At 41.4% G+C, this 144,179-nt stretch overlaps 1 protein-coding gene and 2 long non-coding RNA genes across 6 annotated transcripts; all 3 read left to right on the plus strand.

Moving 5' to 3' along the window:
- Positions 1–5,945: 5,945 nt before the first annotated feature.
- Positions 5,946–64,020, plus strand: RAB28 (RAB28, member RAS oncogene family). 4 transcript variants are annotated; one of them, XM_083460779.1, is made up of 8 exons: positions 6,166–6,618; positions 16,819–16,915; positions 23,462–23,550; positions 27,623–27,752; positions 53,485–53,588; positions 58,770–58,847; positions 61,919–62,019; positions 63,522–64,020. In XM_083460779.1, the coding sequence occupies exons 1-7, from the start codon at positions 6,544–6,546 to the stop codon at positions 62,012–62,014; spliced, it is 669 nt and encodes a 222-aa protein (XP_083316905.1). In that variant the 5' UTR covers positions 6,166–6,543; the 3' UTR covers positions 62,015–62,019; positions 63,522–64,020. The 4 variants fall into 4 exon arrangements, with proteins under 4 accessions (XP_083316903.1, XP_083316904.1, XP_083316905.1 ...); XM_083460777.1 differs by lacking the exon at positions 16,819–16,915 and having other exon boundaries at positions 5,946–6,618; XM_083460780.1 differs by lacking the exon at positions 61,919–62,019.
- Positions 64,021–72,578: 8,558 nt separating this feature from the next.
- On the plus strand, positions 72,579–77,292 carry LOC310686756. The gene is made up of 3 exons (XR_014516094.1): positions 72,579–72,861; positions 73,954–74,771; positions 77,178–77,292. It is a non-coding gene; the product is annotated as an uncharacterized lncRNA (long non-coding RNA).
- A 9,361-nt stretch (positions 77,293–86,653) lies between these two features.
- Positions 86,654–87,379, plus strand: LOC310686753. Its single transcript, XR_014516092.1, has 2 exons — positions 86,654–87,185; positions 87,250–87,379. It is a non-coding gene; the product is annotated as an uncharacterized lncRNA (long non-coding RNA).
- Positions 87,380–144,179: the final 56,800 nt, after the last annotated feature.

Below are 144,179 nucleotides of genomic sequence, written 5' to 3' on the forward strand. Positions count from 1 at the left end.
GGGAGGCAGCAGTAGGCGCTGCTGGGTCTGCATGGCAGAAAGGGCATTCAGCTTCCAGGCAGGCCTTGCACACAGCAAGCACAATAAAGGCCAGTGTGACGCTTGCCTGCCCGGCCTCCCATTTGTGGCAGCCATGAAATAGCACCTACAAACTTTCTCTGCTGCCAATGCTGCTTTGGCAGTGGCAGAAGTCAGTGTTCACCCACAGACACATTTCAGTGGTGGACAGGCAGCAGCACTTTTGAATGAAATCTAAGCTCACCCCTTCCTTCCTTCCTTCCTTCCTTCCTTCCATCCATCTATCAACTTCTGAGAGATGAAGTTCCATTGGGCATTTAACTCTTAACAGTCAGACTTTCAAATGTGAGGAGAGTTGAACTCCTTCACTATAAATATATGACTCTCGTATGTGATAGCAATCTGTCTCAGAAAAGCACCACTCATGTCTTCTGGCTACCTGAATGGTCTGTAGCATACTGTCACACCAATATCACTTTCGTTTCTTTAGGCCAGGGGTCAGCAAACTTTTTCAGCAGGGGGCCGGTCCACCGTCCCTCTGACCTTGTGGGGGACCGGACTATATTTTGGGGAAAAAATATGAATGAATTCCTATGCCCCAAAAATAACCCAGAGATGCATTTTAAATAAAAGCACACATTCTACTCATGTAAAAACATGCTGATTCCCTTGTCGGGGGCCGGATTGAGAATGTGATTGGGCTGCATCCGGCCCCCGGGCCTTAGTTTGCCTACCCATGCTCTAGGCTATCCTAACCTGGATCCTTTCAATGTTACTTCTACTCTCAGATTCACAGGTTTCCATGCACGTGTAACATGTTCTTGATGTGGAATGTCACTGCCCCTCTTTTTCTGTTGGATCTATTCCTTTTGAATAAGGTCTAATTTTCAGTTGCTATATTCCAGTCATGAGGCTTCTGCCACCAATTCTCAATGTATATCACATCATTCCAACATTAGAATCTCAGGATCTTCCTGTTTCTTTCCCATACTCTGAGCTTTACTATGTAGATATCAGACACCATGGGGGGGGGGTGTTGCACCTGGTTTCCCTGCTAAATTTCTCTGTGGTTTACTGGTCCCTGCTGCTCTCTGTGTGACCCATCTCCTTTCCACTGCTCTAGTTATCAGGATGGGATATTGCTTAAGGGTTGTTGCTGGGGTCAAGACTTAGTTTGGGAGAGGCATTATTTTTGCCCTTGTCTGGATTATGTTAGTCTGTGAGCTGTAGAGGTTTGGCAAGGTCTAAGAAGAGAAGGGAGGGGAGATGGGAGGGTGTTGTTTGGGTGAGCTCTGTGGGGAGAGGGTGAGATACCATACACTCTGCCATATCTCACGAGATCCCGCCGGAACTCGCTGACAGCCACTGCCGCTTCTTGGGTGCCGCTGCACAACCCAGGTAAGGGAGGCAGGATGGGGAGGCAAAACAGGATGTGCTGCCCCTAGGGGGTGGGAAGGGGTGGTTTTGGTGAAAAGTGGGGGGAGGGGCAGCTTTGGTGAGGGGATTGGTAAATGAAGTGAACTGGCGCAGTGTCCAGTTCATTATATTTTCTTAAAATGTCATGGGCTTTGTTTAATGACAAAGATTAGATGCAACTTGCAAGCACTCTTTTAAAAAAATTAATAAAATTACTTTTTACTCAATAAAAGCCAGAAAGTATAAGCATGTGTGAGACAAAGATGTTGAACCAATGTGGATTGTACATCTCCTGCCTTGAGATATTATAATCTTGAGGTTTCTTAAACCCTGGTCTTTTGAAATTTCACAAAGCACCCTAATTAAAACCACCCTAATTTCATAACAGAGTAGGAAAGTCACACACATTCTTGCATCTGTTGAATCTCTATGAAATCAATGGGATTTTAAAAGTGGCTAACTTTCTGTCCATTTCACCCCTTATTAAGAAGCCCTCCTGAACAGTCTTTCTCATATTTCTCATATTTCCTATTGAAACCATTAGATATAAGCAACGTGACCCAGTCAAAATTAAGGCTATTTTCCCCTCACTTTTCCCCCCCAGTGGAAGAGTTTTAAATGTGCCCAACTTTTTTATTGAAATAAATGGAACTTAAATGTGTTAATAATCTGTGCTAGATGATGATCCACATTTTTATGATTTAAAGTCAAATACTTGGTTTAACATTTTGCTTCAAAATAAACTGCAGATTCCGAAGGATATTGGCCATCTTGTAATTTTTAGGTGTGCCTTAATACCATGCAGATTTATTCCCGCCTAGAGAATTCCTAAAGTTACAATCTTTGATCTTTGTTCTCAAGAAATTGGTACCCAAGGTGCATATAAAACAGGCATTAAAGTGGCTTTCTACCTTGTGTTTCTTCATTAGCCATCTAGCTTACCACCCACCACTGCTGTGGATTTAAGGGACTCCACATAATTGAGTCTGTAAATTAACAAACAACCAGACAGCTGCAGAAACTGAGCCCTAGGTGGGACATTGGCCCTAATGTTCTCATATTAGCACATTAAACAAGCAGAAGGGGAGTTCTTAATTATGCCTTGTTTTATGGGAGCATGATAAATTCATTTTCCTGGCCTCTCCGCAGCGTCAATGGATGTGTTTGTGCCAGTGTTGAATTAACAGAGATAACAAAAAAACGGCTCCCTGGATTGAAGGATTATTCCATGTATCTGAAAAAACATCAGAAGCAGGGTAGTAATGAACCTGGAGCACACCCCAGTCTGCTGTTCAGCATCTAAGCTAGCAGTTATTCAGCATTACAAACTGACAGCTTGTAAATGTAAATTTTATTAAATGCACAGCAATAAAAATTTGTAGGTTTCTGTCACTTTGAATAAAAGGCTTGAACCTTTTAAATTATAGCTTGTACAAGCACAGGGCCAGAACCAGGCAGCATTCTTAAGCTGGGGCTTTTAAAAGCCTCATTATTTACACTCACTCATGTAATATCCTTTGCAAGATCCAGATATCCATGTCTCATATCACACACGGGGATGACAGACAGCCTTGCATTTCATACCTCTTAAAAAAATATGGCAGGCCATACATAAAACTTGGCTCCCTTGGCCCTAGAGGGCCAGATAATGAAACAAAAAATTAAAGCAATCATATAACTAGTCTATTTTAGGACTGTTCTCCCTTAAACCACACATACTGGATGCTCTTACATACCTTTAGTGTGAAAAGTGGGTACAAGATTTAGGACAGGGGTGAGGAACCCATGACCTTTGTTCAATTTCATGTGGGTGGGAGGAACCCAGAGGGAGAGGTATAGGGCCAGGAGGTGGGAATGAGGCAGGAGGAAGCGGAATTGATGGAGCAATGGAAGGAAGAGGTAGAGTTCTCAGCAAGAGACCAGTTCATCCTGAATTACTTTGGAGCAGTGGATCTCAATTAGCAAAGTACTGTGTGCACACACACCGTTTTTCAAAAGCCATGCCATGAAAAATTGAAAAATTTGATACCTCTGTGGTAGTTTTGGTTATGTCCCTGGACCACCAATTAGGAGCCATTCCTTCAGAGAGTTAGCACACAGCTTGAAAGCTTGCTGGGAATTAAATACCGGTACTTGCTGTATGAGCTTGTGTGTGGAACTTTCCCTCATAATCTGTCATGTTCAGCTAAAGTTCTATCCAAAATCAAAACTCAGGGATCATCCTAGTGTTAAAGGTAAAGGGACCCCTGACCATTAGGTCCAGTCGTGGCCAACTCTGGGGCTGCAGCGCTCATCTCGCTTTACCGGCCGAGGGAGCCGGCGTACAGCTTCCGGGTCATGTGGCCGGCATGACTAAGCTGCTTCTGGCGAACCAGAGCAGTGCACGGAAACGCCGTTTACCTTCCCGCCAGAGCGGTACCTATTTATCTACTTGCACTTTGATGTGATTTAAAATTGCTAGGTGGGCAGGAGCAGGGACCGAGCAACGGGAGCTCACCCCGTCGCACTGCTGACCTTCTGATCGGCAAGTCCTAGGCTCTGTGGTTTAACCCACAGCGCCACCGGCATTCCTAGTGTTAGAACTTGGAAAAAGGAAAATGTAAAGGGATGATTCCTATGAAAATCCAGCTTCAGCTGTTGGAGCTGAATTATTTGGAAAATCTGTCTTCAGATACTAAACTGAGATATGATGGTGGAGACTTTCTGTTCTTTTGATCTGCAAGGCACTGCCTACAGATATAATTTCCTTTGCACAAAGTAAATGAAATGCTCACGAAGCCTAAAGTTTTCCCCTGGGAGCCAGAATTCTTAGCAAGAATGCAATGTGTTCTAAACCCCATTATCTCAATTTACTAAAATAATTTGTGTCACAATAAAAATCAAGGTCATGGTCACTCATGTACCTGTCTTCCCTCTTTCTCCAGGCTCCTTTGTGTCTTATGAAATATCCTTTCAGAGGCATGTGCAAAACTCATATTTATATAGAGTGAACAGATGTGAAAGAGAAAAATAGTGATGTATGTCAATGAATACTGAAATAATGTGTTTGAGATGAAAGTTAAGCATTAGGCTGCAACTCTAAGCACCCTTACTGCGGAGCAACACCCTACTGAAGACAATGGGACCTCTAAGTAAACATACTTAGGGTTTTACTGCATGTTTGCATTGAACTTGTAGCATGGAGAGGTGTCTTACGGTTGAATAAAACTGCTTAGGTTTGTGCTCACGTGTATTATTGGAAGTTTTTAATTTGTGACATTTTAGTGTATTTTTCATCTTTGTTGGAAGCCGCCCATAGTGGCTGAGGAAACCCAGCCAGATGGGCGGGGTACAAATAATAAATTATTATTATTATTATTATTATTATTATTATTATTATTATTATTATTATTATTAAAGAACAGCCAATCTATATTAAGCAATACTGAGCAATTCTGTTTTCAGTTTAGTTTTTATTAAAGGTTTTATTGTGTAACAAACCTTGTTTGTTACACAATAACGAACACAACAAAAAGTACATATAGTGTCTCCACTTTCAATTCAGTCTTTTTCGCAGTTTGTATACATTTGGTATGAGACACTTTTGTCATATGGATTTTGAGATGGGGGGATAATTATATTTCTTTCTGTTGCTTAGTGTTTGTGCAGGATTTTTGTGAAACTATCATGTGTGTCAATCCTTTATTTATATATTTATTTTTGTTGGTATTACAAGAGACTGGAGACTGGTTGGTCGCCGTGTGGTTTGTATGTGCGAGGGGAAGGGGGTTGTTGAGCCCATCTAGTCCCGCACCCTGTTCTCAGAGTGGTCAGTCAGATCCTCCTTAAGGGAAACCAGGGAGCAGAACTTGAGCACAAGAGCACTTTCCCGCGGTTCCCAGCAACTTGCATTTGCAAGCATTGCTGTCTCCCAACTGCGGAAGCAGAGCACACTCATCATGGCTTCGATCACCATCTCCTCCATGGATTTGTCCAACCCTCTTTCAAAGACGTCCAGGTTGGCAGCCGTTACTGCCTCCTGTGGGAGTGAGTTCCACAGGCTAACCAGTGGCGTAGCGTGGGTTGTCAGCACCCGGGGCAAGGCAAGTAAATTGCGCCCCCTAACCCGTGGATTTGCGCCCCCTAACCCTAACCCCCAGATGTTGCGCCCGGTGCGGCCGGCCCCCCCTGCACCCCCCACGTTACGCCACTGAGGCTAACCGCGCGAAGTGCTTTCTTTTGCCTTGTCCTGAATCTTCCAGCTTCCATTCTCGGTGTCATGAGAATGAGAGAAAATCTTTTCTCTGCCCACTTTCTCCATAATAAAAAAATTCCTTCCAGTAGCACCTTAAAGACCAACTAAGTTAGTTCTTGGTATGAGCTTTCGTGTGCATGCACACTTCTTCAGATACCTGCACACGAAAGCTCATACCAAGAACTAACTTAGTTGGTCTTTAAGGTGCTACTGGAAGGAATTTTTTTATTTTGACTATGGCAGACCAACACGGCTACCTATCTGTAACTAACACTTTCTCCACGTCATGCATAATTTTATAAGCAGGAGGGTGTCAAACCATGGTTTTTATAAGCCGGCTGCGTGCGTCAAACCATGGTTTTTCAATTTTGGAAGCTGCAGGCAAAGCAACGCGCATGCCCAAATCTCTCTCCCTCGTGCTCCTCTTGCCATTGGCGGACGCTTCCGACGCCCCGCCCACTCCCTCAGGTACCGGGGCTCCGCCTTCCTCTTCCCCCGCCCTCCTGTCACCTTTCACCCTCCGCGGGCCCTTAGTGACCGCGCCGGCCTTGTTACGAAGCCCAAGACCATTCCAGGGCTCCGGAGCGAACCATTCCTTTGGGGGGGGGGAGGCTCTCCAGTCCGTGCTCTCAGGCGGCGGCGGCGGCTCGCGGTTCCCTCTTCTCTGCGTCCCTCGGCGCCGCTTAACTCCCGTTTCTGCGTCTTCTCCCGCGCGGTGGCCTCTCCGCGGCCGTGTCCGTCGCCGGCTCCCCCCCTTCTTCCTGCCAGGTGGTCTCGCCCAGCGTCGGCGTTAACGGACAGCGCTGAGGGGGCCGAAGATGGCGGCGGCGGCGGCGGCGGCGGCTTCGCCCCTCAGCGACTGAAGGCGCCCGGCCATGTCGGACTCGGAGGAGGAGAGCCCCGAGCGGCAGCTCAAGTTCGTGGTGCTGGGCGACGGCACCTCCGGCAAGGTCAGTCAGCCCCCCGAGGGAGCGAGACTCGCCGTCGCCCGTCATGGCGGGCGGGAGGACCGCGCTCCCCAAACGCCTCCCGCCCCGCGAGACCCCCCCCCCCGGAGGCCGGAGCCGGGCTGGTGGGTCTGGGGTCTCGCGAGGGATCCTTGGCAGCCCCTCGCCCTTTCATAGCGCCGGCCTACCTCGCAGGGTGGTTGTAGAGAGATGACAGGGACCAAACGCACCGGGGGGGGGGCGGGGGCTGAAACGCTTTAAAGCATCAAGAGGTGTTTTCTTATTTATTTAGTTACATCGTCTGTGTTGGGGGGGGGGGAGTGATGCTACCGCTCCCCCCCAATGTAATTAAGAAAGCAAATAGTTTATTTTGTTTTAGCAAACAGCCAATATGCACATTAAAGCGATGGTAATTATAACACTAATATATAACATATATAATAATATAATAATAATATAATAATATTATATAATAATATATAATAATTATTATAACAATAATATACAATAATATGCCATCAAATGCCAATAGTGTCCTTCAGCTCTCTATATTGGACAAACAGGCCAAACCTTACGCCAAAGAATAAACGGACATAAATCTGACATCAAGAATCACAAAACAGAGAAACCAGTAGGAGAACACTTCAATCTCCCAGGACATTCTCTACAAGATCTCAAAGTAGCTGTTTTACTACAAAGGAATTTCAGAAATAGACTGGAAAGAGAAGCTGCTGAATTGCAACTCATTACCAAACTTAAAACCATGGAGAGACCTGGTATGAACAAAGACATTGGATTCTTATCTCATTATACATGACTAAGCCATTTCTCACCTTCTCACCCCTTGCCTTTTCCTGCAAGACCTATTGCAGTCGTTAAGAGTCGTCAACAGGCTCATCTCAGCTATCTGCCAATCACCCATTCCCACCACCCTTCTGAGTAATACCCCTCCCCACCTTCTCACTATATAGAAGGATCTGGCAACTTCTGTTTCAGTGTATCTGAAGAAGTGTGCATGCACACGAAAGCTCATACCAAGAACTAACTTAGTTGGTCTTTAAGGTGCTACTGGAAGAAATTTTTTTTATTATAACAATAATAGTGACTTGCATTTCTACTCCTTAACCTTTTAAAAAAATCCCATACCTTTCTTAATTTTTGTAGCACGGATCTGTAGAGCCTTAACAAGGAATTGGGATGTTTTGAAAGATATGTACTTCTCTGGATCAGCAGGTGAATATAATTGTTTCTAAGATCATTATAGAAAAGGCATTCCAGGAGCACATGAGTCGTATCTTCTATTGACACCAAGTTGCAACCACAGACTCAATATCTGTCTTAGGAATTCATTTATGTCGGCCCATCCAAAATGCTAACAGGAGAACATTTAATCTTGCCTGCGTAAAGATCCCCACACAAGGATCCTCTCCATGATAGGGCCAGGGCTCCTTAAAGCAGGTGCTCAAGTGACTAAAGAAGCGCCTCCTTGCAAAAAAAAATCCCTGTGAGCAGTGCTGGATTTACGTATAAGCTAAACAAGCTATAGCTTAGGGCCTCACTCTCTTGGGGCCCCCCAAAAATTTAAAGGAAAAAAAACCTGGATGTACATTTCCGAAATATAAGATAAAAAACAAATAAAACCTACATACAGCAACATTGTTTCACTATTAATATACTTCTTAATTGTATTTCAGTTCAAAAAAATACTTTGATAAAATACATATTTTGTTATGTGCAAATGGCTTTAGATACCTATTAGGTCCATAAATAACCATATAGCATATATTCAACACAAAAAACAGCAACAATTTGTTGTTTACAAAAGACAGCTGGACATATAAAGGGCCCCATTACCTTCAGTAGCTTAGGGCCTCATCAAACCTAAATCTGGCCTTGCTCATGAGAGTACAGTGGTACCTCGGGTTACAGACACTTCAGGTTACAGTCTCTGCTAACCCAGAAATAGTACCTTGGGTTAAGAACTTTGCTTCAGGATGAGAACAGAAATTGTGCAGTGGAAGCGCAGCGGCAGTGTGAGGCCCCATTAGCTAAAGTGGTACCTCAGGTTAAGAACAGTTTCAGGTTAAGAACGGACCTCCAGAACGAATTAAGTTCTTAACCCGAGGTACCACTGTATTCACTTTTGTAATTTGCAGCTCAGGGCTCCTTTGTTTGGAAGAAGAACACTCCACTGAACACAGTGGGACTTATTGTTATTGTTATTATTACTATTTAAAAATAGGGTCATTTCAAAAATAGGATTGGGCTGTCATATGATGATTACAGGTTTTAGATTGTTAGAAAAAAAGACACTGAAACTTTCTAGGGTTTCTATTTTATTTATTTATTAAATTTATAGAACAGCTTTACCTTCCAAGGAGCTCAAGGAGGGGTACATAGTTCCCCCCATTTCATCCTCACAAGAACTCTTTGAGGGAGGTTAGGCTAAGAGAGTGGTTCTCAGTTCTTTTTCTTGGAGGCCACACTTGCAGAAAAAAATTGCTTGTGCCACACCCAATTTTTTTTATAGATGAGAAAAACATTGGAAAACAGAAGAAAGACCAACTAGCACTGCTTGTACACAACTACTTTATAATATTATCATGGGACATCCAGAAATTATAAAGCAATACAGCTACATAAGAACATGAATGATTTCCACAATAGAATTATAAACAAGCCTTAAATATAAATATGTACCTTAAATATGTATACAACCTCAATGTGATGTATGAACTTGCTTTTGCAAGGTAATCTCAGTTACAGGATGAGATAGTTTTCAGTATCACTTGATGCTCCTCCTCTCATTTTAAAAAATATATCCATTCCCCCCCTGTATTGTACTGAACTATACTGTATATACTGTATTACATGAAAATGTTTAAATGTTTCTTTGTCCTTGAATCTTCCCGCCACATGCCATCCTCTCCTGCCAAAGCCTTTGAGAACCACTGGACTAAGAGATGGTAACTGGCCCAAGATCTTCCAGTGAGCTTCATGGCTGAGTGGGGATTCACACCATGGTCTCCCAGGTCATAGTCCTAACTATTATGCCACACTGGCTCTCCAAATAACCCTGGTATTTCAGGATTCTGAAACAGGTGAGGAGGCGTCCCCGCCCCCACAAGCTGAAGAGCACAATTTGGGTGGTGGTGGTATTGGATCTGGTGTGTTGGCCTCTGCTGCTCCCCTTGAGTGTTTTCAATAAAGCTTTATTATAGTAAAGCTGGGAAGGGGCCAACAAAGTCAAATGCATTTGTATAGCAGTCTTTTTAAAGCTGTTAAATTCACAAAAGGTCCCGAAATGGAGATTAATGTTTTTTTTAAGTCCCTAACTTGATTAAAAGTAAAAATGAGCCTAGGTAGCCTTCCAAGGGCACTAGAATGCATTTTGAACTGGACTTGAGTGGGAAATCATGGTGAGTAGTGTAGGGTAAAGGGATCCCCCCATACTATGCAAGAGCATCCAGCGATGCAGGTCTCCGCACCTGCAGTCTGAAGTGGAATAGCCCGGGCACATCATTGAGAACTCGGTCTATTACCAATATTGCATCCATTTACTTTTCAGTAGCATTCATTTAAGATGAGGAGGAATAAAGTTCTCTTCTAATAAAAATGATATAGCCTAGCATAAGGAGTGTGCCCCGTGCCCACTGGTGAATGATGAGGGGAAAGGGTTTAGTTGTTCTTAGGATAAGAGAGCAGTGGAGTCATATATGCAAGTAGAGCATCGTCAGGTCTGGCCCACCCATGAGGCAAGGTGAGGCAACTGCCTTAGGTGGCAGGATCCACAGGGGCAGCAGATCTGGCCTACAGCAATGGCTAGACCTGCTGCTTGGAAACTGGATCTGCGACCTGGAGCTGTCATCCCACCCCCAAGTTCTGCCTCCACAGTAGCCTCTTGGTGAATAGGAGGTGCTGCTGGTCTCCCACCCCTTGGGGGGAAATGTTGGGGTCTCCTGGGCTCTGCAGCCACCCAGCATGTTTCAGAGTGAGCCCCTTTTCCTCACCACAACAGCCTTTGATTCCCACTTCAACCATCAGGTATGGTTGATTTGATTCCACCACCCTGTTTTTTCCTGTTGTAGATCTTCATGCATCCGTCCTTCCCTGTGGTGGTGGTGGGGGCATTTTGTGGTTTGCCTCAGGTTTCAAAATGTCTTGGGCCAGCCCTGAGCATAGTGGAGGAATCGGACTCTATAGCAGAATGTAAATTTGCTGATACTGTGTCAGATTCACAGAGAGCAACTTAAATCAATCAATCACCTTTCTAAAGTTAAAACCGTATAGAAATTACAGAATATAATTTTCAAAATATAAAATTACATATTACAAACATGGCAAAAATAGTCATTAACAATAAATTAAACACCAAAAAGTACGCAACCGAATTGAACAATTTCCATATAAATCAGAATAAGGTCTAAATAAAGATGCAAAAAATTAATATCAATAACAGCAACAACCCCACCCTCCACAAAATCCCCTCAACAACACTCCAACCCAAGAATCTGTTCAGCAGCCACAGCTTTTGCATCTGGAGTCAGTCCAGTCCTGCCCTCCCAGGCCAGGTGGGAAAAGGCCAGCAAGGCAAGGATCAGGTCTTCCTGGCCTCACAGCCAAGATAGTCTCTTATGTACCTTGCCCTAGTGCAGTGCTGCAGTTTCAGCTTATTCCTCCTATAAGCTGCCAGCTTGCCCTCTCTAACTTGTATTACAAGCCTGGTTTAAAATTGTTTCTGGCCTCCTCACGTAGCTCTGAAGTATGTACCATCCAAGCCATCATAAAAAAATCATAGAGTAATTATAAGGATAGTTAAGATTGTTTTCTAAAAGTCTCTGGCTGCTCTTTCACATTTACAGACAGCCAAAATAGTTCAAAATGTGTGGCTGTAGTGCTAGAAATAGCAGGCACTACTTGTATCATGCTTTAGTGTTCAAGAGTGTACATTTAGAAGCATGTACATTCAGGTCCATGGGACACGGGTGGCACTGTGGGTTAAACCACAGAGCCTAGGGTTTGCTGATCAGAAGGTCGGCAGTTTGAATCCCTGCAACGGGGTGAGCTCCCATTGCTCGTTCCGTGCTCCTGCCAACCTGGCAGTTCGAAAGCACGTCAAAGTGCAAGTAGATAAATAGGTACCGCTCCAGCGGGAAGGTAAACGGCGTTTCCGTGCACTGCTCTGGTTCGCTAGAAGCAGCTTAGTCATGCTGGCCACATGACCTGGAAGCTGTACACCAGCTCCCTCAGCCAATAAAACAAGATGAGCGCCGCAACCCCAGAGTCAGTCACTACTGGACCTAATGGTCAGGGGTCCCTTTACCTTTACATTCAGGTCCAGCTTCATGACATAGCATGACCCTGTCTCTTACCCTGGGTCTCTGATTAGTGCTAGGCAGTTTGGTCTGGGCACCTTCCATTTTAATTTCCCGCAGTGCTTCTGGTGCAGCATTATTCTGGGACATTGTGGGAAGTTAAATAGCAACTTGCTGCTCAGGGGATGAACTGATATAGGTGGAGGTGCGCCAAGAGTCACTTTGCCAAGGACACATCTCTTCTTCTTGGTCTTTGATAATTGAACTGTTGTTATTAGTGCCCCTCCTATATAATCTGTTTTAGTTTATATGTATTTCATGGTATTTGGGGGTGGATTTGTTTTCATTATATTGTATTATTTTTTCTAGCTGTAACCTGCCCTGGGATCTTAATGTGAAGGGTGGGTAATAAATACGATGATGATGATGTTGTTGAGAAGAATTGCTTTGCTGGATCAGACTGTCCGCTTAGTCCAGTATTTTGTTTCCAACAGTGACTGGCTGAATGTTCTTGAATCTAAAGAATGTATTTATTTTACATATTTAGTACCTCTCCCTTCAGTTCTGAAGATCTCCCAGGGTAACTTATAGTAGATCAAAAAACCCCAAACAAAAGCTTAATGGTAAATCAGCAGTAGGGAAAACCTATCACAACATTAAAACCAAAGCTGCAAAGTTTACAAAACTGGAGCTACCTGCAGACATTGAAAAGGTCTTCACGCTTGACACCGAGATTTCAAAAGTTGCTTAGGCAAGCTTACATAGGGAGAGTGTTTCAAAGATGGGGTGCCACAACTGAAAAGACTAATCTTGGCCACTCCCTGCCTCATCCCTTAGTTATATTGTACAGAATTAGAGCAACTGCCTGTTTATCCCTGCTGATGGTAGTTCTCCACAGGCCTTTCTGTTTTCTGATACCTCATATCCTTTAACTAAAGATGCTGGGAACTGAATCTGGGACCATACACATGTGAAGCAATGAACTATATTAGTGTGGGAAACCTGTGGCTTTTCCGATAAGAACAGCCTCATGGTGAGTGGCCAGGAGTTGTAGTCCACCATCATCTAGAAGGCCACATTTACCCCAGCCTTCAACTCTAGTGGAGAAGAGCCATGCCCTCTGTCCAGAAACAGGAGCACTCAGTTTGATATCAATGGAGCAATAACAAGCAGAAGATACAGCGGGTTGGGGGTTCATTACTGGTTTTTGGGAGCACTGAAGTACGTTTCTTGGATTGTGTGGCACAGTTGCTTGTAGAGTTTTTACAGTTTCTGACCATGTCTGTTCCCATTGTATTGAGAATTACCATATAATGGTTATGAGTGCCTTATATGACATGATACACTTGACTATAATATTGTACGCTGTATGCTTAGAATTATACTCTTCTAAACTTTTATCCCTAATTATGGAGTAGAGATGCTTACTTTTGAAGGAAGCCTTTATTATTTTACATTTTAAAAAAGCATTTTAAAGTGTGTAAATTACTTTACAGCTTGTTTTTTTCATCCTGATGATATCCCTATATGGAAAGTGACCATACCCTAGCTTTTAAGAAATGTAGGTAGCATTAGCAACTCCCATGTTGATAAGGGCTTTGAAATTGATTGAGAGTCACACCCAACACTCTTTCTGCAATTCTTACAAGAGTTGTGATTCATGTGTATGTGTCAGTGTGGCCTGGTTCAAATGTAACTGGACTTCTCACCAAACTTTGGTTTGAAGAAACTTGAGTGCTTCCCTTTCCTCTTGTGTGACCGGCTGCAAATGAGACTTCCTGGTTTTTTTAGACCAGAGTTTCCCTGATGTCTGAAATTGTAGTTTAAGGACCACCTACAATTTGGGATTGCAAACCAGGGTGGTAGTGGAATGCTTAGGTGCATGCCCACTCAAATCATGTCTAGCTGTGTGACTCTATTGTGTCTGAACTGCACCTCTTTCTCAATTCAGGTTAGGCTGTAGTTAATGAAGGTTACTAAATTTGGTTTACATGCATGATAGTCAGAATGCTTGTTCAAATCACGATTTCCAATTCTGATTTGCTGTAATGAGAAACAATAGTTTGAAAAAATGGCACTGAAGTGGCAAACTGTGGAAAGAAGCAGCTATGCCCCACCAGCAAATAGTGCACAAAGGAAGAAGTTATTTTGCAGAAATGTTTTTGTGAGAAACTTTTCTTTCTGTAAATTCTCATTTTCTTCTGAAAAATTAGAGGGCAAAAATTCAGTGCAGCCTTAATTGAAAACATTTGACCGGTGAACCCACTCTAGCAGGAAGGGAAATGGAATATAGGGTGCTAGTAGATTTGTCAGCCAGACTAGGCTTGTGGAGACGAGAAGGAAGTGCTGCTGTGGAATGCAAAGAAAACCACAAGGAAAAGACCAAAGAAAAGTATTTACTGGAAGTTAAGTTTGGAGAGTATAAATACATGATACAGCAAAAGAGTGGTTAGTTAGAGGATGATTAATCACCCCCTTTAATAACAGCTAATGGAATGAACAGGCTGTAGGATTAAGACAGATGTACCTGAAGTTCACATGGAAGGAATTTTAACAGTTGTATGTTGTTCTCTCTCTTTCTTCTCTTCTTCTGAGACTTAGAATCCTCAGTTTCAGCAAATCAACTAGGAATGCCGAGGGCTACTTTGGGAGTCTTAAACTGTAAAAGGCCCCCATGTTTGACAACTGTGCTGAAGACCCAATAACTTGGCTGTTTCTGCTGAATACAGATTACTAGCAGCACGTCACGCCAGAGCTCTTATAGCTCTTCGCTTTCTGGGTACTATTCTGGGTGTTTCGACATATAAGCAATGCTTCTTAACAACCTGAGCCTAGAATGGGGCCTTAGGGTTTATCATTTTGGCTCCTGAGGCCAAGAAGAGATTTGTTTATTTGTTTATGAGTACTTCTTGAGGTTTTATTTGTAGTACTTAGATTCCAGTGAAAGCAAATTACCAAAGATTGTAAATCAGATATAATGGATTCATTTTTAATTCCTTAGTGTTTTGTTTTTTGTTTTTTAAAACTTGGCTATGTTACATATTGGTGTCTCTTTCTCTCCCCACAACCCCCTGAGCTGTCGGTATAGGGCACTTTACATTTATCAATTGCAAAGTAATAAGGCCCCCATCTCCTGATTTTTCTGCTCTAAATTCTTTTGCATTAAGTGGGGATCATGAAAGTTGTCCTAGAAAACTTCGCTGAGTTGTTGAAAACTTCTTGCACTTATTGGCAGATGTAAACCCAAAGAGTGTGTTCATTAATGCCTCTAGAAACCTCTTAGGGAATATTGAGTGTCACACAGTGATAAAGTCAATATTTACAGTATCCCATAAATCAAGGATGGGAGGATACTGTATATAACCTTTCTGATTTGGAAAAAATTAAATATTCCTATACAATTTCTTATTAAAATACAGGAATATTTTAAGGTAGGAATCTGTTTGCAAAATGAGGGTAGTTTTGGTGATTTCTTCCATTTATTTATTATGTCTGACATTCTCATTTTTGTAGTTTTCTCTGATGTCATACAATTTATATACTTTATTCCTATAAAGTTTTAAAATGCAATTTTGAAATACTGAAATATTTTCATACTGTTTGGAAGATAATTTTCAAATCAAAATGTCAAAATAAATTTATTGTGAATATAATTTTTAATTAATAAATATATAAACATTGAAATGAATTATGATACCATTGTAAGGTAGGTTATTGTTCTCAGTCAGTCTGCAGATTACAGTCTAAAATCCTTTCCCTCCCCCCTTTTTTCTAGAAAATGTATTGGGCTTAATTTAGCAACAACACAATTATCAGTAAGCGTATCTTTAAGGAAATGGATTCTATTCCACTAAACTTACATTGTTTTATTGCTAGGAGGCCCACATATTAATAGGAAAATTGCTTCTTATTTTCTAGGCATATCCTCTAAACTCTTGCATTTATTCATAATTTGAATATCTCTATAGCCTCTCATACATTAACATCTGCAGAAGTAGATTAGTGCTCAGAAAGTGAGAGGCAAAGTAGTCCAGTGGATAGAATTTCAAACTTTCTTTTAGGAATTCTAGATACACATCCCAGTTCTTTCATGGACTCGTACTGTGGTCTTAGTCAGGTTGCCTTCTCTTTGCTTTGGTTCTCTTCTTGGGCTTGTGCTAACCTGGTGAGATGTTCTTAAAACATTTTTACTTGAACTGTATACTTTTTGGCCATGTGACAAGCTGTTTTTGCAACGCCTATCAACATCAAAAGTCATCCATATAGGGAAGGAAACACAGGTCCAAAGCCCCCTTGGGCACATGAACTATTTGTGTGGTCCTTGAATCCTGGACAGTGTTGTTGTGAAGACAAACAACGTTCTGAAGTGCTTTGCTTGTTACAGTGCTAAGTAATTAAGGCAGGATCTGGAGTGTGGCAGAGCATATGCTTTACTTTTAGAAGATCTCTGGTTCAACTCTGCATCTACAGGAAGGGCTGGGAACAATCCCTATTTGAAACCTTGGAGAGCTACTTCCAGTCATTGTAGATAATATTGAGCTTGATGGAGAAATTGTGTGATTTGATATAAGGCAGCATCCTATGATCCTATGATGTAAAGATAAATTCTTGTGCTCTCTGCTAGAGCAGCCCAGACTTCGTGTGTGTAGAATAGTATGTACACTTTTATTCTATTGTGCTCTCTCACTTTAGACATCAGTTTTGTGTTAGAAATTTCTCTTCTATAGTTTTAGAATTGGTATCCTATCTGTTGGAACCAACCCCCCCCCCCAAAAAAAAACAGTTGGGATGTTCTGATTTAAAACTTGCCTAGTTTTCATTTTATTATGTTTTACTTCAGTTGTGTCTTCTGAGATATCAAGTGAACTTAATATGATTCTGTTTTTAGACATCCTTAGCCACACGTTTTGCTCAAGAAGCTTTTGGGAAGCAGTACAAACAAACCATAGGACTTGACTTCTTTTTGAAAAGAATAACACTCCCAGGTAAGAGGAGATTAACATGCATAATACGAAAAAGTGTGACCAACAGTAAAGTGTTGAGAAAAGGACTGTACTCTTAAGTACATAAAAAGTTCTGAAGTTCTAAAAGTATGAACCAGCTTCAGTTACTAATACAGGATACTTACTGATGAAGGATTGTTTTTTATATTTACATTATGTTTTGTTGTGTGTGAATATTTAGATTCCCAAGAATGTGTTTGTATGAGGTTCTTGAATCTAGGATTTAAAGTAGATACACCATGTGTAAATTGGAAATGGAAAAATGCTTATTTTGAAATGAATATGGTTTTTAGATAAAATATCCCCTACTTTTACTTAGGTTGAGGGGATACATATATACTGTAACTATGGAATTGCTAGGCTGTGATATGTGAATGCTGTCTTATGCAAGGCAGCATGAAATTGCTGGCATTTAATAGACCACTAAAATTCAGGGTCCCCAGGCACTCATAAAAATACAGTTTGAGCATTCAAGATGTTTCACTTCGTGATGCAAAGAAACTATTTAGATGCCAGTTGTAGTACACTGCATGGAAAACGTAAAGAAGTAATTAAAAAAGATTGACAGAATTTTAAAGTTTGTTTCTAAACAATTGGGGGGTCTAAAATGAGTTGATCATTTTAATGTAATTCAATTTGCAAGCATAAAAATATTCCATTAAAGGCATTTTCCCCTGGTGTGCTTAACAAACCAAAGCTGGAGAGAGCATTTTCACTATGAAACTGCAGGGAGAATTGATAATGTTGCTGCAAGATTGAACTTTTATTATTTCTGGGATGTTTCAGGGAAATACATATGAAGCATAGTTGAATTGAACAGTGAGCAGGATTTTTGTGTGTGCTAAACCTCAGATGAACTTTTCTGAAAATTCTGTTAAATAAGTGTCAATCTTAGAGGTCCTGAAAAATAATTCAGAATCTAGACTTCAGCAGAAATTTGGGAAAGTTGTCAGGACTTTTCCAGATTTACTAACATTCAGACTACATTGATTTGTTGGATGTGATATTAAATCTCAAATATGGGTGCTTATTTTTTAGGAATGTAGAGAATAATCCTGTGTTGCCCACTTGCTTCTCTAGATGTACATACAATATGTACCATATTTTCAATAGCAGAATGTGGGCCAGAAATACATTTCTTCTTATCTCCCCCTCACCCCCCCCAATAATAGCTGCTAAGCTTGTGTAACATATTAAATCATTATTGAATTCTAAATGGGGATTGAATACTTGGGAAAATTTCTTTTCCTACAATAATATTTCTCGCCAATTCTAATAAAATATTACCCACTTTCTTTATAACATCTGCATATTTCTTGTATTTGTGTTTATAAGAACATTTCAGTTGCTTTTTGGTGGAGTACATAAAATTGTTATTTTTCCAGATTTTTTCACAAGCTCCTCTTTGTACATGATGGCATAACTTTTTAGTTATCGGTGGTAATGTTTGTTGGAGAGCCATAATAAGTCTTCTTGTGCTCAAAATGTTTATGCCACAGAAATCCATTTTTAAAGATGAATGCAATTGTTATTTGAATAGCAACATTGTTATTTTTAAAGTGCAATAACTAGAATAGCAATTTCAAAAAGAAACAGTAACTTTGATTGAACTCATTAGGGGCCAGGTAACAAAACTGCAGTTTCTTGAGAGCTGTGGGATTAATATTTTTGGGTTAATATTTTTGAAGATGACCCTTTAAAGTGAAAGTATTTTAAATAAGAACGCCTATTCTGCTTTCTTTTTCATGAACCTTTGGTAATTGTTCAAGACTGAATATTGATTGCAGCTCATATTTGGTACCTTTATTCTTGTTAGCTTTGACAGGCATTTATTTTGGGGTTTGAAGGGAAGAAGGTCTGATTCTAGGGTCCTCTTTTCCCTCCCAAATCCAGTGCTACCACAGCTGATGGTGTCAGCCAACTGTTTTGTATGGAAGGTCCTTCTCGTACTCAGTCTACTGCTGTATGCAAGGGTCTCTGCATTGGGATAAATGTTTTTGGATTTGTGGTACATATCTTCCAGCACAAATATTGTTGAATAGTTTAACTGTAAAATGATATATTTTAAAAATTAAAACTGATTCAATTCTCTTTGAGGGAATTATGTTCCAAATAGTGGCCTGGTTCATTATATTTTATGATCCAGTTTAGTGTGTCATTTAGATGTAACCACTGTGCAGATTTCAATGCTTAAAATAGTGCATCTGTTAGTCAGAAGTTTTGCAGATAGAGCTCCTTAAGAGTCACAGTCAAAATACTTTCAGGAAGGTTGTGGGTATAAGCCAGTAAACAGGGTTTCACTGTGAAAAGGCTTTTAAAAGGCCTCAGTAAAAAAGGAGGACAGACGTGTTTTCAGTTCCATCTTTACTGTGTAGAACTTTAAGTAAGGTTAACCAGTGCCCCAAGTATACTTTTAGAAGGCTGCTGTTGAATCCTGCTAGTGGCATCAATTCAGACCAAATGAGTTTGGCTATCTGCCCTGTGTTCCTAATAAACTCAGCTTCACTTTCAATTGAACATTATTTCCTGTAAAGTACAAAAAAATTGAAGTTAAAACAAAATTTCTTAAGAATTTTTAATATTCAATACATATGAAAACTTTAAAGGGGTTTTTTTTGCTATAGGACCAAAAATATACATCATGCAATTGTGTAAAACATATTTGTGTATAGTTACTTGAAATATTTACCACTGTTCAACATCTACATGGATAGTCTGTATTCTATCCAGTTTTAAATATACATGGAAATTGAACCTAACTGAATAATTCTGGGCTCATTTGAAAAATACATATTTTAGGCTCATTTATTTCAGTACAAAGTTCTGCCAAATAAATGGGCTTAAGACCAGGATTCTAGGAAAATACAGCTATCAACATATTTTGAAGAGGGAAGAACCCTGTGTTTTTGAACGTTGTAATCATAATAAGATATTTTTCAACGTAATCTGTTGCTCATAGCTTTGATGCACATTAGTCTTAAGTCTCAACAACCCTGCTAATTGGGTGCCTTCAGGTGCAATCCAAGAGAAGTTCTCCTGTGCAAGGTTCATTAGAATGGATGAGAGCTTCCATTCATTTGAGAGTAGCTTGACACGTCAAATGCCCTTCAGGAATATATTTACACAGAAAAGTTGTTAAAACCATTATTCACACTAGCTTTATTATATAGAAAGAAGGTTCCAGATCTGAATATAGTTTCTACATGTATCTCTTTAACACAGGCAAAACACTATCAAAACTGGCTAACTTTCTCAAGTTTGCATGCTGTTTTTCCTGATCATTTATTTATCTGACTATGCAGCAATGTTATGAGAAGAATTTTAAAAGGTGTTCAGACAGGAAACCTTATATTTATGTTAGTTGTATATTGTAAAAGATCAATACTTTTTATGTTAAATGCAGTGGGACTAAGACTAAAATCCTGTATATGCTTACCTAGGTGTAAGTCTTACTGATTTTGTTGTGGAGCTTAGTTCTGAGTAGACACTTTTATAAACCAATTTGAAGCTTTATTACATTGAAGCAATATATAGGCGTTGTGAAATTAAAAAAAAAAGACATGCAAGTTTTCACTCTGAATATACATGAATGGGTGCATGATTGAAATCATAGTACTGTAAGTCATTTACATTGATTTAATTAGGAGTAATCAACATAAGGTTCATCAGTTTTATCTTTAATAATATTGAGTAAGTGAAATTAAATATTTTTGTTTTATAGAATTACTTTTGTTTTAAAGAAATGGATATTTTTATAACTGATATGAAGGATTTTAATAACTGTTACTTGGGTGTACTAAACCTTTATTTGCAATATAACATACAAAATTCAAACTGATGTCCTTTCTTTCTTCATTACACACACACACACACACACACACACACACACACACAAGCATACACCTTCGATTTCCTCAGGTTGACATCTGTAACATGGGAATCAAGGAATATATATTGCTCTTGAATATGTGGATTGTTTAGGATTTTGCCACCTTCTTGTCTTGATCAACTGCTCTTCTAACAGCCGTGTGACAGAGAAAATGCAGTTTCGAGAAAAAAATGCACCTATTGAATTTTCACTAGTCTGTTCATTGTTACGATGGCACAGAGCTTCTGTCCATAAAAAGTAGCATACTATGATGCTGAAATTGTGACCTAAAGCATCCCTTTGAGATTTTTGTTCGGGGGAAAAAATGCATTGGCTGCTTAGATTTTGAGCACAAGATCACTATTTTGTATTATGCAAGCTGTCCTGTTCGAACAGTTCATGGAACTATGTTCTAAAATGTGATGTATGTAGGCAGTACATTGTGCCGGGGTAATGTTAACACTGGTTATAAAAGTTGGCATAGGGAATAATTTATGTGAGTTGTTTCTACACATACACATTTATTTTAAATTGAGGAGGCATGATTGCAATTTGTTACACTCTTGTGTTCAGTATTTTGTTAGATGTAAGTACTTTTAAGTACTTTTAAAGTGTGTGCAAAAGTGGACATACTACTTATCTGACATGAACTGATTCCAGCAGTAGCTGGTTCTTAGCATATCTGTCAACGTTTCCCCCTTTAAAAGGGAAATTCCCTTATTCCAAATAGGATTCCTCGTAAGAAAAGGGAAAAGTTGACAGCTATGGTTCTTAGCTGTTACATCTTTCTTTCTTTGTCATTACATTTTTTGGGGGTGTGATGCAAACAAATGAATTCCTGTGGGTGAGATTTAAGCTTTTATTTAATGAGATCAGTGAGACTGGGAAATGTTTCAAATTGGCTGGATCATGCTTATATTATATGAAGTATTATAAAGGCTTGATATTAGAATAATTTGGATTTCTGCTAGAGAAAAATTAAAAACCACTGCTCAGTTCATGAGATTTGAAGTCACATTGAAGGTGTTTTGCTTTTGGAATATTTATTAATGGAATATAGTGCTGGTTTAGCATCCACAATATATTGAGTATGCTGACACATATACACTGTGAGGAGCTAAGGACTATTGGAATATCTAGACACAATATTTAAAACCAAGTCCAGTTACTACTGCTGAAAAGTGCAATCATTTAGTATTTTGAGTCTGTCTTTCTAGCTGTGCTATCAAGGAGATAACCAGGATCCATTGTAAAACTATTCATTTGTGAGCAAGGTCAGCCAAAGCTTTACTTTCAATTTCTCTGCAGTTATTTGCTCTTCCAAACAGAAGAGCTGCTCTGCAATTTTAAAAATGACATGGCTGTTACTGTGGGAAGTGTAACAGGGAAAAGTGAAAATACAGCTTTGCACACCATTCATGTCTTCTCAGCTGAATTAGGGGGAAATTGCCCACAAGAAAATTTGTGTCAGATTATTAGTACAAATAAGTGGAAAACGGCTGCTACTGAGCACTCACAAATAATGAATGATGTGATGTTGACAGGTACAAACTGTTTGGAAAATAATGTGCACAAAATTTCGTTGTGCTCAACTTGTTGCCAGGACCGAGAAGGCAGAGGGCCTTTTTGGTGGTGGCACCCTCCTGTGGAACACCCTCCCTTCAGATGTCAAGGAGATAAAGAACTACATAACTTTTAGAAGATATCTGAAGGCATCCTTGTATTGGAACGTTTTTAATGTTGGATGTTTTATTATGTTTTGATATACTGTATGCTGTAAGCCTCCCGGAGTGGCTGGGGAAACACAGCCAGATGGGTGAGGTATAAATAATAAAATAATTATTATTACCTAGTTTTATGCACCAAAGTGAGGTTTTAATTTTGCATTCCTTGAACACCAGCCCCTCCTGGTAACATAGCAAGTAATTGGGGGGGGGGGGGGCGGAGCTGTTTGCAATGGAGGCGTGGTAGTGAGATAGAGTTGCTGTCAGAAATCCCCAGTGGGTTTGTGCAAGCCATTGGGCATTATTTAATAGCTCTTGGATCCTAACCATGCTGTGTGTTTATCATGGACACACACACACACACACACACACACATGCGCACATATGCTGCCTGGGTCCCGTGTGATCCTTGAATTTGTGTTTTGTGCACAGCAGACCATGTCTTATCATATTGCCACTTTAACAGACTTGCATTGGTTAAAATGATGTAAATAAGCAAACCAATAATGGTTTTCATAAAGCATCCAGAAAAAATATTATTAAGGAAAAAATCAAGAGAAGAATCAACATTTGACATGACTGTTCAGTTTGTTTGTTTGTTTGTTTGGTTGGTTGGTTTTTGTTTTTTTTTAACTATTTGCCAATGTGATATGGGTGGTGGTGGCGCAGTTTGGGAAAAACATGATTAAAGCTCCTTTAGATATTGCATTGCGCTCTGGATCCTGGTCAAATGCAGGGCATGGTTTGGTGTAGGCAGTGGCAAAGCCTACTGTTCATTTCTTTTATACAAGACAGATACATCAGCAACAGCACATCTGAAAAAGGTGGAACACATGGTGTTGCTGCTTCAATATTCTGCTGTAAAGATTATTTATATCTGATTTCTGTAAACCAGCTATGTCAAAAACATCAGTTATTTTTCCCCCCTTCTTGCAGGAAATGTAAATGTTACTCTTCAAGTATGGGATATAGGAGGCCAAACAATAGGAGGCAAGATGTTGGATAAATATGTCTATGGCGCACAGGTATGGTTAAAAAAATTATAAATTACTGTGGTTACTTATTGTTGGCTTCTCTAGGACCTTACTGTAAAAATGATAGTTTGCAGTAGAATTTTAAGAGGCTAGTAAAATGTAAACATCTGCTTAAGTGAAACTGTTTTGAACATTGGTTTTGTAGACTGAATTTTTTTAGCACAGGATTGCTTGAACAGTATTTCCTTTTATGAACGAAAGGTGCTAGTTTGTATATCCCTAACAGCTTTCCGAAACAGATGTTCATGGCCCTGCATTGTGGCTTAAGTTGAAAATAGCAGTTTTCGTCAAGGTTATTTAGATATCCCCATGGATATCTAAATAGGCATAGTGGCTGTTTTGAGTGCAGATGCTTCCTGGGGAGCAAAGGTAGAAGGAGGAAATTAAGAGCAATCCTATGCTATTAAATTCATTCAGCCAGCTGAGGTTCTAGGAGGGCAAACAAAAGAAGGCAACTAGGTAGCTAAATGTTTTTGCAGAGCAGTGAAAATGAACTGTGCTTTACAAGTAGGCAATTTTTAAAATTATCAGTAATGCTACATACATTCTTTTCTGTTCAGAATAAGAAGCATTTGAGTCAGTGCACCCTCTGTTGTTAGTAAACTACAAAAGAACACTTGATTTTTTATAGTACTGCTTTTTGGACAGCTTGATTTATAAATATGTACAATAAAACTTCCTCAAACCCACAGCCCATTTTTATTTGTGATGAACCTATTTTTGTTTTGTTTTCTCCCTGAATAAAGAGAAAAATAGGTGGTTGAGGCCCAGATGAAATGGGGTGTGTGGCAGTGTGTAAATATAGAGGAGGAATTGTTAATTGAAGAGGCTGGAAATTGCACATTAGTAGAAGAAAAATGGGCCAACTTGTTAAATTTTAAAGCTAGTCATTTTCAGAAATGAAGTTAACAGATGTTTATTGCAGCTTACCCAAACCTGAGTCAACCTTGCTGCATCTCTTGAGCCACATCATGTTTTCCTACGTAAGGCGAGGAAGCACTATAAAATGAGATTAAATTTAAACTCTCAGTAATATGGTAACTTCACTATATGGAAGCAAATTATATACACAAAATTAAAAGCAATTGGGGATGTGAAATACTAGAAAATATGTTTCCCATTCAGCCAGTCCATGGAAATAGTGCCCATCTGTTCTCGAGGCATTTTTTCCAAATAAATGTATATAGTTAGCTTTGATATATGAAGTATTTTGAGTGTTCAAACCATCTAATATAAATTATTTTAGTATTCCTTAGAGCAGTCTGGTCAGGTAGGTCATTATTTAGTATCTCCCTATTGCAGATGAGAGACTGAGGCTAAAAAGCAATAGCTTGCATGAGACCATCTGCTGAATTAACTATAATAGGCACAATTTGAGCCTTAGACATCCTTATTCATATTTAGGCACTACACTAATTCTATTACCATTTTAACTTATCAGATAACCTCTTTTCTTCCTCAATTTCTTTTGATTTCAGATTTGCTTCATTAAATTTCAATGCTGTGCTCTACAGCAGAAGTTGCACTTGAATTACAAAAATATAGCTGTGGAAATAAATTTGATACCCAGAGTGCTGGTAACTTTGTGGACATCCATATTCTAGGTTAAGTTTAAATAAGACTGCAAACTTTATTTAGACTTTATTTTTTATGCCTTAGCCCAGAAAAATTTTATCATATCCCTCTGACATCTTCCATATATCTGTTCTATTGGGCATGACTGATTCAGTCTGTTGCTAGAACAAATAAACAATTGTCTGTACTTTTATATTGTCAATTTCACTCTATCATAATTTCAAGGTTAGAGATTCATAATTAAGACTCTGCAAACTTGAGGGTGATGGGAACAAGGCGCTGTCCTGCCGATGACAGTGAAGAAGAAGAAGAACTTATATGCTCAGCAGCAAGTAATGAGTCACAGTAGCCACTACACTCAGGCTAAATGACAGGAAAGATGAGGCTACATGGGCTGGGAGTAGCAATCCAAATTTAAGAAGTCCAAGGTCAGGGCAAGGAGTTCAGAACAGCACTGAAGCAACGAAGTTGCCCTAGCAGGTTGGCAAGCTCATCTGCCAAGTTTCCAAATATAGGGCAAGGCATGCTTACTCATGAGACAGCCAAGTGTGCAGATGCTCATTGCATCAAGGAGGATGTGCCTGTTCCCAGTGTTGGGAGCACTGCCAGGCCCTGGGCAAACAGGCTGTGCCCTCCCCTTCTGACCCTGGTTTTTTAACACCTAGTGGTGGACTAACACCCTCACTGGATTCCATTGCTGTACTCCTTTCCCGGTTGGGGTGTGTGTGTGTGTGGTGGAATGGCAGGACTGCTTCCTCAGCCAAGACAGCCACATCCTGGGAGGGGGGTGAATCTGTCTGCTTCAACCTCTGTTCCTTAGTCTCAGCCCTGTCTCCCAATGTCACCCTCCTGTTCTCCATCCTCCTCCATCTCAGCCTGCCACTGCACATGGTGACCTCAGGACTTGTTACATCATCTCCCCTCCGATGATGCCCCCCTTTCTTGGTCTTTGGATCTGGCTTCATGGGGTAGTGCCTGTGAAAGTGGTGTACCAGCTCAGAGGTGGGTACATCTATGACACCCTTCCAGGAGTGTTCGTTTAGTCCATAGCCCTTCCAGTCTATCAGACTGCAGCAGACTAACATGGTGATGAGAGTCTAAAATCTGAGTCATTTCATATTCCTCTTCTTCTTCCACCATTACCAGCGCAGGGGGCATCTCCAAGATGCCACCCAAGGATGCTTGGCTGCAGAGGGGGATAAGGAGTGAATGCTGGGGGCATCCACATAGACAGGAAATGATCCTGAAATGCCATGGTGCTGATCTGTGCTTCAATTTGGAAAGGTCCTAGATGATGAGCATCCATTTTGAGGGAAGATGATGAGTGAATAGTTGCACTTTGAGTTTGGTGCCCTTTGGGCAATGTTTACTTGCAATTTCGTTGGATGCAGTTTTAGCCCAGCCCAGGTGCTCTTGAAGGAGTTGATGCATAGTTGGAAGGTCTTGGACAAAGTATTTTGTGGTGGGGATCAGAGAGGGGGGCAGGGTCAGTCAGAGGCTTGTGGATGGTTTCCATAGTTGATGGGGAAAAAGGGACTGCTGGGTGGAGGGGGGGCTCTTCAAGGGGAAGCATTGTGATCCAGTCGTCTTGTTGAAAATTTATACAGCAGTGCAGATATTTCAGTATTGTGTTGGGTCTGTTCTGTCTGACTGTCGTCTGTGGATGATGGGAGGAAGACTACTTGAGCTTGATACCCAAAAGTTGCAAAAGGTCTTGCTATAAATGGGCTGTGAATTAAGGTCGCCTCTCCAATATATTCCCTACATGGAGCCCATGGAGGCATAATATGTGTTGCACAAGCAGCTGGGCATCCTCCTTGGCTGCTGGAAGCCCTGGATGTGGCAAAAAGTGAGCCATCTTGCTGAAGAGGTCCATATTACTAAAGTGGTAGCGTGATACTTACAGGGTGGCAAATCTACACTGAAATCCATAGACAAAAATTTCCAAGACCCTGTGGATATGGGTAGAGGTTGTGACAACCTTGTAGGCTTGCATGGCATGTTTATTCCTCAGGATTTGACATACCGTTCTACAACATGAGGTGCTTTGAAACACTAGAACTCCCTAGCCATGGAATGATGAGCCATGCATTGTCCAAAGTGGCTGGCTATGAATTTCAGAAACCACCGGAGTAGACTTGCCTCCCAAATGAGGATCTCAGTGTAGACACCTCAGTTATTCTTCCTCGTTTGTCAATTACTTTGCTTCAGTGCAGTTTCAGCTAGTATGATTAGGAGTGCAACATAACCCTTAAAATAAAGGAAACTCTTATTCTTTCAAGAGCTGTCTCTTATCTAGAACATTGCATTTTAGAACATTTTCTGTGTATGTGTCATTTTAATGCTGGTGGTGGGGAGCTTGTATGAATTAACATTGAGTAAGTGTTCAGCCTGTCTCATTTCTAAGTTCTCATAAAGATAGATTTTTTTAAATATAAATTTAGACATCTTAACATACTGTGCTTTATATATATATTTTGCTTCTCAGGCTGTCCTCCTGGTGTATGATATCACCAACCAACAGAGCTTTGAAAATGTAGAAGATTGGTATAATGTTGTAAAGAAGGTCAACGAAGAGTCAGAAACTCAGCCACATGTGGCTCTCGTAGGCAATAAAAGTAAGTTGTTGAACTGTTGTTTAGCTGGAATGTTTTGGTGATCGAGCTAAGATGCAGGTCAGCAGTATAACCCATATGCACAGATCTGCAGTACAACTATGTGAGCCTCAGCGTTGCAGGCATTGGTACATGTGTGGTCCCTTCTATTTTACTGGCACCATTGTTCATTGATTTTGGCAGGCTCTGGCCAGTAGAATGTAATATTTCATGCATTAGACCAAATGGGGGTGCTATGTTGTGACAGCAATCACAATGTTTAGTCTGCTGGGGGTTATCACTTCATGGAAATAACCTGCTTCAGTGATTAGCAGCATGACATTACCCATAAAACTTGGGAAAGGTTGCCAGTATGTTTTCCTTATTTTTCTTATACAAAATGGTTGCATTATTCATCTTCTTTTTCTTAAACTGTGCTCAATAAACAAAACATAGCCTTAATTCCTAATAATAAAAATAATAATCTTTTGAGAGATGACTATAGCACATCATAATAAGGAAAACAAACAATCAAACAAGCCACTACCATGAGGAGCTTAACAACATAGAGGCTATTTAGTGTCATGGGGGCAAGGATAGAATGATGGGGCAAGAGCTATGTGTTAAGTCACAAGAACACTGTCAGGAACCTAATTTCCCCTCAATCATTTTAGCAAATACTAAGGTTTGGTATTGCCCTTATCAAACAAGGTTTGGTCAATTGACTAGTCAAATATTGGTCATATATTTTAAAGTAACAATTTGATGAGAACAACAGAAAAACGTGTTTTTTAAAAAACTCTACAGATATGGCAATTGGCTCATTGCAGAAACAAAGTAATTTCATGTGTCACAATATACAGTACAGCGGTGCCCCGCAAGAAGAATGCCTCGCAAGACGAAAAATGCGCAAGACGAAAGAGTTTTCCATTTTTTGAGTCGTTCCGCAAGACGAATTTCCCTATGGGCTTGCTTCGCAAGACGAAACGTCTTGCGAGTTCTTGCGAGTTTGTTTCCTTTTTCTTAAAGCCGCTAAGCCGTTAATAGCCGCTAAGCCGCTAATAGCCGCTAAGCCGCTAATAGCTGTGCTTCGCAAGACGAAAAAACCGCAAGATGAAGAGACTCGCGGAACGGATTAATTTCGTCTTGCGAGGCACCACTGTAGTACCTTGGTTGTCGAACAGCTTGGCTCCTGAACAAATCAGCACCCAAACGCCGCAAACCTGGAAGTGAGTGTTCTGGTTTGCGAAGGTTTTTCGGAAGCCGAATGTCCAGCATGTCTTCCACGTCTTCTGATTGAGTGCAGGAAGTTCAAGGAAGCCTTGGTTTTCAAATGGTTCTGGGTGTCGAACGGACTTCCAGAATGAATTAAGTTCAAAAACCAAGGTACTACTGTGTATTGTAAAACTTTCTATGTCACTGTTAATTACAGTAGATTCTAGAGTACTGCTCAACACAGTAGAAAAAACATTCAGTAGCTGGCCACCTGCGACAGAATAATTTAGCAGATTGAAGAGCAGCCAAGTAAAGAGCACAATAAGTGTTATGTAACTTACTATAACGGCATAACAAATGTGAATCATTCATGGGGGAAAAAATCTGTTTGGTTTTTATCCTGAAACTCTAGGCTCAATAAATACAAATGCAGTATAAATAAATAAAGTGTGGATAATGAAATGAAAGCAGAAGGCAACACTGAGGCTTAATTCAGTACCTTCAGTTATTTCAGTGGCTGTTTTCTAGATTGCAGTCCAGCCCTTCACAGGAGCCTTACAGAGCAGATGGTTAGATCATGTACAAGAAGGAATTCTGAGCCACGACCTTTGCCATTGACCACTTGTATTCCTGTACCTCTTTGAAGATTCCTGCAGTTGTAGCAGGTAGCCAGTAAGAGAAGCTTTGCTTTGCTGTTAGGTTTCCCTCTTGACAGCCTCAGTGCTGAGGGGCAAGCAGCCCTCCATCGTTCCTGCCCTTGACATCATAGCGCAATACAAAAGTAAGCTGTCACGGACACAGTGACATTCTTGCTTTCATAGGATACTTGGCAATGTTTGATTATAGTCAAATAATAAGTGGTCAATTTTATAGTATTTCATTTGTAAGTTGACTGAAATGCCAACGCTAACAAATCGTTACATTTACAGACTGGAAGATGCGCACTGTCTGCATTTATCACTGGAAACTTTTTAGAAAGTTATGTTTGTTTAGGTTTTCTTTCCCCTCCAAATTCCACAAACGATTGGAGTGAGGCTACAGAAAAGGCAGAATGCCCAGCCATCACAGTCCCTCCCAACTGCTGCATGGTGCAAATGTATAAAGGCAGCTTTTGATTTTCCTAACTTAGTTATTTGAAATAAGTGAATATTATTAATATGTTTATAGTTCTGTTCCCTGTGTGAAGTCTTGTTCAAGGGCTTTCAAATGCTATACTTCATGCCTTTTGTTTCCTACTGTTATCAAAGCACTTGAAAAAGCTTCATACAAATTTGCATGAATGTGATTTTCACTATGTAGAGTTTGTTCTGTTAATTTTGCATATCACTCAATGGTAACATTTTTCCTTGTGGTGTATAGAGTGGTGACTGTGTGTTTTCTTTAATTAGAATCTGTTTCTTCTTTTCTGCTTATAGAATCTTAGTACCAAAACCAAGTAGTCCACTGTCCTGGAAATAAGAACTAACATAGCTCTGGGTGCCATTTTAAAATGCACATAAATCTCAAGAGTACTGGGTAACTGTTCTGTACAGACACAGCACATACTTGATGGCCTGTCATGATTTTAAATGTTTAAGGGGGACGGAAAGTATTTATACCAATCTTGTGGACTTTCAGTTCTTGCAACTTCTGTGGATAGTTGTGATTCTGACATAATTGAACTGTAAAAATGGGAATACACCTAAAACTCCAGTAGGGTATTATTTCAATTTCTGACCTTAGGATATAGAGTAGCTTTAGAAGGGATGTAAATAACAACTTGGCAATATTAAATTTGCTTAACATCATTGTCATCAAACTTTATTATGGTTGCAGACCAGCATAAGTTACAAACATGCAAATAAATAAAATACATAAGACTTAAAGAGGAGAGGGATAAAAGCTAATAGTTAAAGTGGTTATAACTCACATGAACTTAAAGCAGATAGAGACAAAAGACAAGTGGTTGAAAGCCACTATAAGGGAGAAACATGAAGCAGCACAGGCGTTGCATTATTTGCTTAACAAATTAAGTAATGATTTAAAATTATGAAGTTCAAGCTATATGGACCTGGGCTTCTCTTGCTCTGTACTACCTGTACTACCCTGTGCTCATCTGGTACTACTGCGAAGAGGAATTGGGAAGGTCTTGCTTCCATTTTTTTTAACTAACTATAGCTTAAAGCCGCTGGGAGAGATCATCAGGGGGTTTGGGCTGGGTGTTCATCAGTATGCAGATGATACCCAGCTCTACGTCTCTTTTAAATCAGAACCAGTGAAGGCGGTGAAGGTCCTGTGTGAGTGCCTGGAGGCGGTTGGAGGATGGATGGCGGCTAACAGATTGAAGTTGAATCCTGACAAGACAGAAGTACTGTTTGTGGGGGACAGGGGGCAGGTGGGTATGGGGAACTCCCTGGTCCTGAATGGGGTAACTGTGCCCCTGAAGGACCAGGTGCGCAGCCTGGGAGTCATTTTGGACTCACAGCTGTCCATGGAGGCGCAGGTTAATTCTGTGTCCAGGGCGGCTGTCTACCAGGTCCATCGGATACGCAGGCTGAGACCCTACCTGCCTGCGGACTGTCTTGCCAGAGTGGTTCATGCTCTAGTTATCTCCCACTTGGACTACTGCAATGCGCTCTACGTGGGGCTACCTTTGAAGGTGACCCGGAAACTGCAATTAATCCAGAATGTGGCAGCTAGACTGGTGACTGGGAGTGGCCGCCGGGACCTGAGAGATGTGCATTGGCTCCCAGTACGTTTCTGAGCACAATTCAAAGGGTTGGTGCTGACCTTTAAAGCCCAAAACGGCCTTGGATGGTCATCTGTCATGCATACTTTAGTAGAGATTCCTGCATTGAAAGGGTTGGAGTAGATCCCTCAAGAACCCTTCCAACTTTACAATTTTATCATTTTCTGATTTTGTATGAATACAGCATTTTAAGGCTTAAATGAAATGGTTCCTTCAGAACAAAGATAAACTTCTCTTCCTTTGCTTTTGTGTTGCCTTCTGTATACTCTGAGGTCCCATAATTAGGCTGTTTTCCCATTCCTACCATCCATGTTTCTCACCTTGTTTTATTTCCTAGTCTATTATACTTGCTACCTTTGTAGTTCCTCTGCATCCAATGAATCAAACTTGCCTATGAAAGCATTTAACTGCAATAAACCTGCTAATCATTAAGATGCAAGGAATCAAATTTCTGGCATAGCAACATGCTGGAGTCAGTAATCTTGGAATCAGCTGTCCAGATCTGGGCTGTGAATACAGCAACCTTTGATATACATGGTGACCATTTCGCATGGGGTTCCATTCCTGGCTCCTGCATGTGTTGGTGGAGCACGTATAAGTGCGCACCGCCCCATTCTGCCCTGGCCCCATTCTGCCTTCTTTTGGGTTCAAAAGGACCCCTGCCTCATTGATCGCATGTCAATTGGACACACCTAAAATGGTTGCCGCCTGTATTACACTAGCAATTTACTGGATTTAATTGAGCAATGTATGGGGCTCTCCTGCCCTCCCACTCCACTTACCTTGAACTGAGTTACATGGAGTGCTGGAAGTGGATGTTTAACTTTTGCCTTACTTTGATTTGTTTGGCCTGTGTGCAATGGGAAAAAATAAAATGACTAAGTGTAAAAATTAATAACCTGATCCTATGTGTGTTTCTTTGGAAGGAAGTTCCACTGGTTTCAGTTGTGATTGCTCCCAAGAAAGTGTGTGTAAGTATATACCCTTACCTGAGCAAGTACCATTGAACTAAGTGAGGCTTACCTCTAAACAGACACACATACCGAATTTTTCGCTCCATAAGACACACTTTTTCCCTCCTAAAAAGTAAGGGGAAATTTGTGTGCTTCTTATGGAGCAAATGCAGGGGGGAGGCAGGCGGGAAAAGCCCCCAAGAGCCGCACACAAGCTCCGCGCGGCTCTTGCGGGCTTTTCCCCAGGAGGGAGAAGGGAGTGACGCAGCCAGTCAGTCCCTTCTCCCTCCTCGTAGAAAATCCCGCAGGAACCGCACGCTCTTTAAAGCAGCTCTTGGGTAGCCCGCAAAGCCTCCGCAGGGCAGCGGGATGAAGGCTCCCTGCTGCCCTGTGGAGGCTTCGTGGGCTACCCCAGAAGCCAGAGCAGCTAGAGAGAGCGCTTCCTCCACCTCCCGCAAAAGCCCCCAAGAGCCGCGCTCCCTTTAAAGAGCCACGCGGAGTGTGTGTGTGTGTGGCTCATGGGGGCTTTTCCCCGAGGAGGGAGAAGGGCAGCCCGTCACTCTTTGGGGAAAAGCCCCCAAGAGCCACACGCACACTCTGCGCGGCTCATGAAAGGGAGCGCTTTGTATGTATGGGATGCATACAGGCTCTGCTCAGCGCTCCCTTTAAATAATATTTTTTTTCTTGAACTCCCCCTCTAAAAACTAGGTGCATGTTATGGTCATGTGTGCCTTATGGAGCGAAAAATGCGGTAGATTTCAATCTAAATTGCACTGTAAGTTTCCCAAATTACCTGCTAAAGACCCCCCAAAAAAATTTCCTCTGGTATGTGATTATTTTATATTTCAGTCTTGAAATAATTTACTAGGGTGGCATACAGTACTAAATAAAAATGCAACAACAGTATTAAAAACATGAGAAGGACGGTACAGTGGTACCTCGGGTTAAGTACTTAATTCATTCCGGAGCCCTGTTCTTAACCTGAAACTGTTCTTAACCTGAAGCACCACTTTAGCTAATGGGGCCTCCCGCTGCTGCCGTGCCGCCAGAGCATGATTTCTGTTCTCATCCTGAAGCAAAGTTCTTAACCTGAGGTGCTATTTCTGGGTTAGCGGAGTCTGTAACCTGAAGCGTATGTAACCTGAAGTGTATGTAACCCGAGGTACCACTGTACTTAAATTTTTCACATGTCACTGGAATTTTGTTCCCATCTCCTTTTGTGTACTTCCAAAAGGCATGCTAAGAGCATTCACTACTAGCTGCATTCATTCCCTTTGCAAAAAGTGAACTTCCTCAAAAGTTGCTGTTTCTTTACCAGGCTGTCAGATAGAAAATTGATTTGACTGGACAACTGAGCTTCCGCTATGCTCTGAAGGGTTTCTTTTCACTATCCACTTGTTGGAGGTCAACTGCTTGATACGAAGTGGTCAGCCATTATTGCGGGGGGAAATGATGCTTAGAAATGCTGCAGAAAGTTGTTCTAATGAATCAATCCGATAAATATTTTAATTGCATTGCAGTCAATCATTATGTTGCCATGGCTCTTAGAAGATGATGTAGCTGCTTGCTCATCATTATCCAGTGTACCTAGAACTGATCTTAAGGACTTTCCTTTCTTCCAATTCAGGCTCCCCATCCCACCCAGTTCAGAAAATAAAAGAACAAGTTATACTAATTTCTATTTAATACCAGTGACTACTATGGCAAAATATTTTTGTTACATAAGGTTGGTTCCTTGATCCTGACAAACTCAATCAGTGTTTTCTCCCTTTATCACATCTATAAGCAAAACATGCAAGTGTCAAGTCAACATTCCTGCTGGATAAATTGTGACCTAAAATTAACCCAGACTGCATAGGAGCTGCTGTTACTTGATTTACAGCTGGCTGGTTAGCCTGAGGGCAGTTGTTATCAGCAACTTGTAGAAGGGGTAGGAATTATCGGTCAGCATTGTAGGGTGGATGGAAGAATGATACCTTTTCTCACAGATATTATCCAGATCCTTTCCTAAGCAGAGTCCAATAAGTCAGGTTTTTAAACAGCCATTGTGATGGATGGGCCTGAAAAGAGAGTGCATCAGTGCTAATTAAAAATGTTGATGGTATATTCAACTGAGTGATGATTAATTGATGCTGGAGTGCTTTCTCTGAGCAGGAAATGTTGTACTGTTGTAGTGTGAAGTTTAAAGGTTACATTTTAATGTAACTCATAAGGTTAATGCATTGAGCTGCCTGTTCTATTGGGATAACTTAATTGCTCTTAAAACTGTAGAGTTTAGTTAATTCTAGGTACTCAGTAAAAATTTACTAATTTCTGCACAAATAAGCTTAGGAGTTTTCAAGTACAGTGGTACCTCGGGTTACATACACTTCAGGTTACATACGCTTCAGGTTACAGACTCCACTAACCCAAAAATATTACCTCAGGTTAAGAACTTTGCTTCAGGATGAGAACAGAAATCATGTTCCGGCGGCGTGGCGGCAGCAGCAGGAGGCCCCATTAGCTAAAGTGGTGCTTCAGGTTACAAACAGTTTCAGGTTAAGAACAGACCTCTGGAACAAATTAAGTATGTAACCAGAGGTACCACTGTAAACTGGCTTGTAAATGCTATTTTTTGTTTGTACTGAGTAATGAATTTTTACACTGTGGGATAAGACAGCACTACACTGGATTTCGATAGGTTAGGATATCCTCAAATGCAGCTTAGACTCCCTTGTTTTATAAAAGAAGAAAACTATAACACTTCTGTGTAAATGTATCATACAATAATGTTTTGGATATCTACAGATGAGTTCTTTAAAACTGATATCTGATTTGATTTTCTGCTCCATTCCACAAATTAAAGTCCCAGCGCAAATTCCTAGTTTGCAATTTAACATCCGTATACTGGCTGGAATCTAGGGTCACAGATTGGCTTTGTTGGGAACCCTAGCCCGCCGGAGATCACCGACCAGCGCGACCAAGGCAGTTTCAGTCCCATGGTGAGGCCTGAATCCCGATGGGAAGGGATCCAAATGGTCCGCATCCTCCAGGCGTGCTTAGAGTTGTTCAGCAACCACCCGCTCAATCACTTTGCCCAGGAATGGAAGATTTGATACTGGTCGATAGTTGGCCATATTGGCCAAGTCTAAAGATGTTTTTTTTAAGATGCGGTTTAATGACTGCCTCTTTCAGCAGGTCTGGGAAGGCTCCCTCGCAGAGGGAAGCATTCACCACCCCACCGCCCAGCCCTTCCCAGCTTGCTTTTATCAGCCAGGATAGACAAGGATCAAGAGGACAGGTGGTTGGTTTCACTTGTCCAAGCAGCCTGTCCACATCCTCGGAGGGAACAGATTGAAATTGATCCAACCTTAGAAAGCATGATATGAAGCATGATGATGTTCATAGAATGATCGGATTCATATAGTGGTGTTGGTATGTTTATGAAGGACGCAATCCAACAGAAAGTTCTCCTTTGGAAGCTCCATTGATTATCTCTTGTACAGTTCCCATTCACTTTAATGGGGCTTGTACAGGAAAATTACCCAGTAGATTGGACTGTTTCCAATATGAGCCTTTCTCACACTAGACCCATGGCTAACTTAGGTCCACTTATTTCAATGGGTCTATTGAATATAAATTAGTTGGAGGCAACCCATTGGGCTTTTAACAGCAACAATAAGTCTAAGAAACAAATTTGCTTCAGAGTTTGGGATGATATTCCCAGATATTCCCAGTCCTGTGAAATACCCTAACAACTGAGATTCAGCTGGTGCCTTCTCTGCCAGTTTTCAAATGCCTGTTGAAAACTTTCTTATTTCACCAGGCCTATGCAGGCAAGTAAGAGTACATCCGCCACAATGGTCTACTGATGTTTGTTTTTGATTCTTTTGCTTTTAATTTGTCTTTCTTTTTTATTATTTTACTGTATGGCTATATGTTTTTATATTGTAAACCGCTGTGATATATTTTTGATACGGCAGTATATTTAATATTTTTATAAATAAAATAGATAGGTGATTCTACCTTTGTGTTTAAGTAGAAATATTTTCTGGCAGCATTGTTCATATTTGGTAATGTTACAACAAATGAAGAGCTTGTACCATGGAAAGCCGTTAATCTACTGTGGACAGAAGTGGAATATAGAAAAGGAAATAAATCAGAAAACACATGAATGTCTCATTCGGTAGTCAACTGTGAATAATATTGTGTTGCCTAACTGCACCAACTACTTTAAGAAAAAAAATGTTAGTTTCTCCAGTAGCTAGGTTAATGATTCTTGGCTTTAAAACAGAATGGTTCATTGTTATCCATCAATTAAAAGAAAATATTCTATAGTCCTTTTTATAAAGTTGTTGCCTATAAGAAGGGCATAAATAAGAGTTATAATTATTATCAGCTGAGCTTGGATATAAATTACATTTTTGCAAAACACATTTAGCACGGTTTTGGATAATTGGCATTAACCCTGCACAGTGATTTGGCTTTATGGATTCAAGCATTATATGTGGTTGCACTGCTGCAGCAAAAGGTTAAGTATTAATGGAAAATGTTCACAGCTCTTTTACTCAAAGAAAACATGTTACTTGTAAGTTTTCTTTTGATTTTTACTTTTACAGTTACATTGAATGTCTTCATTCATTTAGCCATCCATAAAGCAAATATTGTTGCACATGCAGTGGATAATAAGTCTTTTTAGGACTACTTGTGTGGCATGTCACAGATCATTAACTGCAAGTAACCACCTGACTTGAGGGAAGTCTGGAAGCATCATTACAGTGAAATGAGCTTTTATTTCTGTATCACTGCAGCACATTGATTTGTAGGAATGTCTCCATTAGCTACTGTGGAAATATATCCTCACCAAAGGAAGCTGATGATAGAGGGTAACTAATGTTCGATTGTAAGAGGGATGTTAATACGGGGCATTTTGCACAGGGTTTGAAAAGGGGAGTGCAAATATCTTTAAGAATTTCTGCAAAACTTCTACATGCCATTAAGTTTTTTATTTTTTTTACAATTGTTATTTTCACTAAAAAGTGAGTCAAATTTGGAACTGTAATAAAACTTTGCAGCCAGCGTACAGTGTTGTTGCTTATGCTGCAAATTCATCTAATCTGTACACTCACTAAATATAATGTTTGTTTACTGATCCGGTGGTATGGCCATGTGTGTGTTGGGTGGGGAGCAAGGCAGAGGAGGGAGATGACCATCTACTCAAGAGAGTCTACTAATAACACTTCCCAGTGTTGTTACTTTGGACAAAAAAAATACATACTGAAAAGCAAATCCTCACAAAAGGATATTCTAATGCTCCTTTTACAATTGTTTATGTTCTAGCTTAACTATTTGATACACTATTCACAACGCTTATAAGCAGAATGCAACTTTAACAGTAACGTTAACATAGAGGTTACTGACAAACCAACATGTGGGGAAGAATTACTTCACAGTGGAGGGTGTGTATGCTTTCCTGCATACTGCTTTTTCTCTTGATTCATCCACCACCCCTGCTCCCATCTTTTCTCTCCGCCAAGATCTTGAAATGTGCTTGCCACTCAAGTGGGTAAAATGACTGGCGGCTGAGAAAATGGTTAAGCACTGCCTCCTGTCCACCATTTTCCTCTGCAAAATGCTCACTACCATCACTTTATGTAAAAAGGGCAAATACAGGGTTTGGAATCCCTGTGTATGTTGCTGAACATGTAGTTCTGGACTTAGCTGTTTCATCCGTGAATTCATATACTTATACTGTATCATTTAAATGTTCTTCTGTTCCATTTCTAATAACCTAATGGTTACAAACAGAAGACAGTACTGGACATAACATTACTTCTCTTGAATGACAAGCTGATATAGGTTCAAAAAGAGGCAAAAGAACTCTGGGGAAGGTGTTTAAGAATCTGGTGACTTGAGCATAATTTGTCCTGGCCCCAGTTAAATAATTTGATATATTCATTTTTCTACAGAAGTGTAGCTAGCTAGCATTAGTTCTTTTTCTACATGGTGTTTAGGGGAGCACCTCATAGCTTGATAAGTTAATATATGAAAAGCTGATTTTGGTTAGTACTTTCTTCTTTACATATTGAGTTTATGTAATTAATTATCATTCATTAATTTCATATTACAGTGTCTCATATCTTGCCAGTTTTCTTCTCAATTGACTCATCCTTGTAAGACATAAGTTGACCAGTTACTGAGTTACAATAAAAAGGAATATAATTAAGCACCCCTCAGGGGGTGAAGTCAAATTAATGGAGAATCACAGTGCCTGCTGTGTCTGCAGTAAGAGAGGTCCCTTCCATAGGTTTATAGGCTAAATTCAGACAGAAAGAAGACAGCAGCAGAAGGGAAAGGAGTATTAATACTTTTGCTGTGAAACAATACTTAAGAGCAGTCATTTTCAACCAGGGTGCCATCAGTGGCAAAGCTGCATGCTCCGGCACTGGGGGCGGAGAGCAGGCGGGGGCATGGCCGGCGCACATCCTCGGGGCGTGGCGTGCCACCCGCGGGGGTGTGGTGCCCGGTGTAGTGGGGGGGCGGTGTGTGTCTGGAGGACCCCCAGCCGCGATGGTACCCCCTCCCCGATGGTGCTGGGGGCGGTGCGCTCCCCCCCCATTCCTCTGCCAGTGGGTGCCATGGCACCCTGGGGTGCCTTGAATGATGGTCAGGAATGCTGCAGGCAACACTGGCCTCCATTCTTCTGTTTCAGACATGATTTTCAGCCACGTTGGTGTAATTTTCAAAGCCATACTGAGAGTTTGTATGCTTGTGTGAAGAAAACATTTTTGTCCCCATTAGTGGGTTTGCCGATAAAAGTTTGGTGGAGTTGTGAGTGAAGTGTAGATTTTGTTAGGGTTCTGCGCTCAATAGATTAGCACACCCTGTTTTCTATGGTGTGTATGTAGGTAAATGTCTTAATATTTATGTGGTTTTCTCCCATATAACCTCTTTAGCTGTAAAGCCTGAAATTGCACAATGGCAAAGTAAATATGAAATTATTAGGGAAATGTTCCATCATTGAACTTATGAAAAGTCAGTGGTGATTTGTTTTTGAATAAGCTACCTGGGTATTTACTTATTTCCCCTGTTCCTTCAAAAGCTGACAACAGGGACGGCAAAGGACAACGTTCAGCGCCTTTTCTATGCTCTTGAAGAGTTACAGCACAAGCCCTTCCCCTTGTCTCCATGTATATATTGCAATTCCTATAGGAATTTTGAAACTTAGGTATGATACCAAAAGGAGTATCAATTTTGGGAGCCTGGCAACTGTTGGAAATAGCATCCTGGGTAGAAATCTAAAGAGATTTTATTTTATTTTAAGGAATCAGATGTGATAAAAAATATATTTGATGTAAACGGAAATTTTAAATGACCAGGTAGTTTTCTCATTAGAAAACTAATAATTTTCTTAAGCTGTCTTCCTGATAGAAAGCATAACTGCAGACTCAGTGGACTTCCTTTGGTGTTTATAACTTAACTTCCAGTATAAGAACAAAGCCAAGCCAAAGATTTTCAGAGAGTTTGAGTAGCTGCATGCTCAGGAAGTTGATCATTTGGGCAATAATACAGGTTTCTGAGCACAGCCAGTACTTTTTCCAGCTGCTTTATGGTGATATCTTGAAGCTTAAAATGTAATCTGTATGGGTAAGCCACAAAAGCCACTTTATATTAAAGCAGGCCTGGACAGTAAATCACAACTGACCAGCTGGCACCACTACTAAGGTAATAAATGTATTTATTAAAAAATCTAATCAGAAGAATTATATTAAAAAGTAAGGTGTAATTTCTACACACCAGCAGATAGAATTTAAAAGTAAAACCGGGAAGTGTTCTAGATTAAGGCCCAAATTTATGAACATCTGTTCTGGCAGTTCCTGTGCAAAAGTCATGCTCTTCACAATAAAAGTGTGAAACATGTTTCTCTCCTTCTGCCCTCTTGCATTAATTGTGCTTTTCTGCAGTTCATAAACCTCTTGTTTGACCTTACATGAGTGGCTTTCCATCGTCTTTACACACTTGTTAAAGTAATTACTCTGTTATTTGCCAAAAAGCAAGTGCTGTCACAGCATCAGAGCTGTGGAGCAGTGCAAAGGGGGTGGCATGTTTCCATTTATTTATTTCAAAAATACGATATTCTGAGTAGTTCATGAGCTTTGAATATTTTTTCATTGTGAGTTCAAAATTATATCAGTGCTAAAATAATGCTAGCGATTGAACATTGATAGAGCTGTATATGTTGCTGCATTTTCATAGAAGCGCTTACAAGCTGAATAATTCTGCCTTCATAGGAATATACACTTTTCTTAAAAATAAATGCACTGTATGGAGCTGAAGGTAGGCTTGACCTTATATGGACAATGCTATCTGAAAACTCTGAAGCTAGGGGGTTTGCCAAATCTAGGGCCAAGGCTTCAGTGTCATATTTTCATGTTACATATTCTTATAGTGGTAAATCAATGTAGGAGACAGGCTCAGATTTAGAAAAGTCTAAAGAGAACATTGCTTTTGAAATAGGAATATTTACACAAGGTTAACTTTCCATTAATTAAACTAAAACAGCTGTTTAAGGCACCCACTTAATTTTTGTGGAACTATTTTATGTGTTTTTACCTCACTTCTTTCTCTGGATTTCTCTCCACTGGCATCAGCACAGCTGCATCGCCCATTCCATTCCCCCTTTAACCTCTATTTTTAATTAAGAAACTTTAAATCAAATTCCTTTTTTAAAGCTTCTAGCTTAGATTTGGGAAAATAAAAACTTCACATCTAGCCCAGAGGTAGCTGAACAGCTGTTTAAGAGCAATAAGCAAAAGTTGCTTGTAAAAAGAAAAGAAAAAGAGTTTTTAAAAGTAAAATTTCCACTTAGATTTCACCTATCCAAACTTCTTTAGTTTGAGTTAGCTTCATAACTTCCACCCTCACCATTTTTTTATGCAAGAAGAAACAAGCATTCATGTAATAGCAATATCAAGACCCTTGCTGCTGTTGTTACTGGTTTTGTGACTAAGGATGCAATCCTAACACAATTTATCTGCCTGATTGAATTTGTTAGTTTAAATTAGGAATCTCTTTTCATGAAAACATCTTGAAATGATGAACAAGAAAGAACCAACCTGGTTCTTGAGCTGTTTTAAAGGAAATTCGCTAAAATTTGTACTTCTGACATGGGTTGCCTGGATTTTCCTGGACATTTCAGTGATTTCCACCCGGATACTGTTTCCGACTGCCGAATCCCAGCTATGTCCGGGAAATTCCGGACGTATGGCAGCCCTAGATAACCAGCCTTATATAATCAACATGCTTAAGTCTAATTAATGCATGAAGAGGTTAATACCATAGAGTAAGCTGTCCTGACCAGTGTAGTGAGGTCACTTCCCCTTACCTTGGGAGGAAATGGGTAATCAAGCCTATTGTTTTCACCTGCACTCTACCTCAGCAGCTTAGCATGCAAAGAGGTTTCAGCTGGTTGTTCCAATTCAGACACCCTTGAATTCTTATACCAATAATATAGGGTCTTTCACCACTTTGTAACTAAGCCAAGGTTTACTGCCTGTGCAACTTTTTCTGAATTCTGTATGGAAAAGCACACAAAACCGTTTAAAACTTATCAAACATGTGGTATTTTTCTATAACAGGGAAAGAGGGAAATTCTGAAACTCACTTTAAAGGACATTTTAAAGGCCTAACAGCCTATATTTGCTTTGGTGCATATTTTGTGTTTTTAAATCTCTACTGAGATTCTCTCGCCCAAAGAGTACTTGCCTCAAACTTGGATCTTGACATCCAGGGAATTCTTATCTATTTTACCTTGAACCAACAGTTTCAACTTCAATACAGGCCACCCCCACCCCCAGTTTCCACCCCTACCCCCAGTTTGTGTTCCTGGCCCCCGCTTGCATTGGCAGAGCATGTGTAAGCTTGCTGCACCCAGCTACGCCCTGCCCGCTTTTCCAGGTCAGCATGCACTGAACAAGCATAAAGTGGTCGTTGCCTGTACTGAGTGAGATGAAAACTTCCAACCTAAAAGGTTTGTTGAAAAAGGAAGGCCTTCAGTGAGTGTTGAAAAGGCAATAGATAGGATGCATGCCTTATATGTAAGGGGAGGGAGTTCAGTGGGACTTACTTCTGAGTAAACGTGTTTAAGATTGCATGGTAATGCAATAAGAGTAGTCCCAGTAGAGGCAGGGCAGTAGCACTTGCCTGACCTCAGTCAGCTGCTTTGTTGCTGCTTAGCAGGAGGCAGAGGGGAAGGGGAGAGGCAGCAGCCAGGTTGGTGCAGCGCAAATGCACCAGAGCAGGAGCACCAGATCGGCTATGCCAGTGCATTGGCATTGCACCAACATGGTCAGTGCCTCTCCCCTTTACCCACTATCACCACTGCTATGGAGCAGGCACCCAGTTGACACAGGAGAAGAAGGAATTTCAATTTCTTAACAATTTTCTATGTTGAAAAAGGCAAGACCAGCTCTCTAAAACTGTTGAGCAATAGGCACTTGGCTGTATGTTATATACTAGACACTTGAATGATAAAAGAACAGTCCATATACTTTATAGTAGTAGTAGTAGTAATAATAATAATTTTATAATTATAATTATAATTATAATTTATTATTATTTATACCCCGTCCATCTGGCTGGGTTTCCCCAGCCACTCTGGGTGGCTTCCAACAAAATATTAAAATACAATAAGATTTTTATTTCCTTGAAGAGCTCTGAAATGTATTCATCTGTTCAAACTTGTATTGAATTTACTCTTACTTTTTTCTGGTCCTTGTTGTGACTATTGTGATATGAACATAGGTCTATCCAGTCTCTCTCTCTAAGCTGCATTTTATATTCCACCAAAGTACATTGCTAAAGCAGATAGATGATTATGGGGCTGCACTGTACTCTTATAGAATAGCCCAATCCTAAGTGGGTAACACAAGTATTTATATTATGTTGTTGAAAATCTTACTATTTTAAAGGCATCTTACTCTTTTAAACTCCATTTCCAGTCAGCTGCTAGATTAGGATGGATTTCTCCAACAGTTTGGCAGCTGGTCAAGATACTCAAAGTACTGTACTGACAAATTTATCAGTAAAACAAAGCGTTTGTAAGTATTGATTTGCATTTGAAATTCAGCTTAGAATTTAAGAAGTGCTGCAATTATTCTGAATTTTGCCAATACATGTTTCTACACTTGATTGGTCCCAGGTTTTTTAAAATTCCCAGACACTATGTTTTAAAAATAATTGCTGTTCAATATTTAAAAAATAAACACTTAGTATGTTATTGGTACTTTAAACAGCTGCTTGTTCACTTACTATAGGGGAAAAGGTACTTTATCTTGGGACCAATCTATACTTGACATTAAGTCTCTGCATCTGCCATGTTCCATTCATATCTTTCTTTCTTCCCCTTTTTCCTGTATCCTCTACAGCCCCCTATAGCCAGGCTAAATTAGTCTTTGCTCTCTTCCACACACTCTTTTGCACTTGATCTGGCTGTTAGGAGAGAGACACTGCCACAGATGAGTGCCAAATTACAGTGCTGAGTCAAAAAAGTAGAATTGGATAGCTATGATACAGAAAAGCAGCAGTAAATTGCATAGTAACATTGAGTAATGGCTTCTACTCCTGCGCCAGTCTTGTTTGTATGCTATGAAAGGTTTGGAACAAGAATGCAGATTATGACTTAATGCTAGACATTTATAATAGCAATAATACTAGTTTGGCCTGAAATTTGTAAAATGTTGTTATGTCTTAGGAGAGTAATTTGTTTGGTGCAGAGGTACAGAGGAGGAAAAATCTAAGCTATCCAAATCTTTATTACCTCTGCTGGAGATGGTGAATGAATAAGCTTGGAATGTCTGTGGAACCAAGTTGTGTTGGCACTCTTGGAAGTACATAATTGAGAGCAGTTGAAAAAAGCTCCATAGGTCAGAACAGACTTTTTATGGATCTATTGAAAGGCAGTTGTGCACAGGGATACCTGTTGAAACTATTGAGAAACTGAAAAAAAAACTTTAATTCAGCTGCATTTCTCCAGTACAAACTATTCAAAACAACAATAGCGCTATGCAGCTTACCTTTTTGCTTTCCTTGCAAGAGTCCTACATTGGGGCCCAGGGCCAAGGCAGGCGTTGAACAGAGAATATCAAACCATTAGTCCTTCCCTGTTCTATTCCACTTGGGATTGATCTTTATAGCTTACTGTTTTTTATGGTTTTTTTTCATTTAGTGTATGAAAAGCTTAAGTTTAGAATTATTCCATCATCAGTCTATAGGGCAGTGCAAACATTAGTGCATGAGAGAAACCTAAAGCATGCTTGCAATCAAATTATTTTTTCTTCCATCGCCTAATAATCTGAGTGGGGCATAAACTGTTTATTATGTATTTGAAATAACTTTCTGGAGGTTGTTAATATGACACATAGTTTGGCTGGCAAGAGCATAAGCAGAGTGCTTTAGAAGCTTTCCTGATAACCTAAATTATTGCATAAATCTATCCCAGAACTTTGTTTATTTCAGATTTTTAGCTCATTACATCAAACTAGCAAGATGTTTGTTCTTCAGTAGGGGATCACTGAAAGCATGGGATTTCAGTAAGTAAAGAGGTTTGCAAATACAGTACAAAAGACATTCCATTATTTGCGTTTTTTCTTGTTTGAGAGAGAATATACTATAATTATTTGAAGTTGCAAATGCAGTAAAAGAGTGCTTGCAAAGGCACTTCTGTGTCTTTGTCAGATCTGCCCCTTGCCTACTTGCTGGAGTATGGGGAGCAAGCTAAATGTTTTAGGGAGGGGTAGCTAGTTCCTCTGATGGCCTACAGCTCACTAGACTATTCAGGCCGCTGTTGATTAGCATCCAGCAACATTTGGAGGGCCACAGGTTAGCACTCACCCCAGTTTAAGCCAAGGTAAGCCAGAAGTTAAAATGTTAAATCAGTATGGATATGGATACTTAAAAAAACCTGAAGGTTCAATACATTAAATAGACAAAATAGCAACCTCTTCATAAAAGACAGCTTGCAGATGAGGACTGTGTTGTAATCCATCTGTCTTGGGAGACAATGGAGGAGGGTGCCTTTGAGTCAAAAGCTGGAAGGTTGCATCACCTGCTGTGGCTGTAGAGACTAATATGTGAGAGACATATTTTGTTGCAGCTGGTGCAGATGAAGATATCCAGTTGTGCTGATGTAGATGCACCATGGCATTTCTTCTCTCTTTGCTCCTCTCAGTGGTCATTCCTTCTCTGGTCACTTCTATGGGTACATGACCTGACAGTTTATCTCCAGGCACTGTAGTTGCCAGCCTTCATGGCACATTCAGAGACATCTTTGGAGCACAGAGTTGGTCTGCCAATGAGTCTGGTGCCTGAAGCCAATTCCCTGTAGAGCATGTCCTTGGGGATCCTGCCATTTTCCATTCTGGGGGCATGACCAAGCCAGCCTAGACATCACACAGTGTGAACATGCTGGGGATGTGGGTTTGGGAGAGCACATCTTTGTTTGGAATTCTGTGCTGCCATGTGATATTCCACATCCTCCTGATGTAGCACATGTGGAAGGCATTGCGGTGTCGCTCCTGACAGGTGTAAGTTGTCCACGACTCACTTCCATGAAGCAGCATGCTCAACACACAAGCCTGGTAGACCGTTCAATCTTGGCATTGAATGTTAGCATCACATTCTCCCCTACCCTTTTGGAGAAGCGAGCCGTTGTCATAGCAGCCTTGCCAATACACTTGTCCAGCTCAGCTCAATGGAGAGGTTGCTGGTTATGGAGAAACCTAGGTAGACAAAATTGTCTATCACCTCAAGCTTGTGATCACCAGTGATGATGTGTGGAGTGCTAGCAATGTCCTGACCCAAGATGTTGGTATTTGTCAAGCTGATTGCAAGGCAGGCTTCGGCAAAACAGAGGACGACACCATGGTAGATTCATACCATAATGGATTCCTGTAAATTATGTGAGCCAGTGTGGTGTAGTGGTTAAGAGCGGTAGTCTCGTAATCTGGGTAACCGGGTTCGCGTCTCCGCTCCTCCACCTGCAGCTGCTGGGTGACCTTGGGCCAGTCACACTTCTCTGAAGTCTCTCAGCCCCACTCACCTCACAGAGTGTTTGTTGTGGGGGAGGAAGGGAAAGGAGAATGTTATCCGCTTTGAGACTCCTGAAGGGGAGTGAAAGGCGGGATATCAAATCCAAACTCTTCTTCTTACTTTGAAATAAACTCTAATCTTTATTAATAAAGCCATGCAGTGTTCTAGCAAGATAATGTTCTGGTTATTTAGAGGCAATAATTATTTTTTATTCTTTCTCACCATGGCTGGGTAAAGAGGAGAGGTAATTGATCCTGTTGGAGTTAATTTTTCCTCAGACATCGGTCACCTCTGAAGCATATCGTTTCTGTTTACCTATATTTCTTTGATAAGCAAAATAAAAATAAAAGTTTGCCATGCTTTTCTTGTCAAATAACACTTGTTTCCTCATAAAAATCATACTTGTGTGTGCTTTAATTTTGCTAGTTTCTAATTTGGTTTTCCTTAGGCCACACCAGCACAAGCTGTGACCTATATCAAGATGAATGCAACTGTTTGGACGCATATTGTGGTCTGCCAAGTGCTTGGCCCTTCCTTCTCATTTTTGTAGTTTAGGCAGGCAGCATAAACAGGATGATTGTGCATGGGGGGGGGGGTCATGCATGGCTAGTTCGGCTTCGTGGGTTCATTTGGCAAACTGGTTGCACTAAAGTTTCCTTTAATGCCATAGTAGACCAACAAGTTAAAAGAAACGTTGTTATATGCTTTTATTATGGCCTAAGTGTATTTTTAGAACACTAATATGTATATAATATGTATATAATTAAGCACATGTAAATTAATAAATCACAAGAAGGTTTTACTTGTCAGATTGGTGTGGCCTAATCTCAATGGCTCATTATTTAAGCATTATGTAACTTTATAACTTGTATGAACAGCTGCAAATGCTTTGCAGATAGATTATTTTTAGTTTTTCACAATGTTTTAGAAATTAATATACTTTGTGCTATATAGATTATCCAAGTATGCAAACAATACTCAGGACTGCATTTAAATATAAAACTTTTCACCAATTTAAATGATAATGCAAGATTAGAGAAAGTTGATGTAATATCTGCCAGCTCAGTCTGTTGGGCATGAGACTCTTCATCTCAGGGTCATGGGTGAAAGACCCGTTGGGCAAAAGAATCCTGCACTGCAGGGGTTTGGACTAGATGACCCTCATGGCCCTTTCCAACTCCACAATTCTATGATTCTATGCATACGTGAAGGAAAGAATATGTTACATTTGTTTTTTTTATGGTGCCTGTGTTGCAACAGGTACTGTCTTAAAGGTATTTCTTCCTAGTTGAACAAAAATAGAGAATGCATCTTCTGAGATGGTTCTTGCTATCTGCAACTTGAAAGAGAAAGTGTATGTGCATGTGTGTAATCTGCCTGTTAATCCAGAAATCTTCATAGTTAATTAAAATAAACCTTCGATCTAATCAATTAAACAGTACCTGGCTGCAGCAGAGGGCGACATGGGAAATTGAGCCCATTGATTCTGCAGAGAACCAGCTGCCATTTGGCTCCAATTCATTATAAAAGTAACCATGTACAGTGGTGCCTCGCAAGACGAAATTAATTCGTTCCGCGAGTTTTTTCGTCTAGCGAATTTTTCGTCTTGTGAAGCACGAAATCCCATAGGAATGCATTGAAATTCAATTAATGCGTTCCTATGGTCAAAAAAAGTCCAAACAAAGCCAAATTTGGTACAACAAGAGTTTATTAAGTGCTCTTTAAAGTCACACATACTGTAAAGAGCATTTCAAAACTTGAAGGAACAATAAATTAAGTTTCTAAACATGACAGAAAAACATTTAAAAATCAACAAAATGTACAGTACATTTTCTAAGACTCTGGGGGACAACTTGAAGAAGGTTCCTCTTCCACTCTTTGCTTCTTGCTGAAGAACCCCCTCCTCAACTGTTCCCCCAGCCACCCACCACACAGAAATTCAAATCCAGATTTTTTTTTAAAAAAACAGCAGAGTGGCCCAGTGGTCACAGAAAATCATAAAAATGCAGAAAAAAACACACAAGGTTCCAGATTCTTGCAAACCCCTCCCCAACACCAAGTCCTTGAATTCCAAACACCCCAACCCAAAATCCAACCCCCCCAAAAGTTTTAAAAGTTTAACTGCCACACCACGTTCTATGAGTTGCTCCTCGAAGTCAAGTCGCAACTGTATTAACGGTGTTAAGAAAAAGGAAACAAACTTGCAAGACGTTTTCGTTTTTCGTCTTGCGAAGCAAGCCCATAGGGAAATTCGTCTTGCGAAGCAGCTCAAAAAACGGAAAACCCTTTTGTCTAGTGAGTTTTCCGTCTTGCGAGGCATTCGTCTTGCGGGGCACCACTGTAATGTTAAAATGTAATGTAAAAAATGGGACGTTGGTGGTGCTGTGGGTTAAACCACAGAGCCTAGGGCTTGCCGATCAGAAGGTCGGTGGTTCGAATCTCTGTGATGAGGTGAGCTCCTGTTGCTCGGTCCCTGCTCCTGCCAACCTAGCAGTTCGAAAGCATGTCAAAGTGCAAGTAGATAAATAGGTACCGCTCCAGTGGGAAGGTAAATGGTGTTTCCGTGCGCTGCTCTGGTTCGCCAGAAGTGGCCTAGTCATGCTGGCCACATGACCCAGAAGCTGTACGCTGGCTCCTTTGGCCAATAAAGCGAAATGAGCGCCGCAACCCCAGAGTCGGCCACGACTGGACCTAATGGTCAGGGGTCCCTTTACCTTTACTAATGTTAAAAATGGATCCCCGGGTTTGCTTATCTTCTTCCTTCTTGCTTTGTCTTTCCTACACACAATGCCATCTCCATTTTCATCAGATGGGTTTCAGAGGACGCTCAGGCAGTAGTTTCTTAGTGGTCTACATAGTGGTCTAAGATTCCTTTTCCGGATCTTCTTGAAAGGGTAGTCAAGATGATCAGGGGCAATAGCCATTGCATAAACTGATAAATAAATCTTCCACATCTCTTCCACAACTGATAGAGCATCTTAGACTGTATGTATTAGAAAGGAGCAACCAGGAGAGACTTGCAGAGCTGACACGCAGGGAGGTTTCTTTTTGCACATCAGCTGTTGGTCGAGAGAGCCTCAGCAAAGCTCCAGTGTACCTATGGCTTGAAAGTTGACCCACTCCAGAGCTGTAGAGCAGGGGTCGACAATTTTTTTTAGCCACGGGCTGGTCCACTGTCCCTCAGACCTTGTGGCAGGCTGGAGAAGCAGCACTGGGGGGCGGGAGCTGGAAGAAGAGGCAAGGGGGGCAGGTAGTCTTCCTCCCCATCCCCAGCCGCTGCACTTACCTTCCCAGGGGCTGCCGCCACCTCCGCTTCTCTTGGGTAGGCAGAGGGAGCTCCAGGGCGGCAGTGGCAGAGGGAAGATGAGCGGCGCAAAAGGGCTGGCTTAAAATGTCAATCCACCAGCCCCCTTCCTCCTCTAGGCAGGGCGAGGAGAAGCCAGGAGGAGGGAGGGAGGAGGCGCCACCGCTGCAGTGTGTGTGGGGGGGGGGAATGGAATGGTGCAGCCCGAACGAACAGAATCCCCATGCTGATCCACCCAACAGTCCCCGGGCCGGATCCTGAAGGCAATTGGGCCTGATCCGGCCCCCAGGCCTTAGTTTGCTGACCCTTGCTGTAGATGGTGTCAATTTCAGGCTCTACTAAGGGTCTCCTCGTGAGCCAGAGGAGCATCAGTTTTGCCTAGGTCTCTCCTCCCACTTGCAAGTTCCCCTGAGAGGTGCCAGAACTCCATTCCAGAGCGTTCTGGCTGAAAAAAACACCCTGCTCCTACCTTGTGCCTAGCAGTTATATGAAGAGTGGGCCAGAAAAAGAGCAATTCAAGAAGCTCCCGCTGTCCCTCATCCTCTCATGTTCCCAGCTGTAAGAATATTGGTGAATTAAAAATCCTTCCAAAACGTACCTTTATGATATCAACCTCTGAAATGGTTAGGGGAATGTTTTTAGCCACCATTTTGAAGCAGAGGTGCCATCTGAAAATCATACCCCATGGTAAAATGATTTCATTTTCCCATGTTATGGGACCAGTAAAACATGAATCAGACAAGAACAGCTCTGGTATAATTTTTGCACATTGCTTCTATGCCATCCCCTGTTATTAAGACAAAACTGGCTAAACCCCCCGAAGTAACCAAGGTATGCCATATAAATGAACTGCAGGAATCCTGTTAGGCCAAAACCTCTCTCCGACTAACTTTCCAGAGTGTGCAAATTAAAGACCTCCAGTATCATTTTTAAATAAAGCATTTTATGTTGCATTTTTTCCAGTTGATAATCAAATGACCCTATTATTCAGACTTACTAGATTTACAAATTTACAAGTTTTCACAAGTCAGCTGGGTCCCTTCCTCAGGAAATCACTTGAAGGTTTCCCCCCCTGTGTTGACATAAAGAACTTAGTTGTCCTTAAATCCTTGTGAATGTACTTGCCTTATAATTTGACAGCATTGAATCAACACCCTTATGGGGACTTTGGTGCAATAAAAAGAGAAGCTGTGCAATATAGCTTCCAGTTACATTAGTATTAGCTTCGAAGAGACTGGAATATGTACAATAAAATCCATGCAGGATTTGAGTTCAATTTTATGTGAATTGGGGTGGCATTTGAAAACTTTTCTATACCCACAGTGGGCCTATAATTGTACAAAATTTTAAAAATGGAAATGCCTGAAATCTCATAAAATCAAAATATGTGGTATTGCATTTGTAATGGTGATATCTGAAAGTTTTAATGAATTGTCAAATTCAAGTAAGTTGGTTTCAGAGGTAATATGCTTTTCCTTCAAGGATAATTTACATCGTTGGCAGAGACAGACTTCCTAGTATCAATTGAAATAGGCACTGTTTTTAGGATGCCAGCCCTCCCCCCCTTTCATACTTATTAAAACCACAAATATTGCATTGTTTTCAATTCTCCCCCAAACCGGGTGTTTTGGGGTGGGGAGAGCCCCCCCCGGTGGTTTCAAAATTCCTGGAAATTTTATGTTTCTACTCCTTTCATACATTTGTACCATACACAACTTATCTAATTACATGGATAATTGAGACAACATTCTATATAATATTTTTAATATTAGTGTGATATGCAGCACAATCCTATAAATGTTTATTCAGAAAAAAAGTTCCACTTTGTCTAATGGGAATTACTCTCATTTACGCTCATACTTAATTTGTAGGATTGCAGACTAAAACTTTTAACTGGCCAAAGGAATCAATTCATCCTAGGATACATCTCATTTTGTCAAAAGGTTAAAAAAAATTATTTATTTTTGTATTTTTGTCAAGAGGTATGCCAGATGTCATTTTTCTTCAGAAAAAGAATAAAACAGACAGTCCATCAGAATGATGTATACTATACGAAGGCTAGTGGAACTGCTTGTGTCACCTTTGGAACCTGTTCATCCTGATTGTTATGCATTAATGGTATAGCCTCCTGTTTTTTCACACCTAGGATTCTCCTTACATAAAGGTGCAACACACCATATATGCATGCATTTTTGCTTTTCTGTCTGGGACTCAAAAGGTGAGACAGGACAGTGTTTTTGTACCTTTAATGGTGGTATGACGAGCGAATGTTGGCACGGTCTGCTTGTAAGGTGAAAAAAGCAAGGCCCGCTGTAACTTCTGTTTCTGTACCATTATTAAAGGTTCGAGTCGCTTTCAGACTGCACAGGGTTCTTGAATGTGGGGAGGCTTCTAAGCATTTTGAATTGAATATGCTTTGAGTCTCACCTTCAGATCTTCCCACTCAATAGGAAGGTAAGGGATGGAGTCAGCCTCAAAAGTGAATGTTGGGGATAAGGCTGGCTCGTGCAAAATGTTATGAAAATGATGTACCGATGGTATGTAACACCTGTGAAGTTAGCAAAAATGTATAAGATAAGTAACAAATGTTGGAAATGTAAAGAAGAAGAAGGTACCTTTTTTCATATGTGGTGGGAATGTAAGAAGGTAAAATGCTTTTGGGAAATGATTTATAATGAATTGAAGAAAATGTTGAAATATACATTTGTTAAGAAACCAGAAGCATTTTTACTAGGCATTACAGGTAATGAGATAAATAAGAAAGAAGAGAAGTTATTTTTATATGCAGTGACAGCAGCAAGAATATTGATGGCCCAGAAATGGAAACAGGAGGAATTACCTACGATAGAAGAATGGAGAACTAAAATGATGGATTATGCAGAACTGGACAGAATGACAGGAAGGATCCGGAATCGACGAGATCAAAGATTTACAGAAGATTGGGAAAAGTTTATCCAATATATGCAAAAACTGAGTGATAATAAAATTACGTTTGTAAGCTTTAAGGAAGCTCTGTGAGGGGAAAGGGTTAAAAGGGCAGAAATGTGTAAAAAGTAGCAATAGGAAGGAATGGCAGACAAATTGAGGGAAGTCAAAAAAGAGAAGTAAGATGTAATTAAGATGTATGGAATGTATATTTTTTTTGTATTTGAAAACTAATAAAAATATAATATATATATAAAAAAAGGCTGGCTCCTGCAGCCCAGCTCCCACTTTGGGTTCTGAATTTCATAATGCTTACAGGAATACTGCTTTCTTCTGCACCTGACTTTGTGAGTCTGTTTTCCTCTTGCATTTTCCCCTACTTTCACCTCATCCCTTTCTTTTTTTCCAAAGAGAAGAGAACAGGGTGGTGATGTCTCTGATGTGACTTATCTTAGGTCTGAGTGTGTTTCACTATTAAAGGCACCATGGTAAAAGTTAAGAGTTTTAGAATGTATTTAAATATGTGCTATTACATTAATACCACACTTTCCTTTCCTTATATAGTTGATCTGGAGCATCTGCGGACAGTAAAAGTTGATAAGCATCTTCGATTTTGCCAGGAAAATCATTCTAGCAGTCATTTTGTGTCAGCCAAGACAGGTGATTCCGTAAGTAATATGAAGATTATTGTTAAGTACTTATTACAGGTACATTATTCAAAGGGGTTTTTTCATTCTCCATAACTTTTGTGAACTGAGTTATTTAAGAATGCTTTTTAAAGGAGAAACATAAAAAATATAATTCAGGTTTTTATTTTGAAACTCTTCCTTTGTTCCGTATTTTGTATTTTTTGGTTTGATCAGATTTCTTCTACTAAGGATACATTAATTTCCAAAAACATGCACAGCATATTAAAGTGTGCATTCATGTAATTTCTAAAATTTAATACATTATCTTTTCTGAAATACATTTGTTTGGTCTCCACCTATATTCTAATATTATCCCCCCCCCCAAAAAAAAACACCCCTCCTAGCTACATCCCAAATTCTCTTAACCAAGTTTTAATCTAAGGAACTACTGAATATTTTCCAGCAATACAAGGCTTTAGTGAACAGATTATGCATTAGATAAGAGTTGTCCGAATACAGCCAAAAATCAGTAATTCTAGGACATCAATCTGCATCCTGTCATGAAATAAAACACCCTCAGAATATCAGTCCAACAAGGTCTTACTCATGGAAACCTCCAGCACTTTGGAACATGTTTGAAGTAAATGTAGTCTTCAAGGGCAGCCTCTCTTTCATACCCAACCAGGCGATTAACCAACTGTAGTCTGTGGGCTGTTATTTCTCGTTTTTCAGCAATCAAATCCAAAGGTTGAACAATCCATTTTTTTAAAAAAACAACAACCACCACCACATTCTGTGGTGTAACTTTTTAAATTGTTACTTTTATCTTTCTGTTTGCCGTTGTATTTTTACCTGCTGGCTTGCATTATTTTGTTGTTAATTATGTGTGTCATTGAAGGGAAGGGTATCAATTATTTTTTATTTCCAGCAGTCTTTTCCATCTGAACCTGATTTGTAGTCCTAGATTAAGCCTCATTTTCTTGTTTCCTGTTTGTTTTTGAGATATTATTTTATTTATCTTATCCATTTACATAGCCATCCTTTAACAATAGTAACCCAGAAAGTCACCCTGCACTAGAAACCAATAACCTCCAAATGTTAGAAACCCCCCAAGCACATTAGAAACCATATGATGGTCAGAAAACTATCCAGCCAGGCTCTTCCCACCAGAAAAACAAAGCAGTTTACATCTCTCTTGCCAGGCTCCTTCCCTTCTAGTAAGCCACCACTTCCCTATTCACCCTGAGAGTCTTCACAATTTGCTTTTGAAGCTAAATTTAGATGTAACGAAGCAGGACTTCGTTTGAAGCTAAATTTAGATGTAACAAAACAGGACAACAAATGGCGCATAGGTTGGACTAGGGCCATGAATGGAAAGGGTCTGAGGGCTAGCTGCAGCCTCTGAGCTGGCAGTGCCCCACCTCTGTCTTAGCTGGTGAAGCTCTGACCATTGTATGAACTATCAAATGCAAATGTAGTTGGTGTTCTTTTGGTCACCTTTATAACAATCTGTTTTTAAGAAACCTAAAAGGTATGTCTCCCTTAAACTCAAATAACTAAGACATTTTCTCTTCTTTGAGCTAAGAAATTAGGATTTAGCCTTTCCAACATTCAGATCTCCTGCCCTTTTACGAATTTTGTTCCATCCAAAAATTATAGCATTATTTCATCTTCCACTTGGGGATTCAGTCATTTAAATATGAAGCTTGGGTTTATTCCAACATTGTGCAAAGAGCCGAAATCATGAATTATGGCTGGACCTAGTGGCAAAGCCGTTATTTCTGCCAGCCAGTGCCTTTGAATGTTCTGCAAAAGCAAGAACAACCTGTCTAATATGGCAGATGACACTGCTCCCCATAAGCCAGAGTCTCTGCATGTGTATTTCTGGAAATTAAACACTGCTGCGCTTCCCTGGGAAAACCACTGTACATAAAACTCCACTCCTAGGTCCACCCCCCAGCTCCCGTCTATCAGTTGCACACAGTTAAATCTTCCCGTTTCTTCAACTCTCTATGTCCCTTGCCTTAGGCAAGTTCTCTGTTTTTGACACTCATCCTAACAGAAATCTTCATTTGTTCCAGACCATAGTCCAGCAAGCATCTGTTTTTTAACGCCAGAGCTAACTAGGCAAGTACATATGATCTTTCCCTCCATGACAGAACCCTGCGATAGATTTTTCTTCCTTCCCTGCAGAAGCACCATCCTTCACAAACCAGTTTTTTTAGTAAGTCTCCAGAAGATAAAAGAAGGGAGATGATGATTTGTGGCTCCAGCCACAAATGCATTCTGCTACAGTAGGCACTTGCCAAGAGGAGTTCAATGGCAAATGAATGGTAAAGGCCCCTGCAGAGATGGAAACACAGGTGAAAGCAGATGAAATGATTCATAGAAGCAGTAAAGGCAACAGAAAAACTCAACCAGGCTTGCTTCTTGGTAGATCCGAAATAAAGAGGACGTTTTAAAATGCCACTGAGAAAGAAACAGGGGCCATGATTAAACACCCCTCAATTTTATACTTATTATTCCATTTCAGATCTACTAACTACTTCAGGCTTTTTCTTCAGTTCATGTCATGCTTTAGCTTTAGCTTTTTATTTTTTATTTTTCCATAATCTGTCACCACATCTTTTCCGATTTGCTTCCCTTTCAGCTATTAATGTTACAATTTTTTCTAAAGTGTAATGTTTCTCTTCATTTAATTTCAAAATTTCCATCATTTCAATCTGCTTTCCAAACTGTTATCTTGTGCATCTAGTTTACTTTTTTCTTTCCTGCCATTTCTTCAAATGCCCTCCTGCCCAACGTTTAACCCTCAGAGCATTCTAATACTTTTCTTTAACTGCAGTCCTCTGCATATTTACTTAGGATGATGTCCCATTGATTTTAATTTAGCCAAGCGTAGGATTGCATTGTAAGTTTCCTAAATCTTCAAAAGCTTTAAATTCTAAATGTTTCTGTATGAACTGTACAAAATAGTTTACGAAGGTAAGAAGAGCTTGCTAGATTGGGCCAATGGACCATCTAGTCCATTATCTTGTTCTCACAGTGGTCCACCAGATGCCTGTGTGAAGCCTGCAAGCAGGACCTGAGCCCCAGAGCCCTCTCCTCCTGGGCTTTCCAGCAACTAATATTCAGAAGCATTGATGCCTCTGACCATGAGGCAGGGCATATCCATCCTGGCTGGTAGTGATTGATCTCCTCCACAAACTGGTCTAATTACTCTTTTAAAGGCATCTAGGTTGGTGGCCATCTCTGCCTCCTGGGGGTTCCATAGTTTAGCTATGCACTGTGCGAATAAGTACTGTCTTTTATCTGTACTGAATCTTCAGTTTCATTGGATATCCCTGGGTTCTCATGAGGGAGAACATTTCTCTATCCATGCTCTCCACGCCACGCACAATTTTATAAACGTCTATAATGTCACCTCTTACTTGACTTTTCTCTAAACTAAAATGTCCCAAAGGCTGCACCCTTTCTTCATCCCCTTAATCATTTTGGTTGCCCTTTTCTACACCTTTCCCAGCTCGGCACTATCCTTTTTGAGGTGAGGTGACCCCAACTCTACACAGTATTCCAAATGCTGTCATACCACATATTTGTATAATGGCATTATGATATCAACAGTCTTATTTATTAGGTTGATTAGTGTCTAATTTGGGTTTGGGGAACCTTTGGCTCTCCAGACGTTACTGAACTACAACTTCCATCATCCTCTGCCAATGGCCATGCAACCGGGGAGGGGGGGGAGATAGAGTTCCCAAATAATTCATAGTTATTCAGTTTTTATTTTTTCCAGTTCCGCTAATACAGTTAATTAATTCCATTAATTTAGCTGCTGCTCTCCAATACAGTGGACCCTCGGGTTACGTTACCTTCGGGTAATGTAACTTTTGGGTTGCAAACATGGCAAACCCAGAAGTGTCTCCTTCCGGGTTTCACCGCATGCGCATGTGCAGAAGTGCTCTGTTGTGCCATGCGTGTGCGCAGGAGCAGCGCCTCTTCTTGCAAAATTTTCAGGGTTGCGCACGGACCCCCGGAACGAATTAAATTCATATCCAGAGGGTCCACTGTAACAGCAAATTTCCAAATAGAAAGCTACCAGTAATTCATTAGTTCATACATAATACATAGAAACAATTTATCATCTGTTTTCTTTTGGTTCATTTAAAAAAATAGATGAATAATTGAAATCTAAAGAATATTTGTAACTGAAGAAAATTATAATTTATTCTACAGGGTTAAACACAAATAAGTGCATGTGTGTGTGTGCGCGCGCGCGCGCACACACACAAACACACACATTATCACATCAACAAAAGATTAAAGCCCAAATAAAAAGAAGGAAAAAATGGTCTGCAACTCATACACACTATGAACTATTTTCTTACCTTCACAGAATGTAAAATTCAAAACTAGGAGATAAAAACTAATAGTCCCAGTCAATGGAGCCACTTTGCAGAGATCAACATATTTTTTCAATATTCTTAACAATGAGTGGTATCCAAGGTGCCTATAATGGTATCCAGTTCAAAGCCCAAAACTCTTGCAAAGGGCCCTTGTGTGCCTTCTCCTTCTCAACTTCTGGCATGCCTCCCCACTTCTCTGCAGAGACTTCCTAGTCCCATTCTTTATGGGGAACAACAACACCAAAGACATATGTTCTTTGTATGAATTTTTTGGTGAAGCCCCCTGGTCACAAATTATTTTCTTTCAACATTAATTCAAATAGCATAGCAGACGGTTTCAACTGCTAGCAGGATTTAAATTATAGTAAAGTGGTCCATCATCAGTGCTTTAGGGAGTGATCTGCTGGTGTTCTAAACCTGATAGGCATGGTGCTGTCGTGCTGAAACCTGGCTCTGTTGGATGTTTGGTAAAAACTTTTTTTTAAAAAAAAGTATTGTTAATGCATTTGTCAAATTAGTCCAGGCATCGTTTTAGACTAGACATTCTGTGGAAGAGCTTATTTTTGACCAACTGAAGGAACTGTCAGTGGAGAAAAATCAGCGTAGTGTTTGTTGTAAAACAAATGAAACTAGTTTGTATGAAAATATTGCTGCAGTTGCTGGCATGAAATTTACAAAAGGAAAGCTCTTGAGATATCTTGCACAGGTTGTATTTTTTATATTTCATTGTTTATAGTTCAGGATTTTTTTGCCATATTTGTAGTAACTGTAGGAAGTCTGTTTCTAATCACTTACGCCTTTCCTTTTTAAATAGGTCTTCCTGTGTTTTCAAAAAATTGCTGCTGACCTCCTTGACGTCAAATTAAACAAAGCGGAAATAGAGCTATCACAGGTGATGTTTCTGAGCATATTGCTTTGACTAGCCGATGTGCATTTTCTTTTAAATGTGTGAATTAATCATATATCTTACTCTGAGGTATGGCAGTTTTGTTTCTTTGCTTTTCTGGACAAACTCTTAACACTCTTCCGCTCATAAATTGTTTTCTAAAACCTTCCTCTGAACATGGTGTCAAAGCTTTAGAGTTCAACACCATTGTTTTCTTGCATATCCAGAGATGCCCATACCTCTCCAATTTTTTCTCATTACCCAGAGAGCTACTTAAGGCTCTCACGGAAATTTTTCTTAAGCTGCAGTTAAAGTTTTTGTAAGGCTACCTCACTTACTGGGGAGCAGGATGAAGTTGTAAGTAGAGTGTTGAGCCCAAACCTTTGCATTTCCTTAGTAGAATAGTATCCTGGCCCTGTTTAAAAATTGTAAACCAGTAAGTTGATGATGTGACATTAAGATTTGTGCAGCATAAGATATGTCTTTGCTCCCCCATGGCATCCCTTGACATTTGGATGGATTTAGGACTCAGTTCTGCACTTTATTTATTTAGTAATTCTCTAAATCATTTCTATATCATCGTTCATCCAGTTTGTATTTCAGAGCAGTATATGACATAAAACAATGATGAAACCGTGGAGGTGTTATGTTTTTTGTTTTTGCTAGTGAATTGTTGTTAACATGCAGTTAAATAAAATAATGAATCTCCCAGACTAACAACATTTGGTATACAATGAAATAGACTTGTCTATCAAATCTGCCAATCCGAGAATCTGATAAGTTACAGAACCTGGACCTTTGGAAGACATATTAGTTCAGATCTGGAGATGGGTATACACAGTGTACCAAAAGAGTAATGTTATTTCTTTGTTAATTGAGCTGAAATTCTTTTAAAAGTCCAAATTGTTTTAATCTAATGCCATGTAGTGGCTTAAACATAGGTCACTAGCCTAGATATTGTAAACAGCATAGGATTTAACCCAGCTTTTTGAGCAACAATTGATTGCTCAGTGAGTCTTAGAATTCTCTCTCAACTGCAGCAGGAAGCATGCTGCATAGAAATTAAGTCCTGTGAGGTCAGATAACACTGTTTAAGTGCAGATAACATTGCTCTTTTGTTAACATCTTCATGAAATTGAATTCTTCTCGTAATACTGTGAGTCCTGGAGTCCAGTGAATCATAACTCTTGTCTACCTGATTAGATAATATGATGATGATCAGTCAGAAGTCAGGCAGAGCACATAATTAGATCATAAATTCAGAACCTTTGTCACCTGTATCTGTTACCATTTCTTATTTAGAGAGAAGTTATCTTAAAAAAGAAATATTTATTCAATTAGGTAATCTATACTTTTAAAATATGTAAAAATATGCTTGGGCTGCAGTCCTAAATATAGTTATTCTTAACGGTCTTATTGAAATTTCTGGAACAGCTGTGAAAAAAAGCCAGCTTACAAAAAAATTAAGAAAACAAGTAACTCAGGGAAACTTTGTGACTTCTCTGAGAAAAGAGAAATTATTTTATTTATTTAGACATATTTTTAACCCACTGTTCATCACAAAACAATCCTGGTTCACGGGTACAATAAAACAAATAATTTAAGCCACATAAGCAACAGCCATAAAACATAAAACCAAATCAATGCAACATAAGCCAGCATAACAACCGACTCAGAACCAAAAGAGCTCAAAACTCTTGGTACTGAGACTGGAGGAAGACATTCCATAGGAAAAGCACCATTACAGAGAAGCTCCCGTTGAAGAGAAAATGGTGTGATTCTGAAAAGGTTACTCTAGAAGAAATCTATTTTATGTATCCTTTTTGAATATTGTTTTGTTATTAAATACAGTAAGCCCACAATTTATACAGGGGTCACATTCTGGGGATTGTGTATAGTCAAAATTGTGTATAGTCAAAACACATTGAGTTCAATGGTGGGTGGGATTGCCCAAATGCCCACCTGTTTCACTCCCCCCCCCTTTTTGCTAGGCGTATAAAGCTGAATGCACTCAAGTTACATGCATGTAAATTGCAGGCTTACTATACTTACAAGATCTTTTCAAAATTATGTTATACTAAATACTATTGAAATCTATTATCTGCAGCAAGGAATATACAAAACATTGCAGTATGTAGGTGAATACTCCATGGCTGCATGAAATCCAATCACCTCTTAGTCAGAGGCTAATTTTCTGACTTTTTTTGTTTTGTTACAATATATATGTATGTATGTATGTATGTATCTCACTTCTGAAATTTAAAACAATTTCCAAGTATCGCTTGGACACAAAACAGTTGTTTGTGACCTATAGGAGGAATTCACAGTCATGCTATTATATTCATTTTTCAGTGCAAGCATTTTTGCATTCTCCAGACCGCCCCCCCCCCGAGACAATTTGCAGGCAGGGAGGGGGCTTAGGGGAGCAGGGAAAGCTCCACTGCACTAGTGGGGCTCATTGCTCTGGCTTCCATTCACACGCCATTCAGCTGAATCTGGCCCCATGTACAGAAAGGGCTGCAGGTAGAAATGGGGGGCGGGGGGAGAAGCTAATCCTCACATTTCCCCTCATCTTAATTTTCTGATCCCTCTCCTCTCAATAAACTTTTCTTACCTCTGCTGAGATTAAACTTCATTGATTGCTTTGATGGGCTTGGGCTTTGTGAGTCAAGCTTTTCCTTTAGACAGATCTGCACGAAGACTTTGCAGTGCATGTTTTGCAGCCCAAATGCACGTTCTTGTACTCATGCATGGACACTCAAAGGTGCAAGTGCTGTGATGATTCCAGGCATTCCTGGTGCTCCATGTTGGAGGATGGGGATCAGCTCAGGACTGTCGTTGGTGAGGTCTTCCCAATAAACGTTTTGCTCTGAAAGGAGTGTGCGGGGAGAGATATCGCTTCAGAGACTCTTCCCAACAGCACACAAATGCTGCATGGTGTCTGGAATGCGATGGCTTTTGTTTGTTGCTGCTGTTCATTTGTGTCGGTCTTGTCTTCCTTTCTAATAGTTGATCTGTGTCTCTCTGTTTTTTCACTCGCCTCCTTGTTCTGTCTACTGCTTGACATGTGGCTGCAGCATGTTGTCAGGGCAGAACTAGTGAAGTATCCTGAAGAAGATAATCAACAGCAGAGCACTGCCAGCTGTCAGAGTAAAGTCTGTTCAGTGCAATAGTTCAGGTAGTGTAGTAGAAAGACAGTGTTTTAACAAATGTTACTATTTCATTTGCTTGAAATACTAACCTTGATATTGTGTTTCCTTCAGATTTGTGTATTTGCAATAGCTAATATTTTGGCTCCCAAACGAGAGAATATTAGGTGCACTAAGCCCCAAGGAATTCACCTTCCGATTTCAATTGGATTTGGGTGGGACAAACTTTGGGACCAACAGTTGCAACCTCCTATAGCAACTATAGCAACCTCTTATAACCTCTGTGCTAGATTGGAAACTGCTTTTTGCCCGAGTTTCAGGGACGACTTTACAGGTGACATAGGGGATCACTTTTGGAAGGAGAAGCTCAAAAGGGGAAATGCATGAATGGGACTAAAGCAGTCACAGATACTGTTGTCCACTATCAAGTCTTAGGAAAAAAGAAAAAAATATAATAATGGCGGAATTATGTACTGTAGTCTCCTTTTTTAAAAAAGGAGAAGGCGGCGGATGTTAACACATGCAGTTAATATTTTTGCCCTGTACAAAACATGTCACCCCCACCCACCTGCTTTCATATTCCTTATTAAAAATATCTGGAATTACTTGCAAGAAGGCAAATGCTATGGAGATAAGGGAGTGTGTGAGACAACTGAGTCACCATTCCCTTCCCAACTGAATCATGCATTTTTGACTAGCTGGGGGTGAATGTGGCTGAGGATGTGCACCTGAAAGCATATATGCACATAGAGCTAGCTTGGGATGAAAGTTTTGCCATGTGGCACTGATTGGTGATGAAGTTGCCAGCATCACCTGAACCATGGGAACTCCTTCAGAGTGAGATATCCACACTAAGTGACATCATTCTCTCCTAATTTTACAGGGCTTTTGTTTTCAGTGTTTTTTTTTTTTTTTACTATTTTTAATTCTCTTGTGTGTAAATTGTCTTGAGATGGTGTTTTAGAATGTGATTAATGAATCAATAATAGCAGTAATAGTGATAATTATAGGCTTGGTTTATTGCAGCTTCAAAACAGAACTCTGATGAGTGTGTTTGTGTGTCTGTCTGTCTGTGTGTAAATCACTTTTAAGGGGAATCCCACACAGCTGAAAAAAAATCCTTTTTTGGTGTCTAAATTCAAACTTTACAAAATTTCAGGTCCGGACTAGTAAATATATTGCTGCAGAGTAAGTGACAGAGAAACGTTACAAGCTAGAGCCCTTTCCCCCCTCATTTGGAACAAAGGAACCAGTATTTAGAATTGGAATCAGTACTTGCTTATCATAACCCTTTAATATTTATAAAAAATACTTAAATATGCACTACGTGTTATACCAAAACATGAATGATTTCTGAGAACAGCAGACCACAGCATACCTTTTCTCTTTCTTGTTCTTTTTAAATGTTCCATATTTCATAGTCCAGTCATTAACATGTGAAATGTTTTACTAGCACTTTGGAACAGTGTTTCCTTCGGATTTGCTTGCTATAACCTCTTCTGTTTTTCTTTTCTCTCTCTCCTCCCCACAGAGTGTAGTGAAGGCGGATATTGTAAACTATAGCCAGGAGCCCGTGACAAGAACAGTTAACTCTCCTAGAAGCTCAATGTGTACAATTCAGTGAACTTTTTTTGTATTGATCTCCTTTGGCAGCCATACTACCTTTGCAAAGACGTTGCCCGGAATGTTGTTTTAACAGGGAACATTTCTGTAGAGCGTTTAGAAGTTTCAAGAACTTACTACCCTTTTGTGTGTTGAAAAGCAGCAGGCAGTGTTTTTGGCTAGTCAAGATTCAAATGTTGGGACCACACACTTTGAAAAATTATGAGATATATCTCTCTCTCTATATATATATCTATAATCTTGTGAATTATATTTCAATAAAGGAATACAACTATGTATACAGACGCCCTTTACATATATTGTCACTTTGTGGGACAGGGAAATTAAAAATGTATAAATGATACAGGATAATCAGTGATGCTTGAAATACAGCTGTGGAGTTGAAAATAAATCTCTGCTTATAGACATGATTGTTTCTCATTTTGTCCTTTTGTTTGTTAGAAGCAGAGCGGGAGAGATCCCTCATTTTACCATTGTGAGCAACACATTGCCATGTCATTTAGAATAATCCATATTCATTGTTACATTGCAAGGTGTTTCAGGTCTTCTTCAAACCAGTCGGCCCTTGTTCTTTTGTTAGTACAACAGATGGTCAAAAGGATCTTTCTTCTTCTGAGGACTGAATCAGTTTTTAAGATTTTAGACTAACAATTTTTGTGATTGCACCATAATTGACACAGAGGACGAGAACATTTCTTTATGAAACCAATCTGGATTCCAGCTTAACATGCCACTCGGATATATAAGTAGTTTCCCCCCCATACCAATACTTAAACCATTCAAAGTATTTCATATAAACTGCTTCCCAGATATTTACAAATTGGAATTTTCCTTAAATAGGAGATAGTAAAAGTAAAGTTTCCATTCCTATCTTCTGCTTTTAGCTCCCTGTAGAATGCAGCCTTTTCAGCCCATGTGGGTTTCCTACCCCACTTCAACTTCACTCAGTTTGACACTGATTGGATTTTAAAATGGGTGTTTCCAGCTGGTCAGATGGTTTTGTTTGTCTTGCACATGCATTTTCTAGGGGTGGAAAGTGTCGTGAGAAGTGTTGAAATAAACTGTTGACTCAAAACTATTTGGTTTCAACGACTTGCCAGAACCCAAAATCCTAAGGAGTTACCAACTCAGGTTTGAATCTTGGTTGAAATGGGTGAAGACTTACCACATTTAAAGCTCTGGATTCTTAATTGGCTTTGGCTTTATTTTTGGCATGGAATCCTGGTATTGTCTTAAGAGAGGCTAAAGGTAGCATGCCTACTAGTGAAGAGAAGCGTTATTCATTTTTGTCCTTGTAGAGTTGGGCTTTAAAAAATCATTGGATGCCTGTGTTCTTGGATTTAACAATGGGTGTAAGCTAAGTTGTGTCGAGAGTGGAATACCAGATGAAGTAAAACGTATATAAGTCTTCCTTTGTATTGTCTGGATCAGAGCCCTGACACGGAGTATAAACATGAGCTCTGTCATCTCCGTGGGATTTTGAGAGGTATTTGATCTCCATGTAGGAAAAAATGAAGTGAGATTTCTGGATATATTCTTGTGTTTGTCAAAGATGAGGCAATGTTTTAAGATACTTAATGGAAACATTCAAGGGAAATGTTGATAGCCCCCAAGCCAACCCATTTGCTTTTCTCTGTCTTTCTCCCTTTCAGTCTTTCTATTGGCTTGAGAAAAAGAGCAGAGTGTGAACCAACATTAGCAAAATGGGTTACACTTGTCACTTAGCAGTGATTTCCATCAATAGGTGACAAAGGGGCGGATAAAATTTCTTGCTAGATTCACAAACGTTAATTTCAGCTCCATTTATGAGCACTATGGCCGGTATTCAACTAACGACTTGCGCAGGGGGGACCCCCCTCTCCTTCCTCCATGTGTGCCCCATACTGTCCCCAAATCTGCTCAAGGAAGGAGAGGAGGGAAATGTTCTGTTGCACAAGGAGAAATCCTTTTGCTGACAGAATGTTCACCATAGTGTTACGTCAATGACAACCCTGTGCCTTTAATGTATGAAAACAGATTTGCCTGCATATCTTGTTTGTAAAATTTATGGGGAAGCCTTTTAATCAACGGCAGAACTCATATTTTTGCACATAGAAGGTACAAAGCTCAATCTCTGGCATCTCCTTTTAAAGGGATTTGGGGTACTGCAGCTGGGACAGTCCTACGCCAGTTAGAATAGACAGGATTGGCCTGTATAGCTGTGTGGTCTCAGCGCATGGTAACTTTATCTGTGGGGAGGTACAGGAGCTGGGGTAATGTTTCCACACCGTACATGAGATTTTAAAAAACAAAGACAGCAACCAGATAAAGCCTGTGGTGCTGTGGGTGGGCTGCACAGCATGTTGCTTGCCAGGGAAGCCAAACAAAGTGGGAAGAAGCTCATCAGCCTCAAATCTTGCAATAACTGGGAAAACCTGGCCACTGGGAGACTTCCTCCATATTACACAACGTCTAGGAAGCTTTCCAGAAATTTCCCAGATATCTAGACCTGGCTGACTTGGCAGTCTGCTTTCATCTTGAAGGGAGGTGGAGGTAGACAGATGGTGCTGCTCCTCCCTGGAACACCAATGATGCCCTAACCTGGCAGGTCTTTTATTGTTTCCCCAAAATAGGTTAAGCATGTCCCACGCCAGCTAGTTGAATGAGCTTTTTAGTGGTGGAACTGTATATGCAACACCTGTTTGTGCGCAGGACTCCTGCGACAAGGGATGCATACTGTAGCCCAGTAGTTGGCTTGCAGTAGATAGGACCTTCACACAGCCCTTATTCTACCAAGGAGTTGTCTTGGGAAGTAGAATTCCATTCTCACACAGAGATGGAGCAGCCCAGCAGAAACTTTGCCTAGCTGCCTGGGACCAATAAGATAATGGACAAGGTCTGTATGACATCAGGAAATGGTTCCCATACCAAGTTTCCAAAACCAAATAATTTAAGTCGGATCCAACTAGGTTCCATGATACTTACTGGTATCTGGTACCAACCCATGCTATCGAGTCAGGTTATGAAAACTTATCTCCCAGTATGATTGGTTAGCTACATCACTGGAGGAAGGGAATGGAGGCCCTTCTTTTGTTGGTTTTGCAATCAAAATCACAAATGCATGATTGCCATGAAGGCTTATGAGGGGCTGACACTCATATAGAGTTCCCAAATCAACATGAGATCACTTCCTAAATGCTTTGGTGAGAATTTCTAACAAAGGAGATAATCTTATGTGCTTACTTCCTGCCTGAATGCTCTTTCTTTCAAGCCCAGCACTGTGAGCAGATGAATATGCATGGGCTGTGCTGAGAGCCCAGACTCTATTTTGGAAACTAATTTTGTGTTTTGCAACTAAGACGTATTTTTCACCTGCGTATTATTTTGATGCACTTGCTGCCCACACTGAAATGGAAGTAAACATTTTTTTTTACTAAAACATATGGTTCATTCTTAGCAACAGAGACAAAGAGGGGAAAGATCAGCATATCATAAATAAACAGGAATAAAATAATTGCCTGATTCCTAGCTTCCAATAACACGGCCTGTTTACATTAATATTTCTCTCATACATGTGGGACAGGAGGTTTAAATTTAAATTTACAGATTTCATCCACAATCCATCTCCATCACTTTTTCCTTAGGTTATAACCAGGGCTTTTTCTTTCAGCAAGAACTTGTCAGAACTGAGTTCCGGCGCCTCTGGGGTGGGTGCCATTGCCATTATAAGAAAACAAGGGAGGTGTTCATGGTGAGTTCCTACACCTCATTTTCTGGAAAAAATATCACTGGCTGTAACTTTACATGTTAGACTAGCAAGCTTTTGCATTCATGTTCATCTTAATTCTTGTGCTTCAGCCATTTGATGCTCAGGGGTCTTGAACACCTCCAGATTAACCACACAACCTCTTCACTAGATTAAAAAGAAAATACTCCACTGGCTGCATCGATACATCTTTGAGAATTGTTGTCAGATTAATGTTATTCATCTAATAGTTTATTACACGAATGGTGTGGTTTTAAACAACCAACTCTCCTTTGGTACCCATATTGATAAATTTCTTGATACTGAAATATCAAAGACTGTAGATGTACATGTCCATCATCACAGTAAGGCAGAAGAAAATGAAGCTATTAGTCTGATCAGTAGAAAACCACAGCTATGCCATCTAAGTTTGCCTTTGCCAGCAGGGGGTGTTGAATGGCAAAGAAATCAAATAGAAAAGAAGAAAAGATTTATTGCCATATAATTCATGTGCTGAATCTGCATTTTGCAGGTCGTATTCTGTATTTATGCTTTGAAATTGTTTACAGTGGTAAAGACTCCCATTTTCAGAGCTGCAGCAAAGCCTCAGTAAAATGAAAGGGTTACCACCAAGACTTTGCTCGTTAACTGAAATGGAGCAGATCGTTATTTTGCTTCCATGTTGAGATGACTCTGGCCTTACAGCTAGTTAGTTAATTCATCTTTGGGGAAGCACAATTTAAGTTACAAAAACATGTCTATTTAGACAGCTCACAAAACATACAATGCTTGGCAAAGCGTTGGAAAGTAATTCTCAAAACAAACAGATTTCCCAGCACCACCCAGCATCATATTCATAACTCTTAGTACATTTCTTCCCTGGCATTATAAAAGAAGCAGCAGAAGAAAATGGCTGTGGTGTTTAAGATCTGTAGTGTTTAAGGTTCAAGTTGGTATCTACACTGCACACGTCCATTATTTAAGTGCATATACTAATAGTGAACTCATGTGCTGATGCACGCTGTCTGTGCGGCCAAAATGAGGCTATTGAGAAAAACGAGGGAGGTATCAGCAGGGCACCCCAAGTTTTGGAGGAGGGGGGGCTCTTTAGAAGAAAATTTAATGGGGCCAATAAATCTGAAGCACTCCAATGAGCGCTACATTTCTGTTGAAGGAGGCAAGGGAAAAATAAGGAGGAGGGAAAATGAAGCAATATGGCTGGCTGGGATAGAAATGTTTTAAATAAAATACATATGAGCCTTAGCAGTTTGTTAATTGCCATCCATATACAGTGTGCTTCAGACTTTTCATGCTGCTCTTGCCATGTGAAAAATTCTGATTCAGTGTACAATAGTTGCACTGGGATTAGCAGGAAATGGATGGATGATCCATTAAGGGTCCATGCCATTATAAAAAGCTACAGTGTGACCATTTATGTAGTACTCTTCTGGCTGTCCTATCTCAAAATGGATTCTGTAGAACTGGCACAGTTTCTGAAAGCTTTGAAAACATAATTAGCTGATTTGAACTCAAAAATATGAATTTGCATTTGCTTCTCTCCTACAAAATTCTGCCCATACTGTAATCTTTGCAAAGGAACATGCTCGGGTCTGTTGCCAACTGTATAATTTAAGCTAGGTTGCCCAATGAAGATGCTTCCGCCATTAGTTCCAACCAGCACATCAAATGATGGGAATCTACTATGTAGAAAATGGCCTAGAATTTGTGTGTGTGTGTGTGTGTGTGTGTGTGTGTGTGTGTGTGTGTGCTTTAAGAATGTATCCCGTTTTCATTTTCATACAATAGCAGTGCTAGTTGCTGTTCAGTATTGTGTGTCCTGCCAACCTAGCAGTTCGGAAGCACGTCAAAGTGCAAGTAGATAAATAGGTACCGCTCCGGCAGGAAGGTAAACAGTGTTTCCATGCGCTGCTCTGGTTCGCCAGAAGCGGCTTAGTCATGCTGGCCACATGACCTGGAAGCTGTACGCCGGCTCCCTCGGCCAGTAAAGCGAGATGAGCGCCGCAACCCAAGAGTCGGTCACGACTGGACTTAATGGTCAGGGGGCCCTTTACCTTATTGTGTGTCCAGTTTTATTGTTTAACTTTTGCTTCTAGGCTTATTAAGCATGGCAGTCATTCTTTTTCTCTGCAAGGTCGTTGACTGCTAAGCATGTAGATAGACCTGAGATGAGGGCTGGAATCGGAATAGCAATTGTTGGTCCACAAAAGAACATTCCTCTGCAGATTTCCAGTAGGAAGGAGCCTCTCCCAGCTGTGTCAGTTTTCTGGTGGTACCTCACCACCAAAAGGAATTCAGGAGAAGGAGTTGGAGATGGACAGCCAGAGTTGAAGCAATACAGAAAGTGAACGGAAGTGATAAAATCTGAAAGACAGGAAATGAAATGCCATTTAGGAGAGACGGTTAAAAGGCCCATAGAGAGAAAGTGATTGTCAAAGTAGTGGCGGTGCATAAGCTCATGCTACCTGGGGCAGGTGTGCAGAGCACGCCCCCAAGAGGGAAGGGGCAAGGAGGGTGGGGAGCCCATCGCAGCTCACCCTAAAAAGCACACCCGGGGTGTGCGCATCGCAGGATTGACCCGGGAATGGAGTTGTGGATGGTAGCATTGGGCACAAGGAAGCTGCCTGTCTCTGCAGTTCCCTCATGCGCCAAAGCCAGGCTCCAATGAGGGAGCCTGTTGTGTGGGTGCCTGGTTGCACCCTCTTAGAAAAATGCGCCCGGGGCCAAAGCCCCCTTCAGCCCCCCCCCCCCGCCCCTGGCTCAAAGCTATTTTGGGCTGCTAATTTTAACAAATTCTGAGTTTTGATGTTGCTCATTGCTTGCGGGGTTTTGTATACCAGTCAGATACCAGTCAGATAATCAGTGTGCTTCATTTTTCCAGCATCTTTCCCCCCACAAGTACAATGAAAAACAAGCAGGGTTGCAGGGAGGAACATGGCTATTTGGCATGAGTTTATCTCCAGTGGATTCATTGGGCCCCTAACTGATACTGGAGCTGAAACTGCTCAGGTTTTTTGGCGAACATTTTAGCAGTGGGTGCGCGTGCGTGAGGGAGAAAACGTCTGATCTCTGTGAACTGAGTTGGATGGGCAGGATAGAATCGTCAGCAGCATCATAGCTGACCAAGAATTGTGCTTGGGACAGGGAGTCACAGCTGATAGATGAAACCAAGATTCTGCCAAGTAACTCTGGAACATATCGGAGCCAGAAAGACTCTTCCCCTCTGCTCAGGCAGAGCTTCATAAGTGACGTGGATGAAACCGGTGTAATTTGTAAACACAGTATTATAAAATATCCAACATGACTATTTCTGCAAAGGCCTGGATGCAATTTTGTTTGGAAATTTCACTTTGTATTGTTACTTACATTTCCGATTAAATCACATAAGGAGGAACACAGGCTATATGTAAAAAATGGCACTAATTTATAAAACTAAAGGTTTATCTCAGAATATTTCATGTGATCGCAGTGGCGTAGCGTGGGGGGTGCAGGGGGGGCCGGCCGCACCGGGCGCAACATCTGGGGGTTAGGGGGCGCAAATCCACGGGTTAGGGGGCGCAAATTACCGTAAATTTTGCTCCAAAACACGCACTTTTTTGCTCCAAGAAAGTAAGGGAAAATGCCTGTGCGTGTTAAGGAGCGAATGCACGGATCAGAGCCATGGCTGCCGTCAGTCAGGCAAAGCGGGAGCCACTTACACGCTCTACGAGGCTCTCACTTTGCTTTCTTTAAAGCGACCTGGAGCCAGGAAGGAGGGAGGGAAGGAGAGCCATAGCAGCAAAGCCGGCAGCAGCCGCTTACACGGCAGGGAGAGACGCTAGCAAAGGTCTGCGCTCTCTCTAAACAGAGCAATGAGGCTGCAGAGAGACGGCAGGAAAGATAAAATTTAAGCAACCAGCAGCAAAATAAAACCAACCTCGAGCTCTGAGCCAGCGCAGTGAAAACCAGGAAGTAAAAAAAAAGGCTGGGGAGGGCATGAGGGAGAGGGGAAAACTTCGCAAATCCCCCTCTCTCAGCTGATCGGCTGGGATGGAGCAGCTTGTTTTCAGGAAGGATAGATTTGAGCAATGTCTGGGTCCTAGTGCCCCTACCTCTTTTTTGTGCTCCATTCTATTGCTGCTGGTGGCTGCTTATCATTCAGGCTGCAAGGAGGAGCACTTTTCCACAGCTAATGGCGAATCCCCTGCAATCCAAGTCCTCCTCACTTGCTCAAATCTATTCCGCCTCAAAACAAGGAGCGGAAGGAAAAGGCTGCAAACTGTTAAATGGAAAAAAAACCCAGGCACAGGGCAAATACCTTAAGTATACCTTTAAAGCAACAGTGCTCTTTCCCTCCCTCCTCCCCGCGGAAAAGCTCCTTGTCCCTTGAGTTCTTTTCCTTCCCTCCCCACTTAAAACGTGGTTACAAAGCACGGATCCACATGGATCCTCAGGATTTTTGCATTGGGCTACCCCAAACTCACTGTCAGATCACATGTCTGTGGCCACAGCATGAACCATAAAAATCATACATCCACTGTTTCATTTAGAATATTTTTTCCTCGTTTTCCTCCTCTAAAAACTACATGCGTGTTATGGTCAGATGCGTGTTATAGAGCGAAAAATACGGTACTTGCCTTGCCCCGGGTGCTGACAACCCACGCTACGCCACTGTGTGATCGAACAGATTTGTAATACTGTTGTTCTACAAACTCTATGATTTAGGCATTCCATGGTATTTTTTCTATATGCATGCTTTTAAAGTTATTGTCAAGCTGTTTTTTGGATTTTCAGGCCACTTTGAGATATTTTCTTGTGGAAAGCAACAAATAATTGTAATTAAGAATAAAAATAAACTAATAATGTCAAAATCTTGCTGATGTACAAGTTTAAAAAGTCAGTAATTACAACATGAACCAGGCACTTGTCATTTCTTGATGTAAATTGATGTTTATGATGGAGAATGTGTTTTGAACTTAGTATAGTAAAGGTTTGATCCTTATTTTAAAACAAGACAACTTCATTCAGTTTAACAAAAAAGAACGGCTGTGACTTTATTACTATGATAATTCACAGCTGCTGAACTAAATTACATATTTCCAAACTGAAAATAGATTTTAAATCTTCAGCCTTCTGAAAATATTGCACTTGCCCCATAATTGCGCCTGTTTTCATTTTGTCTCTTTTTAGCTTCTTATTTTATTTTATTAGTTCATCTGTCATTAAGCCACCCTGATGCTACAGAGAAGAGTGCAATATAAACAAATAAACAAATGCAAAGTAAAGCTTCATATTTAAATAACGAGGCATGTACATGTATCTCAACATTATACGGTCTGATTTGAAATCAGACTTATGTAAGATAGTCAGGTTTGATTTTAAAAAGATAAACCCAAAACTCAAGCCCAGGGCCTCTATATATTTTATCAAAGGGGACAAGGCAAGGATGTCCACTATGCCGAGTATTTTTCATTCCAATCCTAGAAGTGCTGTTTAGAGATAGGATGAGAGAATTATGGGAAAGCGTGTTCTCATTAAAAGAAAGCACGTGTTGCGGTGGGGGCCAGCCAAGACACCCCTCTGTTGCCAGGCAGTTTGGGATGGTATGGCTCTGGCCGAGAATGGTAGCCTGAGTTGCTGGGGTAATTTTCATGTTGCCAATTTGCTTTCTCTTTCGCTGTGTGCACCGGATCACCCCCCCTCCCTTAATTTGGGTCTTGTGCGTTGACCTTGCTATGCCTGTCATGGGGTCGTCTGCCATTGGGGCAGGGGCCTGGTAGGAATTTTGTCCATTCGGCTGATTGGCTGGTGCCATTTGGTGGTTTGTGGTTAAAAAGGGACCCCTGACCAATAGGTCCAGTCGTGGCCGACTCCTGGGTTGCGGCGCTCATCTCGCTTTACTGGCCGAGGGAGCTGGCGTACAGCTTCCGGGTCATGTGGCCAGCATGACTAAGCTGCTTCTGGCAAACCAGAGCAGCGCACGGAAATGCCGTTTACCTTCCCGCCGGAGTGGGACCTATTTATCTACTTGCACTTTGATGTGTTTTGAACTGATAGGTTGGCAGGAGCAGGGACCGAGCAACGGGAGCTCACCCCGTTGTGGGGATTCGAACCACCAACCTTCTGATCAGCAAGTCCTAGGCTCTGTGGTTTAACCCACAGCGCCACCCACGTCCCTTAAGGTTTGTGGTTAGGCATTAGGCATTGGTTAAAAAATTGGTTGGTGGAGGGGTAAGTGCCTACCCCTCCAATGCTGGTGTTGCAAGGGAATTCCGTTAAAGGAATTCAGGGGCTTGCCATCCTTTCGTCCAAACCCCTGGAATTGGGTTCGGGCCGCGTAAGCCCCTGGGAGCATGCGGGGAGAAGCTGAGGGCCTGTGGCGCAGCTCCAGTTCTCCCCAACATTGTTTCCCTCACTGACGTTCACTGGAATCCGGAAGTCAGTTCTGTCCCCAGGCGGGGGGACAGATAGTCCTAACCAATGCCTAAGCAACCACTCACATCCATGTATGTTAATAAAGTTGTGGCCAAAATTATGCCAAAAACTTTAAACAAAAATTCTGTGTGAAGTGTGTGTTATTGGGGTGGGGGTATCTTGGGGACCTCGACGCGCAATAAAGATTTAAAAAGAAATGTGCAAACTAAGAGAATTTGCTGATGATTTGATGTTAACTTTAGAAATCCTATTGCAGGGAGTAGGAACTTTTATGGACAAAGTAAAATTTTAGAGTTTGGTACGTTTAGCAGGTTTTAAGATTAACCGTCAAAAAATGAAAATACTAACAAAGAATATGACAGCATAAGACCAGAAGGTTTTGATGGAGAAAACAGGGTTTCAAATGGAAAAAGTTAAATATCTGGGTATTACTATGATAAATATGAACTGCATATTGTTTCAGACTAATTATGTTAAAACATGGGCTGAAGTTTAAAAAGATATATTAAGATGGGAGAAGTTAAAACTGTCATTGCGCGGTAGAATTTCAGTGATAAAAATGTCTTGCCTAAAATGATGTTTTTATTTCAAACAATACCTATTGTGAATAATGACTTACCGTTTAAAGAATGGCAAAAACATTTATCTAAGTTTGTATGGAAAGGTAAAAAAATCACCGGTTAACTTAAAATGAAAATACTGCAAAATGCGAAGGAGAGGGGAGGACTGGGACTGCCTGATTTGAAATTGCACTTTGCAGCCTGCTTGGATGAAGGAGTGGGTGACCTTGAGAAATAAGAGAATTTTGGATTTAGAAGGTCACAATTTAAGGTTTGGATGGCATGGATATCTGTGGTATGACAAGATCAAAGTTAATGTGGAGTTTAAAAATTTTTTTAGACGTACTATATTGGGAGTCTGGAATATAACACCTAGGTTATATACGAAGATACCCCTATGGATTTCAACGCAAAAAAGTGTTTCATAGAAAAGAGGCAACAGGTAAAGAGAAATGATTAACCTACCAATAATTATTAGAGTGAAGTAAAGGAGACTGTAAAATTCAAACAAGGGAATAACTAACAAGAGAAGGCTACAGTCTCCAATGGTTTGCACATCGATAACCAGCTGATAGATTTAAGTGGGATAAAAAGACGTTTGGTATAGAACAAAAAAAGACAAATTTTGAAATGCAGATATATATAGATGATGAACATGTTATTGCAAAAAATGTATAAATTATTGTTGAAACTGCAAATGCAAGAAGAACAAGTTAAAGAATATTTGAATAAATAGGTGAGGAATTTGGATATAATATACAGTGGATATAATATAATATATGTGAACTAAAGGGCTAAAATATAAGCTGTGTTATGACTTAAATGAATTTTTAAATTAAATGATGTACCACTGGTACTTAACTCCTGAGAAATTATTTAGAACGTACAAAACTATTCTGTATAACTGTTAGAAATGTAAAGAACATGAAGGGATGTTTTTATTCTGCTTGGTGAACATGTAAAAAAGCCCAAAAATATTGGATACAAATACATGCACTGAAACGGAGAATTTTGAAAGTTAACCTTCAACTGAAACCAGAACTCTTCTTGCTGGAACTTACAGACATACAGTTACAAAAAAAAACTAAGGAACTTTGCTTCAATATATGATTACGACGGCAAGACTTTTATATGCACAAAGCCGGAAAGACTCATCATCACCAGCAATGGAAGAACGGTTGTTAAAATTAACAGACGTAGCTGAGATGGCAGAAGTGACCTGTTTATTCAGAGAAAAGTCGTTGTTAAAATTTGGAAACTTCTCATAGACTTTTTGTGTGAAAAAGAAAAAGAAATAATGACATTTGGATTTGAGGATTGAAGATAGTTTGTTTAGAGAAAGTGGTTTTGTTGAGTTATATTGGAGTGAACGAAGTGATTATTGTTTTTATATGGTGGGCAGAGGAAGAATTGGAAGTTCTATAATCTCTGAACTTTATCTTTTCCATTTCCTCATGAAAGCTCTTTTCTATTTTCCACCCTCTTATTTTTATACCTCTCTTTTTTGCCATGTTTGTATCTTACTTCGGTTAACATTGGACAAAAAAGACATTTGAGATTAGGTTTTGCATTTCTCTTTATCAACTCTAATACACACACGCAGTACACACACGCAGTACACACACGCAGTACACACACACACACACACACACACACACACACACACACACACAGACAAACAATATGTAATCAAATCACATTCAAGTGAGCAGAAAGTAATAGAACAAATAGATCTGACCTCTGCCATTATTCACCTTTCAGTGGAGAGATGGACAGTGAGACTAGTTGAGGCCACTGACTCAAGCAATGCTGATGGCGCTTTGCAGGCGCTGCTGCACAACACAGCGAACGACGGCCAGGGAGTGGGGCAGCATGGGCTAGTGGCACATTCCTGTTTTGCCTCAAGAGGCTAACGGGGATGCAGTGCCCCTGATCACAGAATCATAGAGTTGGAAGGGACCCCTGATGGATCATCTAGTCCAGCCCCCTGTAATACAGGAATCTCAGCTAAAGCATCCATGACAGATGGCCGCCCAACTTCTGTTTAAAAACCTCCAAGGAAGGAGAGTCCAGCACCTTCCAAGGGAGTCTTTTTCACTGCTGAAGAGCTCTTACTGTCAGAAAGTTTTTCCGTATGTTTAGTCAGAATCTCCTTTCTCGTAACTTGAAGACATTGGTTCGAGTCCTACCCTCCAAAGCAGAAGAAAAGCTTGCTCCATCTTCCATGTGACAGCCCTTAAGATATTTGAAGATAGCTATCATATCTCCTCTCACTCCCCTCTTTTCCAGGTTAAAAAACAAAGGTAAAGGACCCTTGACAGTTAAGTCCAGTCGCAGATGACTCTGGGGTTGAGGTGCTCATCTCGCTTTACAGGCCAAGGGAACCAGCGTTTGTCCGTAGACAGTTTTTTCCGGGTCATGTGGCCAGCATGACCAAACCACTTCTGGCGCAATGGAACACTGAAACCAGAGCAGCGCACGGAAACACCGTTTACCTTCCCACTGGAGCAGTACCTATTTATCTACTTTCACTTGGACATGCTTTCGAACTGCTAGGTGGGCAGGAGCTGGGACCGAGCAACAGGAGCTCACTCCGTCGCAGGGATTCAAACCACTGACCTTCTGATCAGCAAGCCCAAGACGCTTGGTGGTTTAGACCACAGCGCCACCCGCTATGTTTAGTATAAACCCATATGTTTAATCGGAATCTCCTTTCTCGTAACTTGAAGCCATTGGTTCGAGTCTTACCCTCCAAAGCAGAAGAAAAGCTTGCTCCATCTTCCACGTGACAGCCCCTAAGTTATTTGAAGATAGCTATCGTATCTCCTCTCGCTCCCCTCTTTTCCAGGCTAAACACGCCCAATTACCTCAACGATTCCTCATAAGGCTTGGTTTCCAGACCCTTGGTCATCTTGGTTGCCCTCCTCTGCACACGTTCCAGCATGTCAACATCCTCCTTAAATTGTGGACACAGGATTCCAGGTGTGGTCTGACAAAGGCAGAATAGAGCGGTACTATTACTTCACTTGATTTGGACACTATGTTCTGTTGATGAAACCTGTTGATGTTCCAGGAAGGTGATATCTACAAACAGGCACTCGTTTCATCAGTGTTCTTTATGAGCTGCCCCATCAGTTGCTCATAAGATGCAGACAGTTTGGGTGATTTCAAAACAGCCAAGCCTTCCTCATGAGATCAATATATTTGCATAGGCTCTTGGACCACGTGGGTTCCCGCAGGTGATCCCACTTTCAGGTACTTGCTGTGGAGCTTAACTGTGGGCTGAAAGCAGCTCTGATTGTCCAGAAGTGGGGGGAGTGCATGGCAGTGGCGTAGCGTGGGTTGTCAACACCCGGGGCAAGGCAAGTAATTTGCGCCCCCTAACCCGTGGATTTGCGCCCCCTAACCCTAACCCCCAGATGTTGCACCCGGTGCGGCCGGCCCCCCCTGCACCCCCCACGCTACGCCACTGGTGCATGGTTTGTGGCATGTTGTATTACTCCTTCATTTGTAGCCAAGTAGTTAAAATCCTCAGTTATTCTGAAAAAAAACATAGGCAGATAAGGCTATACACAGCTTGAATGACCAAGGAGGACGTGTGATCATTTCTCTCTCTCTCCTGTCCAAAACAAAATCTGACTTTATCTTTTTACTGTGCTGTTGACAACAAAATAACCGGCTTTTGGTTTAGTTCACATCTAAGCACACAAAATCCCAAGAGCTTTGTAGAACATTTATTCAGCTGGCTGGGGTAAAAAAAAAACAAAAAACCTGTGCTAAATTTATTGTAGAAGTTTTTTTTTTATGTATAAAAGTCACACAGAAATCACAAACTGTGATGTTAATAACTTTGCTTGTGCAAAAGGCAACCAATTAATTTGGAACCCCCCCCCTCTCTCTCTCTCTCTCTCTCTCTCTCTCTCTGTGTGTGTGTGTGTGTGTGTATGTATAAGCAGGACTATGAACTTGCTGATAGTCTCCCTCCACCCACCAAGCAAACTGGTAATGTTTGAGGACATTCCATAATAGCACCAGCTGCCATGTGGCGACTTGCACACAGTGGTAAGGCTTCATCAGTTTTTAATGGCTCTTAAATCCATCACCTTTTAAATAAAGGATAATGCTTTTGGGATAATACATGTGCATGGGTAATCTTCTTAATTTAAATATCACTTAGTACAATCACAGTTCTGAGTTTATCATTGTTTTGGATGACTTGTAAAAAATGATATTAATGCCTCTGGCTACTGCTTGAAAGAAAACAATGTCAAAAGCTGATTTATGCCTTTGGTCAAATGCTTGCGTTGAGTTTCATCCATCTGTTAGAATACACAAATTTACAGAAAGATTAATTGGTTCATAGAAGGTACATCTTGTTAAAGGGTCTTTCCTTGTCTAACTGCCTGTCTAGCTGTCAAACAGATCATTGCCCTGATTAAAGCTGCTCAAGAAAGGAATACTAACCAGATGAATGATTAATAAATGTACGACCATACAAATTAGAAATATCACTTTAGATGATGCCACATTTTGATGACATGGCAAATTAATGATCTGTGATAAGGATATTTTCACTTGGCTTCCAGATAATATTTTTCTGGCATTTTTTAAGATTTCAGTTATCCTTAGGTAAAGTGCAGCAACAGTTGTTTAGGAAAGTTTCTGGCTTACTATAAACACCTGAGATGTTGTTGTTGTTGTTGTTGTTAATAATAATAATAATAATTGAATTTATATACCACCCTATACCTGGAGGTCTCAGGGCAGTTCACAGAATGAAATCAAAATATAAAACCACAAAATACATAATCAAAATAAAAGCAACAACCCAATAACCCTCACCCCAAAAAAACACATTTTAAAAGGGCATAGGATCCTCACAACATTTAAAGTAAGACTATTAACAAACATGAACAAGAGCCACTTGTTGGAAATACCATGATCTCAGACATGTTTGCAGCAATATTTATTGGCAACGCCATTGGCCAGATGCCTTTCTGATACAAAGACAAAAATAGCTTTGAAAAAAGAGTGGGAAGGGAAAAGTTGCCCAGAGTTGTTGAGCAATAATAATTATAGTAATTTCTAAAGTGTTTCCTGTGGCAGAGATGTGGCTCCTGTCCTCAGGCTGTCCTAAAAAGACAAAGCTGCAGGAGGGAATCCGTAGAGGACGGGCATCCTATCGGCAGCACCAGAAGTAGTGAGTTGTGCAAGGATTCAAATCTAGTTGGGGCCAGGCTGATCTTCCCCTGCTGGGGTTAATGCTAGGATGGAAGTAGTACAACTACCCCCCTTTTTAATATGTTATTACTGGATTATGCAGGGGACGTGGGTGGCGCTGTGGTCTAAATCACAGAGCCTAGGGCTTGCCGATTGGAAGATTGGCAGTTCAAATCCCCACGACGGGGAGAGCTCCTGTTGCTCAGTCCCTGCTCCTGCCCACCTAGCAGTTCGAAAGCACCTCAAAGTGCAAGTAGATAAATAGGTACCACTCCGGTGGGAAGGTAAACAGAGTTTCTGTGCATTGCTCTGGTTTCACCAGAAATGGCTTAGTCATGCTGGCCACATGACCTAGAAGCTGTCTGCAGACAAATGCCAGCTCCCTCGGCCAGTAAAGGGAGATGAGCGCAGAACCCCAGAGTCGTCCGCGACTGGACCTAACGGTCAGGGGTCCCTTTACATTTACCTTACTGGATTATGCAGGTGTGACCTAGCCACTCAGCCACAGAGACGGAAAAAGACTAGGATGGTCACTCGTGGTTTAAAACTGAGCTGCTTCTCCATTCTCACTTCCAATGCAATAAGTATATGGGTATTACTAAAGAAATGACAAACATTAGAGTGATGCCACCCTAGGCAGTTATGACCAATGGTTTCCCAGCTTTTACCAAAAGTTCAGGCTGTGTGTAGGTTTAGAGTTTTCCTGTCTCTATTGCCACAGCTCTGACTTCCCTCATTCTCTGTCAAAGTCATCTGGCAACCGTCACTCAAATCTTAGTAACATGCTATGAGCCGGTTTTCCCTATTAAGTAAAGTAAAGTCATTATCAGTTGCTATCTCTGGGTTAGGTTACTAGAAGTACTGGGAGTGAGGATTTGCCTTAACACTAACATGCAATTCAACATGCACGAGGCGACATCAGCATATCCCCAGGAACTATTTTGTGAGCCAAGCGCAGGTGCCAACCACGCAACACAGTAAACATGCTAAATGCAACCTGGCTATTTCAGAATTATGACATGAATTAGGCACTTGCTTACTCAGCATATTTTATTTACGTGCAAATATTTCTATATTCAAGAACAAAGTTCATGGTGGCGAACAACATAAAATCAACAATAAAATTGCATTCATAAAACAAAGAGAAAAAACAGCATAGATTGCTCAATTGGGTTATTATATCAACAAGCAAGCTGGATCAGTGGTGTAGCGTGGGGGGGTGCAGGGGGGGCCGGCCGCACTGGGCGCAACATCTGGGGGTTAGGGTTAGGGGGCGCAAATTACTTGCCTTGCCCCGGGTGCTGACAACCCATGCTACGCCACTGAGCTGGATAACCCCCAGGGAAAGCCTGGGTCTACAGATGAGTTTTAAGTAGGCTTTCTTCTTCTTTGGTGATCACTCGTAGCCGAGTAAGATTGTCTTTTAACAATGGTCTGTAAGTGACTGTGGAGGCCAATTCTGGATCCACACGTCCTTCCACAGTGGGGACATTGGTTTCTGGGCAGGAGCTGATTGCGGTATGGATTTGCCAAGCGTGCCTTTCTCTTAGCACATTTCTCCCTTGTGTCCTGAGTTTCAGCATCTTCAAAGCCTATGAAGGCACCTAAATGCCAAAACTATAGGTAACTTCCTGATGTTAACAGGAAGTGCTTTCCAAATGGCATGTGCTGCTACACTAACCCTGGGAGCCCCCAGCACTCTGAAGACGGTCTCTCCTGAGGATTGAAGTGACTGCACAGGAGTATACAAGATAAAGCAGGGGATGCCAAACCAGCACCCGTGGGTGCCATAGCGTCCGCTAAGGCTGCCTTTGGTACACCCAGGGTGAACCACCACCCTCAGATTCCTAGCTGTCATTTTAAAAAAGCAACTTCCTAGCACTTCTAGGACCTGTGATATGAGGTTCTCAATTTTTGTGAGAAATTAGCCTGTTTAATCCTATCAGTGTTTTACTTTACCACATCACGTGATGTTAGGCATATTGTGCACGTTGTTGCATTGTCTAAAGGAGTGCTCTGCACCATGCACTGTGCGCCGGGCCCCCTCGATATTGAGGGGCCCTGGCCCTATTCCAGCAAATATTCAGGGGGGCAAAGACACCTGTCTGCAACAGTGAAAGCCCCTAAGAAGGCCCCCTTCCCACTCCCAAAATGATTTCTAAGAAACAGTCAGAATGTGAGAGATCAGGCAATTACTAAAGTTTGTTCTAACTCCGATTCATAAAACCAGAACCTTGATTCCCAATTCCTCTCGTTCCACACTAATGTGTGTAACTGGCAGCTCCAAAGAATTCGCAGCAACTTCTAGAAGATGAAAAAGAGACTCTCTTTCAGTAACGCTGACTGTGTACACAACAGCTTGGAAGTAAAGCTGACCGGACTGGAGATTTGATGATGCTATGCTCCGAAGCAGCCAGAAGGTGTCTAGGTCTCTCTTGTGCGTAAGATGCAAGAGCCTTTAAAACAGGGAATGCAGGACCTGCAGCAATACATTTTGTGGTGAGTAGAAAGGATGTTGGAGGAGGAGGGGAATCCCAGACGAAAAGTCAGGTTTGCTGCATTTTAACATCATATATATAGGATGTTTCTCTCTCTCTCTCTCTCTCTCTCTCTCTCTCTCTCTCTCTCTCTCTCTATATATATATATATATATATATATATATATCCTAGTGCAATGGTTCTCAAACTTTTTCCTCTGGGCCACACTTTCAGAATAAAAAATTGCTCATGCCACAACCAATTTTTGTGTGTGATAAGAAACACATTGGAAATCAAGAAGAAACCACTCATAGCAGTGCTTGATTTATAACACAGAACACAACCACTTTATAATATGATCATGGGACATCCAGAAACTATAAAACATAAGAACATGAATCATTTCCAAAAGTAATAATAAACGAGCCTCTTGCATATGTATGAATAAAAACTCAATGAGGGGTGTGGGCTTGTTTTTGCCGGATAATCTCATATTAGGTCTAATTTGACACAAAAAAAACTCTCATCTCCTCATCTACATAAATAAGCTTTTCTCTTTTCTGATCTTTCATATTTGTCAGAGTTGAAAATTCCTATTCACAACAATACATTGCAGATAATTTTAGAAGAATAGCCAATACTCTTGAAGAGAGGTATGGATACAGTTTCTGGTTGTAGATCCCATTCTTTTTGTATATACTGATACAAATACAATACTATAACACACTGAAATATTTAAATGCTTCACTGATTCTCCTTGACTCTGCCTGATGCACTTGCTATCCTCTCCTGCCACACTCTGGCAGAACCACAGCCCAATGCTTGACAGTGAATCCCAATACATTTGTACCCATGGGGGAGAACATTGTATGGCATGAGCAGGATTTCATCTTACTGAGCAAATGTGTAGTTAACGGACAGAGACTTATTATGGTCCCAAGTAAAGGTAAAGGTAAAGGTAAAGGGACCCTGGACCATTAGGTCCAGTCGTGGCCGACTCTGGGGTTGCAGCGCTCATCTCTCTTTATTGGCCAAGGGAGCCGGCGTACAGCTTCTCGGTCATGTGGCCAGCATGACTAAGCCGCTTCTTGCAAACCAGAGCAGCGCATGGAAACGCCGTTTACTTTCCTGCCGGAGTGGTACCTATTTATCTACTTGCACTTTGACTTGCCTTCGAACTGCTAGGTTGGCAGGAGCTAGGACCGAGCAACGGGAGCTCACCCCGTCGTGGGGATTCGAACTGCCGACCTTCCGATCGGCAGGTCCTAGGCTCTGTTGTTTAACCCAATGCGCCACCCATGTCCCTCATGGCAGATACCTTTATTTTACCTTTTACCTCATGGGAAACTTGTTTAAATTCTGACTTTGTCATACCCTGAAACATCTCTGGTCCACTCTTACTCCTTCTATCTGCCAGCTTGGCTATTGGATGACTAGAGCAGCTTAGGAGGAGCTGTTACTTACACCCATTGGCTGCTCCTTTCAATGAGTAGAAGCAGCAGTAGCTGCTGTGCTTGCTTCAAATAGCACTTCTCCAAAGTGCCTTAAGAGGATCCCTACAGGGGATCAGACAGGAGTACAGGGACTTTCTTTAAGCGCTTTGCAGAAGCACTGTTTGAAGCAACCTCCTCCCATTCTTTAAACAATTGATTGAGAAATGTTTAAAGAAGGAGGGAAGCTGCTTCAAACATCAGTTTTGCAAAGTGGTTCAAGCAGCCTTCCACCCCGCTTTAAACATTGTTTGACTGATATTGAAATGGAGGGTGGCACTACTTCAGAGAGGCTTCAGAGGCTCACATGGGAGGGTGTGGGCTGTCCAAAAGCCTTTTGCAAAGAGCAAAAGGGCTTTGAAGCCATTGCAGGTTCCCAAGAGTCTGAGAGGTGGGCAGCGTAATCTCCATGTCAATCATGTGGTGTCAAGACCACCAATTCTCTTTGTTTAGGGAATTGTTTTGTCAAGAACAGAACCCTCCTACAGACCGAAGTGGTACAGCCCCGACAAAGTGAGCACTAGGCCAGTCACTGCCATTTTGTTACAGTAGGGTTGCCCTTCTCCGCTTCCTTGAGAGCTGCCTCCAGGCTGAAGTCTTAGGAAAACATGGGAAAATGTTCATTTGCACAGAGGAAACAGTGAGAAATTTAAACATTTGCAAGCATGGAAACTCATGGAGGTGCTGAAAAGAAAGGTCACACTCCAGATGAGATCACTGTTTGACAGAGTCACTCTAGAAGGATGTTTCAGGAGGACTCGATTGCAAAGGCTACAGATGACAGAACTCTGGGGGTTTCCTTTTCAACGTGATCAAAAGGTTGCTTGGCTTGGCAAGAGACTTGATACAGATGCTGTATCTGGTTGAAAATTGGCACTTTGAATTTAGGAATCTGCAGCGTTCGGACTTACTATATAATGAATCTCTAATTTATTGCCCCTAAAGGTGTGTGGCGCAGGCATGATGGGATGTTCTGCAGGCTAGTCTCACAACAGCTGCTGCTCAGGCCATGTTCAAAAAAACAACAACCATGACACATATGAGTTATGCAGGATGACTATGGGGAAAGGAAGGGGAGCCTGGAGCTCTAATTGCAGGACTCTATTTTGACAAATTTAAAAATATGTAACATAAATTAACCTATGACTAGCCTGCTTGTTGGAAAACTAAGGATTGGATGGCCTATTGACTTACCCATAGGTATTATGGCTATTTTCCAACCTTTCTCTCTACCCTGGAAATAATCCATATGTATATCTGAAAATAAATTGGAAAGTAATGCAGTGTCTTTTGAAGGTAGAGCGAAACTGATCCCCTTGTCTTAATTTAGAGTCAAGTCAGTATTTAGAAGCTTTCTTGCTGAATGTATGGAAAAACCTTATCTGTCTCCCTCTGTGCACTGACGCACACATACACACTTATCCAGTGGGGTGTCCATTATACTGCATTCAACGCACAGTCCCATTCATGGTGACTGACAGCTTGGAAATCCAGCTGTCTCTGCTTTAATGAACAGAAGAACAAGAAAGGGTTCTAGAGCTGGACATATGTGATATTTGCAAGAAATCTATCATTGACCTGAAATGTCAGTTATTTCCTCAGAAGATAAAGTGTCACCTAGTTTATACCTAGTTACCCAGTTTACTAATAATTTTATCAAGAGTAAAGGTAACGGTAAAGGGACCCCTGACCATTAGGTCCAGTCGTGGCCAACTCTGGGGTTGTGGCGCTCTTCTTGCTTTACTGGCCGAGGGAGCCGGCGTACAGCTTCCGGGTCATGTGGCCAGCATGACTAAGCCACTTCTGGCGAACCAGAGCAGCGCACGGAAACGCCGTTTACCTTCCCGCCGGAGCGGTACCTATTTATCTACTTGCACTTTGATGTGCTTTCAAACTGCTAGGTTGGCAGGAGCTAGGACCAAGCAACAGGAGCTCACCCTGTCGTGGGGATTTGAACCACCGACCTTCTGATCGGCAAGCCCTAGGCTCTGTGGTTTAACCCACAGTGCCAACCACATCCCTTTCTTCAAGAGTAGGAGGTTTAAATTTAAAACACTTCTGCATTTGTCCCTATGAAGGAGCTGTGTGCATGTGGAACCTTCTAAGCAGGACATGAAAGAACTTCTGGGAGAAATTCTACTCTCTTCATAATATAGTTGAGTATTATAAGGTGGGCAAATGTGTACCTTGAAGTCAGTAATCACAAAATTCTGCACCATCACTAATGCAAAATTTTGTTTCATCTGATTTTAAATTCAGATAACATTATTCATCAGATTTTGTCCTTTAGTCCTCTGGCTCATAATGACTCCTCCTTATTTCTATAATCATGCTTTATAAAATGTAATATATAGTTTCATTGCTCTGCTGCACAGTCTTACCTGACATTTCAAGTAGGCATTTTGCAGCATTTGATAATACAAAACATATAGCCTGTAGAATACAGCTGCCATAAGCTCAAAAGCTATACAGAAAGCAGAACAGGAATGTGAATTAAATGTTTCTCCAACGCACATCATTTCCCCTTCTGGTTGTCTCATAGACCATATATGGGAATCTTCTACCGAACAAACCAGCAATAAAAACTCCACGTTGAATAGAGACTTCTGCAGCAACCAAAGGACAATGCTTGTATAATTTAGGGGAGAGCTCTTATTTATTACTGTGAAATTATGGTGCACTTTAAAGTACTCCTTATGTGCAGAGAGCAGAGGAGATTCTTAAGCTATTAACATTTGATCTCCTGCTGTCATTAATCAGGTGCAGAATGTAATCTAAATAATGTGTTTGTACAGTGTTGTCGAAGGGAGAGATTTGCAGCCAGGCTTTGAACTTGCTAGACTTCACTTAGAGACAACTATTTTACTTTTGACAATATCCACTTCTGGCGGATGTTGCTCTGATTATTTTAATTTTATGATGGGATGTTTTCAGTTGAGGTAAAACTTAATTTTTAAACAATCCCGCAAATACTTTCTCTGTTTAATCATTTCCCCGGTTTAGTCATTTTTGGAATTGAGATATTGCAGGTTAGGAATTGGTTTCCTGGAGTTCAAACGCTGAATAAACAAAAGATAGAGAGAGGAGGAGAAGGAGGAGGGAGAAGGAGTGGGGGGAGGTGAAGGCGGAGGTGAGAGAAGAGCTTGTTTAATGTAAAATCTGTCATCTTTGTTTCAAGGGCTATTGCCATTGTTTGAAAACTTAATGTATGCAGGTTGGGAATGAAAAATTCTGTGCTTCTGTATGTCCATTAGGGGAATTTGAATTAGATTCATCCATTAAATCTTCATGAAGAGAATTACTAGTGAACAGATCTGTATTCATGGTGCGTACACTTTCCTGAAAAAAACTAAACTTTTCATGTGTGTGTGTGTGTGTGTGAGTGAGAGAGAGTTTAAACTATTAGGTAAAAGGTACATTTCTGGCTTTGAACCATGTTGGTGCAGTGGTTGGGTTCAGATGACATGACAATGATTCTTCTTTCTGAACTCTCAGTTACTCAAAAAACACCATTGGAAACCCAGAAACAACCAATTATCAACCTGGCTTTGTACCAAAGAGATGGTGATTTTGGACACCAACCAGTTCCTTTCCAAGTGGCTTTTGTGAGGACGAGAAGGAGCTGAACTACAAATCGACATCATGGTGAGGTGATCAACAGCATTATGGTGGGCTCAACAATTTTGGGGAAGGCTGTTGTGATATATATATATATATGAAGGAAGAAGGAAGGCATCTTCATTGGCACCTTGGAAGCAGAATCAATTTTCATCTTGCACTTATGTTCATTGTTGAATACGGTTGCTCTGGAGATCAATGTATTGAAGTGTATCTAATATCTGTATATAAAATCTGCATTTAATCCCTGGTTTGTCTGTATCATTCCTAGGCCTCTGAAGAGGCCTATATCTATATCTGAGTGCCTTCTGTGGTGGGCTGGCGAATATTGAAGTGTCTGGGACTGTAGTGTACCATATGTATCATATACCGTATTTTGCGCCCCATAGGACGCACCGGCCCATACGACGCACCTAGTTTTTTTGGGGGGGGGAATAAAGAATTTTTTTTAATTTCCCCCCCAGGTGCGGGGCTGGAAGAACCAGGTCGGGGAACAGCGGGAAGGCGCGCTCCAACTCCCCACTGTCCCCCGAGCTTGTGGGGCTGGCGATGGGGAGAAGTGCGCTGAGCCCGGGACTGCAGGCAGCTCTGTGCGGCCATCGGGAGCCAGTCTCCTGAGGGTTGCGCAGAGCTTCCTGAAGCCTGGAGAGCGAGAGAGGTCGGTGCACCGACCCCTCTCGCTCTCCAGGCTTCAGCGAAAGCCTGCATTCGCCCCATAGGACGCACACACATTTCCCCTTCATTTTTGGAGGGGAAAAAGTGTGTCTTATAGGGCGAAAAATACAGTACTCTTCATGTTCACAGTGCGCATGGCTTCAGCTCACTTTTGCATTTTCCTCATACCAGTGCAGCAACTCGTCCTCTACCTGCTGAATATTCAGGGCCATCTCCACCCTGCTTCACCGATCATCTATATCAAATCACTAGCTGCACTGGCATTATATGAGTGTTTTCAGGCAGGGAGGAACCTTAGTTCCACTCACAAGTGAATAACCAAGCGAGATATGCTACCACCTAGAGTTTTTGGAAATACTAAAGGTTCAGAAAGCAAGCAAGTAGGCAAGCTCCACCTCATCTCAGGCACGTTGACTGAGAAAGCCCTGGCCCTCGTTGCCACCTAGAACATCAGGGGGACATGGAGCATTAGTATTATTATTAAATCAAACATACATTACCATCAATATCCTTAATTATGAATAACCCATAGTAAAAAGTAAGAAATATATGCTCCAAGTAAGGTTATAATTAATCAGTAACAGTATGGAAAACACCAGAGAGCAGTTTGGTCCAAGGCAGTTTGTAGGCTGGCTGATTTGCCTCAAGGTTCATCTGCATCAGTTTCATTCCCCTCATTCACTATTGGGATTTTGTTTAATTTTGTTATTTGGGAAGAAGTGAATGGAATTTGCAGACATCCCAGCCTTTCCAGAGTGGATAAAGCCAACTGAACTACAGGCAAATCAGTCCAGAGGATTTTGCATTGAGCACCTTTACATTTTTATTCCCACCCCCCAAGGAAACATCCGTAACTTCACCCTTTCTTGAGGGCACGAATCTGGCCAAATTTCAGAAGGATGGCTGCTGTGGTTTTGATACAATGTCAGCCATTACGGTTTGGTTCCGTTTTTACCTACCCCAGTCTAGTATTTTGTGAGTAATTGGTCTGAAAATTGGTGTCCCCAGGAAAAAACATTGAGCTAAAAACAATTAAATCCAGAGGCTTTTATGCTAGGCATCTTTATAGTTTATATTGGTATGGGAAGGATTAAAAAGGATTCACTTTGGGAGTAAATTCATTCCCTCTAATTAAAAGTTTGATCTGTTGGTCGCAACAGAACTCCTCCTCCAATCTCTTCCCAGTCTAGTGTTCACTGGCTCCCATCTTGGTGTTATTTGATGTGGCTTATGAGGGAAGCTTAAAGCCATTACTTTCAGAAGGTGCATAGCATTTTGGGGAAGTCTGGGTCACTGAGATGCTGCCCCAAGGCACTTGAGGGCTCCCCACTTAGACTTGTGCTACCTCATGCAGAACCTGCTTTGCTTTTGACAAGTCAAAACTATTTCCCACGCACCCCACTTCAGCTCAGGATTCAGAAATCATCCAAATCCTATGAACATCCCCAGAAATCTTACCACAAAGAGGGCTTGCTCACTTTGTATGTAGTGAGGCCAGGGTTGCAAGCGGGATTGGTCTCATTGCTCACTTAACTCAAACGTTATTTCCTTATCCAACACTGTAAACCTTCCACTGGCCGGCAGAAGAAGCAGAAGTCTATATTCTGTTAAAAGATTTCCTCTGCTTTCCCCTCCTTTTCACTGTTCCATCATAAAACCATTAGTACTTTGCAAACTCTTCTAATTATCATGCAGCTCATGATGCCCCCTGTCTTCTAATAACCTGTCCCTGGAGTCCTCCAAACCTATGACTGGTTCTTTCACAGCAGCTTAGCTAGCTATAAGTACTGCATGAACAATTTTGAAATTCAGGCTGGCTTCACTGACCGCCGTCTGAGGAGAACTGGTCCTGAGAGAATTATCTCTTCAAAATAGACCCCATAGATTGACTTCTGTTTATTTGCAGACAGATGGAACAGAGGAGCCTAGTGAGCCATTGCCAGCAGAGCTCTGTGAAGCCCAGGCTGTGCCAAACGAAGTCGATCGTATAGTAACAGACAGGAGAGGAGAGGCCAGTGTGAAAATATAAGGGTAATCTTGTTGACCCTTTCTTTGACTTTTTGAGTTAGGCCTTGGCCATTAATGTGGTGCAGGAAATGAGGTGAGATTAGAGGAGTAATTTCTAAACATTGTGCTATGAAAGAACTGCAAAATGAAACAATTAAAGGCTACAGAGGCCCAAAGGATCTCTCCGCAGAGGAAGGAGGCTGCCTGCTGCCTCTCCACAGGATCCATTTTTTCTTGCCTCCTTTCAGCTGCCCTTTTACTGGAGTAGAATAAGTCCCCTTTATCCCTAAGTCAGGTGTGTTTAGATCATTCATGCTACAATTCTGTACCCATTTATCCAGGAGTAAGTCTCATTGAACTTAGTGGGATTACTTGTGAGTAGATCATACCCTCCAAGTGTTCTGATTTTCCTGGGACAGTCACGGAATTACGAAAGCCATCCTGGTTTCTGAGTTGATCCCAGAAGGTCCCTCTTTTCCCTATCTGTGCTGCTGATGGCAAGCTTGGGCAGGTGGATAAACCGGCATTTGTCCTGAGCGGTGGCAGCAGCAGTGGCGGCTGCAAGGGATCCTGTTGCCACTCCATGGCCTCTCTCCGTGACTGCACCCTAAAATTATATAACACCTCCTTACGTTATTCATTCTACATGAGACTAACACTTAACTATGATGTCACTTGCTGAAAGAGTATCTAACTGACACCATGACAGCTAGCAATGTTTTTCACAGATTTGCCTTAAATCATTTGGGGGACCATGTCTTGCTTCTAAGGTAAGAGCCATCCTATCATTTAAGTGAATATTGGAGGGGGGACTGAAGTAGGGCAAAGCAGGGGTCTGGATCCTGATGTCGCCCATCCTGGTGCACCACTTTGAAAGATGGATGGGCCTGATCACCTGTCAAACATCACCACGGCATCAGGTGACCTCCCCCCCCCCTTGTAGCACTGTCTTCAAGCCCCACCTTCAGCAGGGATTGCTTACTACACTGCACTCTTAGTTGGAAACTGGAGCATAGACAATCCAAGCAGGTTGGAAAATCACTGCCGATCACCTGACCTGCCCTGACGTCATTTGGTTCACTAGGGAGCTCCAATGTGGGAGTTCTTGGGTGAAACCAATCCAGTAAGGCTTTTCAAATGTAAGAGACGCCAAAGCCAGTTCCCAAAGAATGATTAGGAATGCATTTTAAGGGCTTCTCCAGACTAGTGTTTTAATGTGACTGTATTCTGGACACAGTAATCGTGCATTAGTGATGCATTTAGGTTCAGATGAGGCTTGTCAACCTGGAAAGTGAGCCCATGCAGGAAATAAAAGACTCTGGTCCTAAACCTTCGCTGCCTTGCAGGATATCTTTGGAAGAAGAAAAGGCTCAGGAGTAAACCCTATGCAAATCCAGAGTCCCTAAAATGTTTGAATGGCATCTTTATGTTTCCTTCTGGCAACTCCAGAGGCCTGCTTTCCTTTGGACCATAAATTGAGGCTGAGAGAGAGGCGTTGTTGCTTGGGTAGCCCAGGTCCTCCGCAGACACTGCCCAGGCCTGTGCCTCGGAGAGGTCACTTTAGTGCTGGCAATGCAGTGAATGGACATCACCCCCGGACAGTGGCAGACCTACATTTTTGAGTCCTGAAGCTTGAACTGTCATGGGGGGGGGCCCTTCACAGCCACCTATGAGGTCCTGGTAACCACTGTTATGATCTTCAATGGGGTGGCTCCACAACAGATTACCACACTTTTACGATGTCTGTGCCACTGACTCTCAAACTTTGGGATTGTTGAAATATATGCAACAAAAAATATCAATCAATGTGACTCAGGTTAGGTCCACTAGACCCAAAATTGTTAAGCAATGTGGACTAAGTCGCTTTCCATAGGTAATAAACAATAACTTTGCTTATTACCCTGCTCTTCTTTGCTCTCAGAAAATATTCATAATTTCCTAAGCTTTGGTGAACTGAAATTAATTATCTTATTTCTGCTAGTAGTATTTGTTTGTTGCATAATTCTGGGTCACTAGGGAAACCCAGCCAGATGGGCGGGGGTATAAATAATAATAAGTTGTAGTTGTAGTTTTACAAAAAATTAAATTCAGTGCATATTAAGTCACACATTTTGACTCTCCAATAGTAGAAGCCTTGGAAATTTAGATATATTTAGATCATCTAACTAGCTTGGATTATTTTCAAACACACAAGTTTTCCATGAAGTGAACATCCACCAAGAGACTAATTGCCACCATCCCATCTATTTTCAGAATGCTTGTGCTAATTGACGGGCAGACTTAAAAGCTGAATATTTCTTCTACCGGATAGGACAAAATGTAGGATCTTTCCAGCCCACCTCACAAAAGACCTTTCATTTGGTAACATCAGTAGCAAAATGCATTTCCTATTTAAAGAAGATAAATTTCCCTGACTCAATTTAATCTGTTTAGTTTCCACATCTACTCTTGTTTTAAGCATGAAGGAGGCTGAATAGAAACTGAAAACTCCTGAATGAGACCTATTGCTGAGCAGATATGGTTATGAATGGATTTGTGGCTACCCCAATTACGTACATAAATGATATTTGTTTTATTAACAGCGAAAACATTCTGGCAATAGCATATTGTACCGCATGGTGAGCTGTGTCTGTGTTTGTCTGTATATATGACTTTTGCAAAAGAAAGAGAGAATGCTGACCAATGGGACAGGGTATGATTTGTATTCATAAATCCATACATTGTACTGTGTGTGCATGTTTGTGTGTGTGAGAGAGAATGAGAAATACACACACACACACACACACACACACACACAGAGAGAGAGAGATTTGGGTGTTTGGGTGGATGTTGAATGATTGCATGGTGTGTGTGTTTTTACTGCTGCTCAACTCTTCACCAGCTCTGCACCTTTCCCAGGAATCAAGGAAGCTGCTTTATACTGAATTAGACCCTTAGTCTACTTAGTTTTACACTCCACACTGACTGGCAGCAGCTCTCCATCTTTCAAGGTAATAGATACCTGGATTCATTTCTTTTGCTGATGTATTTGGTACAGAAGATTAGATGACACTGACTGCTCTCTCTGTGTTCTCCACACACCTGTCCCAACCAAAAAGCCAACTACTGCCAGGGATTTTTAAGAACAGATGAAAATGCCAACTGTAAGTCACTGCCAGACCCTCCCCAAAACACGTAAGAGAGAAACGAAAACCATTAAACTGCAATTAAAGTAAGCATTTCTAAGAACATATGATACAGGAACTCTTGACCTTTATGAAGAATTCAGTTTTCTCTTTAAACAAATCTAATTGCACAAAAGAAACCTCAAAAGTATTTTCTGTAACACAAGATTTATATTTTATGTAAAGACATAAACTGTGTCTCTCCTTAGAATGTCCAGCTTCTGCTTGATGGAGAAATTCGTGTCTGCATTGCTCCTTCTTATGGATGAAAAATAAGTGAAGAACATGATAGTCATGTCTGATGAATTATACATGAGAGACAAGATGACTAATTAATAGTGATCACTGGAAGGATAACAATGGCTCCTGTCATCACCTCAGTTAAGCAGAGTTCAAGGGAATATACATTTCAGCAATGCAACATTGAAATGGGTTGCACTGTCATAACGGTCTGGTTCCATAAGCTGCTGCTAACTTTGTGCTGCTAATTACCACGGACACTTGCACGAAGGCTTGCAAAGGAAGTGAACAAGGCTCAGCTCTGGTGCAAGCTCAATTACTGTGAAAATTGTTGCCACCCTTGCTAAAGATCATTAAGTCCAGCGTCTCAAACTACTTGCTTGCTTATGCTTTCCATTCCGTCTCTTTCCTCCCGATGTAACTGCAGGTCCATGCAAAATTTTCTCAGCATGCCAGCTGCATGGTCACTTTGTCTTGGGCTATACATTATACAAGAAAGACAAACACTCGCCACTTACCCCATCACCTACTCATCTCACTTATCGTTCATCATTTCCTCTTATCGCTCTCACAGTCATTACTCCATGCCACACTGGCTAGGGAGGAGAGACCTGTTCTTGAGTTTTCTGCAAAGTATAAACATAAACACAGATTCATATAATCCAGGGTCAGAAGGGGCTATCAAGTTGTGTTGTGAGATCGCCTCCTGGAATACTTTATAAAGAAGAAATCCCAACTATAACAGCAGGGCCTTGAAAAGGCTAATTGGAATAGATTAAAAAAGAGTAAAGGTTAAAAGCCACCGCAGTTTGCTATCTCTATGGTACAGATACAAAGATTTTAAAGAATTCAGTGCACACAATCCTCACAGAAAACCTGGACCCACTGGCATTGCATCACCCCCCCACCCCAAAAGCCTTCTGCGCCCCAAGGCATTTTGCACTCACCTGAAGCCTTGCAGGGAAAGGGGCAGGGCACAATGGGAAGGGGCGGGGCGACCGGGCTGCTTAAGCCACACCCTTTTCCCAAAGGAAGCGGCATGGGGAGTGAGTATCCAGCATCCCCTTCTCGGCTTCTCTCAAGAAGAAGAAGAAGAAGAAGAAGAAGAAGAAGAAGAAGAAGAGGAGTTTGGATTTGATATCCCACTTTATCACTACCCGAAGGAGTCTCAAAGCGTCTAACATTCTCCTTTCCCTTCCTCCCCCACAACAAACACTCTGTGAGGTGAGTGGGGCTGAGAGACTTCAGAGGAGTGTGACTGGCCCAGGGTCACCCAGCAGCTGCATGTGGAGGAGCGGAGACGCGAACCTGGTTCCCCAGATTACGAGTCCACCGCTCTTAACCACTACACCACACTGGCTCTCTAGGAGACACTTGAACTCTTTGACTTTAACCCTTAAGGCAACGAGGCATTGTCAAGGCTGCATCACGGAAGCCAGGTTTGCAAAAAACGGTTCTCTCCATTTGCAAGGGAGGTTTTGCATCGTTGTGATGTTACTGTTTTATCTTTTCGTAAACCATTTTTTTGGGTCCCCCCCCCCAATATAGCGGTGTATGGGTTTCACGAAATGAATACTGTAAATGAAAACCGTTCTATTTTTCCTACATGCTTTGCGTCCAAGAAAAAAGGTCCCAAGCTCAGCCCCCGGCATCTGGGAGAGACCCCCCCCGGTCCGAAATCCTGGCTTGCTGCTGCCAGTCAGTGAAGACAAACGTGGGCTCCATGGACCAAGGATCTGACAGCACTAGAAGGCATCTTCCTGTGTGTTGGGGCTGCTGGTCTGTGCTTTTCAGAAAAAGGTTGGACTTCTGAAGCCTGGCAAAAGGTATGAATCGCAAGTCAAGGTGGGGCAGGGGCTCCAGCGTTGGACCTGGGAGACCTGGGTTCAGATCCAGTCACGGGGAGACCTTGGGCCAATCACTGCGTCTCAGCCTAGCCTACCTCACAGGGTGGTTGTTGTCAGGATAAAAAGCTGGGTTGGAGAACCATACAGGCCACCTCACTCTTTCCTTCAAAGTATCCTGAGAAGTGTAGTTTACCCACCACAGAGCTACAGTTCCCAGCACCCTTCACAAACTACAGTTGTCAGGATTCAAACCCTCTTTTGCTTTTTTAAGAATGCAAAGGGGGGACCAGATTGCAATAAATTCCCCTTTACTTTTCAATTACACGAGGAAAGAAAACAGATTGCAACAAATCCTTTTATTTTTTAGTTATGCAAAGGTGGCAACAAAATTCTGTTTTATTTTTTAGCTATGCTGGAAAGACCAAAGCAGGTTGCAACCGATTTCATTTTACATATATTTTTAAGCTGAATCGCCCTCCCTCTCTGCGTCAACCTAACATACAATAAGTAATACAAAACTTGTCAATAAATAATAGGCACAGATAAATGAGCGAACCGACTTTAGTCTAAGGGGTTAGGATGCAGCTTTTTTAGGGCAATGTCCCCTCCCCCCTCCAAAGGTGGTTCAGAAAAGACTGGATTCCTCCAGGTCCGAGGTGGATTATTTAGCTTTCTGGGCCTTGCAGAGGAAGAAAGGCAGGTTAGAAATTATCTCATAAATAAAAATTGCAGTGGGAGACTTGAAAAGCATTAGTTAGCAACCTGGGAGCAGACGGAAGAGGCACGTTGTCTGCCGAAGGAAGTTGCTTATTTGTGTGAAGGTGTCATTTGTAGTTGACCTCGCCCACCCACACTGTGTCATAGGAGGTCATCCTGATGGGGCCATAGTATCTTGGGCAAAAAACATGGATAGAGGTGGTTTTGAATATGTGCCCCTACCAGTGACAACTTTCCCATTGCACATCACTCTCTCCTATTCCTTCCCTTCCATATCATCATTCCTTCATTTAAGGCTGTCAGGTTACCCACTTTGGGGTCTGGCAAATTCCCCTTTGGTTCAAACATGCAGTTGCGACTTATTCTGGTTTTCAACTTTGGCATTTGATCTCGAAACATTCTGTTTATCACAGCTGGTTCCTCTCTTCATCGCAACCCTGATGTCAGGTAAGTGCCACCCCTCAGGGCAGGATCAGCCCTTGGCATGGTGCTGACAACTGCCATCCCTGCAAAACCATGTCACGTGCTCCCCGCCTCCCAGTGGCCCCTGGGTGTCCTTCAATTATGGATGCCAGGCAGCACTTCTGAATGGGACCTCAGCTGGACTCCCATCCATGGTAGCTGCCCACTACTTTACGCAACTCAAAATTAGCCACAGGGATCCATGGCCTGAGAGGATGGGAGGGAGCTTGGCTTCTTTTCAGAAGCGACACTGCCACCGAAGAGTGTCTGGGGACCCAGTGGCAGGGACTGGCGGCCTGGCTGGGCCAGGCTGATAAGCACCCTTCCAAGCTCCTTGGGGGCAGAGCTTTTGCCACTTCTTTAAGTGTTGCATCTTAAAGCGCAACCTGAATAAAATATGACCTGCTGTGCTCCAGAGGTAGTATAACAACAATAATAATAATAATAATAATAATAATAATAATAATAATAGTTATAAAGCAAATTATAAAACTACAGTAAAACATTAGCGTCAGCTTCTTAGCTTTAGAGTAAGAAAACCAACCATATAAGCATTGCCATTCCTCAGCCGAGTTGTATCCAAGGCATTGCAATGAGTGGTACAGCATAGCTAAAAGGGTATTTGGGAAGAGAGTCAAGCCAATGAACTGTCTGAGCAGAAAGCACAAAGTCTAGCAGGATCCTGTCATGGAGAAAGTGTAGGAGTGGGTTGCCAGCATCGAGTTCTGTCCAGCACTGCCTCACCAACTTGCCGCTGTCTCTGGTGTAAGGCAGTGAGAAGCTGCCCTTGCATTTATGTAACTATGCGCTAACTGGCTTTAAAGGGCTTTTACAAATACTTGTGGTACGGTGGACTTTTTTTACATCCCACATTAGAAAAGAAGTGTGCTCTTCTGGTGGCACTGAGGAGGCCATGATCGTTAAATTTGGTGAGAACCACGTGCCAAGAGTTGGGCAGAGCGTTACGCTTTATGCTGTATGTTTTTCTTCTTCTTCCAAAGATGTACTCCTTGCTGTCTGCCTCTTGTCACCCAGAGCCTTGGAACAAGCTGGGACCCAATGACCAGTACAAGGTATGGTAGGAAATACTTAACTAGGGTTATGATGCTGGTTATCCTATAGGCCAGGGATGGGGAGCCTGGTGTCCGGCGGAGATTGTTGGGACTCCAACTCCCATCAGCCCCATCCCTGAGATCTACGGAAGACGGGCTAATAATAATAATAATAATAATAATAATAATAATAATAATGGCCATTGGGTGGAAAGAATAATAAGCTTCAGCTTTAGAAGGCCTGGGGTGTGTGATCACAGCATTTTGGAGTTGGATTAGATGACCTTGGGTCCCTTCTATGATTCTTCACTCTCCTCTCCAGTTCAATCTTCTAAACTCTGACTGAATAAGCATGATAGATCCCTGAGTTTCTGCCACTGACTTGTGATTCTTTCTGCAAAATTGCTTTTAAGCACATTAAAGTTGAATGATTAGAGATCCTTTCCTCCCACTGAAGCAAAGGGGTATAATTTCAGTGTATGCGAGTCAGAAGAATTGCAATATGAACTGCCTGTTTAGGGCTCCTAGGCACTTAGCAAGCTTCTTGCAGTTCAGCTCTGAAAATATTTCCTTGTGTCTTGCTCTCAACCCCCAGCAGCTGATTTTCAGGGGGGAGCCAGGTGGAGTTGAGTAAGGATAAACAAGGAAAACGAGGTGTCTGGCCTGGCATAATGTCACCGTTTGGGTAGAACTTGAGCTGTTAAAAGGTTTAAGGGCTTTTTCGGGGAGTTCAAAAGCTTTCAATGCAATCCAGGGAAGAATTAAGCCTTACTTGAATCCACAGAAATTAAAACCTAAAACTGAGCACTTCAGATGGGCGGGATATAAATAATAAATTATTATTATTATTATTATTATTATTATTATTATTATTATTATTGGCTTTCACAAAATGTTCTTTCACCATTTTGTGATCTATAGCTCTCAAACAACTGAGACCTAAAGGAAAACAAAAGCCAATTACACTGGAGCCCTTCCTTGCCGGTAATTGAGGATAATATGGGAATAATTATCCTCTGAACCCCCCCCAGGGTTGGGGGGGGGCACTCCACCTGCAGATCGTCTGATACCTGCTGCCCATCCAGAAGGAAGAGGGGGCAGGGGGCGCTGGGTGTAAGCCGCATGGTTGTGTTAACTCTCCAAAGCCAGCGCCATGAGCAAAGGACACCTGATTTTTAAGATAAAAATTCGGACTTAACTAACAGGCATGCTCTGAACCAGCAGAGATAAAATAACTTGCTAATTTAATCAGCCACTGAGAAGGATTTGATATGGGGAAAGACTTTTGTTGGGACCAAAACACAATGGCTTGAAATATGTAAGTGGACGCTATCTTAATTACGTAATGGACTGCATGAAATTTTGACTACGATTCTGGCAATTAGGGGAAAGGTGAAAAGAATTCCTGATGGAGCTATCGTTTTGGTGTAGAGGCATCATCTCATTAACAGCTGGAAGGAGACCAAGACAGAGTTTTGGATATCTGCCTGGGATTAATGGTGGGCTGTGACACAGTTAAAATATCTCCGTGCGTAGAAAATGAAAATAAAGATCGCTGAGGAGCAGAAACAACAGTACAAAGGACTGACCCACTCGTTGAATTAATTGATGGATTAATTGTATAGCCCCAGGGGGAGGTGAGCCTTTTTAATTCTCTTTTCATATATGTGTTTTTGCAGTTTTAACTGGTAAACCTCCCCCAAAAGGCAACGGTTTGAAATACGCAAGTGGGTTTGAAAGAATACTGCTGCTATTTCCTCCGTGGAAGGAAGGAAAAATTCTGGACTGGAGCTACTTTGTTTTTGCAGAGGTACCAGCATGTTGTGAGATGGTCCGAGACTACGGAGGGGAATTCTGGATGGCTGCCCAGCCAATGGTGTATTTTTGTCTGGGACTGTGGTGTATAATGGTTCCTGTTGGCAGAAATAAGAAATGGAATTGCTGGAATGTGGACAACAGGGTTAGAGGATTTAGGATTAGAGTCAGGGGTAGGGGTAGGGGTAGGGTTCCCTTTTTGCCAGGGAACTTTGGGAATTGTAGCTCTGGGAGGGGAACAGGGGTCTCCTAACAACTCTCTGCACCCTTTTCAAACTATAGCTCCCAGATTCTTTGGGGGAAGAAGCCATGAGTGTTTAAAGCAGCTTCATAGCGCTTTAAATGGTGTGGATGTGGCCCTGGCCTCCCTCACCACACTGACCCTTATTACTGAGGAATCAAAAGGATTTCCGCATTCAAATCTCTCGGAAACAGGCAACAACAAGAAGAAAGACTTTGTATCTCATGCCATTTTGAAATGTCTTAACTTGAAATGCCAATAAAGGTATTTGTATTGCATTGTATGGTATTGTATTGTATAATGATTAACATGGGAAGTGGGATGGTAAAATGTTAATGAGGCGGATGTGATACTTCTGTCAGCTGGCACGCCCTTCTTGTGGGCCTGGAAGGATGAACTTGCAGCTGGACAAGGGACTTTATAAGCTGTGTTTTTCCTGATGAAGGTGTGCCTGATCTTGGGATACCCCACCTGCAAGTGTGTATAATAAAAAGGTTTCCTAATTCACCCATTTTGTGCAGATCACTTTATTTAAAAGGATCCAGAGACCTTGTTTGACCAAACTGCGGGAGGCAGTGGAAGACAGAAGTGCCTGGCGTGCTCTGGTCCAGGGTGTCACAAAGAGTCGGACACGACTAAATGACTAAACAACAACAACAACAACAACAGAGACCTTAAGCCAAAGGAACCAGCTTATCTCTCACAAAGGGCAAAATAAAGAAATAATACCAATCTCCTAACTGCTAAAACAAACGATCTTGCAGCACTGTAAAAACTAACAGATTCTGGGAAAACTTTTTAAAAATGGGAGGGTCAGGGGGCCTTGGTGGGTGCTAAGGAGGGTTTCTGAGGGTGCCATGGAGTCCACATGCCACATGGGTCACAAGGGGGACTCCTCAGTCATTTCTTTATTAACCAGTGCCCCCCCCGGCCTAGTTTCCCCAGCCCTGTATGTATGGCCTCCTATGATGTCACAAACAGACATGGCAGCTGAGGGGAAAGAGGCAGTTTCTTATTCTAGAATTTCAAACATAGGAGGGGGACATTTTTCAGTTCAGGGGCTGCATTTCCCTCCACACAACACTAGTCAAATGCACAAATAAACAGAGCAATGAAAGCAAGCCTTATCTTTGCACAGGAAGCTGTTCAAGGAATGACATGCAGAGAGAAAGTTAACATCTCAGGAAAAAAAGCACCTTTTCACCAATAATCGATCAATCAATCAATCAATCAATCAATCAATCATTTATTGTATTTGACCAAAAGTCATTACAAATCCAGTTACAAAAGTCCAAAACCTAATTAAACCTAATAAGAAATAGGTTGTCCAACCCGCTGGAATGCAGGAAACTCAGCTGAAATTTAGGAAATATTTGTATTTCTGCATGTGTTATAGTATCCATATTGCTATTAGGAAGACTCGAAAAGGGGGGGGGGTCAGCTGCACTCAACACCTTCTGGGGGGGGGGAGGGTATCTCTGCCCAGCAGCTTCCCTGCCTGCTATCTCCTCCTCCATCATCACACTGTATGGTTACCATATTTTTTTCAAGGAATCCAGGGACACTTTATTTATTTATTTTAATTTCATGCTTTATTATTTTAGGAAAGGGTTGTCCAGAGTTCTTGACCTTTTTTGTGTGGGGGGACCCCAAAGTTGTGTCGGGCATGCACCTCGACACAAAGCAGGTGGAGAAGCTTATCTACAAACAAAAAAAATGCAAAAAAAAAAGAAGAAGAAAGAGGTTGGTGGGGGGAGGAGATCGAGTAAAAGCGCTCACTGGTCTTGGGAAAACATGTATTAACACACACACACAAACACAAGGCACTGGCTTCCCATAACTGGGAGACCACTGGAGGGCGAGTGCAGTCTCTATGGAGATTTAACTGGTGGTGGTGGTATCTCGTTACCAGAAGTGGACAAACAGAGAAATCGCACACAGCCCTTCTCATAATAGAGGCTGCTGGTGCCGGAGGAGGCACAGAGGGAGGGAGAGAGGCTCCATCTCCTGAGAACATTTCAACCCCCACCTCCCGCGCCCCACTCCCCACTCCCCACTCCTGGTGGGGAGGCAGCGCAGCACTGCTGGGGACGAGGGGCGCCCCAGCTCCTTCCTCACCCCCCGTTAAACTCACCATCTCCGCAGTGGCCGTTGGAGGGAGAGGAGGGAGAGAAAGCAAAGTAGCGGACCCCTTTTTATTTTTTATTCTGTCATTATAAGATATTATTGAAGCTTTTTCATAATATAATACAATACAATGAAAAAAGAACTATTCTAAATGAATAACAAAACAAAAAAGAAAAAGAAAATGCAAAGTCCTCTCTCAAGGGTAGATATTAACCTCTGACTCACCCAGAAAGGGCTGGACCCTCCCAGCTCTCACCTGGGAGCTTCTCTTTCTTCTCCCAGTCTTCTCCCACCCTGGGGGATCTTCCCCTCCCTGCCTCTCACACAGGGTTCTTCACCATCCATCCATCCATCACCTTCATGTGTGTACAATCCCAATAGTGGCCCAGAGTAAAGGACACCAGAAATTTCTGATCTCTTTTAGTTGCTCATCCAATAATTGCTGTAAGATGCCAACAGTCAATGGGATGTCTAACAATTTACCGGTATTTGCCTTCCTGAATGTTCTTGGTCTTATAAACAACTCAATTGTCACCTTCAGATCTTCACAGTCTTCACCTTAAGAGCTTCAGTCTCCTTTCTCCACCTTAAGATCTTCTCAGCATTCCTTATTGAAGCACACTCCTTTCCCAGTTACACAGAAAAAATATTCTCAATTTTATGACAGCACTTTTGTCGAGGAAACAGAAAGTTAAAAGTAAAACAAAATGAAGATTTCTAACAGTTGGAGCACCCCTTAGCTATTTAAAAACTTTATTGGTTGCAAACAATTAAAACATGCTTTTTGTTTTGCTTTCAGTTTTCTTACGGCAGAAGTTAGCTCACACTCCAGATGTAAATTTCAACGAGTAGATAGATACCCTCTTGCAATTTATAATAATCTCAAAGTAATTAGAGAAAGTGAGGGTTTGCCAACCTTATGCCCTGAGGGCTGTTGTGTAGTGTTTGCAGGTTCCTTTCTTTTTAGAAGGGTTTCTTGCTACTGCCAGTGCAATGGCAGAAGTGGATCTTCTCTTAGGCAGTTGGAAGGTGCCATTTTTTCTTTATTAAAACGTTTTGATGAGATCATCGTTCAAGGCATCCTGGTGTGTGCGTCTTTAGATACTGTAAGCTGTCATTTCCCCTGTGCAGAATGCACTGGAATGATGCTATGTTGGAGAATTTGAAAATGCAGCTGCCAACTGCGGTGGCAAAAGCATTAATTGATATGAAGACACACTGCTGGCCACCAGTGGCAGGCTCCTGCCAAGACTCTTTAAATTATTTGTTGTCCCTGAAAAACCACAGAAAGCTTCCCATCATTTCCCACCTTCAAATGGGGCAACAAATTTGAGAGGTAGTTTTTGCTTAGTGCTTGCTGAGATTTAAAGCAGTGTGCAAGCTTGTGTGAACTAGCCCTAAGAGGCAACACTTGTGAAATTAACATTTTAGTTCAGCCACATCTAGTTTTCATGGGAATCAAATCATGTGAGTGTGGTTGGTATATCACGTGTGCTACAATAACTGAGGAGCAAACAACACATAAGGTTAGTCACGTGTAGAAACAAGAATGGTCAAGTTTGATTGTATCTTATGTCAAAAAGTTTCAATAATAATTTAAAAAGTATGGTTAATCCGGTTAACCCGGATCAGCATTAGGGCTTCATTTGTACCAGCTGAGGAAGTTTCCCTAGAAAGCTCTGGGAACATTGGTCATTATCAGTGCTGATTATCAAGTGATCAAGATGGTCGACTCTTCACTTGGCACTTTGCATTAGAATACTTTACAGCTTAGGCAAAAAAAAGACAAGATGCTGGCAACCTTGGGTTTGACAAGGGGAGGGGGGAAGACTAGAAGGACAAGAGAAATAGTTGTTGTTGTTTAGTCGTTTTGTGGTGTCCGACTCTTCATGACCCTCTGGACCAGAGCACGCCAGGCACTCTTGTCTTCCACTGCCTCCCGCAGTTTGGTCAAGCTCATGCTGACAGCTTCGAGAACACTGTCCAACCATCTCGTCCTCTGTCATCCCCTTCTCCTTGTGCCTTCCATCTTTCCCAACATCAAGGTCTAGTGAATGGTAAAAAAGTATGAATGTGAGTGGCTGCAGTTATATATACTTACAGACAATGCAAACCTACACATGTTTAACTTTAATCTGAAACAAACACCGTGGAGTTCCAAGCAGCTTGTTCTCCCAATCAAGCAGGGTAAACAGGATTGCAGCCTTAGGGTCCTTTGCAGTTGGGAATGAAGACCAGTGTGCATGTGTTTGTGAAAAAGCAAAAGCTTCATGGAAAAGGTGGGTTGTGGTTTTTTTTTTTTTAAGATTCTGTATTCTAAAACAACAACAAATCACATCCCACCCATTTGAGGTACAAACGTGACATCCTGCTTAGAGGCACAACTGTGTCATCATCCCTTTGTCAAAATGTGGCTTGTGTTGGTTGTGGTCAAACTTTGTTCTCCAGACTGAGAGTAAAAAAGCAAGCTGAGGGGCTCCTTGGAATTATTTATTGTCGTCATTATTTTTAAAACTCTGTGGCTTTTATAGAGAGAGTCTCTTTTTTTACTGGCAAATGCCCAATAAGATAGGAATGACTCTCACTGAGCCGGTACAGTAGCAGTCCCTATGAAGGGCTCCCTGGAGACAAGAAATTTAGCAATTACCTCTGAGTGTCGGCTCAACTGCCGAGGGAGGAGGCATAAATGGTGATCCAAGTTAGATTTATGTTGATGAATGAGGTGAAGGCAGGGCCTTTTTTTGTTTTCTTTTCTTTTTTTTTTTTTGCTTTAGAAGTTGCTAGAAGGTTGTGGTATTTTACCAAGTGAGGTTTATGCACCTCCAAATGGGAACTCTTCCAAAGTCTAATAAAGCGGGGCTATACTCATACGCTGACCTTGGCAAGCTGGCTGATAAGTTCCACGACTTCTACCACCTTATAAACACTAAGATGGGTTGTATCAGAAAAGACCATGGAAGCTCTGTTTAGAGACATAGAGTAGCAAGTAGGCAGAAAAACTTCAAAACCACCAATTTAATTTATTGAGAAGCTAAAACAAGAATATGTAGGAAAGAATTTTGCCTCCTACTCCAACTATCCCCCAAGTAGACCAATCCAAACTGAAGTGCCCAGAAGTTCAGGATTAAGAACAGCAAAATATAATCATTAACAAAACAATTCATGCTGCAATTATTCAGTAAATAATTGTGACATTTTTTTTCTGGGGATGGAAACCACTTACAGAAATGTTTGTTCTAATAATACCTTAGAGTGTTCAAATCTCTGTAACAACCCTAGAAGGTAGGTCACTATTATTAGAGTTACAGATTCCAGCCTGAGGCTGAGAGAGAGTGATTTGCCTAAGCCCCCTAGTGATCAGAAGACAGAGGCAAAACTGGCTCACAGATCAGTCTCATCCGCTAGCCCTAAGAGAGAAACGCTGCCAGTATTTTATCGCCACTAGTTGCAAAAAGCAGAGTCACACCCAGGTCTGCCTCTGAAAAATATGCATTTTTTTTTTGGACCACAATTGTGAGACTAGCCAGACTAATTTGTGAAAACTTGGTGTTCTTATTCACAGAGACCTAATGATGTGACCTGTAGCTGTAGAATCCCCTCACGCTGAGCAGGGCCATTCTGAAAAGGAGGCAACATGGAAACCATTTTAATCTCCCACCTACACGTACCATAACATCAGCTGTGTTGGTTGGAATTTGTAACCTCTCTGAGATTAGAAAAACAGCCGTCTATGCTGGTTGAGTGTGTGACCTTGTTGAACCACATCACTCTGGTCATTACTGCTTAGACTTCCTCCAGTGCAGCCATATGTTTGCTGAGCTCTTCACACTCTGCCAGACTTTGGCATAATGTCTCAACTCTACTGTGAACTGGTGGAGTTTGGATGTATTCAAAGTTTCACTATGAATAATTTCAGAAGTGCCAACTGAGGCTTCCAATTCTTGACATGCTAGTTGGAATTTTACTTCCAGACATTTCTGAGATATTACAGGATAATTGAAAACTTCTGAATACACACACACACACACACACACACACACACACACACACACACGGCTTCTGGCCATACCCTAATATGACCAAGAAACAAGGATTTAACGTGCTGCTATTACATGGGGTACATAAAAAGCCATTGCTCCTATCTGGGATTCATTACACCTGTAGAAGAAAATAGACTGGATAAATGTATTATTATTATTATTATTATTATTATTATTATTATTATTATTATTATTATCCCAGGGCATGTTACAACCATTTAAAACAAGGGTGAGCTCTTTCCCACTCCCAGCCCATCATAATGGGGAGTGGGTAGGAGGCAGGGTAGCCAATAAATCCCCTCCCACAATAGTGGCAGCATGGAAGACAGGCAAAAGGTATATTTTGCTCCATATTTCACCCCCCAAAGAGGTGCAATTGGTGGGGTACACAAGTTGGACCTTCCCTGCTGAAACTCCCAGACTGTGGTACTCTGCAGCTTAGGAGGCTTGCTTAGCCTGCTTCCTTTTCACATCTAACACCTCTTCATGTGTTCCTCATGTGCGGAAGGCAAATGTGTTGAAACCAGAGCTTTGGGGGCTGTGTCTTTAGCTCTGCCCCTCCTCCAACCGATGTCATGTTGACAATGACGTCTGCAGCAGGGAGCCTTCTTGACACATGTAGGTGACCAGGGTTCTAAATTGTGTTTGGAGCTTCCACATATAGAGAAGACTTTTTGTTGTAGACATGCCTTTGGCAGAAAGATCAATTGAAATCTTGACTTCTTTCTCTTAAGTTCAAGGAGAGCTCAGTTTGCAGAGCATGAGATCCTTAATCTCAGGGCTGTGGGTTCAAGTAAAAGATTGGGCAAAAGACCAGATGATTCTAGCAGTCCCTTCCAACTCTACAATTCTGTGATCCTAAGATGCCTTTGTTTCTGTTCTGTTTCTGCTGCTATTATTATTTTAATTTAATGTGCTATAACTGTGATATTCTTCCCTATTATTCTTTTAGGCATGGGGGAGAAATTCAATACAGTTCACATTTAAAGGCAAACCTACCCAATCTGCACTTTCCAAAGACGCACAAGAACAAGAACCAAACGACAGCTATCCTTTGAAATTCACATTTCTCTGAATTTTGCAGTGTTGTTCTTTAATCAAGTAATGTGTCCAAAGATGTATGTCCTAGAGTAAATTGTACGTGGAAATGCATATATTAGCGAAAACAGTATACAAAAAATGTACTATACCAGGGAAAACTGCTTTGCAAAATTGTGTATATTAGACAAAAATTGCCTGCAGATATGTGTATATGAGGAGAAATTGCCACTGAAATGGTGATGACTTTTAAAATGTCACATACTGATGTGGAAATGTGGAGAACTGAATGTGGGTGGGGGAGGGGGATGAGAAACTGAAACCAAAATTTTAAGATTCAACCACCCTTACCGCAATCTCCCCCTCCGCCTGGAATCCCCCTATATCTAAATGAAAAGTTTATATTTTTGAAGGGATCTCACCTGTTTTAATATTATTGTGTAAAATGCCATGTACATTGATGATGGTATGTTACCAAATAAGGTTTCTCTAAGTCTGGATATATTTCAGGAGTGGGAAATTGTTTTAATTTCAAATATTATTATTGCTTTTAATATTACCCACGATTTTCCACTAAGGTGTCTCAAAGTATTAACACAATAAATATGGAAATAAGAAAGCCGTTAAGAACAGTTATATAAAAAGCAATAAACAAAAACTAAAATACTCCTTTGGAAATATATTTCAGGGGAAAATCCTACCTAGTCCACTCAAAGCATGAGAACAGAAAAGGCCACTTGCATAGCTAACTACCCTCCCAGTTAAAAACCAGTCTTTGGCATTGAGCAACCAGGATTAAGCTACTCTAATTTACTTTATATAACAGTTAAGCCTTTTATATGTGGTTTAAATTTTTAATCACATACTGTTAACCTGTCTAGAGGCACTGGAACAAACTTTGATGAGAAATTAAGGCTGCAATCCTAAACCTGCTTTCTTGGAAGAAACTCAATTGATCCCACGGAGGAACACGTCAGAATAAACATGCATAGAGTTGCTACTACTTTAGCCCAGCTGAAGGTTTGGTTTATCCTTTCTAGGCTTGGCACATGGCTTTATTGCCCATGGATAACATCTTTAATATTTCCTTAATGTTTATAGCATCTCTTTAAAAAAAAAAAGGAATTCCCACATGAGGACTTAAATCCTTCATCATGTCAAATGACTGAGATGTAATCGTATCTTCTTAGAGGCTGCAAATTTGTTACTCTGCAGACTTGGGCTCTCCACCAGCTGTGATGCTGCACAGGTCGAATGCTTCAAGGTGGAGAAATTATTTGAACCAGATGTGAAAGAAAAGCCATCTTTCACTGCCACAAGTGCATCATTAATCTTCAGCGCATATTCATGCAACGAGTAAGTAACTCTTACCTGTTGAGGGGATGGGATTGTGTGCATGTTCCATTTATTAAATCTATACCCAGCTTCCAAAACAGCACCAGTGGAGATCTTCTGGTCCATCAGCCCTTTTGTTTCCTCTCTTCCCCCTGCACCTACTGTGCCTCCAAATTCTTCTCAAGAGGGTCCCTCAACCCTATGGAACTGATTTTGGGTTTGTGTGGTGGACTGCAGGGGAGAAACATTTCATCCCACTTGTGCTAGAATTCTTGAAGCAGATAAAAACAATACAAAGTTCAATAAAGAAAGTAGAACTGCAACGCTTAATCAATTAAACATCCCATAGAATCGTAGTGTTGGAAGGGACCCCAAGGGTAATCTAATCCACACACCCCGGCAATGGAGGACTTTCAGCTAAAGCACCCATGACAGATGGCCATCCAACCTCTGCTTAAAAACCTCCAAGGAAGGAGAGCCCACAGCCACCCGAGGGAGTCTATCCCACTGTCAAACAGCTCTTACTATCAGAAGTAAGATGTTTAGTTGGAATCTCCTTTCTTGTAACTTGAAACAATTAGTATGAATCCCAGTCCCCGGAGCAGTAGAAAACAAGCTTTCTCCATCTTCCACGTAACAGCCCTTTAGATACTATTTGAAGATGGCTGTCATGTCTTCTCTCAGTCTCCTCTTTTCAAGGCTAAACATACTCCACTCCATCAACCATTCCCCATGAGGCTTGGTTTCCAGACCCTTGATCATCCTGGTTGCCCTCCTCTGCACGTGTTCCAGCTTGTCATATATTTCTTAAATTGTGGTGCGCAGAACTGGATGCAGTATTCCGGGTATTTTTTGACCAAGGCAGAATAGAGTGATACTATTGCTTCTCTTTATCTGGACACCATACTTCTGTTGATGCAGCCTAGAATATTATGACTTATTTTTGCTGCTGCCTCACACTGTTGACCCATGTTCATCTTGCGGTCTGCTATGACCCCTAGATCCTTTTCACATGTATTACTAGAACAATAGAATAATAGAACTGTAGAGTTAAAAAGGACTCCAAGAGTCATACTGAATCCCCATTCTCTCTTCTGTGGCATTAGCTACCTCTCCCAGTTTGGTGTCGAGGTCTTTGCAAGGTCTTTAATGAATCAGGCACATTTTAAATAAGTTTTCCTCTTTGCTCCTTCCTTTTCTCTCTTGGGTCTCTTGGATCACTTCTGCTTGGGTAACAAGATGGCGAGAAGGAGTTTGAGAGATAGACACTGAAGCTTGGATCTCTCTCTCTCTCTCTCTCTCTCTCTCTCTCTCTCTCACACACACACACACACACACACACACACACGCAGTCCCCAGCATCTTGAGGTAGGATTTGGGTGTTCTGTGTATGAAACCTTGGAGAATTCCTTCCACGGCCATAGTGAAAATCAATACTGATCTAGATGACTTAATGGCTCAGCATAAGGCAGCTTTCTATGTCCCCCTGTTCTCAACTTATCTCTTGGAGAAATGTGTCTTGCTAACTACACGAGAAAACACACCAGTCCCTTCCAAGAAGGCAGCATGACCGGCTATTTATTTATTTATTTGTTTGTTTGTTTGTTTGGCTTCCATTCAAATCACAATATTTTCTCATGGCTGCTCGCAACATTTAAAGCAATTTTAAACCATATAAAAAGTAAAGACCATAATCGCAGCCATGGTCATAGCAGTGAACTATTTCAAATATTTCTTTACTAGTAATCCTTTTTCTGCATTGGAAAGGGGTTGGACTTGATGAACCTCGGGTCCCTTACAACTCTACAATTCTATGAAAATATCACAGACAACCACGCTGCTATTATTATTATTATTATTATTATTATTATTATTATTCCCTATCCTTCACCATAAGGTCCCAGGGCCGGTTACAAGAATATAAAAATGCAATGTTAAAATCAATTTAAACAATTTACAATCAGAATAATAGGGTGGGTCCTAAAATATACATCTCTCTGATGCCATGGGCAAGGGTAAAGGGTGCATATTCAACATAGGACAAAAACTATCCAGTGTGTGTGCTGGTTGCACCTCTGTGGGGAGGGAATTCCACAGCTGAAGGGATGCCCCAGACCAAAACAGAGGTGGTTACTTTGGAAACCCCTCAGTAGGCATCCTTCAAGGTAAGCACAGGACTTTTTCGGAACAGCCTGACCTAGAAGACAGGCTCTTTTTCTTCAGAGCTATTGGGTTTGATGCCTGTGCACTTTCATGCAAATGTTATGGACGATAATGCCTGGCATTAGTAAGGGATGTTTATATCACAAAGCAGCATTAAGAAATCCCCCTTATACCTGAAGGAAGCAGGCAGTTCTGCCTGAACCTCTGTGATTTCAAGGAAGATTGAGAAGAAAAGCAAACTTTGGTTTAGGTCCTGCCGCCACACAAGAACTGTCTGCCATGTTAAACTTAACACAAAACACGGAGAAATTCTACATTGGTTCAACAATAACTTTCTGAGATTTATAGCCTCAGTCCTTATGACCTTCCCTCTCTCCCCTGTATGTTTCTCAGCACGCAGCTGAATCTTTCCCCAGCTTCATGATATTCTTGCCCTTTTAAAGGATTACTTGTGCAGCAAACTGACAAAGTGTTGAGTGTTCAAAATGAATGTGCACATAAAAAACAATTCTCCATCAAAGAAACCTGCACATGCGAAAAAGAAAAAGTCATCTAGGAACTGTTTATATCTTAAATGAGTTTGCCCTGTTTTGTATTCATTCTTCACCATGCATGCTGAAGTCCATGTCTGAACCCAATCTGAGCATCTGAATATTCACAAGGCCATATTGACCGCTGGGCTGTGGGCAGCTTCACTTGTATGTTCCAGGCATCACTGCAGCTGTTAATTCTTCTCTCTTCCCATTTGCCCCGTGCGATTCTGTTTAATTCTTCTGGATGCCTCATCCTTCCATGTAGCAAAGAAAGTGAGAAAGAAGGAGCTATCAACAGGCTATGTCCACTAAATTAAAATTCTGTGCCTGGGAAATTCAAGGTCTGCAACAAGTAAAATGAAATTATGCAATCTGCAGACCTTAAGGTTATAGCTCTTGTTCTGCGTTTGCAAATTGTTTTCATTTTCCACAATATTCTAGTTTTGTGAATATTGGGGTGGGATGAGGACCCCCCCCCCCAAGCTGGAAATCTTATTCAACCATCTTTCTGGCACCTAAGCTTTTAGAATGTATTCGCCACACACACTTTCAAGGCATTCCGGCAGCCGTAAAGGCTAGAAACTTGTTTTCTCATAAAATGAAAGCTGAGAGTCTCTAGATGTTGAATTCTGCATTTTCTGTTTCCTGATGTACTTTTTTGTGCCTTTGTGGAAGAAATATACCACCCTTCTGCTTAGCTTCTCCAAGGCACCCGTGGTAAGCAGTGCTCCCTTTATCCAAAGATATATCCTGCATCTGCTAACTGATCTTAGTTACTACTCTGAAGCAGCACGGCTAAATGGTGGTCAGTATTAGTCCTGACTGCCAATTATCTCTAAAATGATCCCTTGTCTGAGTTCTATGAATTAAACTGGCAATGTGAAGAAAAACAGCCTTATGCTCTTATAAATGGAGCGATGTTAATGATGAGCTCATACACACAGCAGATTTATAATGCAATGTGATGTTTAGAGTGATATTTATTTAGAACTCTGTGTAATCAGTAAATAGAACTTAAGCAGCTAGCCTAAAATGTTGCAGTTGAATGCTGCTTATTAATCTTCTAACTGGAAAAAGGCACACATCTATCTTATCCTTTTGATGAATCAAACCACAGGAAATTACCATAGGAAATTACATTAGGCTCCATGTTCTGGTGGTTTATAACACAGAGGGTGGTAAATTTTTACAGCTATTACAGTGTATACTGTAATAGACATTAACAGTCAGGGGTGGAAAATTCACCATGGCAAATGTTGCTCACTGTGTTTCAATAACAAAATCTAAAAACCAGCCATGATTCCCCTTCAGGAGTTGTTATTGATAGCAGAAGCAGGCTAGCATACTTATAGGACTGGCTGCAATTAATACCCTATATAAGCCGTAAAAGTTTTCTGCAGGGAGCATAATGTTGCTAAAGTGAAGGAATAAAAATTAATACTCTGCCTTCAATTATACTCTGCATATATTTTTAAATCATTGCTTCAAATTGCAAAGGTGGTGCAATCCTATACATATCTACTCAGAAGTAAGCTACATTGAGTTCAAGGGGATTTATGGCAAAGTAAATGGTTATAGGATTACAGTCCATAATTTTATACCCCCCCCCCATGTAAAATTATGTAAATGTTCATTGTTCAACATGGTACTAATTTTTATACCAGGGAAATAACTGTTTATGCTAAACACAGATGCGTTTCATGCAGAAAAGAAGGCAAAAGAGAATGCTGTGTTTTGCCAGGGAAACTCAGAATTTTAAGTTTATTCTGGTTTTACATAATTTTATTTAGATTTGCATAGCTTGGATTTTATTTATTTTTAGCCATTTTAATACCAAGAGTAATAATCTCCCATTTTGGGGGGCAAGGAGTGGTTTGCCAAGAAAAGTCAGTATTCTATGTTTGATCACTGTAGTTGTGCCCAAGTTAATTTCTATTTCTGCTACCTTGTAATAACATTTGCATTGTTAAATTTAGTTTTGTAATGATTCAATGACTAGAAACACGGAAAATGAATGTGAATCTAATGTGAATGACATTCTGGACACTGCAGGTTTTGCATTCTCATGATTTACCCAAGCATACCAAGAGCCAAATGAAATATTATGAAAGTTTGCATTCATTCAATGCTGCTTGCTTAGTGGAGACAACGCCAATAATCCACCAACAGCATACAAATCAATATGGCTAACCTGGTCCAAAACACCCACCCACCCCACTCACACACGAAAACAAAGATCACCACAGCCAATCACAAAAAAACAACCAACACCCTAGGCCAACCCCAACCTCTCTCACCACCAAAGGAACACAAGTGAACAGCACAAGCAATGCTGACACCCAGTGGCGTAGCGTGGGTTGTCAGCACCCGGGGCAAGGCAAGTAATTTGCGCCCCCTAACCCGTAGATTTGCGCCCCTAACCCTAACCCCCAGATGTTGCGCCCGGTGCGGCCGGGCCCCCCTGCACCCCCACGCTACGCCACTGCTGACACCAAACCCTACATACATTAAGCATAACAGAAACATTGCCACCCAACCCCACCCATCTTCCCTCCCTCCACCCCTTCTTTTTTTTCTCCTCCCCCTAATGTCTCAACAAATGAAACGAATTTGTAAAAATGTTACATTGAAAAAATATGAGAGACATTACACTTACCTCTGTAAAACAAGAAAATCTTTAATTTAAAAAAAATTTAAAAAGGGTTTTTGTTTTCACTTATAGAGTAAAAAAAAAGGGTAAAGGATCCCTGGATGCTTAAGTCCAGTCAAACTTGACTATGGGGTGTGGCGCTCATCTTGCTTTCAGGCCAAGGGAGCCAGTGTTTGTCCACAGACAGCTTTCTGGGTCATGTGGCAGATTCGAACGGCCAGCCTTCCAATTGGCAAGCCCAAGAGGCTCAGTGGTTTAGACCTGATCACTTGTCACTTATAGGATTTGCCCCAGAAAGGGTAAATTTGGATTAAACGGCAGTTGGGGAGGGGAACAGACACTACAAAACATTTGCAGGCATGAAGAGCACCAATTCCACAATAAACACACTTCTGAAAGCACCCTTTGAAACTTTAAAAAAAGCTGGAAATCTTTAAGCTTTGGCACAGAAGGATATTTATTTCCATTATTTCTCTTTAAACCCATTTGATCTTCCTTTGCTGGTAGAGAATACGGCAGATGAAGCAGTGTAAGATTACCCTCCTTCATTTTCCAAACTGTTTGTTTGTCATAGCTTTTCCATAGCTTTGATGCCCAAGATCTCATCGCGAATCTAGGTGAATATCTGGTGTGCTTGAAGGGAAACAATAGTTTTGCCTCTTCAAAGGAAAGGACATAGTGAAAACACAGTGTTATTTCTGTACACAAGCAAGTCCAGTTCAGGCTGTAACAATTGCCAAAGCAGATGCTTTTGAAGAAAGTAAGAATAAAGCATCCACAAAGGTAACATGATAACCATTAAAACCATTGCTGAAATGTGTATTTTTAAAAGTAGTGTCTTAAGTCCCTTTATCTTTTATCTTTTATTTTTTGGCTTGACTACTTAGTCCATGATCTGTAAAACTAATTGCCAAGAAAACCTTATTCTTCTTATTTTAGGACAGACCTATTGTAAGAAATTATTTCAAAGCTGAAATTGCTATTTGTAGTAATTTATTTGGTTCCTACAATGTGGCAAGTCCTGCAGAAAGCACAGGAGTCATGCTTTGCTTACCCCGAGTTCTTGCAGCCTGGCTGCTCAATCACACTATATTTTGATAATTTTGTCTATTCCCCCTTCAAAGAAAAACATTTCAGCAGATATTCAGGTTCCATGCTTTGTTAACATTTCTTCTATTTACATTTAAGTGCTTTCCACCCTGAGTTTCAGCAATAATATATAAAAAACCCAGCACACACAGAGAGCATCCCCATCAGTATTACGTTTTAGCAAATATTCCTTCATTGCTTATTTCCCCCCTTTTTGCAATCTGTTCCGACATTGGCTGGCAAGTGAATTGAGCTTTTTGACTTTTGACAGTTGCCCCTTTAGAAACTATCAAACCTTTCACAATGCACGCGCTGGGAAAACTTGAAATGTGAGCCAAGGATTAGACATCGCAGCTGAAGTATTGCAATTTCATTATTTACTTAGATAAGCTAAAAAACGCTGGCAATTAGACACACAAGAGCTAATTTCCTGTCAGAACACTCAAACCTTTGACATTTTCTCTTCAAAAATCCTAGAGTATCAAAGTTTCCCCTCCTTACCATCATCTGCAAAGGTCAATGGCTTCTGACTGATGCATATTAGGCCTGAGTTAATTATACCAAGCGCCACAACAAGCCACACAACATCTGGAGTCCAGGCATCACCAAGGAGACCCTTTTTATTTTTCTAAAAGACCTTTTTAGACTGGCAGATGAACACAACAATTGGGAAAACTTGACAGGTGGTAGAAATGTCTTTCTTTTCCGATACACTTTCTTTTTTTGGGGGGGGGGGTAATTGCTATAATTTTAAGCAACTTGAACCTTAAAAAATAAAAATTCCCACACGTGGCCTTGACAAGGTCAGTGAGGCCTCAGTAACTTTTATGTTTCCTGTATGAACCCAGCAGGTTAAAGGAGGGGCCAGACAGGAAAAGAAAAGCTTTTCTACTGTTCAGAGAAGCACTTGCGCCTGGTCTAGGCGGTGGGCGAGGGGGGGGAGTCAGTGGGGTGGAAGTGAGGAGAGACAGCAAAAAGGGGAAAACCCAGTCCAGATTGTCAGGGAAGGAACCAGTTCTATGCTTACAATGCCAGAGCACAAAGATAATTTAAGATATTTTAAAAGTACACTGCAAAGTCATTATAATCAACATTGCTCTGCTGTGGCTGTCCATGAGACTCTGGTGTGAAATCATAGCTGCCGCCATCTATGCTATCTTCTGGTTTTATTTTATTCAACCCCTTTACTACTTCTGCTTAGGCTGCGGAAGAGACACACCAGGGTTACATAAGATAGTCCCTGATCTTCTCCCTACAAGAGTTGAGGGAGCAGGATTGTGCTTCCAGACCCCAACACCCTAGGACCTATATGACTAGGGTCGGTGTACATACAAAGAAATGGAATGTACGTCGGCCCAAACTGCATTGTCAATTCAGGGGTTACAAGTGAGCTATCAATCACACTGTTCAGGCCACCACACACTGAATTTTTGGATTTTAAATCAGTATGCTTGGAACAAGATCAAGGAGAGGATTGCCTGGCTGAGATCAAACCTTCATACCAGGGGCTGAAAAACTGGCAGCCCTAGTACTCTATTTTCACATGGTTTTTCTGCCCAGAGACACATGGCAAGGAGCTCTCTGCCATAGGTATACTTTTGGATTTGGATTGTCTGAGTAATGCAGAGACCTGCTTAGCCAGAGAACAGAATATTGTGAGTTGAGGACCCGAACTCGTGTAATGGTGAATAAGACACAAGGACACATGTATTTTAGGCTAATGGGCTAAAAAAGGCCACAACATTATTGGTTATAGCATGCGAGTGGTATTGGCTTAGGCATTGGATCAAACAACCTATATATGACCCCACCATGTGCAGCAGGGGGGTCATTTGAAGGTTAACAACCAGTGGGAGGAGCTTGTTGATGCAAATACAACTGAAAGCTCCCCCATGACATCACCGGGGGTCGTGCCATGGCCCTAGCCACCAGCAGGGCCTCGGACACGATCCACGACCCCCGGATTCCTTTAACAGAATACCCAACATGGGGCGGGGTAGGTGATGGCCACACCCTGCCCCCCAACACACGACACATATTCCAATGCCTAACCACCAATACCAGAAAAGTTGTGACGATTTGCTGCAAGGTAGGCGAAAAACCAAGAGGCGGGTGCCAATTTGCCAAATGGATAAAAATTCCTACCAGGCCCCCTGGACAACCAGAGCAACCAACCGAAGTCCATAGCCAAGTCAAAAGCATAAACATGACCTAGAGGGTGGGCGAGCGGGTGATCCGACGTCTTCCGTGAAGAAGAATGAGGCATGGAGGCTGCTGCGGCCACTTGAATGCGGCTAAACCCCGCCCCCAGGCCAACCCTATTGGCTGGTCAGCTGGGGGAGGTGCAGCAGCCAGGAGATGACGCATGGGGCCAAATTCGCCCCCGTGCCGACGCGGGAATGTTTCTTGCTCACAACACCTACCTTCTGGGAGGAGGAGAGGCTTTGACAGAAACACCTCCAAAGTCTCTGAGTTAATAAAAATATACAATGTCTGTTGTACAAGAAAGAGTGTGTGTCTTTGAGTTTGGGGGAGATAATTTTTCAAAATTGCTTCATGTTCTCCTTGGGAGAGCTGTGCACCAGCCTCCACTGACTGATCGACATCTAAAACACTTTAATTTAGAAAACGGTATCTCAAATTATAATGTTGCATATGAGCTCTTAAAAAAAAAAAGTTGGTCAAGCAGTAATCAGTGTCCCCCTCACAGGATATGCACATTGTCTTGGGCAGCTGCTTAGAACTTTGAGTCAAGAAACCAGAGATGCGTCACAAAGCATCCATCACTGGTACATTGAATTGAAATATATAAATCTTGAAACATTATTCCTACCCAAATGGTCGAGTTCCCGACATCTTCAATTCATAAACTGAACTGACAACAACTAGCCCCAAACTAATTAGGTGCTGAATCACTTTGGGTTGACTTGCCAAGTGACGGCAAGTGGTATATAGTCAATGAGCTTGTTGCTGGAGCAATGTACAGAAGTGGTGATAAACAGGAAGTTCAAGGGTTCTGTCGCAGGGCTGAGACGACTCGTAACCTCAGCATGGTGGTGTCCAGCATATTACAATGATACAGATATAGCAACGCTGCCAAAGTTCGTGCCAATGGTCAGCATCAAAAGCCTAACCGAGCTGTGGGTTTAACATGGACTTGGGATAAAAACACACTTTATTCCTTTTCATCACCTTTTGATCAAGCTTGGACCTGAATTGCGAAACATTTAAGCAGAAAATGACTTAAATTTTTACTGGAAATGATGTTATGGGCAAGACTGGAACCAATCACAAACGGCAGGGCTGGAGTATTTCCTGGTACAATTTGGAGAGGCACAAACGACCTATGAAGTGATACACTGAAAATGCTGAAAGCATCTGGTCAGAGTGTGGATAGTACACAAACACATTTTTAATGTGCAGCTTTGATCAACGTGCACATTGTTGCAAATTATTTCCCCAAATATATGTATTTTTGTAAACATTGTTCAGTTGGAGAACTGCATTGCAAAACCCCAAAATGTGAAAATTTCAGAGGACAGCTGTGCTTCATTTTGCAAAGTGTTTTGGAAATTGCAAATTTAATAGATTTAGCTCTAAATGCATACTGAATCTGATTTCTCCTCCATTCCTACTTCTGATTTTCATTCTCATTTAAGTATGAAAAAAGTAAGTGTGTTTGGCCACAAAAAGGTGCTTTCCACCTTCTCTTGCTCAAGGGTTACCACATATCTACAAATGCATGGTCACCAGTCTGGAAAATGGTAGCTGCAGTGTTAGTGTTACAAAATGAGCTTATTTACTCAAATCAGGTTTTACAGCTACCTGGTCCAGAAACACATAAAACTTCATAGCTCTGTTTTCTTCCAAAGAAAACAAAAACAATGTCATTTTATATATATCAACAGAAGCATTGTTTCCATCTTTCTGGAAGCTATAATATAGTATAACCTCAGGGCCGACCCAGGACATTCTGCTTCAGGGCAAAACAGAATGCTGTCCCCCAGATCCTCCTCTATCACCGCCTCTTCTGCTGCAGTCCCTCTGGAGCTGGGCAGTGGTGGGCCATGGAGGAGGCTGTGGCTGGCTGGCACACCAGTGGCAGGCAGGCTTGGAGGTGGCAGTGTGCTCCTTAGAGGCCAAATCTGCCACCTGAGGCAGCTGCCTCCCCTCGCCTTATGGGCAGGCTGGCCCTGATAACTCTCATCACTGCAAGTTCTCATCGAAAGCCCTGTGTTCAATCCATAGGAAATTTATGGGCTCTGCTTGACTTGACAATATTAGTCTATGTGAGAGTTGGGTAACCTTTCCCCCCTGTGAGGGCTATGTGTCCTTTTGGGCATAGTGGCAGTGCATGGTGCTTGAGTCAAAAGAGAATAGGGGAAGAGCCAACAGTCGGTGGTTCCAGAACCAAAGGTAAGTGAGGCTACTTCCTTTCCTTCTCTCTTTTGGCTACGCCATTTTCTCCTTCTTGCTACCAATATAAAATTAGGCCAAGGGCCATGTGAAATCTGGCATAGAGCTGCATGCAGAATCAGGGCCACAGACATCCACCCCAGCCTCTGTGATTGGCAGGTAGTATGACGCAATTAGATTTGACAGAGCTGGTATAAATAAAAGGTTGTGGGTTTCTGTTCTTGCCAGGTTAATGGAGCAGAACCCTCCTTGCGTTCCAGACTATAGGGTGACTTGATTGGAATCCACCCTCTCTAGTTTCTGGTCTGGCCACCCATACCTTCAGGCCACTCCTGACAGGATGTTGACAAGTTAGATGAGGGTCATAGGATTCCTATGAAAGTGTGAAAGGGTCTGGAAGGGAACTCATAGGGAGGAGAGACAAAGAAGCCAAGCCTCTTTAGTGTAACAAAGGTGAAGGACGGGTGTGTTGGCCCTGTTCAAATATTTTCAAAGACATCAGAGTGTCTTTGGACTTTTCGATTGCCATTGTTCCTTTTATTCACTGAGTCTAGGACAAAAACCAGCGAACACAATACAGTGAAGAGGGAGGAGGACCTAAGTGAAAGAAATGCATTACTCTACAGGTGGCGGCATGGGCCGTGTACGGCTGGCCTCCATTCTTAGGAGCAAGGTCGTCAAGGAGGTTGTAGATTAATTGTGTAACAAGGTGTCAGAAAATATTCTACAAATAAACAGAGCGTGGCTAACTCAACACTTTGGATTTATAGAAAGTCTAAATGAGATTCTTAAAACAACATGATTATGGCTAAGTTCTAGCCTGAAGCAAAACCTCAGTTCCCCTTTCAGTGAGGGCACTCCCAACTGGCAATAACTTGAAAGGTAACCTAATATGCTCCCACTAGCAGAAATATAACAGACTTCTTATTGGGACATGTTTAAAAAGAGAATGCATAAGAGTTTTCTGATCTCACTGATACATAGACTTACTAATAACACGAGAGACAAGTGAAACCTGTTTTATGGCTCACAAGGACTCAGCTGAGAAGGACGTGAGCTTCAGTCTGAGCGGTTCTACATATGCCAAGGAATCCCTGCAGAATCTTTAAAAATAAGCATATGCTTCCCCAATGACATCATACTCCTGCTATCTGCATTGTACCAGAGTCCTTTTTTCCAAACAAAAGACAAAGAGACCCTCAGAGAAAATGGAAAGCATTGCTCCTCAGCTCCTTTAAACATTTTGGTTAAGAAGGATTTCAAATAGCCAAGAAAACCAGAGAAGTGAAACATGACCAAAATGGAAGAAGTGTTTGATAGGCCTTTGAATACAATACCTGGGATCATTAGGCTGTTATTTTTCAATGTTTGGTTCATGTTTATGCCTACTTTTTTATTCACAAGTAAACAAAGCTGTCAACTGATTGAATCCATGGGAGAGACCAAAATAAAACAAATTAAAACCAATATACAACAGTGACAATAAAACAGCAATAAAATACAGACCAACTAGGCAGCCAATGGCTGAACTGTTAAACTCCCTGTATGTGAATGAGCCAATAAAGACCCTACCACTAGGCAAAGTGGGGCAGCAGATGCTGGGGGCAATGGGGGCAATCTATTGGTTATCTCCTCTATTTTCCAAACACTGACCTCCAATATATGCTACATGCACTGGGGTCCCCAAACTAGCCAGCTGCATCAGGTGTTGTGGAGAATGCTATCCCATCACCAGTGTTTAAATAAGATTCCACTTCTCTTGACTTCTGTTCATGGAAAAGGGAGGGAAGAGCACCTTGTCCTGTGCTTCAGGCTGCAAAATCTATTGGGCCAGCCCAGGGTTTAAGTTAAAACTTTGCATATCATCAGCCCATGTCATCTCAAACATGTATGGATTCACATATTTGGCTGCCAGTTGTTAAGTGGAGAAACCGAGTAGTGAGAAATCAAATAACTTACATACCGTATGTGGATCAGCACTGGATTCTGTCAAATGTGTCACAATCAATTTTCTGCTATTCTAAAATATTGTGTATAATCAAACACACTTTATTCAAGGAATGAATTAACAAGCATTTCCATTAAGCAGCAAATCTTTCAAAGAAGAATGGATCTTCTGTGCTTAGAGTTCTTACATATAAGAGTGGAGAGACAAGTGACTTGCAGTTCAATACATCACATGTGATCTAATGTTAAACACTCACATGTAAGCTAGCAGAAAACAACAATAGTTAATTATCAACTCAGTTATAGCTCAGGGCAGCCTAGACCAGGGACAGCCACTCCAGATGGTATTGGGAGACACTGGCCACCAGCAATGGTCTGCTTGGTCGATGATCAGGGATGATTAAAGTTCAGCAGAATCTGATGGGCACCACCATGTCCCTGGCTTCATGGGGAATGTTGGAGGGTATGTGTTGGCTGCTCTTGTCCTAGAGTAAAAACGTCACTATGCCTTTTGCTTAAGATCAAGGGATGCCCAATGGATAGTTTACAAACTGATATTTATGCAGCCACACACGGGCTTATGACATACCTGTGAAGGATATATTTAACAACCTATTAGAAATGACAAAAGTTTTCTTACCTTTTCTGTAAAAAACAAAACAAAACAGCTTGCTTGTTTCCCATTAAACATGCTGCCCTTGCATGTGCATGCAATATTTTCCATTGAAAGATATGGGGATTTTGTCCTGAAAAGGTCTGTGGACTTGTTATACAAATCTATTAGGCACCTGGGAAACAAAAAAAGAACTCTCAAGAAGCAGAGACTCGGCAGGTCCACAGTTGATACAGATTAAGTAGGGACTCCATTTGTTTTAGATGCCTGTTGTCTCCAGTGAAAATCATTATTGAATTCTGCAAAAGTAATTTGTATTACAGTCCCTGTTTTCCATCTGTTTTGAATTTAGTCTTTGAAACAGCAAGTAAAAGTGACTTATGTAATGGGGAAATTAAGTAGCATTTTAACAAAAAAAAGCCCCAACTCTGCCTGAAATATGGAGACACAAGCCACTGGTTGAGTCGTATTGTTTTCATCATCATCATTTTTCTATTTTATTTGCTAAAGGATTTTTCATTTTTTTTGCAGAGCTGGTAGCAGCAGTGACAAAGGCTCTTGGCAGCAACTGGCTCAGCTGTCTTAGATTAGATTCCTCTGAGAAAAGTGTCCAGTTCCTTGGGAGTTGAGTGAGCTAAAGCTTCACATTGGCTTTTTTTTGAGCAAGACCATGTTAAGGTGACTGGGGGTCCTGGTGCATTTTCCAAAATAGGGCCCCCATTCTCCCAAAAAAGTCACAGGAAATAAGGTACTGTTAAACAAATGTTGTGCTGCCTTAAAGACTTGGAAGTTTATTGTAGCATTAGGGTTTGTGGACTACAAAAAGTATGAGTATGTGAAGTTTCACATTTCAAACTCACTTGACTCATCATGGTTTTTGCTCACTTCCTGCCTTGTGGCAGCCAACAACTCTCATCTTAACTTACCTCACATGACTGTTGTGAATACGTAGAAGAAGATATGAAATGGTCGCAAAAGGGGACTTAGTGCTTATATCATTCATAGGTTTCAAAATGTGGTTTCTTTTATCGGAATGATTCATCCTTGTACTGTACAGCTCCCCCCCCCTGGGTTGCCCCACCTTCCACCATAAGTACATCACAAGGCTTCAACCAATCTTAATCTGGCCTGATTACTGCATGTTTTAGATGCATAAATCCCACTTGTGCTCAACTGAGTTTACTCCCAGGTCAGTGTACTTCTTGATTTTTAAGACGAGTTATCTTAGGCCCCTGGGGATGGGGGTATAGGGATAGGAAAATGATTTGATTTCATTTTAAAAAATTTCCTCCTCCTCCTTATGATTATTTACTTTTACTATTTTAATACACCAATAAAGGAAAAGTAGACACTCAGTCTTTTCCTTAATTGCTCAGTAAAAATAAACAAAATAAGAATAATACCTCATACTTTCCAGTGTTTTGCCCCAATAGCAAAACTATTGAGATAACAAACTGGATTTTTATTTTTATTTTATTTTTTAATGTTGCCTGCTGCCAAACAGGCCAAATCAGTGAGAGAACTGCTGCAAAAGAAAGATAGAAAGAAACCACAGCTTGATGAGTATAATGGGTTTAATTGACACTGAAATGGGAATGGCGATGTGTATTGGTGAAAGGGTTTAACTAACGTGAGTGTTTAACATTTGATCCAGTAGTAGATAGGTAGCCGTGTTGGTCTGCCATAGTCAAAATAAAAAAATTCCTTCCAATAGCACCTTAAAGACCAACTAAGTTAGTTCTTGGTATGAGCTTTCGTGTGCATGCACACTTCTTCAGATACACTGAAACAGAAGTTGCCAGATCCTTCTATGGCAACTTCTGTTTCAGTGTATCTGAAGAAGTGTGCATGCACACGAAAGCTCATACCAAGAACTAACTTAGTTGGTCTTTAAGGTGCTATTGGAAGGAATTTTTTTATTTTAACATTTGATCGCATGTGATGTATTGAATTGCAAATCACCATTTTGAAGCAAGTTGACTAGTATTTGTGAAGTAAGGATTGTGTAAATGAAGCTCTCCAGGTAAACAGCCTAAGGCAGGATGCAGACTGGAATGCAAGGCTGTGAGGAGAGGCAGACCTTTGCTTATAGGTCGATTTGGATTATTTAATTTTTTGTAAGATGCTGAGCCTATGCCTTGTACTGGCCTATGTCTTATGCAGCTGTCTGGATGTATCATTTGATGTTTTTGTTTTGTTTTGAAGAAAGTTCTGCAAGTAAAGTTTTAATTAAACTTATGGGCCTTGACAATGATTTATTTCCAAAAAGGAGTCAGTTTTCATGCACCCAGTCACTTCATACTGTGAAACATTAATATATGGAATACAGCTTACCTACATATAACTCATAAAACACATCCTGAATGCAGTGTTTGTTTACAGGTAACTCACAACATATGTACATTTTACTTATGCATGTTCAGCTTTACATGCTTGGCGATTAATTTTTTTTTTTGGGGGGGGGGGTTGAGTGGGAATCCAGGGGGGAAACCTTTTGCAATTGCACCCACCATAGAACCCAATGTGTTTGGACTATACCCAATTTTGGCTTTAGGTGCTATCCCTGGAATGTAAGCCCAGCATAAGTCGTGAGTCTCCTGTATTTTAAATATTTGTACCCTACCCTGCTTCTTATTGTTTAGGGCAGCAAGCAACGCAACCCAATAAAAACACCGTATTGCAATGGCTGCAGCCACAACATCAAACCTGCATGCATGGGTTGATTATATATATATATATATATATATATATATTTGTTTTCGTAGATTTTCACGGGTACAGGAATGCAGGTTTTGGTGTCCTCGGGTGTCTTCCCGTGTAAAAGTTGGGGTGTCTAGGCGACGTTTCGACGAGGTCTCACTCGTCATCTTCAGGCTGGTGCTTTCGGCTTCTTGTTACTGGAACAGAGCGGGATCTCAGTGTTTGAGTATCACTCAAGATCTCAGTGTTTGAGTATCACTCAAGATATCACTCAAGATATCCCTCAAGTAATGTTCAAGTATCACTCAAGATATCCCTCAAGTAATTAAGGAACAAAAGAAGAAAAGAACACTAGCCTGGGAACTTCCCCTCTGCCCAGAACTTTTGAGGCAATACACCACACCCCTCTACAGTATTTATAGGAACTCAAACACTGAGATCCCGCTCTGTTCCAGTAACAAGAAGCCGAAAGCACCAGCCTGAAGATGACGAGTGAGACCTCGTCGAAACGTCGCCTAGACACCCCAACTTTTACACGGGAAGACACCCGAGGACACCAAAACCTGCATTCCTGTACCCGTGAAAATCTACGAAAACAAATATCTCACCTCTACGGGGAGGAAACCTTCCAGCTGACAAGAACCTACGAGAAACTAGAAATCCGAAGAGCCACCATCTTATGTGATCTCTTGTTCCTACGCAACTGCCGAGACAACAACTTAATTCCCACATGCTTCCAACTTAAATTCCACTCTAAAACCCCAGCTACCGAAAGGATCCTGAAACGAACTGAACTATCCCTAATCAGAAACGAACTACATAAGAAAAGATACCTACTAAACCAAACCAACAAAGATCTGCTCACTCTTCACCTCAAACTCTGTAACAAAATCCACCCTGCACTCTGGGACAAATGCAAACAACTAGCCGTCTGGAGAGCTGAAACTGAGACCTCACATAAGACAGACACACACACCAACAAACTCCACAAACTAGAGAGACGCCAGAAGCCCAGCCACCCTCCACAACAACCCATGAAACAAACAGTACATAACATATCAGACAGGATCCTCACCTCAACTGAAACCAAAGTACTCTCCAAAGGTTTCAACTTTGCAGTTACCCCGAGACGCATCCCCACGGAAAACATCATATGCGGAGTCGAAGCTAGCCTAACCAAAATCAACCCAGATGAAGCCAATAAAATCAGACTTGAAGTCACCAACATCCTCTGCTCCAGCAAACCACCCAGAAGCAATTTACACAAAGAAGAACAGAAAGCACTCACCAACCTGAGGAAAGACAACAACATAATCATTCTCCCAGCAGACAAAGGTAATGCCACTGTTGTGATGAACACATCGGACTACCAAGCAAAACTATCAAATCTACTCCAAGACCCTACCTACCAACCTATAAAAACAGATCCCACCACCTATCTGGAAAAAACCACCAAATCCAAAATAAAAGCCTCTCCTATCAGTGAAGAAATCCAGCTAAGAATCACCCCCAGAGAAAAATCATCCAGATGCCCCAAACTCTACGGCCTCCCCAAGATACACAAAGAAGGAACACCACTCAGACCAATAGTCAGCTCCATAGGCTCACCTCTACAAAATCTCGCTAAATTTCTCGCTAAGCAACTTCAGCCCTATGCAGAATCCATCTCTTCACACGTTACAAACTCCTTCCAGTTCATAGAAACAATAAAGAAGCAAAACCTACATCCCGATGACCTACTTGTGAGCTTCGATGTTGTATCTCTCTTCACACAAGTGCCCATTAATGAAGCCTTGACAGCCATTCAAAACAAATACAATCCCCCCGAATACATCCTGGACCTGACCAACCACTGCCTAACCAACACGTACTTCATCCACAATGGACAAAGATACAAACAGATAGAAGGAGCACCTATGGGATCACCCCTCTCACCGGTCATCGCAAATCTGTACATGGAACACTTTGAAACCAATGCTTTAGACAAGTCAGAACACAAACCCAAACTTTGGCTCAGATATGTTGACGACACCTTTGTAATTTGGCCACACGGGAAAGAAAAACTAGATAGCTTCCTCACACATCTCAACAGCCTACACCCCAAAATACAATTCACTATGGAAATAGAAGCCAACAACCAGCTTCCCTTCCTTGACGTCCTAATCTACAAAAAACCTGATGGCTCCCTAGGACACACTATCTACCGGAAAAAAACACACACCAACCGCTACTTACATGCTCAATCACACCACCACCCTGCACAAATAAACTCCGTAGCCAAGACCCTCATCTCCAGAACCAAACGCCTGACTGACAAAGACCACTTGACAACTGAGTTACAGAATCTCTCAAATGTGTTAATCGCCAATGGATACCAGCAAAACAGGGTTACGAAGCTTATCCAAAAAGAAACACCCCCCAAAAACCAAGACACAGAAGAAAACAATGGCATGGCCCTCCTTCCTTATATCAAGGGCACTACAGATAAAATTAGCAAAATCCTCCATAAACACAATATCAAAACAGCCTTTTGCACCAACCAAAAAATAGCCAATATCCTCAGAAACCCCAAAGATAAAATCCAGTTGGAAAACCAAGGGGTCTATGAAATACCCTGCAAAGTCTGCCCAGCCACGTACATTGGACAAACAAACAGACGAATAAATGCACGTATCGCAGAACACAAGAATGCCGTCAAAAAAGAAGAAAAATCTTCCTCTCTTTTCCAACACATGAAAGAAACAGGACACGAAATTAATTTTGCAGATTCCAAATTGCTCTTTAACATGGAACATCACCACAAGAGAATAATCATGGAAGCCATCGAGATAGAGAAACACCCTCACAACATGAACAAGCGTGACGACACGTCCCGCCTGCCAGACATCTGGAAATTAGCCCTCCCCACAAAAACCGACACCAGATCCAGAGGCACACAGAACGCCACCACCAATCAACCACACCAGACCCAAACCCAGACCCTCTCCACAGATAAATTACAGACACCATCCAGTAACCAAACCATAGTGGCACCTCCGGATGCTGCACCCCCCTGCAATCCCTACACAGATCTGGCTGGCACAGGGCACAAAACCACAGCTCGCCCCTATACACGAAGCCAAGCAAAAGCACAACTAAGTGCAGTACAGCCATCTTCCCAGAAAAACTCTTCACAAATTCAAGAGGTCAAGACACGAAGGCTTTAGCAACTAATCCACACCCAATGACCCACCTAAGTGGTACTCAGAATATCACTCAAGTATCACTCAAGATATCCCTCAAGTAATTAAGGAACAAAAGAAGAAAAGAACACTAGCCTGGGAACTTCCCCTCTGCCCAGAACTTTTGAGGCAATACACCACACCCCTCTACAGTATTTATAGGAACTCAAACACTGAGATCCCGCTCTGTTCCAGTAACAAGAAGCCGAAAGCACCAGCCTGAAGATGACGAGTGAGACCTCGTCGAAACGTCGCCTAGACACCCCAACTTTTACACGGGAAGACACCCGAGGACACCAAAACCATATATATATATATATATATATATATATATATGGGATTGCAAATCAGTTATGCCAAGCCTGCTGCTTCCACCTGGTTCCGATCCCCTTTAAATGCACAATGCTACAGTAGCGCTTGCAACTTCTGCCACCTGTTCCGTCTTCTGATACTGCAGCATAGGGAGGCGACATTTTTCTAAACTTGGCCTTACAAATTCTGGCCTTAACACAGCACAGGCCATTCACTGCCCTAAAGAGGGTTGCAGTGTTGCAACTATCTCAGAATCAGATTCTAGAGAATTTCCATAGCCCACTTCAACTTTTACATAAACGACTTAGGATATGGCTTTGGCTACCTAGATTTTAAACACTGCTGCCACCCCATGGATCTATAAAAACATAGAGTCTCTTTCAGGGTGTCTTGAGAATGACACTCTAAGGGTAGACAGATTTCAAAGAAATGCGTTAATGAAAGTGGGTTCCCAGATATTTAACACTAGAACACTGCTCTATAAAGTTCCCTTTCCAAGAGCCATTTGTGTGTTGAATAAGATGGACCACTAGAATTTAACCACAAAGAAAATGGTATAATGGTTCCCCTGAGGAAAGGTCAAGATTGATTATTGATTTAGTCTTTGCTTTTTGGTGTATTCATCTTCAAAGCTAAGCCATCTGCCAACGTAACATCGTTTTTCCATCCTCCTCTGCTTTTGCAGGAAGTTGTGTTTGGCATGAACACACTCTCTGATGATTTGAATAAATAAACAGAATCCCTCTTAGTTACTTACTTGCTGTCAACTTTTAATTGGTATTTATATAATGGGCAATATGTTGTTTAGTTGCTATTAAGTAAAATCAGCATGGAAATCAATAAGCAATGGCTTTTAATACCATTGCTCTCTATCCAGCCACAAGCCCAATAATCACCTTTGGAACTGCCTTTGAAATTTAGAAAAATAAAAACAAACACGAATTTTATTTATTTAGGGATTGAAAATATGACCAACAGCACCACCTTATAGTGTATATTCCTAGATGCTAGCACTCACTAGAATGTTTTTTTGGGTAAAAATCTTGGAGCAAAAATCTCATGCAAAACAAAATGCAAATTTCTTTGAGGCTGCATTTCTGTACCTCTGTTTCATAACACTCATTTGGAATATATTGATTACATACAAAATGAAAGTGCTTTTTTCCTGTTTGCTTGGTAAGCTGTAATCTTTAAGTGGTTAAGTTACAAGGTTACTACAACTAATATTCACTTTTATTTCATGATGTTATGCTTGATTATTATACATTCGTTAAACTTTGGTTCATGCACTAACAGCTATCCAGATACAACAGCATGCAAAGACAATGACTTAGCTCAGGGGCCTGCAACCCGCGGCTCCGGAGCCGCATGTGGCTCTTTTACACCTTTGCCGCGGCTCCGGGGCGGATACTAGCGAGGGGAGGAGGCGCATTGTGCGCCCCGACACTCGCCACTGTGGTGGGTGCTGTACTGGCTGTGATGTCGCATGGGGGTGGTGCGTGCGTTAGTCACGCACCATCCCGACGTCACCTTCCCGCCCGCTGTCAGATCGTGGCTCCGGAGATCAATCAATCAAAACTTTATTAGCAAAGCCAACAGGCCACAGCTATACAAGAATTAAAAATAAAATAAAATAAACATAAAAAGGGGATAAAAACAAACAAAAGGAGGTCCGTCAGATGAACACGTCTGTCACTCAGATGGTGGCCCTCAATTTCACAGCTCTCTCGATGTACCTTGCGACCTTCTCTGTTGTCTGACTGTCCGTATCAGATAAGAGAAAGAACAGTATAATGTCTTGTGGACGGCCGGGGTTGGAGAGAATGAGTGGAGTAATAATCTCATTCCTTAGGTCTTTATAAAGGGGGCAGGATAGGAGGACGTGGGACACTGTTTCCGTGTTGCCATCTCTGCATGGGCAGAGTCGTTTTTCAAATGGAGTCTTTTGGTAACGACCTTCGAGTACGGCAGAGGGAAGAACATCCCATCTAGCCAATGTAAAGGCGCGTCTGTATTTTGGGATGGTTAATTTAGACAAATATGAAGCTGGGAAGTCAAAGTGGGCAGGGGGAAAGTAAGTATACCATGGACACATTTTCTTTAGAATAGTCAGGTTGTTTTGCCGTTCGATGTCTTTCAGGCGCTGGCCTATTAGGCTCTTTGCTTTACTAAGGCCCATTGATAGTAGGGATTGCGAATGCAGACCGCATGTAAGGAGTTTTTGATGCACAGTTTTGAACCACATGCTTTTATGGGGGTCTTGCATTACTAGAGGCAGTAGACCGGGTGGATTTAGATTAAGGCGAAGCCAATAGTTGAGTGTTCTTTGCCAGGTCTGAGTTTCTACAGATGGGAGGCAGGCCTCGAGTCGTAAAGCTGCGTTTGGGACACAGGAGGGGACACCGAATATTTGCGTGGCTCCGGAGATATATTTGTTTTAAATGTCGCAATGGTTTTGCGGCTCCCAGGTTTTTTTTTCTTCGAAAACGGGTCCAAGTGGCTCTTTTTGTCTTAAAGGTTGCAGACCCCTGACTTAGCTGTTCGCTTCTTTGAAAGAAGGGGACAGGACATGGTGCTGCCCATCTGTATGTGCAAATCTGAGAATGGATAGATAAATGTCTAGAGTGACTTGGTGTCCCAGACACAGCAAAATTACAAAATTATTTCATGATTTTTCCATACCAGTTTCAAAAATGTTACAGGTTAAGATTGCAGGATCTCTCTCTCTCTCTCTCTCTCTCTCTCTCTCTCACACACACACACACCCACACACCACATTGCTAAAATTGTTAGATGAATGGCTGCAAGTTTCAATATGACATAATGCCACAAGTCACTGCTTTGATTTTTTAAAGACTAGATGATAATTGTTTGATCATTTTATTAAAAAATAGTCCTAGATGTCAAAGACTTTCCTCCATCAAAACAAGTGTTATTAACTTCAATTATGGCTGCCAGGAGAACTGTGAAGTCCTTTTAGTGTATTTCAAAGTATTTCATCTGGACATTTTGGAAAAACATACATTCTTATTCATAACCCCCAGAACTGTTCTGATTTATAAGCTCTGCTCAACTGTAAATCATGGAAATGAAGATTTTTTTAAAAAATGCGATGGCATCAAGCCTGAGCAAAGGGAAGAAGGAATGTAGTTTTTATATTGCCAATTACCATTAAACATTATATTTGTTTATTTAGCAGAGAGTCCAAGATGCATACACAGGAAGGCACAGTGTAATTATCTGAACTTTTATTGAAAGAAAGAAAAAATAAATCTCTTAAGTGATTTTAGCAGTTATATTTGTAGCACTGCAGCCTCAAAGGAAATGCTAATATTTGTGTCAAAGCGGAAAAATGCTTTTAGTCAATGTTTAATTGACAAAGTTGATTGAAACTATACTTCAGCTGCTTTGTGGGACACCAAGTCTACTTGGAAAAATGAGTTGATCCTCCATCAATTAAGGTGAAAGAATTGTGGAAGCTGGTGGTCATTATGGTGTCTGAGGCTGCTTTGTGGAGGAGTGAAAGGGGGCAGGCTGCTTCTCTATGAGACAAAGGGCAGTGACTGCAGCCTTGGATGTCAGTCATGAAGTACAATAATGAACTTCAAAGAACATGATTTCCACCCACAAAGTGGCATCCAGTGCCTGTATCCAGCTTGTGTATTAGAGAAAAGTATTTTCTCGTTTAACACTGGAACCTGTGGACATCCAATGCAGTTGAATGTTGGAAGATTTAAGGCAGATAAAAGGAAGTCCTTCCTCATGGCTGGTGCCTTCATTATGTATCTTTATTTTATTTTATTTTAAAATATTTCTTATTGGTTTTTCCATATATACATCCTCTAACAATATTTCTCTAGCAGTTTTCCAGATTTTCCTCCCACCTCCCCTGGACTTCACTCATACTCCCATTTTGTTTTATTTCCATATTTTTCACCCTTGCAAATTGCTTCCCCAAAATTTCCCCAATACATATAATCTTATTTTTATTATATACAATTGTGATTGTTTACTCAAACCCTGTCAATGAGTCCAGTCCTTTATATTGCCTCTTCTAATACAGTATATTCTAAATGGTTCCCATTCTCTTTTAAAGTCTTGTTGTCTTTTTCATGTAGTTTATCTGTTAGTTTTGTCAGTTCTAAATATTCCATAAGTTTCCTTTGCCATTGTTCTTTCCTTGGTATTTCTTCTGTCTTCCAAGCTTGTGCTAATATAATTCTTGCCGCTGTTGTTGCATACATAAATAATTTATAATTTCCCTTTTTTATTTCTTGATCTAAAATTTCTAGGAGGAATGCTTCTGGTTTTTTAACCAAGGTTTTTTAAAACATTTTTTGCAATTCATTATATATCATTTCCCAATAATTTCTAACCTTTTTGCATTCCCACCACATATGATAAAATGTACCAACTTTTTCTTTACAGTTCCAACAAGCTTTTGATCCCTTTTTATACACTTTCTCTGGAGTAATATACCATGTATACATCATATAATTCTCTTTCAGCAAACTACAATCTGTAAATTTTAAATTCACCTTCCGCATCTTTTCCCAGTCTTCAAGTTGTATATTGTGACCTGCATCCTGTGCCCATTTTATTTGTGCTGACTTTACCATTTCATCCAATGTTTCCCCATATAGCAGGAGACTGTACATTCATTCTGTATCTTTAGGCGCCAGGCCAAAACGTTTCTCTTCAGCCAGGCGTTGGGCTACTTAACATTCTAGGGCCTTTTAAATGTGGGAGGGAGTTACCGTATTGGTTTGTTTTGCTTTTGCTTTATTATTTATTTTGTGTTTTCCTGGGAGCTTCTGTGCTCATGTTCTGCTCCCTGGTTTCCCTTGAGGACATCTGGTTCGCCACTGTGAGAACAGAATGCTGGACTAGATAGACCTGATCCAGTAGGCTCTTCTTATGTTCTCAATATCAGCCAACCTCTTTACTGGGATTATTAACAGAGGCTCCACTCTCGACTCCTCCATCATTTGAGGTGAGGTGGGGGAAAAGTGTGCAGTGCTGTCCACTTATAGAGCTTTCTCCCAGGGAGGTTTGACTAGTGCTGACTATATTATGCTTTCAGTGAAAAGAAAATACTTGCTTGTTCTCATAGCTCTTTATTTTTTTAAAAAACTGATGCTTTCAATTGCTGGTGTCCACTGTGATATTGTTTTGCTGGTTTTCTTGTATTGTTGTGAAGAGTTCTGGGAGCTGTTTGATTGCAGGGCAGTACATAAATATCTAACACAATATTACATTACAATAAACCTCTTTTGTTGACCACCAGCATTACGCTTTCCATTTTTAAGTTCGGAAAAGAGTAGTTGCTTTGGAAGATGATCATCAGACATCTGCACAACATGACCAGTCCAACAAAGTTGATGTTGATGAATCATTGCTTCAACACTGGTGATTTTTTCTTCATCCATTCCACTGATATTAATTCGCCTGTCTTCCCAAGTGATGTGTAACATTTTCGGAAATACTGTTGATGGAATCTTTCGAGGAGTTGGCGATGACATTTGTAAGTGGTCCATGTTTCACAAGCATATAGTAAGGTTGGTAGTACAATAGCTTTGTAAACAAGCATTTTGGTTTCCCTGCGAATGTCTCAGTCCTCAAACAAATCTCAAGTCTCAAGTCTCTAGGCAAATCTAAAAAAAAAAGTAGTATAAACACAGACAACTGGGAAACACTGGCCTGCGAGCGCTCCAGTTGGAGAACAGCCATTACCAAAGATGTCATGGGCTTTGAAGAGACTCAAACTCAGGACGCAAGGGAGAAACATGCTAAGAGGAAGGCACGCTTGGCAAATCCACACCGTGATCAACTCCCGCCCAGAAACCAATGTCCCCACTGTGGAAGGATGTGTGGATCCAGAATTGGCCTCCACTGTCACTTATGGATTCATTGTTAAAACCGTGTTTATGGGAGACAATCGGCTGGCCAAGGGGGCGTGGCCTGCCCCATTTAGGGCCGGCGCATCCGAGGATACCCTCTTTCCACGCTTCGCCTCAGCAGGTCCCCCCCCCCATTAGGTAGGCTCCATGCCATTGCTATGGACTTTGGTTGGTCGCTGTTGAGGGGCCGGGTAGGAATTTTTTCCAATTGGCAAATTGGCACCAGCCATTTGATTTTTCACCTACCTTGTAGCAAATCGTCACAACTCCTGTGGCATTGGCAGTTAGGCATTGGTAGGGGTATTGTTATGCAGATGAGGGGGGGAAGAAGCGCCATCACCTTCCCCCAAATCAAAGGGTAGTCCGGTAAAGGATTCCGGGGTGTGTGGCCTTGTCCTAAGCCTATGGAGGTATGCCCCCGAGTGGTGACCCTGGGGGAGCTCCTAGTTGATGTGCATCAGCAGGATTCCCCCTACTGGTGGTTAACCCTTGCCGGTCTTCAAGCAAACAGGCTGAAGCCGGTTAGTCGATAGGACCAATGCCTAAGCCAATAACGCTCAATTCCTGTAATCAAAAAAGTTGTGGCCTAATTTGACCCATTAACCTAAATTCTTGTGTCTCGTGTCTTTATTTCCAAGGAGGGAGGCGGGAACTCGCCACACAATCTTATTTGGCTGCAAGTGATCGCCAAAGAAGAAGAAGAAGACATTGCAATGAAATATTTCTAGAACAAATTTACAAAGTGCTTTTACAGTGCAAGCCTCTACTTGTTAGGAGTAGTTTTAGGGTTGCAGCGTCTTCCTCTTCAATGATGCTTCTTGTTTAAGTCCCTTCCGTGTGTGTGTGTGTGAGTGTGTGTGTGTTTTCAACAAGTGAACATAAAACTTGGTTTCAAATCAGGCAGATGGGTAAAAAACTAATATTGTGATCATCTTTAAACAGTCCCGGCTGCCCCCAAAGAATCCTGAGAACTGTAGTCCACTGTTTGGTGCTGAGAGTGGTTCGGAGACCCCTATTCCCTTCAAGGAAGTTCAATTGTCAGAGTGGTTGAACATTCTCCCCAGAGAATTCTGGGAATTGCACCTCTATAAGAGGAACAGGGGTCTCCAACAACTCTTAGAACTACAGTTCCCAGGGTTATTTAGGGAAATCCATGGCTGTTTAAAGTGGTACAATACAATTTTAAAGATACTGTACAGTGCAGATGGGGTCTCATTCAGGTATTTCCCAGCCCTAGGGATGTGGAAGAAATTTGGTTCAGTTAGCATTTTAATGAAGCTCACTAATTTGCATTTTGCAAAATACCGGTAGTATAGAATAATAGAATTGTAGAGTTGGAAGGGGCCATGAGGGTCATCTAGTCCAACCCCCTGCAATGCGGGAATCTTTTGCCCAGTGTGGGGCTTGAACCCATGATCCTGAGATTAAGAGTCCCATTCTCTACTGACTAAGCTAGGAAGAGGTCATGAACCAATACCTGAGTTATTCTTAAAAGTTAGCAAATTCTACAGATTGTAGATTCTTAAAAATTAGCATATTCTACAGATTGTGTTTCTGTGCGCTGCTCTGGTTCGCCAGAAGCGGCTTCGTCCTGCTGGCCACATGACCCAGAAGCTGCACGCCAGCTTCCTCGGCCAATAAAGCAAGATGAGCGCCGCAACCCCAGAGTCGTTCACGACTGGACCTAATGGTCAGGGGTCCCTTTACCCTTTACAGATTGTGTAATGCAGTTTTCCAGTAAAAAAATGCATACGAAGATGGATATAGAATTGGAAAGTATGCATAAAATGAATAAGGAAAAAGCATACAAAAATGTGTCACATTAAGGTAAATTACTTGTTAAAAGTATATACTGTATTAGGATAAATGTGTCCTAAAAACCTGGCAAATTTCATGAGGACTTTTGCAATTGCAGTTGCAGACTGACATGAAAATGTGACAAACTACACTTAAGATTGGAAACTTAAATTTAGCATTTGGGGTAAGGCTAATACATTTAAGATGAATATATTGCCACGGATAATATATGTACCTTGTGGTATTTCCCCAAGTATAATTTCAAACGATTAATGGGATATTTAGGAAGTTTATTTGGGATAATTCACCATGTTTTTCACTTTGGCGAACCCGGCTGCCAGTATATGAAGGTGGTATTAATTTTCCAGACATTAGCTTACATTGCAAGGTGTATTTGTTACCATGTGCTGAAGATCCACATTTCCCCCCCTATTAATACCCAGCTTGGGGAGTTTAAGGGATGGTTTATTTTATACCTCTTGTTGGATGGCTAGTGTTGGGTTCTAAATAAACTTCATGCAGGCCCAGCATTTCACATTTTCCTCTGGTGGTAAACCAGACAGCTAATGACAGCTAACATACTCCCCAACTGTCCAGTTTTAAGCAGGGCATCCCAGAATCATAGAAGCCAATCCTGGTTTCTGTTTGCATCATGTCCCAGTTTTTGGTCTGGCACTCCTCACGCCAGAGCGCTGGACCAAAAGATGGTCACTCTGTCACTTGTCAGCAGGTTTGTGCCAGAGCGCCTTCTGGAACCTTCTGAATTGAGCCAGAGTCCTGGACTGTAAGGCGCTCTGGCACGACTCTGCGGACGTCCCTATTTTTGGAATGAAGATGTTGGAGGGCGTGAGCTAATGGGAAAAATCCATGGTAATTCTCTCCAGCGGAGAGAAGTCTGGGACTGGATTTTACATAGTGTCACCTCGTTTCCTGATGCGGGTTCATTTGTAATTGTCAGGTTTCAGGGAATCTGATCCCTCCCACGGGGGCAACCAAGAAGCAGATAAACAAGAGGAGTTCTTACCAAGTAATTTATTCCATAATTCACAGAGAGACACGAAGAAATGCAGTCTCCCTAAGATAATGGCATTTTCCCAAGTAAAGTCCCATCCCCTCCATCTCTCTTATCCTCCATCACCCCTACACTGGCTGATCTGGGCTTCGGCCTCTGAGCTTTCTGTTCTACTACTCTCCTAGTCCTGGGAGAGGGGGGCTCAGGAATGCTCTCCAAGCACTGGGTCTGTCAGCTGTCTCTCCCCTGGTTCTTCTTCTTCTTTCTGCTGTTCCTCTCCCAATATTTCTCAGCTTCCCCCCTCTGCAGCCTCTGAACGATGGCCTTCTGCAAACCATTGTTCTAAATCTATACTGTCTTCCTGTTCTCAGGAAGGTTCTGGGGGGCAGCCCCCACCATTCCTCCTCAGTCCAGCCCCTGATAGTAACCATTTTATTCATTTTCTTGTTATATTTCTTCCAGGGAGCTCAAAACAGTGTACATAGTTCTCCCCCTCCTCGTTTTATCCTCACAACAATCCTGTTAGGTTAGGCTGAGAGATGGTGACTGGCACAAGGACACCTAACGAACTTCACGGCTGAGGACTGAACAGGTCCAGCACTCTCACCACTACAGCGAACTGTTGTGTGAATGCCCAGCCAGCACCTCTTTCAGTTAGTGATGCAGAGAACCAGGGCCTAAGGTGCAAGCCGCCTGAGCAGTGGGGTCATGCAGTGCCTTATGGCCTGGATTTCCCATGGGAAGAGAAGCAGGGCTTCCTTTGTCCAGCGCCCCGTACTTGTCCATGCCCTGCACTTCCCTCATTATTCACTTTCTCCTTTGTAGGTAGACACAGACCATGCCTGCCGCGCCAAAGAGCCAGAGACAATGCATGCATTGCTTGTGTAAGTATCCACTGGCCCTTGAGAGACTCAGAATAAACTGTATGCTATTACGTGAAAAAGAACATGTGATGGAAAGAAGAAATTCCAGAATCTACAAAAGAACTTTGGGGCAGAGCTGCTGTTTGCCCAGAACACTTTGTTTATTTTATTTCTTAAAAACGAAGAGTATTCCTTGGAGAGGTGACATTTTGTTTTCGCTTGAGTCCCATAGGTGTCAGACAGAGTGCAATTATAAATATGGCCATTTAGAAACAGAAAGCACTGGAGATATATATATATATATATATATATATATATATATATATATATATCCCATTTCAACATGTCATTCTCAACCAATTTTTGGTGTAAACAGTTACCATTCTGTACCACTAGTCGGGGGGGGGGAGAGGAGAGAGAAGAACCTCTGCTTCAATATGATATGATATGGAGTATTGCAGGAAACTTACTTTGCAACCTGCTTGAAAGGGCAGCTTAGAAAGACCTGGAAACTAACAAACAAATGAATATTGCCGCATTTTCTGACTGACTTACCAGACAAACTACTGTGACTTAGGATCTTTGCTAATATTACTAAATTCTTTATTATATTATACAATATCAGTAAATTCTTTAGAAAGGTTTAGAAAGCAACTTCCTTCTGCCAGGAATTTCGCTAGCAGTTTGAACTGTACCCCAATAAGGGGAAAATGTAATCCTTCTTGAATGAAGCAATTTGTCTGGATATCAGTCATGAGGACGGATCTCTTTTCTCTGTTCTCTCTTTTAATTCCTTTTTCTTTTCTTCTCTTTTCCGCCTCTGGATTAACCTTTCAGTTTGGACCCAAAAAGATATTTGACAATAATCTTTGTATTTCTCTTTATGAACTCTAATAAAATTTATGGAAACAAAACAAAAATATCGACAACTAGAATGGAAGCTTTGGGGCTGACAGGAGCCGGGAGGACTTGTGGGAAAGCGGTGGTTGCTGCTGCTGCTGCGCTACCCCGCACATCAGCTGTTAGGCAGGGAGGCTGAGCAGCATAAACAATGCCCCGCTGTGCCTCTGGCCTCTGCCCTTGCTGATGTCTTCAGGTTCTGGGGAGGGTCTCCTCCCGTGCCATGAGGTCTCTCCGGGTCTCTCCCACCATTTCCGGGTTTGAATTGCATTATTTCATTATTTCCCGGTGACATGTGTTATATGCAAGTAGAATGCCCATAAAAGGGGGGGGGGGTGCCTATATGTGAAAATAAATGCTGAAAGCTCCAATTTGCATTTTGTAGCTAACCCAAACAATATAAATGTTTCAGTAGTAGATAGGTAGCCGTGTTGGTCTGCCATAGTCAAAATAAAAAATTCCTTCCAGTAGCACCTTAAAGACCAACTAAGTTAGTTCTTGGTATGAGCTTTCGTGTGCATGCACAAAATGTTAACCCATTTCTTTAAATATTCAAATAATATTTAAATATAGCAAGTACATCGTAGTCAATGTTTCTCTCTCTCTCTTTAACCTTATAAGCGTGCAGCCTTTTATATGAAGGATATTTTCTTCCTCATTCATAGGCTGCATTAATGCGCTAAAAGTGTCTGCACACTCTGAACACTGAATCACATCTTAAACCATTCCAACATAATTGCACAGTGTTTTTCTCTCCAGACCTTGCAATAACATTTTAAAATCCTCTAATTTAAAACAGTAAAAGACCGAGAAAAAGGGAAATAAGCAAATGAATCCTCCCAAGGGAAGGAGGAAGACTTACTTCTTCCAGGTTTTAATTTCTATTTCTGCTCGTTTGCTCCACACAACCTTCAGTTGTGTTCTCCAATGCCCCTCCCTGCATGTCTCCATATAAAATGACAGAAATAGGGGTTGGAGTCAAGACAGTGCTCTCTGCTATGGAATTCCCTGCGGTGGAATCCCCTGTCATAACACATGATAATGATTACTAGTTTAGGTGACCTTGGAAAAAGGAGCTGGACTGCTCGTTTTCAGAGAAGAGTTGCCTATTAATGCCCATCAGCCACAAAAATTAACTGAAGCTTATGTGTCCTGCAGGAGTTTACCTCTGAATACCAAAAGATGACAAACAATGGGGGGGGGCACTGCTACCTTCATACTATGCTTGGAGGGTTCTGGAAACATCTGGCTGGTTACTGGAGGAAGCAGGATGTTGCATTTGAGAGGTAACGTGCCTACAAGTTTCACCCTCTTCCAGTTCTGTCACCCAAGTGCACTATGGACGGATCTACACTCATGGTTTTTAACGTTAAGGAAGGGTTTTGATAATGTAGGTGGACACATGACATCCTACTTTTAACATTCTAGTACGTTTTTAAAAAAAATAAAGTTATTTATTTGGTTTTTAAGATTAACATTTTACAGTCACATATCCAACATAGAAATAAGATTCCAAAGAATCTCCTGGACCTCCTTCCTCCCCTTTGTGGATCCTATTGTAAATCATTTCCTCCTGAATCTTTTATAATAACCAAATCTTTTACCTCTCCAATGTGTCAAAAATTCACCATTAAACTACAAGTGTTATTTCAATCCTACTAACGATTTTAACTGTTTACAATGGTTTTTTAAGATAAATTATAAAATTTTCCCATTCTTTATTAAAATTTTGGTCTTCCTGATTTCTGATTCTTCCGGTCATTTTAGCCATTTCGGCACAATCCACCTACTTGATCTGCCATTTTTCTCTGCTCAGGACTTTCCATCTCTGAGCCAGTGACATCTGCGCAGCTGTGGTCACATGCATAAATAGTCTTTTCTGCTCCCTTGGGATTTCGGCACCTAGAATTCCTAAAAGGAAGGCTCATCATGCATTATTAGCTTGTCTTTTTAATCGCTTAATTTTTGATGCTGCTGTATTGGTGAAACACTGCTGATATGTCCCTATGTAGCATTTTACCTTTTTTCACTGTGGCCCGTCCTGTTTTGCTACCTGAGGAAAAGGAGCTGCCCTGGGCACATACTGCCTTCCTCCTTTGCGCCTCCACCCGAAGCCTTCCTTCCTGGGGTCACATGGTTGTGGCGAGATCTCAAGAGAGCCCTGCAAGATCTCATGGAGGCCTCCACAGGCCTCACAAGATCTGGTGGGGCTCTTGTGAGATCTTGGTGGAACATGGAAGCCCCTGCAGCCGCTTCTCTTGACTTCTCTGGCGGTGGCAGCAGTGGGGCTCACAGAGGTGCCCCCTGGATCCTGCAGCTGCTTCCGTCTGTCTCATGGATGGTGACTGTGGGGCAGCAATGCATAGCTAAAGTAGTGCATTTGTACTCGTCCGTTTGGGGCAGAAATGCAAACTACTTCAGAGAATAAAGCTGCTCAGAGAGAAAGATGGCTGTGCTGCTACGGAAAGGGTGACCCTTGTGATACTCAGAAAATACTTATTGGTCAACCATTTTGACTATCATGACACTATTCCCCTCTCTTGCTCAGAGCAGTGTTTAAAAGAGGGGGAAAGGAGAACGGGCTTTTAAAATAGACACATGATAAAACATTTCCACGAGATAAACAGGCACTTGAAAAATAATAACAATCCAAACTGCTACCTGGATTTGGAGTCAGGTACGTATGTTGTTAAAGCAGGGGTAGTCAATGTGGTGCCCTTCAGAATTTGGACTCCAATTCCCATCAGGCCCAGGCAGCATGGCCAATGGTTAGGGTTGATGGGAGCTATAGTCCTCAGTGTCTGGATGGTGCAATATCTGTGTTAAAGGAATGAAGATGGTGAAAGGGGGAAGCAGGGTTCACACTGCAGCAGAAAAACCAAACCCCGCACCATCTCGTTTAGGGAGGAATGTCTCTGCACACCCTAATTGCCTTTTGACCTTGAGAGTCCTATAAAGAACAACATAAATTCCCTTTCCACTTAAGCTATTTCTGTAGTGTAATGTTTGAATAAGGCAGTCATTCAGGGAAATGCTTCCCCTTGTTAAAGTGTCAATAAAGTTCATTTTGTTTAAGCCAATTGCTGGCAGAAAAACTTGGGCAGCACCTGTGAAATGTTCCTTTTTCTTTTTAAAAAAATACTCTAAGCTGACTTTCATTCCAGCACAAGTAATATACGATGGAAGTATAGTGTGCAGCCGCCTCATAGGGACACGGAGACAAAAGTGGAAGAATCACGCAGCAGAAAGCAGTGGGAGCCCAGGATGAGGCCAGGCCACACTCAGACGCATAGAGGCATCGTTTTTTGCAGGTATGTCTCCCTCGATGGTTTCATAAGGCACATGGTATTTGTCTTTCAGAGACAAGGCAAGGAGCACAGGTAACTCCGCCGCCACTGTTGGGCAAACTACAACGCAAATATCATCTGCGTGGATGTCAAAAACGAAAATTAATCTACCGCATTTAACACGCCCTACTGTGTATAAGACACCCCCTATTTTGGGGGACTACAAATTAAGAAAATGGGGGGGGGGGGAATTGTAGCCTTATTGGAATTCACCGATTGGGTCAGCGTTGCTCCGGGACAGGAGGAAGGAAGTCAAACGACACCTGAGGTTGATTCAAAGAAAGAGTTTATTCTGCTCTCCAGATAGCAGAAGGCACTTGCGTGATCAAGTCCACAGCAAGTCCAAAGAAATGACAGGTTTCATGCAGTTTATATATCTTCCAGGCACCCTCTCACTCCTCCCCTAGGAGCCCAACCACGTCGGCGTACGTACACAGGTTGACATCACATATGTTCCTGCTCTGGTACTCTCAACCATAAAAGGATCTTCCTTCCTGCACTCCTGACCATAAAAGGATCTTCCTCTTCCTACTCTTATCTGGGAGAATAGCTCATCATCTGCAGGAACACGCTCTGGCGCTGTTCCCAGATTGGGTCTGCGTGTCTTTGTGGTCAGCACATAAGATAAAGTTCTGACGTGTCTTCTCTCTGTTCTACTGGTAAAGTCAAGGCCAGTCTTGCCGTCAAACTGATAAGGGAGAGAGCTGTGTTCTTGTTTTGCATTTGCTCAATGGCTAAAGTTTATGCATTTTAGCTAAGGAGAAATAGGGATTTTGGTGCAGTTTAAAAACTGCCTGCACAGTCAGTTTTGGGTTTTGGAAACCCATTCCTTCAGAATTATTAAGCTTTTTTTAGAGGGGATTGCCAATAGTTTTTGAGCTATTTTTTGTGTGGGGTGTGTGTTTTGCCTTAAATCGCTGACCTGCCGGAACAACACTGACGATAGCATGCGCCGACGAAGCCAATAATCAACTTAACGGTCACTGCCAGCAACTGCCAATCGCCCGCCCAATTGCCGCAGCGCCAGCCTAGCGATCTCCTGCTCACGGCAGCAACCAATCGCTGGGCCACCCTCTGCACTATCCATGTATAAGACAACCCCAATTTTTAAACATCATTTTAAAATCAAAAAACCTTTTCTTATACATGGAAAAATAGGGTAATCTACCAATCATTTTTTCTTCGTCCTTTTCACTCTAAATTACAGAGCAATTCAATGTGGTGGGTTTTTTTTTACCTATAAAGCCTTAAACGGCTCAAGACCTCAAGGACTGCCTCTCTTCTAATGACCAACCTGGACCCTGAGATAATCCCCTGAAGCCCGTCTTTGTGTGCGTTCTCTGCAAGAGGTCCGGAGGGTGGCAACACGAGAACGGGCCTTTTCTGTGGTGGCTCCCCACTTGTGGAACACTTTCCTCAGGGAGACTCGCCTGACACCTTCATTACATATCTTTAGACACCAGGAAAAAATGTTCTGCTTCTCCCAGGCCTTTTGGCCAATTAAACGATGTATGGGTATTGTTTTTGTTTGTTATTATGGTATGCATTTTTGTGGTTTTATATTGTAAACTACCCTGTGATCCTTGGCTGAAGGGTGGTATAGAAATTTCATAAATAAAACGACACAAATACAGAAATACTTGATTGTTTCTAATCAAATGGCATGTTAAAATTGCTGTGACTTCACAAAATAGCAACATGCATCAAAACTTTAGAAAAATAAATTTTAGCTTATCAATAAAAAACCATTAAAGTAGAAAAACGCTTTCATTACATGGTTAAAAGTGCTTTCTCTCCTCAACTTTCCCCAGGTCTGCATACTGGAAAATATACCAAATGGAGCACAAAGACTATTGCTCTGCCTCCATTGCTTGGGTGTGGTGGGAGAAATCTCTAATGTGTTTATTCTAACATTCTGGGGGCATAATGTACACTTTTGAGTGAACAGCCCCTTTGTCTTACTCAGCCATCCATGAATGGGTGAAATTTTGTATTAATAAGTGCTGGTGAAGTGCTTCTGCCATAAAACAAAACAAAAATGAATTCTAAGTTATCACTGGTACTGAAATATCAAGCACTGAGTTAAAATGCAGCCTTTATGGGTCTTCAGAATTGCTTAAATAAAAAAACCCATTTTTTTGTCCCTAAGACATTTCAGGTTTAACTGGAGATTTCCTTCGAGAAATAGTTTTGTGGCTTTATCTGAAACTATGATGGTTAAAATGCAGGACCTTTATGACCTCCTCAATGGCAGGTTTACATTGAAACTGTTATAAATTATTACAGAGGTGTAGCCAATCTAAACAGCCCAACATAAATATATCTGCAGACATACTGGCTGCTACATATTCTAAACACTGTCTGTATATGAATACACAGAGCTTTCTAAATCATTGAAGAAAATGTATTTATTCATAAAATCAATAATATGTTTTTATGTTTGACAAAAAAAGTACTATTACAGCAATCTTACTGGGTCTTGAAAACTTTATTATGCATTCCTGTGTGGTTTCCTCCATCTGATAATGGTTAAGAATTTCACTTTGAATTATGGACATTTTTAAAAAATAATTGTTTTTGTATCAAACCAATCCTTACCTGTTTAAACTGTTATTTTATTGCAGTTCACAAATTAAAGGAGCAATTCTGTGCTAAAGCTACAGTGGCTCGTGCGCTCTAGGTTGAATTAGGCTTAAATTCCCTATGGTGACATATCATTATTCTCATTCTCAATCTCATAATATTTATATTTATGAATCACCTTTTCTATATGCCTCAAGGCAATTAACAAATATTCCATAAAACAGCTAAAAATAGTTTT

The sequence above is a fragment of the Podarcis liolepis genome, assembly GCF_965112155.1.
Source record: "Podarcis liolepis genome assembly, chromosome: 9".
In the NCBI taxonomy this organism is placed as follows: Eukaryota; Metazoa; Chordata; class Lepidosauria; order Squamata; family Lacertidae; genus Podarcis; species Podarcis liolepis.

Excerpts from the sequence above, each read along its gene's own strand:
- RAB28 (XM_083460777.1), top strand. The coding sequence starts at position 5,955 with ATGCATAATTTTATAAGCAGGAGGGTGTCAAACCATGGTTTTTATAAG. Across the intron at positions 23,551-27,622 it reads AATATGTCTATGGCGCACAG|GCTGTCCTCCTGGTGTATGA; the intron begins GTATGGTTAAAA and ends TTTGCTTCTCAG. Across the intron at positions 58,848-61,918 it reads CGGAAATAGAGCTATCACAG|CATGTTGTCAGGGCAGAACT; the intron begins GTGATGTTTCTG and ends ATGTGGCTGCAG.